The following is a 123,465-nucleotide window of genomic DNA, read 5'->3' on the forward strand; positions in this document are numbered from 1 at the left end:
TTTGGGTCTTTTTTGAAATCCGCCATCACGTGGATTCATCCTAGATTTCACTCCAGGTTAAAAATTAGAAAACTAGAAAGGTGTACATGATCCACTAAAAAAGACGGTTTAGGGCCCTTGTGTTGAAATACTACTATGTAGATTAAAGCTAATTTTCACTCCAGATCAAGCAAAACCGGCAACTTTTAGTCCTGAAATCTACAGTTTGGGTCTCTTTAGAAATCCGCCATTACGTGGATGTATCCTAATTTTCACTCCAGGTTGAAAAGAATCGAATAAAAAAATCGTAGATGATGAGCCACTGAACAAGGCGATTTTGGGCCCTTGTGTTGAAATACCACCACCTAGATTAAATCTAATTTTTACTCCAGATCCTGCAAAATCGATAACTTTTAGACCTGTAATCTACAGTTTGGGTCTTTTTGAAATCCGCAATCACGTGGATTCATTGTAATTTTCACTCCAGATTAAAAAGGATCGATCAAGAAAGTTGTATATGAACCACTGAAAAAGACGATTTAGGGCCCTTGTGTTGAAATACCACATCCTAGATTATTAACAGGGACCGCGCAGAGGGAGGGGATAGGGGGGCTTTAGCCCCCCCACTTTTGTGCAAAAATAACTAAATTAATAAAAACAAAAAAATAAAATAAAAAATCTTTAGTTCAATCGTAAGGGACAAAAGTTACTGGCAAAGTAGGCACGCAGATAAGTTAACAACAAACACTGTCATAAATTAGTTATAAGTTGCTTTAATTATCCACTAATTTTTCAGTTTAAGGGCCTCTTTATATGACCCCGGTTGACCGGGCTGACCGAGTTACCGAGATCTCGCCTCACTCCTATTTTCTTTGTAATAATTTCGATGTGTTCATTATGGAAGGCGGGCCAGCCCGGTTACCGATATCTTGGTTTCTGCAACTGAGATCTCGGCAACCGGAAATAAAATTTTCCCATATGAACACTCAGCCTGGTCACCAGGATGCAATTTTTTTGGAGAATATAGCTTCCCTTTCGTATCTTGATGGTCAAAATGGCGTAATTTTGCCTTGTTTCTATTTCCACTTTAGAGATATGCGAATTAGCTTTATTAGTAAAGTAACAAGTGTTGATAAAGCTACGATAGTCGCGAACGATGTAACTTTATTATGCAAATTTACCACATGAACAGACAAAATTCGTTCTGGTAACCGAGACAACCCGTTTAACGGGCTCATGCAGAGGCCCTTAGCTTAGCCTTGTGCTAGTACAGGTTAATGTCTTTTTAATTAATTTCGATCCGAACTCATGACTGGGTTAAGTTTATAAGACGAATTTCCAAACAAATTGTTCAGTTGATTATCGAGTCCGGTTGATAAAGCTGATAATAGTACGATAATAACAGTCCCAACCTTGATCTTTTATCAATGATCATGAAATTATTGCTCCCCTTTTTATGTGTCCTAGCTGGTTTTATCTTAATCAGCGAGAAGTCGGTCTTTTTAATGTTTCACCGATTGGCAAGCAATGACGGTCCCATCGCAAGTTTTGTTGAGCAACGTTTCTTAATGAAAACAAAATTTAGTGTGCTATTTAAAAATGCATTTCTCGTCATTTCAGCGGAATTAACATCATAATTTTCAAGCATACCCCCCTCTAATTTCGCTCACGTTCCGCCTTTAGCACCACCACTCAAAAACTTGCTGCGCAGGCCCTGGTTAAAGTTAATTTTCACCCCAGATCCTGCAAAATCGATAACTTTTAGACCTGTAATCTACAGTTTGGGTCTTTTTTGAAATCCGCCATCACGTGGATTCATCCTAATTTCCACTATAGGTTAAAAAGGATCGGACAAGAAGTGGTACATGAGCCACTGAAAAAGGCGATTTTGGGCCCTTGTGTTGAAATAACACCACCTAGATTAAAGCTAATTTTGCACTCCAGATCAAGCAAACCCGGCAACTTTTTGTCCTGACATCTACAGTTTGGGTCTTTTTGTAAATATGCCATCACGTGGATTCATCTTACTTTTCACTCCTGGTTAAAAAGAATCGAATAAGAAAGTACTACATGCGCCACATTTGGGGCCCTTGTGTTGAAATACTACTATGTAGATTAAAGCTAATTTTCACTCCAGATCGAGCAAAACCGGCAACGTTTAGTCCTGAAATCTACAGTTTGGGTCCCTTTGGAAATCCGCCATTACGTGGATTTATCCTAACTTTCACTCCAGGTTGAAAAGAATCGAATAAGAAAGTAGTACACGAGCCACTGAAAAAGGCGATTTTGGGCCCTTGTGTTGAAATACCACCACTTAGATTAAATCTAATTTTTACTCCAGATCCTGCAAAATCGATAACTTTTAGACCTGTAATCTACAGTTTGGGTCGTTTTTGAAATCCGCCATCACGTGTATTCATCTTAATTTCCACTATAGGTTAAAAAGGATCGAACAAGAAGTGGTACATGAGCCACTGAAAAAGACTATTTGGGGCAATTGTGTTGAAATAACACCACGTAGATTAAAACTAATTTCGCACTCCAGATCAAGCAAACCCGGCAACTTTTTGTCCTTACATCTACAGTTTGGGTCTTTTTGTAAATATGCCATCACGTGGATTTATCCTAATTTTCACTCCAGTTTGAAAACAATCGAATAAGAAAGTAGTACATGAGCCACTGAAAAAGACGATTTTGGGCCCTTGTGTTGAAATACCACCACCTAGATTAAATCTAATTTTTAATCCACATCCTGCAAAATCGATGACTTTTAGACCTGTAATCTACAGTTTTGAGGCCTTATGCGTCCAATGGCGCGATAAGGATCGATGATGATGATGAATCTACAGTTTGGGTCTTTTTTGAAATCCGCCATCACGTGGATTCATCCTAGATTTCACTCCAGGTTAAAAATTAGAGAACTAGAAAGGTGTACATGATCCACTGAAAAAAGACGATATGGGGCCCTTGTGTTGAAATACCACCTCCTAGATTAAAGCTAATTTTTACTCCAGATCCTGCCAAATCGATACTTTTTAGACCTGTAATCTACAGTTTGGGTCTTTTTGGAAATCCTCCATTACGTGGATTCATCCTAATTTTCACTCCAGGTTAAAACCGATGGAACAAGGAAGATGTAAATGAGCTACTGAAAAGGACGATTTGGTGCCCTTGTGTTGAAAAACCAGGACGTAGATTAAAGCTTATTTTTACTCCAGATCTTGCAAAACCGGTAACTTTTAGTTCTGAAATTCGCAGTTTGGGTCTTTTTATAAATATGCCATCACGTGGATTCATCCTAATTTTCACTCCACGTTAAATAGAATCGAATAAGAAAGTACTACATGCGCCACAGGAAAAGACGATTTTGGGCCCTTGTGTTGAAATACCACCGCCTAGATTAAAGCTAATTTTTACTCCAGATCCTGCCAAATCGATAACTTTTAAACCTGTAATCTACAGTTTGGGTCTTTTTTGAAATCCGCCATCACGTGGATTCATCCTAGATTTCACTCCAGGTTAAAAATTGGAGAACAAGAAAGGTGTACACGATCCACTGAAAAAGGCGATTTGGGGCCCTTGTGTTGAAATACTACTATGTAGATTAAAGCTAATTTTCACTCCATTCCAGTAAAACCGGCAACTTTTAGTGCTGCAATCTACAGTTTGGGTCCTTTTGTAAATATGCCATCTCGTGGATTCATCTTAAATTTCACTCCAGGTCCAAAATAAGCAAATAACAAGGTGCAAAACGAGCCACTGATAAAGACGATTTGGGGCCTTTATGTTGAAATACCACCACGTAGATTAAAGCTACTTTTCTCTCCAGATCCTGCCAAACCGACAACTTTTAGACCTGAATCTACTGTTTGGGTCTTCTTGGAAATCTACCATTACGTGAATTTATCCTTATTTTCACTCTAGGTTGAAAAGAATCAAATAAGAAAGTGCTACTGAGCCACTGAAAAAGACAATTTTGGGCCCTTGTGTTGAAATACCACCACGTACATTTAAGCTAATTTTCACTCCAGTTCCGGCAAACCGGGAATTTTTAGACCTGAACTCTACAGTTTGGGTCTTTTTGGAAACCCGCCATCACGTGTATTCATGCTAATTTTCACTCCAGTTCCAAAAGAATCGAATTAAAAGTGCCACGTGATCCACTGAAAAAGACGATTTGGGGCAATTGTGTTAAAATACCACCACGTAGATTAAAGCCAGTTTTCACTCCAGATTCAGCCAAACCGACAATTTTTAGACCTGTAATCTACAGTTTGGGTGTTTTTGTAAATCCGCCATCACGTGATACATCCTCATTATTACTCCAGGTCCAAAAGAACAGAATCAGAAAGTGCTACATGAGCCACTGAAAAAGACGATTTTGAGCCCTTGTGTTGAAATACCACACCGTAGATTAAATCTTATTTTCCCTCCAAATCCACCCCAAACCTTCTGTTTAGAATTTAAAATGTACAGTTTATTCTTTTTGGGGAAAATGACAACACGTGGATTCAGGCTTATCTTTACTCCGGGTCCAAACGTATCGAATAAGGAAGTGTTATATGAGCAACTGAAAAAAAGATTTTTGGTGCTGGGATGAAATGTCACCACGTGGATTAAGCCTTTTTTACACTTTAGATCCACCAAAAACCTTTTTTAAACACAATGTACAGATTAGGCCTTTTGGGAAAATGTTAACACGTGGATTCAGGTAGCCTGCGATCAGGCGTTATTTTGTCTGGCGTCGGTGTAGTCGCCTCCCCTCCGCCGCGAAAAAAAGCCTGATCGTAGGTTAGGATTCAGGCGAACGTTCACTACAAGTCCAAAAGGATCGAAACAGAAGTGAAATGAAGATTTATGGCCCTTGTTATAAAATGATTCGCCTTTATCTGTGCCTCACACATGTACTGAGTTAAATTCGGCCGCCAAAGCTTTGTTCAAGGTACGATAAAAGCCCAACCATAATTTCCAGCTTCATTGAACTTCATGCTGCAGTCCAGCAGTCTTCCTTTAGAAGACAGCATAATAGAAATTTTGATCAGCAGATGTCTTCTCCTAACAGTCAAGCGCGCAGCTAATAAAAATGAAACTCTTGGGATTACTGTAGCACTATGGGTATTATTGCATGCAAAGTAGACGGAATAAACCCACTGCTATAAAAAATTGTTAGGTACCTTTTTACAGATCAGGGAAAAAATTTTCGTTCCTATTTGCTAAATACAATTTTTTTCAAAAAGAAATATTATAGAATACACAAGGCAAGTTAACTTTAAATTCCAAATTGAAAAATATCTTACGTGCACCGATTTTGCCCTCTAATTCCCACCTTTTTTTAAAAAAAATTAATAAGATGAATGCTGGTTGGTTAATAGGTTAGTGTTATTTTTCTTAGTCCAGTTAGTGTGCCTGAACTAATGTAGCTCCCAACTGGCACTGTGCAGGCGTATCTCTGCTGACCAAGGTCATTACTTGCGCACTAAGCTTGAACTGCTTACAAATAATTGCTGTGTCATCCATACGATCAAATATATTTGACACATAAAAATTGCCCGTGTAAAAAGATTATTCGCTCATGTTTTCTTCTGCTTATATAAAGGAACATATAGAGTTTGACCGAAAAAATTCCATACTGTTGACGTAGCTCGACAGAGATCCGTGTTGTGTCTCTGATTGGTTGTTGCTATGTTTTTAATTACGCGCGCAAGCAAGAACCAATCAGAATTAATATCCGGATTTCTGTACAGCTTAGTCTCCCTCGCAGCCGTTTTCAGTGTCGTCACGCAACGCTCCTCCTTACAAACTGCCGTTTGCGGGGACGAGCGTTGCGTAACAACACTTAAAACGGCTGCGAGGGAGACTATGTAGAGCTAAGTCATCAGAATGGAATTTTTCCGGTAAAACCCAAAGCGTCCCTCAAATAGGCACATGAAAAAATGACGTTACTCTTACCTGGCATTTGCTCAAAATGGGAGGCGCGGTGACCGAATGGTTAGTGGGCTGGACTCCGAATCGAGCCATGAGACGTGTCATTGTGTTGTATTCTTGGGCAAGACACTTAACACTCATAGTGCCTATCTCCGCTCAGGTGTATAAATGGGTACCGGCGAACTAATGCTGGGGGTAACGCTGCGATGGACTAGCATACCATTGAGGAGGGGATAGAAATACTTCTAGTCGCTTCATGCTTAAGAAACTGGGATAAGCTACGGCCTGTATGGGCCACTTGGCTCGACGAAGTTTTTTTTTATCTGCTGAAAACGTGATGGTAATAAATAACTTACAGGTTCGCATTTACATCACATCAATAGGCCATTTCCGAGTTACCGTTTGCCTCTGTTTCAAAACGAGTCTACGTGCGAAACCATTCAAATGAAAATGAGTTTGATTTGCATGAAAATGGACGTGTTTGTGAAACTCATTTTCATATGAATAGTTTCGCACGTAGACTCGTTTTGAAACAGAGGCAAACGGTAACTCGGAAATGGCCTATTGCGTACGAGACGACACAACCAGTCACTCGAGCATCAATGGTCATCAATTCCCGTTTCAATAGCCTTTCCACTTCATTTTTGCTCAATTTAGCGCCTGAACATCTCACAAATTTCCATGCATATCTTGGCTGGTGACTGAATCTATCTTCCAAGACGTAAAGTTCGCGTAAAAATAACAACGACGTGGTATTTGGGTTCCGTGATATAAGATTTTTTCCCCTTTTTTTTTAACTTTTTCAGATTTATGTTGACATGTACGTCTTCTAAGATAAATCCGGTCAATTGGGGGCTAAATAGTTCAGTAAACTGGCCAAACATTTCGTCACCTTTAAAAATTTATTTCATTCTATAAATTCGTAAAACACTGTTCTCCTAAGATCCTGAGCCAGGTTGCTCATAGCACGATTAAGCTAATCCACGATAAGCGTCAACAATCTATTTCGTCTTACAACTTCTCGATACGGAATTTTATAAATATTTTTTCCTAGTTTATACTTTTGATTTTGACTAATTTCGAACTGGTACTAAATTAGCTCGAAAAGTAAAAGAAGAAAAGAACTTTGTTTACTTTTAATCCTGGATTGGCAGACCACTGTAACAACACACCTACTACATCTTACATTTTGATGAAAGTTCTAGGCTTAAGAAAAGAAACTTCAAAATCTATTAGCTGCGATGGAGTTGAAATACGTAATATTTCTCATTGCTAAACACCTTTTTAAAAGGCGCCGGGTTGTCTGCTAGAACAGTACAGCAGCTCGGTCGAGCTCTGTTTTCTTCATCTTCGTAGTCCCAAATGTCTACCATACCACAACCAGGTCTGCAGAGAAAGACCAGAAAAGAAGAACGACGTCAAATATAAAAGGAGCGTTAGCTACTAAACACAGACAAACATCAAACGAAAGTTCCGGGTAGAGTTATTAAACCTTAAACCTACTTACCCACTCGCTCGCTCACTCATCACACAATCACACAATTACATACAAGAATTACATAGCAAAGTTACACCTGTTTGAGCCTTGTACAATGTATATCTAAGTTAACAACTTAGCAATTACATTTCCCATTTCTTCTTTAATAAATCTAATGTATTATTTTTAGTACAAATGTATTTCTCTGTTTCATACTTTAATGCTACTTTTAATTTATAACCTCTTATATTCGGAAGTTCATTGTTTCTTCTGCAACCCCATAAGTAAATTTTTCCTACAAGTAATAGATAATTAAGTAAGGGATGTTCCGGAGTTAGAACACCGACTACAACATCTTTCAAATTGAGATGTATTTGTTGCTTTGTCAAAGTTAAGTAATATGATTCAAAATCTTTCCAAAAGGAAATTGAGTAGGAACAGTCAAAAAAGAAATGTTGGTTTGTCTCTGATTCCCATTTGCAGAAAGAACACAGATCATCTTCAATGTAACCGATTTTATGTAATTTTGAATTTGTATAAAGTATCGAGTTTAATACCTTAAACTGAAAAGCCTTGACATATGGCTCAAAAGCAACTGAATGAGGAAGAAAAAATGCTTTTTTCAATGCTTCATCGGATAAATTAAATTCACACTTAAGTTTTTGTGCAATATTAGGAAAGCGTGCCTTTTTACGGACAAAAAGAGAGTAGTAATCCTTTGATTTCTTTTTAGTAACATCGAAAAGGCAGCCGTCAATCTTAAAAGATGGATTCAGTTCTGCGTAATCTGGAACAAAATTGGTATTTCTTAAATTGGGCGGTACAGAATGGCGTAGACCAGTCCATTCCAGAAAGTTCGTCTTCTCTATATGTTTCGCAAGTAATTCATAGGAATCAATATTGTCAAGATCAAATATTCCTAGTCGCTTCATGCCACGGAATCCGGGATAGACGGGATAAGTTCCGGCCTGATGGGCCACTAGGCTCGTAAGCAGATTATTTTTTTTTACAAAAAAAATAACTATATGTTTGAAAAAAAGAGAAAACGAGCTTAAGGTGACAAGCATCTCAAAGTGACGGAGAATTGATAGTGTCACACGAAGGATTTTGAGAGGAAAAAGCGCGCTCAATCGGAACTTGTTTCCATGACAACGGCAAACAAACTTACTTTGGTCGTCCCCTGCACCACTGCACGTCAACAATCACGTGAGTAACTTTCATGGAATTCAGCGTTTCCCAAACAACAGCAGGCGGTTTCCGGCTAAAGATCTGGTACACTTTATGTGTTCTTTCTCTGCAATGAATAAACGTGAAAACTTTTGTTCAAAACTTTCTTATATAAAAAGCACGTTTGATGGCTCAATTTATATGAGATGGAATACATACTAAATGGTTTAGTTAGTAAAACAGTAAAAGGTTAAAAAAATTAAACATAAATGTGTTTACACAGAATTAAAATAATATCATTCTACCAACAAAATAACATTAGTAGAAATGCTTTGAGAAGAAAAATTAGCCATAAGAAAATGGAACGACGTTTCGATGACTCCATGTCATTATTATCAAGTTAAATTAGAATAAAGAGTTGAAGCTTATATAGTGATCGAAGAATGGAGTGGAAAATATTTGCCAATTATTCATGCTAATAATCAAATCAATAAAACCACCAAGCTTCGCTTTCGCGAATTATTCTCAACCTTCTGCCACCTTCATGCAGTTTTCAAGTGGGTATTCTTTTTTTTTGCTGCTTCGGGAATTCGTTCATGATAAAATTTTATTGCAAGTTTTCACTTTGAAAGCGAGGCTTGGTGGTGAAACTAGCCATTCTAATGTAAAGATGCATAGGAGATATTTTGAATACGTTAATATATTTTACCAACAGCATTTGTTAAAATGTTACCTTATGCCAACGTCTTCATAGTGAGGATGGTTAACAATAGCCCGACCAGTGCACAGTTTAACTGTGGCCATGGTCGGCATAGCACCGGCGAATACGGCATCTATTGATAAAAAAGTAAACAAAGGTCAAGCCGTTTTCGATCAAAGAAGTCATATGGCTCGTTAGCGCTAGCAACTACGTGACAGATAATGGTGAAACAATCGGATAGGTCTTGCAAGTGTGAAATATAATCAAAAGCCTTCAGCATTCGTACACATTTTTGAATGCAAAATTCAAGACTTTCTACGTACTTTTTTCAATCCGATCGAATCATACAACAACAGGGGAAGGTTGGAGAGTATTTTCGAGATTTTGCGATTGACCATTTTTGCTAAGACAAAATTTACATGAAATTTGACTAGCTGACAAAGATTCCACTTAGCAATTAAACATCTGTCGCGCTTGGAAATAAATTCAGTCTTTCTCCTATCTTTCCCAGCTTTTCTTTTCCATTCCTTGCAGATATCTGTACTTTTTCAAGAATTTCAGTCTCTATAGAAAACCTGAACCTCGCTTAAGATCATATAAAACACATCACCACTGCAACTTACTCTTGGGTGTCTTTGTATTGATCCATTCAACCTATACGAAGAGAAAAAAAAGCATGAAAAAATTAAATAGAAAAATGAGAATTTGTTGGACAAATAAGCCTACCGTCTCTTACAAAAAAATTGCTTTTACGTTAGTTGAAAGCAAGTCCTACTACAAATCCGAAATTTATAAGGTTTTCATGCAGATATACAATATCAAAACTATGGGAGGTGCATAACGTTAAGGGGGAGTAGGAATACGGCGTTTATTTATTCTCAGAAAAAAATTGGGAAGCAGGCTTTTAACAAGGATTTAAAAAAGTGGGAGTCCAGAATTGTTATAAAGCCTGACTATGTCCCCATAGTAGGGCGTGAGGAGCATGCAAAGTGTTTTTCTGCAGTTATGAGTGCAAAGGTATCTAAAGATTTCCAAATTTGAAAAGTGGCCGCTCATAGGACTCCTGGAATTCCACCTGGCTAAAAGCCTCACTCGTAAGCTTAAAATTGGCAATCGTTTCGTTAACGACTGTAACCTCTATTAATGTTAGTTATGAAGATGTGGTAATAGATTCCATATTTCCATGCACACAATTCATGATTTTCTTTATTTGGTAGAGTATTAATATTTCTATAGAAAAAAAAATCAGGAAAAGATCGTACAAGTGAACTTACCAATGCTTCTTGTTCTGGGTTGTTGTACTCTCCTTGTGTCGCCTGAAGGCAAAATAAAAATACATAAGCTCATTCCCATCTGCTAAGTTCGTATTCAGATAAACTGTCCGTGCAATCCTATATTTGTGAAAAGAGCATTAGGAGGGAACTCATTTCTTCATGTCAACAAGTCGCAGAAGACGCACGACCATAACATGTGTTACAAAAAAAGTCATTTTTTGGTAGTAACTCTTTTATGTTGCCTGTTAACATAGGAGTTTTGATTTTTAATTGCGGTCGCAAAAAGAATTGATGCCGTCGATGGTTGACTCAAAACATTTCGGAAAGCTAAATTCACCAGACCCGAAAAAAACCTGAAAGACATTGGAATAAGAAAGAAGACTTACAAACTGAACTTGCAGGTTCATTATTCCTTGAACTGACATGGCGGCTATAAGCACAATCACTGCAGCTTGGTGTTTCCGCTTGTCACAAACAAAACCAAACAACTGAAACAAAAAATAGAGCAATAAACACATCCATAAAATCCAACCTTTAAATATTGAAGAATTGTTCTTAAAAGTGGCTTTCACACACTATTTCGTTTTAGCAACGAGAATGGGGCGTGTCGAAACAACATAACCTTCTAGACACATAACACTGACATTCCATACACGAATCGCTTTCGATGCGGTTACGCCTTTCGTTTAGAAGACACCGATCGAGACCACTGTTGAAATCGGATCGTTTCGAAAACGCTGTCAAAAGTGAAATGATAAGGTTTTGTTGGTCGCGTAAACGGCGAAACCGCATCGATTTAAAAACGGTTGCTATTCTGGCGCTACATTAGCTGGCTGGCGAAGAGCAAACATGGTGAGCCTCGCACGAGGTGCAGCGCTCGCTCACATTCAAAAACACTTGGAAAACGGTTACAAAGGTTTCACCGTGTAAACACTTCGAAACCGTGTCGTTTTTCGATGTGGTTTCGAAGTCATGAGACCAAGACGATTGGAAACCGCGTCCGTATAAACGATGCCTTTTATTGAACTCTAAAGATGACTTTCGCTCAGTTTGTGGAAAGGTCACACACCATTCTTTCCAGAAGTAATATAACTAATGACAAATAAGACTTTTTAGACTTCAATGGTTTTAGGTTAGAAGTTCTGAAAGAGTACACTGAACTGGAGTTACCTGTCGTGAAGCCAATAGTGAAGCCATAACGCACAGCGCTGGGGTACCAAATAACTTCAATCGCATGATTATGATTGCCATGACAACGAACGCCAGTGACTGTAGCACGTGATAGAAGTGCTGAAACGAGAGAAACAAAGGGGTTGATTCACACTTCTTTAGCAATAGAGAACCATTAGACTCTAGGATTTATCCAGACTTAATAATCTACCTAGTATAACATAATAAATAATACCGCATGAAAGTACTGCTCAATAACACTCATTTAAATACTTACACACTAAGGTTTTATCCACAGACTTAAAAGTTAGAGACCCCTTGAGCAGCGTAATAAACGGTACCACATGAGAGAACTGCTCAATAGATTTTATATTAATGTCAAACACTAAGGTTTCCACCAGACTTAAAAGAACCACCTTGTGGAACACAATACATAGTACCGCTTGATACTACAACTTAATAGCTTTCCTGTAAATGGTCACACAAATTCCATCCACAGTCTTAAACAACATAATAACTACATTGTACATGAAAAAATACCCAGTGGCTCTTATTTAAGGAGGCTCGATGTAGTTTTTTTTAGCCGAAGGGTGGTTGTTTTAAAAGTTAAAATTATCAAGGAAGCCAATGTTCGATTTTTGCCAAAATACACCATAATGATCAAATAGGAGCAAATTTTAATTTTTTACCCGTCACTTAGTCACAATTAATTTCAAATAGGCGCTTTAAAATTGTTTCGTATTATTTGAGCACAGTTACTCTCACTGAAATATAAATACTTACACCATCAAAGATCATTAGCTAAAAGCGAAAGACATTTTGCTTTAATTTGTTAAAATATATCGACTTCCAATTGTAGGAAATTGTAAGAAAATACCAAAAACTTCATTCTTGATTTACTCTAAAACGCTCCTACAGATTTTCCTAAAATTTTGCGTACAGGTAGTCAATCTACTATACTTTAACATATAAAAAAATGAATACCAAGAGTCAATCTAGATTTCGAGAAAATCAAGCTTGTTTGAGAACAAAAGAAAATCTCAATGGTTGCTATGGTAACCTTTGTGACAAAGTGACGGGTAAAAAAATTAAAATTTTCTCATATTTGATTATTATGGTGTATTTTGGCAAAAATCGAACATTGGCTTCCTAGATAATTTTAATTTTCAAAACATCCACCCTTCGGCTAAAAAAACTACATCGAGGTTCCTTAAAGGCCAAACACTAGGGTTTCATCCATAGACTCAAAAGGAAGAACCACCTTGTACAATATTGTAACCAATACCACAATACTACTGCTCGATAGCTTTTGATATGGATGGTGTTACACGAGGGTTTCATTCACAGATTAAAAAAGAACTACATAACATTTATTAACTCCACATTCGGTTTTAGTTATGACAATGTTACAAATGTGCTATAGTTACCTCAGCATAAGGTTTCAGATTCACTCCCTTTCTGCAGAAAAGAAAAAAACACGGCAGTATTAAAAGAAACAGCATTTAGAAACAGGTAATAATAGAACAGACCTTCTTATGGTTACAAATTTTTTGGCAAGTTATATCTATCTTGGACAATACGTGTAATTAATAACAAAAGCGTTTAGTTTCTTAAGATCCAAGATGAGGCGACTTTTATGTTGCTTTCTTCTCTAGAACGCCATTCAATCATCTCTCTATGCATTATCCCTTTTTCACGGCAGATTAGAGTGGACGGCAGAATTCAGTTCCCCAAAATTAATTAAACGAGTTGCAGCAGATATGTCCAGGATTGACCGCTAATGAGATGCATGTTCCTCATGACAGGCATCACAAAGTGTCCCCATTGATAAAAGTTCACCAAAACACACCAAATTCTGTCAAATATGAAGTAATATGGGAATGTCAAATAACACAGTCAAACATGAAGTACTCATTAAACAATTCTTGCGTTCAATCCTGGACATAAGTGATGAGTTCAAGCCTTACTTATTCTCCTCCGTTTCTTCATCATCTGATTCGGGATCCGAGACTTTAGCTTTGTCCGACTTGTCTCTTGAAGCCATCCAGGCTTTCCATTCGTTTCCAAGAATCTGAAATGAAGATTTAGACAAATTTTCAAAAGGACAGTGAATAGTCGTGCTTTAAGGCCATCTCCTTATTAAATTTAGTCTAGCAAATTCTTACAATAAATTGCTAGTGCTTAATAGAAGAAAAACTGTTACCCAATAATTGACGAATCATTGGTAAAATATTTAGGAATGATAATTTTCTGCATTTCTTTCATTTCACCTTCATTACAACAGCAGTGATAGCAACAACGGCGGCTGGTAACAGCAAAGTCTTGGTCAACTTTGTTGGACTCTAAAGCAAAGAAAAAAAATGAGTCCAGTCAGTGATAAACTACATTGACAATTGTGAAAATCATCTAAAATATATCTTTGCAGGTATTCTAGAGAACGTTGTCGCTTTCATATTTTAGATGACGCCTCTACCAGCTTTCCACTTAAGATAAAGGAGGCTATCCATATTCAAAAGGAACTACCTTGCCTCAATCAGCAATTACACCATGTAAATCTAAAATTATCCTTCTAATTCACACATTTTCACGTTCTGTTGTTACTACTTGTCTTAATAAGCATTTTTTTTCTACTTATTATTCAACTCACTGTGCTTTGTAAACCATTCAACTGAAGATGACAGATGCTCTGTAGAAACATGTCTTTGAAACTTAAAAAAATTGTCGTTTTTCTTAAAACATTTACGTGTCTGCCGTTCTCAAGATATTCTAGAGTAGAATTAAACTAATACTACTTTATAAAGATATTGAAAACTATCAACCTGTCTGACAAAGCCGTTTTGATATTTTGAAGATGAGCAAAATTTTCTTACATCAAGCAGTCACCATGGCAAGCGACAAAAGTGTAAGTTATAGCTAGGGACGTTTAAGCGTACATAAACTACGTAAAGTACATGAAATACTTGCAAGAAACCAACTAAGTTAGTTTCTAAAGAAACTGTTGTTTTGGTTCGACAGAAACTAATTTCAAAACTTAGTTGATTATCATCAGGAACTAAAAGCTCAATAAGGTAAATTAACCGCCGGAGCGAATTTGGGAAAGCTGTTGTTTTGAGCAGAAGTCCTTCGTCAAAGCAAACAGTAATAAAGCTCTACTAAACGCTTCAACGCGAAAGAGCTAAAGCTTTTACAAATTCACCCCTGCAGTTAGTTTACGTTTATCAGCTACTAATTTATAATCAATTTAACAAACCTCTGGATCGAGGAAGTCGAACTCTGGAGCACACGTGTACAAAGAAGTGTCAAAATTCTTGAAGTTAGAAAACTTGGAACGCAAGATGCTTGTTATGTGTGCCTAAAATGGAGTAACCATACAATCAAGTAATGTAATTTTAAAAGTCTTGGTCTTGGGTTCGAGCCCCAGATCAATTCATCACTTGGGTCTAATGAGAATGTGGTGCCTTTGCAGTGACATCTGCAAATGGTTAGATTTTCTAGTCTTCTCCATCTATAGGTAAGAATGATAAACCGTTGGCCCCGTCTTGCATCCTCACTGGTACAGTAGGGGACGTTAAAGAACCCACACACTTGTCACAAAGAGTTGGGCACAAAGTTCCCGGTGGTACCCGAAGTTGGGGGGTGTAATTTTCGGAGATATTAGCTATGATAAGCTACTCTACAAATCCGAGGTCAAATCAAGTATTTATACCGTACCACAGGCACACTACAAAGTAAGTTAACTTACATCGTCAGCAATTCCAAGGATCTTTGCAATAGCGATCTTAATTCCTATAGCACCAGTTACAAACGTAACAGCTTGCACAGCCTGAAAGAGTAAAAAAATTTAGTTCCTATTTTAACACGTTATATAAATATGGTTTTAAAAAAGGTTTAAACAAACAATAACTCCCTGTAGAGGGCAAGGCCCTTGAATTACAAAACGAATCACAGATGGCAGTTTCAACATACCCATATAAGAAGCTGATGGGGCAGTTGGTAAATAAGAGGCTCAAGTTTGGCAATAATCTGCAGTATAAAAAGAACATTCCAAGTTACAATTTCCCTTTTGTTTCAAAACCAACAGAACATTAATTTTAAAATGTTCAAGTTTGTGGCACATTAATGCTACTACTCTTTCCAGGGGATCACAACGTCAAAAACGTGTGGTTTTTTTGTATAAATGCGATCAGAATCTTTTACTAGCTACAACATGTAACACGGACGTTTCAGCTTGAATGCACATCACCCACTAATTTTGTATGCACCGATCATCACTGTTTACAACATCACACGGAGAAGAAAATTGATCACATGATGTATGACGATATGATGACGAACAAAAATCAGGTGGTCAACACTAAACAACACAACTTAGTGCATAAAATGACATCACTTTAATTTAAGAAACTGTATTGTTATTGCCACTGCGAAATTTCTTCGATAAAGAAAATTACTAATTAATTATAATTTATACTTTGAACAAATAGAAATACTTACTATAGTTGTAATAAGGGCTGACAAAAAGAATGAGCTGTCAAAAATAAAAAGAATAAATTACAACACTGAAAAATATTGGCACAAATAATAATGAAATTTTGGCTCAGTGATGACTCATTTCACACCCGCTGTCAGTGTTAAGTGCATAGCAGCTTTCAATTGACATCCACCTTTTAACGTGCTAAACAAACAAGATGGATCCATCAATCTCAGCCCACTAGCATGACCTTCTGATTTTGTGGGCTCATTTGCATGAACCATCAGTGGTATGCATCGGTATTGATTGGCTTATTTCAAACAGCACGTCAAAAGACGATATTGAAAGATGGATATAGAAAGATAGCTATGCATGTAACACTGAAAGCAGGTGTTATTTGTCTAAAAGTTTAATTTTAATAATTAATATGAATTTCACTTTAATTTGCAGCTTAAAAATGAATTCCTTACCTGAGAAGCATGGAGTTCCCAAACTGAATCATGAAGTTCAAAACATGTCCCACCTACAACAGATAGAGGTATGGTTTACAGAAAGAAATTTTGCAAACTTGTAAAGAGACCTATGATAATCTCTACCATAGTGGACACTCTGGCAGGGCGCTCTCCATTTGTCAGAACTGGTTGGCCAGACCGGTATATTAGAGAACAGAACTCCGTTGTTAGTCAGATTTGTGCTGTCAAATCAGTCAATACATAAAACCTAATATTATACAACGTTATGGTGGATTTGTGGGGAAATCTCGTTCAAAAGGCCCATTTCACATTCAAAAACACCGGACTGGCTGGCCAGTTCTGTCAAATAGAAAGCACTGCCAGTTAAAACCAGCTTGAAAATCACAAGTCCACATAAAATATCAACACTGCAAGTGAATCATACATGTCTGAATGTTGGAACCTGGACAAAATCAATTGATAAACAAAAATGAATGTGTGCAATTATTTACTGCAATTACCTTGAAAAATTTTTTATAGTATTCAATCCACAACTTACAACTATAGATCATGAAATGTTGCCCGTTTTCATATTCTTCATACATTTTAAAAAGCACAAAATGAAAGAAAATAGACAAGCTTGCAAGGACGTTTAGGTTATACCAGAAGATACAAAAGGCAAAGAAGTCACTTGTACATACCAGCAGTCCATACAACATGATACACAATTTGTGTGATGTGATAAATTGAAGAAAGTATAATCCAAACAAGGCACACGTCTGCCATGTAAAAGAAATAATCCATTTAATACCTTATATTATAAGACATGTAGTATATCAAGCAACTGTAAGCAAATATCGAGCAGTAGATATAACTGCATTGTAATTACCTGTGTCAGCAATGCAAACTGGGCAAACTGAAAGGGAAATAACAGAAAATAACTATGGCTTTTAATTACCATAATTAATATTTATAAACTATAGTAAGTTACGACTTAATAACTTAGACTGATCAAGATGCATTTAGTATAAAATACTGTAAGTACATCTTCTGCAAGGAAAACACATAATTTTTATTTATGAGCTGAGAAATGAATTATAAGTAAAAGTTTCCTTTTTACCTGCCAAGGAATCATAAATAAGCTTGTTGTTATAGCAACTAATGTCAAGTGTCGCCAATCAGCCTTGGGGGATCTGACATAAGAAAATTTTAACAGTTTTAACAGTAAGTACAACAGCAACAACAACTGAAATATTTTAGATATAAATTCAGAAGGGTGGAAGGTACATGTATAACACATGGGATATGCTCCTGACCAGTGCCTAGAAGAAACTGTGGCCCAGTGCAGACTCTACCTTTTACCTAACAGTTGTACGACGGATGTACTGCGGGTTGAAAATGATCAAGGCCCTATTTTTATAATGACGTACAGTGCCTTTTACCTCCCAGGTGTAACAAATAGGTTCTGGTCAATTGTTAGGGTACCCTGGGAGGAAGGAGTAATTCTAGTCGCTTACATCCTTGAATACTTCACCAGGCTCACTATGTTACAGTAATGATTTGATTTAGTTCCCTCCTTCCAATAAGCTTCCCCTTCAATTGTATTTTTGTCGATAGGCTCCCATATTCCAATAAGCACCCCCATTCTATTAAAGTGCCCCATTCTTATAAGCGCCCATATTCTAATAAGCACCCCTATTGTGGATAACTGCTCATGCCAGCCTGAGGGCTGTTGAAGTTATCGCTGTCGAATAGAGAAACTCATAAACACTGATTCACCTTACCATAAATGTATATATTTACTGCTAAAACGAACAACTATTCTTTTAAAAGTAACTGAACTTTCAACAATTTGTTACTGTTACAGTTTCTGTTATTGTTACATTGTAGCTTTTTATTTTTATTAAAGTTTTGCTTTGAACATTTGGTTGTTTCTCAAAAAAATTAAATACGCGCCCTGTCCCGAATAAGTGCCCTGTCTCAAATAAGTGCCCTCCCTTGAGGTGCCAAAAGTAATTAAGTGCCCCGGGTGCTAAATCGAATGGTTACGGTAAGTAATTTCCTTCACAAAGCCCAGATCCCTTTGCCCCTTGTAAGTTTAGGTGAAGGTTTAATTCCATTTACTGTAAACTCTAACCTGAACTTACATGTAACCTACAACCTGCAGTTGGAAAGTAATTGTATTTATACTGTATGTGAATACATGTGCAGTTCCAAGAAAAGTGCAGTTCCAGAAAATATCCATACCCACCCCATAAAAGGTCATAAATTGGAAGTCCGAGGGCATGGAGGGTCTTATAAAAGCTAACAATTTTTAAGGAGAATACAAATTTCCAGAGGGGTGGGGAGAAAACCAGAAACCTTCCATGGGAGGGGTATGGATATTTTCAGAAACAACACAAAATTTTTTCCCACCTCAAGGAAGGTCATTGGATTAATTATGAGGGAGGGGAGAGGATTTACATACTTGATTGTTACAGTAACAGCCAGAAGTTGGAAGACAAGAAATGGATATGAAAAACTTTCTCTCAGTGGTGGAGTCCACATAACTCTGGTGCACTGAATAAAATAAAAAAATACATTCAAACTTCACTATTATTGGGGGGGGGGAGTCAATTATTGCAGTATTGTTTGGATTGGAACCTTGCCAGAACAAAAAATCCTGACCAAATTAATGTAAAGAGTTGCCAATTTTTGAGATGTTGCCATTTGAAGTGGAGATTTCACTTAATCATCACTACATATGGCTTTATGTTAGTGATAATAAATACTACGGTGTTTAAGAAGATCCCGAGAGGCAAGATCTTGTCCTTTTTGTAGCATGTGCAAATTTTGAGGGCTCGTCTTTCATTGCATTCAACAACCATATCATGTCCGCCAGGTGAGGTCATTTAAAGCAAGCTATTCCTGGTAGCCTAAATAGCACTTTGGCTAGCCTAGTACAGTTAGCTTACAATTAATTAAGGTACAATGGGCGTCAAAAGTCCTTGAGACAGTTGGATGAAATTGATACTAATTTAAATTTCCTGTTTTTTCACCTTTAATCTGCTGCCGCTTCTGAACCACTCCCCCTCTCCCCTTTTCAATGTTGTACTCAAACGAGGCATTAGTCTTGCAGATAGCAAATAGAACATTGTTTCGGGGGGGAGGGGGTTATATTGAAGGGGTGAGGGGTAAAATTTGTCTAAGGTACTCAAAAAGTGCCCACTGTCTCAACACTGTTGGTGCCCATTGTAGTTTACGGTTAGCCTGTTTATTGGGATTAGGGATTTCTGCCTTGCATGCCTCGTGATGCATGCCTCGTGAACTGCATGCCTTGCATATTTGAAACACTTATTACAAAGGCAGCCTGACTTACCTCGCCATGGTTATAGAGGTATGACAGTGTACCTATCATACCACCAAGAATACTGCCACTAGAAAACAAACAAGGTCAACATTTTAATTGGTCACTCATTATAAAAGTTTGATTTTTTATATACTCATTCAAGTTGATCATGTGTTCATTAAATAAATCATCCTCAACTTCCACTCAATTCACTAGAAAAACATGGAATAACAATAAAAGTACTGTACTGAAGGTGGTTTTAGTTTTGAAGAATATATTAAGTACATGTGAACATTAAAAATGAAAGCTGATTTTGGAACACACATGACTGTTATGTTTAAAATAACTCAAAAGGAATGAAACTACAACAACAACAATAAGTATTTCTCACCTTAAATAAAAACAGAGCAAGAAGAACATAGACATCATGAGTCCGCTTAAATAGAAGATTGCATACACGTAGAAGAAGGACAATTCACCCATACCTGAGACAATCAGCACAAAATCAATAAACAATTCAATCTTAATTTTTACATTATCAAGCGTGTAACCATGATAACATGAGATAATATAACATGAACTTGAACACAAGGTTGTAGTGTAATTTGATATATGTGGTTATTAAAAGGATCAAAATTAGAAGTGAGAGGAGAGGAGTCTGTTGGTCAATGGCTTAGGGGTTAGGAGAGGTTTTGTAGATTGGGAATTTTCACACTGTATTTAGGCTTGGAGGAAATGAATTCAAATTAAAAAGGCATTGTAGTATAGATTACAAATAAACCAATCACGAGCCATGCCAAGATTGGTGTATCTAATAATAATTCTATGAAATTATTCTGAATTTTCTAGAGAGCATAAATCCTGTCCCAAAGTTTGTGTGTGCTCTTCTGTAAACCACTGACAACCTGGCATTTGTAGCATTATCGTTATTTCAGGTTGCCAACTGGTAGCCTTGTTTCTTCTTTTTCATAGTTGTACTGTTCCATGTAGCCTTTCCCTCCACCCTCCCCACCAACAGATTTCTACCCCTTACCATGGGATACTTTGCTCCAGGTTTTTCTTACCTTCACAGCTTTGAACTGGAGGTTGATTGTAGCCTCTGTTAACAGTGTAACATGTCTTGGTGTGAATATTTAGACTTGTTGTTAACCAGACATACACACGAAAAGCAAATCCTAAGACAACCTGAAATAGAAAATAGTTATATATTATAAAACAGTTATAGTTATAGACTCAGGGGCAGATCCAGGATTTTTCTTAGGAGTGGGTGCACCACTAAGGAATGGTGTAACTGACTTATTTTCCTTTTTTGCAGAATACCAGTTGTATTAGAAAGCCGTACATCATCTCATGGGGGGGGGGGGGGGGGGGGGCACACCCCCTGCACCCTCCTTCTAGATCTGTCCCTGTACATTACTAAATATTAATAAATAAATTGATTATTAGTCATGGTACAACCGTAAGTAAATTAACTAATTTAATATAAAACTATTATTAATAAAATAATAATGTGTCTTTATTTCAGTTGATAAAATACACATGAACATATCAAAAGTTACAATGGTAAAAATATTAAAAAAAGAGCTAAATACAGGAATATGAATAAAAATTAAAAACTAAATAAGCTACAATATTATGACATGCAATTATATTAAAAACTATATCTGAGTTGATTAGATGCTCATTCCTATGATTTATCTACTTGAATATGTATAATATGTTGTTAAACCCAGGCTGCGGCTTATCTGCGCGTGTTTACGGTAACATAAAGAGGAAGAAATTAATTGAAGCTGACTTATGACTCACCTCTGGATATAAATTAAATCTTTTGAGTGTGTTGATAGTGTCAGGATATTCTGTTACATTGCAGTTCATAACGGCATGAACACCTCCAAGAAATGTTGGGGCTTCTACAATAGTTTTATAATATGAATAGTAAAGACCCTGTTTTGATAGAAAAATAAATTACACACACTGTTAATTTAAGTATTTAAGGTTACTACTTTTAGCAACTACAATTAATGTGATTGCAAGTTGTAAAGGATCTTTGATTTTAGGCGAAAGGTATGAAGTGAGCAAGTTTTTAGATGGGAAGGAAGGGAAGGAGGGAAGGAGGAGGAGAAAGAGACAGCAGAAGAGAGCATGGTGTGGAGGGGTGAACCATACCTAAGAAGATTTGGGGAGAATTGAGGGGGGGGGAGGGGGAAGCTTTCAGTTTAAAAAGGATGGACATTTTTTAGCCCTAAAGAAGAAAATAATGGAGACTCTGACATGTATGTTGTCATAAAAAAATCAATGCGGCGACACGCACAATTTTATAACATTTTGCAAAGCACATATTTGTTAAAAGGCCATTTGGCACCCCTAGTTAATTAGGCTACATTATATATCCCGGCGTGTTCAATCGTTTAAAACTGATATCGGCAAACCGTTCGATAAATTGATAACTATTAATAATTCTAAATTAAATGTTATCGATTTTATCGATCAATCAATAAAAATTGATACTCACAATTAACCAACGCTGTTATTAATTGATATCGATTTGATCGATTTCATGATCATCCCACATACAGTATACATGCTTGTATCTGTTTATTTGCAGTCCTTCTGCAGTTTCCATGTTCTTTTTTAGAGTGTTTTAGCTGATTGGCACAAATTAGTTACCAATTGGCACAAATTACTATCCAATTGAACGTTCTGTATAATCAAACCCAATCAAACACCAATCGTTCGATTGGGTTCGGTAATCAAACATCAAACTCACAATAAAATTTGGTCAATCGAACTCAATTGAATGTTGGATTACCGAACAACCAACAATTGAACTCAATCGAACGTTCGTTTACCTAACTCCTGTTTGTTTATACTCTAGACATTTTATACGGTGCACCGTCCCCCTTGCCATACCCCGGGATAGGACGATTGTCTGTACAATAGCCATGTAAGCCACGTGGCTATTGGTTGGGGGAATTTTGCTAAGGTCGAATCACTGCTGGACACACATTCATTTATTCCAAAAAGAAAATGTTGAGAGCAACAAGAACCCCAAGTGAGGAGACTCACTTGGGGTTCTTGTATCAATTTCCGATACAATTCTTTAATTTTTATCGATTTTTATCGATTATCGTTTTTTTATCAATTGAACACGCCAGGTGCGTATACATGTACAAAATACTTTTTCTGTATGTTGTGTGCTACCTCCTGAGTAAATTGGACTCCAAGCATTTAATTTCAAATAACACTCCAGTCAGTTTCTGATGTTGAGGCCTTCCAAGAGGTAAAAGTGACAAGCATCATGACCCTGAATACTGGCGACATATAAACATTTTAACAGCGACAAGCGTCATTATTATAGCACCGAAATGTGACAGTGATTCAATGCGACAGCAACACAATAGGGTTAAAAACAAAGCGACATTTACAGCTGTTGGCTAGGCGACATAGGTTCTCAGAAAAATGTGACATTGTGACAAGAATATCCCCCCTTGGAAGGCCTCATGTTTACCTGTGGTGATCTAACTTTCTTATACAAATTAGTAAGAGAAACTTAGCATCCCTGGGGTGTACTCAGGATTTCAGGTGACGGGGATGATCGAAGGATTTTTTGGGGTTCGAAATTTTCGATTCTGGGATTTTTTGGGGTAGGGAAATGTGGCAAGTATTTTTTTGATTTAAGTAGAGATGTTTTTGGGTATTTAAAACAATCTGAAGATTAGTGACCTAGTGCTTTGGCTGCGTTGTTCTGTGAATAAAGTACAAACAAACGCGTTTTGCTGTTTATATTTGAGGGGTTAATTTTTGATCTAGGGATTTTTTTGGGCCATGTTGGAAGCCCTCGGGATTTTTGGGGGTCTTGAATTTTGCCCGCATTCAATCATCCCCGTCATTTGAAATCCCGAGTACCCCCCCCCCCCTGGCCCTGGGCTTACCATCTCCGTTCTGAAGGACAATTCCCTCTCCAGAGCCGACAAGTGCGAGAAAAACCGCTCATTTTCAAACATTCTAGACACGTGGTAGCTGTAGAAAATCAAAAAAGGGAAACTGTTTACTTTGTATTGTTCTTTAAACTAATATTGCATCAATTGTAAGATCCAATTGTTACATTGTATTCAATTAAAATGCAATTTACCACGATCCATTATATTAAATAAAAACATTAGTTAACTTACCTTTGGAAAATTCCAAAGCTCACAGCTGTAGATTGAGAAAATAATATATATATATCTTTAAAAAAAAACAATATTTACTGAAATATAAAACCTGTCTAAAAATAATTGGTCAATCGCGTGTATTTGCGTACGGCAGAGGCCGCTTTATAAAATGTAACGCAAGTTTAGGAAGAAATTTTAAAAACATTGTTCACAGCGGCAAAAATGAATAATAATATACATTGTACATACCAATGATCAGCACTAAAGAAGCATAACCAATGCCGTATTTCGTAAATGGAATCAGCGAAGACGAAGCATTTTTTGCGCCATTCTCTTCTTTGTGTTTTGCTTTGAACTTGATTCGCCCCAGTGGTTTCGACTGTGAATTCGTTCCAGCGCTTGACTTCTGGCCTTGCTGGCTAGAGGCTTGCTTTTTCTTTTTTGTGGTCATTTTAAAAAGAAATAAAAAATCGTTTAAAGAGAAGTAAAAAATAATTTAGAAGAAGCCCAATATTATTCTCTTTCTGTGTTCCTTTTGTCGCGCTTTTTGTTTTCAGCGATAGATACTAGTCAGCGGTGAAAGTAACGAGCTATCCACGTCATGTAACCATCACATTATCTGCCAAGATGGCGGACGACACGAACAGTTCGTGTTCATCAAACATGAACGATTCCTCGGTTAAAAAACATCACAAACAAGATAATTTAAGTTATAATAGACCAAAATATCGAGAAGCTCGCTGGGAGAGATCAGTTAAGGTTTGTTTTTATATTTTAGTTTTATATAAAAGTTGTGTTTGTGGTCTTGTGGAAGTACCACGAATTGAGCCTATCTTTTTTTCTGTTTCTTTTCAAGGTTTACACCATAAATTTGGAATCCAAGTATGTGCTGGTTCAAGGAGTTCCTGCAGTGGGTGCTACAAAAGAATTACTGGAACTGTTTGCACTTTATGGTGCAATTGAAGAGTAAGCTTTCATTTTTTTTTGTGGTGACAAGAGTACTGTTTAATATTATGTCTGTAATCTTATAAAAAATTGAAAGTCTTCGAAAGTCTATAATAAGGTTTAATCTCGGAAAGTAATGCTAGAACTTTAAGATGCTAAGAAAGGACACTAGGCATTAAAATAGATTACTGGGGTGCTGTTTACATGAACAAATTATTGTGTTCAATGGAAATGGAAATATACAGTGTATAACCATGAGTGTACATGTAATTTCCATCAGGTTGGAAATCCTTTCTCAGTAAAAATTATCAACAGTACAATGGACGAGCTTGGGATCTGGTATGTGGAGGTTGTTGAGGTATCCATGGCAACCCTTTGACTGACTGTTTAGATCTCAAGTTTAACCGTACCCCTTGCCTACCAGCTAGAGCCAAACACACTAAGCAACCAGCGACCATATTGAATTTTTAATCAGAGATTCTTTTCAAATAAAATATTAAAGTTCACCTAGATTAAGCATTTAAAATGAATTCCTCTCCCTTTTCCACATTCTCCTACTGTACTATTGACACGTACAGCTCCCTGGCTAACTCCTTGACCATGTTCATTTGAAGGCTCAATTTCTTCGATTGATCGAGGTCTTTTCTTTGCCACCTTCTTCTTTTTTTGTTCAGACTCTTCAGAATCACTTGACTTAAATTCGCCGTGACTTAAATCGCTTACATCAGAGTCGCAATCGGCAAAAGTTTCAGCAATAGCTTCATCTGTGTCCATTCTGCCTTCACGCACACGAGCCGCCATTTTGTAAATTGTCTGAGCAAAAAGCAATTTTATTGGGTCAGCGGTATTTTAAAAGTAGTGTCAGACTGTGCCAGACCTTTCTCAACAACTGGGGATGTTTTATTTACCAGGACAAGGACTACCAGGCTTTCAGTGATGTCCTTTGGTTGAGGATGTATATATACGTCCTCGGTCGTTGCGTGACAACAGAGAGGACGTATATATATACGTCCTTGGTAGGCAAGGGGTTAACCTTACCTAAATTACATTTACATTGTAGTCACATCTGAAGTCATATACTACACTTTGATTATCATAAATCTGCAATGACCAGTAGCATCCCATGGTCATCCAGATAACCTACATTAGCAACAATCCTTGAAACATAAACGAAGTTACCGGTACATAAATTATAAGAACTACCTGACCACTAGGTTTGCGAAGACTTAAGCTTTTTTAAATTTATTTCTTAACTTTCTTCATAATTATAAAGATATCGCATCCTGGATGATTACCCAACAGAAGAATTCACTGAGGTTTATTGGATCAAGTTTCAGAGGATCAATTCAGCAAGGTATTGTCGATGTGTACATGTTTAATATGTTTTACAACAAAAAGTATTGGTTATGTTGGAATTGTTGCAATGACTTTATATCATTCTGGTCTATACAACATCTGTTCAGTGTTGTACTTCTACAAAGGACTTGTTTTATGTGGAGTGTCAGGGACCAAGGAGGGGGAGGGGCTGGTAGGGCTATAGGGCCACCAGTTTTTTGCTTGCACTGATTTTTTAGGGATCCAAATGTGCGATAAAAGGAGGAACATTGACCCTTAATGCTTTTTTGTCTTGGCCAGATATTTTAGGCCTACCACTTTCCCTTTCCTTTTCTTTTCCTTCTCTGCGGCCCCTGAGTGTGCAGTAGTGGATCTAGTGGAGGGACCTGGGGGGCCCAGGCCCCCATCTTCTTATTAAAACAAATAAAAGCCTGAACTGAGGGCTAAGAAAAACTATTTTCAAAAGCACCCCCCTACCTTATTCTAGGGTCTGGATGATCACCTCCCCCCTCATCTGAAGGTCTGGATCTGCCAGTGAGTCTGTATTGCTGGTTTTCACTGTCACGCAAGTAACGATACTGTTACGCGCTGAAAACTACTAGATAGTCTACGTGTCCAAGTCTCAGGTCTGTACGGTATTCCGTACTCGAGTTATCCGTTGAAATGTTTCACGAAATTTTAGAGTGTACAGTATGGAATTCCATGCTGGAGTCCGTGTGAAGGGGCACCAAGATGGCCGCCGGAAATGAATGAAAACATCTGGCATTCAATTCTGCTATAAAAAGCGGTCAGTTCACCTTCATGAATATGTAAACACTTATATAAACACTTCTTGTAAAACCTCAATTGTTCAGATCATTAAAAATCACAGGATGAAACATTTTATTCAAGTATACGTGACAGCCTTCAGGCGGCCATTCTGATGTCGTGTGGCGGAAAACTCCGAAATTCAAAACGTTATATCTTTAAAACGGCGGATGCTAACGAGCTGAAAACCTTCAATAAGATATATGCTGAGGACGTCTAATAGCCAGTGAAGGATAAAAAGTCATGAAACTCGCGATTCTGGATTTTCCAATTTTGATGACGTCACGTGAAAACCAAGAATTGTTGACCATCAGTTCATCATAATCATAATATTCTGAAGTAGTGGTTTCAAGGTTTGTTTTATAGGCATAGTTTTCTTTTTTTTCCATTATTTTTAGAATTGCAAAGAAGAAGTTGGATAACAGGTCTTTTTTTGGAGGCATATTGCATGTTTGTTATGCCCCAGAATTTGAGACAGTTGATGATACAAGAGAAAAGCTTCAGGAAAGGAGAAAAATTATTGCAAAGAAGACAAGAGGTGAATTTTCAGGACTTTCTCAAACTCATTATAATAGTTCATCAACTTAAAAACAAAGTAAAAAATGTTCAGGTTGAAAACCAATCATTTATTGGACCAACGACAGATATACATGAAATAGTTAGGACCACTACCATGTAAAACTACTACTCTCCAGTTTGCATTTGCATAGGACTGCCACTCAGTGCTGTTAGCTTTGTGTTTATCTCTTATTCCAATGTCAGCTGTTAAGCATCATTTCTAAGGTCACATCCCTCAAATGTGGTTCATTTGACCATGCAGGAAATGAAAAAAAAATTCTGAGCTTCTTGTATTGAATTTTACAGCTTGAAAAATGCTAACAGCCAATGAAAAAAATTCAATTTTGACTCACATGAACTTGAAGGACTGTCTACTGTCTGACTATATAGGCCAATGAAATTGATTTCATAATGTCGGTTTTAGTCAAGTTTTTTATAAGATGACCACTAACATTACTTTAAAAAACTTGGTAAGCCCTTTTTGTTTAGTTTCTAAACAGTCTGATAATTTGTTGTTGTTGACAGAGCTGTTTGGTGTGCAACAGAAAGCCTCCTCATCCTTAACCAAAGGTGTGCCAATAGGAGATTCTTCATTAAAAAGGCCCCTTGAAGAGGAAATCAAAACCAAACTGGAATCCTCTTCCAACATCCATACGCAGCAAACAACGGTGCACCAAACAGACCATTACAGAGTACCACCAACAAGCACATTACATCAAGTGAACTCCTCTTCTTACACAATGCAGCCAAGTTCTACATTTGATTACCCAACCCTTCCACCACCCCCACAGCATTTTTATCCATATCAATATCCTCCACCTCCACCCTCTTGGGATTTTCCTTGGGTACCCTCAGCACATGCAACACTTCCAGCCTACTTGCAAAATTTGCCCCCTCCCCCTCCTCCCCCACCACCTCCACCCCCACCTCCCCCTCCTGAGTCACCTGTATGTGATGATACAAAGACAAGTGATGAAGGACCTGGGCAGCAGAGGCCATTTACTGTTTATATGTCACAGGTTATGATAGGACCACAGCCTGAAGAGGGGTGAGTTCATAAAATTATTTTTTACTACTTCCATGCACTCCTTTTAGTACAATATACATGTATTCTTTTTGAGTGTACAAATCAAAGTACCTTTTAGGCTTGTGTAATGAAACCTTAATCTGACTCGTTGTATTCCTTCTGCCCAGCAAGAAGTTTAACAAAATTGATTCGCGTAAATTTTTCCAACATGGAACCATTTGGATGAAGAAAAGTAGGAGTTAATTATGACTTACCTAAAACACATTTTATGTAGTCTTAACTCTCTAATTTACCAGTAAATTATTTTTATTGCTTTTCAGAGCTTCTTCTCACAAGGTTTCCTTGGTAACTATATTTTTTTTGTTATAAAAAATGTGTTATAATGCTGCTGTATATTTTTATGGGTTACAGGGCGAGTCAAAATACAAATACACAATGCCCTGATTCTATACACAATCAACTGTCTAATAACAGAATTACATGACTTTTGTAGCGTCCAACTAATTTTAGTACCTACATTTAAATTTAAGTTCCAGCTTTCATTTTAGCCAGGGCGACATTGCATACAGACTATACAGTTGGCAACTATTAAAGTTTGCTTGCAGAACTTTTACACAGGGTTCGGACAGGTCACGGAAAACCTGGAAAGTCGTGGAATTCTAGAATTTTATTTTCCAGGCCTGGAAAGTCAAGGAATTTAAGTGTGGGTCATGGAAAGTCATGGAAAATGGTATTGATTGTACAAAATAAATTAGACACATTATTTTTTTGTCAAGATTATAGTAAGAACATACCCAATATCAAGATAATTTCCACATATTAAATGGTCAAATTTGGGTCATGGAAAAGGTCATGGAAAGTCATGGAATTTCAAAAGCTCAAACGAGTACAAACCCTGCTAGGTGGTTGTGAAATCCTTGATATTTCATTGTTATTTGTCTGCTGTTTCTGTTACAGTAACAGTTAGTTACTGTACATGTTACTTTTGGTTCAATGATCAAATCAGGTATTATATGGAATAAGGTTACTGTTGAAAGTGATGATAAATGCGGGCTTTCCAGGATAAATGGCCCCTGGCATTTATTAATAATAATAAAATGTGGTGCTGCATATACTGTAGTTTTACATTGTCATAAATTAATGTGTTCTTTCTTTCAGACTGGTGACAATTCTCTCGACAAGACGGCATTTTCTATCAGAAACAGACTACACCAGGTACAGTTGTAAAACCCTGCAAGTTTTCATTCATTTTTTGGAGCTAAGTGATGACTTGAGTTGACTTACAATATCAAACTGCCAGAGAATGCCACAAAACTGCAATAACCCCTGAAGCCCCCGCCATCTCTTTACCCCAACAGCCCAACCTCAGTCCAAGGGTCTCTCTTTCCCTGCCCCCTCTTCTCTCGCTCTGGGAGGTGGGGAGAGAGAGACCCTGGGAACGAGGTTGCGTTTAGCCTATGCCCACTTAGTCCTCCAGTCACCAAAAACCTCAATCCAAGTACCTGTCGGAAAAAGACAAATGCTCCTTTTCACTTCTGATGTCAGGGAGGCCTGCAGTGGCCTCAGAGTTTGTGTGTGGTCTCTGGATAAGGAGATCCAGGTTTTGAAGTCCTTGTGTTGTCCTGTTTAACCCATTGACTCCTAAACCGGCCGTAACCGGCCGTGCGTGACAACCCCTGAATTTCCTAAACCGGCCGTAAAAAGCACATGGAGACCAATGCCCTCTCCCTCCCTCCCTGGAGTTTTTTGGTTCTCCTATTGTTCTACAGATAATAAGGGCAAATAAACCAATCAGAATCTGTTTTCTGCGCATATTTTTAGGGAACACTTGGGGTCCTATAAAGAAGGTTTTTCGTCTTATTTCGCGCGTTGAAAATGTACAAGAAAATCATGGCGCCGGGCGGCACATATTTACAAACTTCCAACTGGCCTTGTGTTTGATTCTGAACACAAAAAATACCATCTTTGAGACTTAAAAAGGAAAGAAGAAACACTATAGAATATTTAAGTGGCCCTAAAACCGAAAACCATGTGGTACATAGTAATAGTAATAGTATATCTTTATTGCGCCTTACTCTCCAAAGGGAGGTATTGGTCTGTTTACAACAAAGGTTTTAACATTTACTAATACATTTAAGAAATAACAAAAATTTGATTCTTATACAATTCATAATGTCAATATATGTAAAAATTAAATAAATTATAATGTTCATTGTGCTTGTAAGTTAAGAAGCTCTTTCCTTTTTTGAAACATTGAATGTATATATTTACCTACTACTTTTGATGTATGTTCATTGTCAGCTCTAAGTAGGTACTTAATCCTCTCGTTCTCACTTAAATATATGTACCTCAGCCTCGTCCCCAGGCCATACCGCGCTATGCGAGTGAGCGGAGGAGGACTGGAACCGAGCGCGATAGCGCGAGGCCTGGCACAAAATGGCAAAAAAGTCCCAGTTTAGCGAGAAAAAGTCCCAGATATAGCTCGACGAAAATATACGTTTTTCTGCGAGGAAAAGAAAATATTTCTGGTTCATGAGGAAACTGCATCCCTTTTGAACATTTGTGGACTATTTTAGATGGCGGAGACGAACTGTAATGCCGTTTTTTTCCTGCCTTGCAGAATGGTATTGGTCGTATTTAATAGAGTTAAGAAAATTATTCTGTTATCATTGTTTTCGTTCACTACTCGTAGTGATACATGGGTCTACATGTATCTAGAAGTTCTTTGTGGTAAGCAAATTACGTTCGCCAGGTACTAGTAACTGTGTTAGTTTTATTTAAACCTGAAAGGCGTCGATCTCAATGTTTATAGAGCTAGGATCGGGATTTTCGACCTTTGTTGTTTACAAATTTATGTGCGAAAACAAAGAAACAATTCAGCTTACTTGAGAGAAGAGGGCTAATCCCCCGATGCATGTATTAAAGCTTGTCATTGATTACCTGTAATTTTTTATTTAGCTTTTTAGAGAAAGAAAAAAATTAATCTAACTCTCGTAAACCAAAACTTTATTTGATCTTGATGTAGCCTGTCTTTTTCTTGTATACTCTGGCTCATTTCATTAGCAGGAGATGTTAATCCAAATCCTGGGCCATGTTCAGGTAATATATTACAAGTATGCTTCAATCATTTTCGTCAATTCAATGAGCTTATTAAATACAAATTACAGCTGGTCATGACTTCTTGCAGATTCCAAGTGTGAATTGATAACATTTCCATTGTGTAGCACCACTAAATAGCCAACAGTTCTTGTCAGCCCAAAAGGTGTGGAAATTTATTTCAATTTCCCTCAGTTGCAGAGTTAGCATTTCAGCTGAAGTTTATATATTTTGCTGCCAATTTTCGTGTAGTTTTGACAAATTTACCTGCTGAGATGTTCAAAAAGAAACAGAAGTGCACTGCTTTCCCCTTTAGACAAGGTACATACTGCATCATTGTAGACATAGCTCGTTTAACAAAGTATGATTCTTCTGCTATTCTCTCTGACATTTACTTGCAAAGAAACACATAAACACAATATATATATACTGTGTTTATATGTTTATTGCAAATAAATTAAAATATCAAAATATATAATGTTTAAATATTGTTTGAACCGCTCCAGAAAAGCTGGTTACTGGGGCTTTTGGACCAGTTTCTTTTTAACTTGTGAGCCCCATTCTGCATTTTTGATAGCCCAAAAATATTTGTATTTTTCCTCACATGGGTACACTGGCTATTTTTCCCATTCCTTAAACTACCACCTTTTTAACTCCTACTTGCAGAGATATTAAACTGAGCTTGACTGACACACACACACACACATAAACACAGTACAGTATACAAAAGTATTTACATGTATTCAACTCTTGCAATATATGCTAAAACTAGTAGTTATTGGAATTTAGGGGAGTGCATTTGGTAGGGTGGGGTGATTTGGGGAGGAGGCAGGGAAAGCTGGAGGCAGTGGAAAGTGTTATATTATGTTTTCATATTCTCTTGATATTTGAGGTCTGCCCATAGAAAATGTATGACATTGCCAGCTGATGAAACCTGATCTGCTTGTACCAACCCATCTTTCTAAAGCATAAGAGAAGAATAAAGCCTTTTGATTGATTGTGCCAAGCTAAGTGGCTAAAGGTCTTTAATGAATCCAAATAGAGTACATTGTATATCTAGAAGATACTCTGGATAATGTTTGTATAGTAACAATAGTAACAATATAAATATAACATTAACTAACAGTAACAAACGACTTTTAAACTGAAATGAAGCCATTCTAAACATTTTGATACCAGTCCATTCGGAACAGTTTTTTGTTTCCTTACAATCATAATCTTGTCAATGCTTAAGTGGCCGAAGGGAATTAGGTATGTTATAGAGTCTCACAAGTCTGAAGTTCACAAGAGAGAAGTTGAATCTGTTAAGCAGCTGAGTTGACACATTACAACTCGGTATCGTCACCAACAGTAGGCGAATTGCAGCGTTTGTTTCCCAGAAAACAAACCACTACACAGCTTTCTAATTTTCTGATAAGTAGCTTTAGTCATATATTTCGCTACTGATACTTCGAATAAATAGTTACAACTTCACTTACCTTGGATAAAACTGCGAAAAATATTCGAAAAAAGCGAAGGCAAAGGAACAAACAAAGCACACACGAAAGCACAGTTGAAAGTACTGATGGATATCAGCTTTGAGCCTTTTATCTTTTCACCGCTGTTGTTGTTGTGTTAGCGAGAAGCAAAAATACTCATCATACAACTTTCCACGAACGACCACTATTCTATCTCCGTTCACCAAGACACCAACAGAGAAATCGATCGATAGAGAAAGCTCCCATCGCCAGTTACAGTTAGTGGAACATATTCTTTAAGCTCTTTAGATGGTACAATTTGCTGCGCATAAAAATCGACATTTAATTTTTCTACCTTAAATAAAAAATCTCCAATTACTTCACGAGTTTGCTGGCAGACATGGATGAAGGAATCCCAGCCTAATTCTGACGCGTTTTTAAGTTCTTCAAGAAGTTGACTGAAGTTCAATCGTTGGACAGGCTCCGCCATATTGGATTTGCCGTTTATTGCCAGGCGTCCTAGGCGAACTTCCCCGACAAGCTTGGCGGGTGACGTCACATCCAAATTCGCCGGGGACGACTGGGGACGAGGCTGTATGTACCTTACATCAACCTTAGAAATGTGAGAACATAATTCATGTCTTATGGTTTTAAATCCCTGGCAACACATCAAAAAATGCTTTTCGTCTTCTACGCAATTTTGTTTACATACCAAGCATGTTCTTTGCTCTACTGGGATTGATGCTCCTTTATTTTCATATTTTCCAGTCTGTATTCGTAATGTATGACATCCTAATCTAAGCTTTGTCAGGCTTATTCTGTGCGCTGGGTTTTTAACTGTTGTTAGGTAATTCTCAAATTCATAGCTCTTTTTAACTTCCTTGTGTGTAAATTTTTCTCTTGAAGTTGACGATGAACTATTCTGGGTGGCGTGCCCAGCCAGTTTTGTGAATACTTATTTCTGAGGGTTTTCCTCATGGTTAATCGACCGTTCTTGATGTGTTGCCGGGTTATCGGTTCTGTTTCTTGATGCATTTCTTCGTTAGTTGCAACATCAAAAAATGTTGTAGATGTTGTTGCATATTGAAATGCCTCACTTAACAAAACGTTATTACAACAATACTTCAGTCTTTGCCAATAGCTGAAGATTGAGGTTTTTATGTCAATGATTAAAGGATAACGCCCAAGTTCTGCCCTGCAAGCAATGTTTTCTGTATACCATGGGACGTTTAACGTTTGTTTACAGAACTTGATGTGGACTTGTTCAATTGTGCTTTTATCGAAGTGCGTTTTATATCGTGACAGTAGTTCTGGTCCCCAAATTTCGCACGCATAAAGTAACACGGGCTTAACAAGGGCATTGAAAAGTTTGTTCTTAATCGCAATAGCTGCTGAATCCGTGTTAGAAAAGGATCGTTTAATTATCGAGAGGACCTTAGTGGCTTTTTTGCTGAGAATTTCCCTTGCATAAGTGTAACGACCGGATGAGGTCATTTCTATACCTAAATATGTTTGTTTGTCGACAATTTGCAAAGATTCATTGTCGTATTTAAAATTTATATTATATTTGTTTTGTCCGTTACCGCTGAATATGATTATGTTCGACTTTTTGGTATTAACTTTGAGCTTCCATTGCTGAGCGTGTCTATGAATTACATTAAGCGATTGTTGCAACCCTTCGGGAGAAGGACTGATTATTAACAAATCATCTGCATACATTAAGCAGTTTATAGTTCGATTTCCTAACATCACACCTGGAGATTTGCTCTGTTTAAGATATTGCGGTAGATCATTCATAAATAAAGAAAATAAAACTGGACTTAGACCATCACCTTGCCTTATCCCTTTGTTACATGAAAATAGTTCAGTAAGTGCGTTTTGGTTAATTTTAACACAACTCCTAATAGACGAATACATGGATTTAATAACATTCAAGAATTTCCCTTGTATTCCGTATGTTTGTAATTTATGTATCATTCCAGATTGCCATACACTATCGAAAGCTTTTTCGTAGTCAATAAAACCAACGTAAAGCTTCTTGTGTTGTTTGGTGTATTTATGGAGTAATTGCTGGAAAATAAATAAACTATCAGTAGTTCTGGAGTTTGGTCTAAATCCAAACTGTTCAGGATTTAGAACATCATGTTGTTCGATGAATTTATTCAATCTGTTTTGCAAAATTGATGTGAACAGTTTTCCTAAGCAGCTAGTTAAAGTGATTCCTCTGTAATTTGCTGGAGATTTCTTATCACCTTTTTGTTTGTATATTGGTTTTATGACACCTATGTTCCATTCAGTTGGAAAGGTTCCGTTCTCAATTATGTCGTTAAATATTCTCTCTAGAGAAGGCATAAGGTAATAACGCCCGTGTTTGATCATTTCATTTAAGATAGCATCCGTACCGGATGCCTTTTTATTCTTGAGTTTAGATATTTGATCATGAATTTCTTTTGCAGTGATAGGCGCATCTAAAATTTCATCTGTCTTAGTTGTTGTTTGGTCAGGATTGTTTGGAGATGTAACGTTCTCGCCGTGCGATTCTTGAGCTTTGTCATACAAAAGGTTTTGAAAGTGGTTTATCCAGTCTTCTGACGAGATATCAGAACTTTCCTCGACTGTCTCATTTTTTCGGATTTTGTTTATAAGTTTCCAGAAGTCGCCGCTTTGGTTGGACTTTAAGGCGTTTATTTCATTTAGAAGTTGATTTTTATATCTTTTATGCATCTGTTTTACTAGCTTTTTATATTTCTTTTTGACTGCAAAGTACTCTTGCCGCAGTGATTGAGGAGCTGTGGGATTAATTTCCTTTACAAGTTTCTGCAGCTTTTTCTTCAGTTGTCTGCAGGTATTGTCATACCATGGTTTGTGTTTCTTGGTATGTTTACGCGTTTTACGTGATGGTACAAGACTACGTTTGGCAACTGATTTGAGTATCTGATTGAACTGCGAAATCTCATCATCTATTGAACTGTGGTGTGCTGTATTGAAGGATTGGAGTTTGTCTTGAATATCAATTCTCGATAGTGCACTAATAAATTTGTCTTTGGATTCTAAATTCCAAAGAAACTTGGTAAAACTGTTCTGTGGAGACGTTTCTTTTCTTTGAGAATTTTTTGATGCGTTGTTTATAATATCGCGATTACGGGAAGCTAATTTGAGAGTAATTGGACAGTGATCAGAATTAGGTGTTAAAGCTTGTACTTGAAATCCTAGCACTGTGTCTTGAAGATCTTCACTGACTATTCCATAATCAACAGTGCTTGCTCCGTTGGTCTGATATGATGTTAGCTTGCCGTCTAGATCTCCTGTAACTCTACCGTTACAGAGTGCTAAAACCTTGTTGAAGAAGGATTCATCTTTCCTTTCACGGCCGCGAAGATCGAGCGAAGACATGCCGTAATGGCGCTTACAAGTGCGTTTTGAATTCAAATCACGGGCTTGAACACGGCCTAAATGCAGCTTCTCAAGACTTCTGAGAACGAAATGGTAATGTACTGTTATTGCTTCGAATTTGGGTGTAATTTTTTGAAGGATCGGTAGAGCCATTAAAAGTGTAAAGCCGTCTGCTAAAATTAAAACTTCGCCTTCGACATGAACATGTGGATAATTGATTCTGCCGTGCAGTACAGCACGGCTCGAAAAATTTCGATATTTTGATGCTTGTGAACTCATTTCTTGGCTTCATCCTAACTGAAAACAAATTCTAAACAAAGTTTCTTTCAAGTTTTTGTCATTTATCAATTTTGAGTGCGGAATTTTAGGCTTTTGAAGGCAAACAGATTTGTTGTGCACGTGTTGTCATCCGACACCTATTTTTTGGGAGACTTGCTTCTTCATTGTTTAGCTCCGCTTTGCTTTGAATTATGTCTATCGCTTTAGAAAATTACAACAGTGCTTCAGAATATACAAAGGAGTATGTTTATAAACATTAAAATTAAAGGAACGCCTAGAAAGCGGTGCTAGTGTTAAGTTAGTGGTCGGAATTCTGGGGAGAGTTGAAAACACTGACCCCCGATCCGCGGACTACCCACTGACCCCCCACTCCGCGGATCACCTACGGACTACTCCGCGGACTACCCTTACGGAGTACCCCTACGGAGTACCCTATAAAATGAAACGAATTTATGTTTGCGGGAAAAAAAAAAAAAAAAACAGGAGAAACCTACCTGTGCCACTTGCACGATCGATCGAAACAGCCGCCATCTTGTTTACCTCGATCCAGTCCTAACGGGACTAGCCTAGTACTAAAATCGGGAACGCCGGAACGCCGGAATACGAAAACCCGGAACAGATAAAATATATCGTGTAACCCTTACAAATATAAAGAGCTAACCGTAAACAGGCTAACCGAAGTTCATAGTAGGTTTACCGATGAATAGTAGGCTAACCGAAGTTCATAGTAGGCTAACCGAGGTGAATAGTATGCTAACCGGAGTGAATAGCAAGCCTACTATGCACTGCGGTTAGCCTACTATTCACCTCGGTTAGCCTACTATTCATCGGTTAGCCTACTATGAACTTCGGTTAGCCTGTTTACGGTTAGCTCTTTATATTTGTAAGGGTTACACGATATACATTTTATCTGTTCCGGGTTTTAGTATTCCGGCGTTCCTGGTTTTAGTACTAGCCGATGAATTCCCGTTTGAGTTTGTAACAAGAAGGACTGGATCGAAGTAAACAAGATGGCGGCTGTTTCGATCGATCGTGCAAGTGGCACAGGTAGGTTTCTCCTGTTTTTTTTTTTTTCCCGCAAACATAAATTCGTTTCATTTTATAGGGTACTCCGTAGGGGTACTCCGTAAGGGTAGTCCGCGGAGTAGTCCGAAGGTGATCCGCGGAGTGGGGGGTCAGTGGGTAGTCCGCGGATCGGGGGTCAGTGTTTTCAACTCTCCCGGAATTCTGTAATTTTGTAAGCGTTGTTTATATGCTTTGTCGCGCCGCCGTGATTTGAAGATAATTTTATCATCTCGAATTACCGCTTTTCTGCACCGAGAAAAAAGCTCAGTGTTATTGAATTAATAACTGTTTCAGTTGAACAGTGATTGAAAACCTATCATTTACCCGACTATTTTACGATTTTTCTTAAGAATTTGTACAAAGTCTACCTTTTTTGCGAGCTCCAAAATTATGCGCGGAGGTGAATAAAATTTTATCGCTGTCTTGTAATTTCGTTTGGGATCAATTTATCAATGCTGGGAATCTCTTTTAGTCATAAATTGATATTTCAACATGTCTAGTTTAAATAAACGTTTACTTTAGAAACTAATGGTTTGTCTGAATTTACTGCGCATATGGTTTATTTTTTCCACTCGTGCGTTTGCGTTGAATGCCGTAAAATAGCCAGGTATTCAGGTGTGGATGCGCGCGTAAAACTTCAGGAGTCAATGGGTTAATCATTCTCACAGAGCCGCTCTCCAGACAGGGTAATAAAATAATAGTGGCAGGGACTTGATGTACAGTTGTAGAATACAACTACACAGAAGTAATTGCCTCAGAATAAAGCAGCAACAATTGCACGTCAGCGGACGCCTCTAATCGCATGTATTTTGTTTGGAACAGACTTTGATCTTTCATCCTTCCCTTGGTGTTTTTTTTTTTTTTTAAATCTTCTACTCTGAACACTATCTGTCCTGATTGCACAGCAGTGCTGTGGACAACACCTTATCTACATGTAAAGCCCAGTCTCCACTAGTGACGCAAGCATAAGCATAAGAGGCATAAGCTCCTTATGCGAGGTTTTATGTTATGCTTCTGCTGATTCTTATCATTCTTAGGTCGCAGCCGTCAGCCACATAAAGACACTTAGCGACTAAAGGTCGCAGAAAGTAAACTTATAAGCATCTTGTGTCGTTTATGCTTTCACTGCTAGAGGGGACCGGGTGTACCTAAGTAGTTATTTTGGTCGATCAAAAATTGGCCAAAACACTTGCTCCATTTGTGTTTACAGTTATCAAGAACACACCAGAGTACACAGGGAGTCTCACCTTCCCCTGCACAAAATAGGCAACTAAATATAATTCAGGTAGGAAGCAATGCCAGCAGAAGTAAAACATAACTGCATAATTTACTTGAATGTTGGGATGGCTTCCGCTGAACATTCGAGCAATAAAAGCAAAAATAAAGATGCCCAAAAAAATCTAATAGCAAAGTGACAGTTTGAGTATAATTAATTTTTGCACTCATTGCTCGAACGTTCAGCGAAATCCATCTTAACCTGGAAAAGCCAGAAAATTTCCATGATGCGATATCCTCGGGGTCTGAGTTAATGTTGTTTCTCCAAGTAGTTATTATGGTAAAGTTGTATTTTTTTAACAATGTCACGAGCATGAGACAAAGAAAAATTCTGAGTCCCCGACGGGAATCAAACCCATGGCCTCCCAGATACCGATTGGGCGCTCTAACCAACTGAGCTACGAGAGACTCGTGGTGAGCTGAGCCATTTACTAGGATGATATGTGAGACGCGTCCTGCATACTGTTAGGATCAGCAATGTCGAATTCATCAATACATGTACATGTATGTCCCGTCGGGATGAATTCGACATTGCTGATCCTAGCAGTATGCAGGACGCGTGTCACATATCAACCTAGTAAATGGCCCAGCTCACAACGAGTCTCTCGTAGCTCAGTTGGATAGAGCGCCCAACCGGTATCTGGGAGGTATGGGTTCGATTCCTCTCGGGGACTCAGAATTTTTCTTTGTCCCATGCTCGTGTCATTGTTGAAAAAATACATCTTAATTATTTATCACCGAGCACAAAATTTACCATCGTTATTATTTACTAGTTGTTATGGTTTGCTCATGCCCACTTTAAGTCACCTTTCGATGTGTGGAATCCTTTATCATACCATTGACAGAATTTAATTTTATGGGTTCAGTCATGATGTCAATAGAACAATAAAATAATACTCAGTGTAAAACATTTTCTTTTTCTTTTACCGACAGAATCCTGGGGAATCAACGACCCCGTCTGTTCCCAAAAAGAAAAGAAAACGAATTTGAACACCTCTTGGAAAATAAGACAGTTTTATATTATTAATTTACGACTTCAAATAAAAGCAAGCAAACCACGAATGCTTTCATATGTACAGCACAGAAGAGGACCTGGAAATTTAAACCTCTTGTGCAGAGGAAGGAAGCACCCGATACAGCCGTGCAAAGCTTCAAGCTTCTTCGTTATTTATCAACAGTCAGCAGTTTAAAATCATGGACCATGTCAGCTCGATCTCTGATTAACGGCCTCTACTTTGTGCAGAACACAATAAGCACTCCAGAGTATCCTCATCAAGTTGGTTATGACTACGGATTTATGAAGATCATCAAGTACCTTTGTACGTGTATGTAACGAAGGGATCTAGTGCAGTATACATCGAAAAATAAGAAATGGTCATTGATGGCTCCGAAACGTATGATCCTGACTTCTTTGCACAGAAAGGTAACCTCGTATAAAGAACAACAACTACATCAGCACCTTTGCTTACTAATCCAACTGACCAAAACACTGCCTTTTACTTTGAGTGTTCTGCCCCTTTAGGGTCGAGTAGCCATAGTCGCGTGTGACTTCTGTTTGACGGAGCGCATTCTTGCACCGTGTTAAAAGAAGGATTACCTACCAACCAACCCATCCATACACCCACCCACCCACCTACCTCCTACCTACCTACCTACCTACCCACCCATACACCCACCTACCTACCTACCAACCTACCTACCTACCCCACCTGCCTATCATACCTTAGCACCTGCCAAAAAAAATACCGACTTGCTGGTGCCCAACGCTGCCAGCAAGTTCTTAAACGCATGGTCTGTATCCTGCCGTTCTGCGACTGTCACAGGGTGAGAGAAGAGTCAGGAGAATGAAGCTTTCCTGATTGATTTCGTAGTTGATTTTCTGTTTAAAATCAACTACGAAATACTGATTCAGAGATGTTAGCTCATATTTGATTGATTCGTAGTGGTTTAGTGTACTAACACGCGTAAAAGAAATTAACATGTTTATCTTTAATTCATTTTTTACCATTGAACAAAACGTTGACAACCTCATGTAGTCTTTTGAGAGACAAAAGGAACGATGTTAGTAGTGATTGATGTTGCATCAAAAAAATCAGCTTTTTTTCTCTTCTTTACAGAAACCTTGCAGCCTTATATATTCTAAAGTGCTTAGGAACTGAAGCTCCAAAGCACAGACAAAACCTGAATTATATTCCTCTTTACACTCGCCAACATTGTCATGCAGATGAAGACGTCCTTCAGTGTGGCAGTGGTGGAAATGTTTATGCAACTGAAAGGCATTGCTGTTATCACTTATTTGTTTTCCAATGTAAACTCCAACATTTAAATAAAATTGTTTTTGAACAAACCAGTTAAACTATTAATTTTTTGTTTCAACAAATAACCACGTGTTGGTATATTTATACTCTAGCAGGTTGCGTTTTCCAATCAGAACCTTTCAACAATATAGTGGACACGCTTAGCACTAGTAACATAAGCTTGTAATTGTATAGTCAAATGTTCACAGTAAAAAAAGAGATCTCGAAGAATATGTGGACCATAGAATATGTGGACCTGCTGTCTGGCTGATACTGCACTTATGAGGCTTCTCTCCTGTGTGTCATGCTTCCTGTTTCGTTGATTTAGAGGCTTTTCCTTTGTGTCCATCCTTCGTGCCAATGCAATCCTGCAATAACTGTTTCAATATCGGACGATGACACAAACGCAATTTATGTGACAGCCAAGAAAACACCACTTTCCTTCAGTCACTTCAATTTCAACAATGTCTCACTTAACATAACTAGTCGAATGTTAGAAAACGTGCTCATTCTTTTTCGACTGCTGTAGAGGGATTTTTGCACTCAACATGACTTTCAACTGTCATGTTCATACCTGCCGTTGGATACATCTGTTGCAGCTGCCACTGCTGTTGCTGCTGGTACAGCAGCTGCTGTTGCTGCTGGTGCAGCTGCTGTTGTTGTTGCTGCTGTTGCAGTATTATTGCTGCTGCTTCATATTGCGGCTGGAATATAAAAAACAGGATTTGACGGTGTAAGTGTCAGTTTAATCTCACTTTACAAATTATAAATCACCAAGTCCAGCAGTGTATGACAAAGAAAACCGTAAATGACAGAGCTTTGGAAACCTTGTTTTAAATAGCATTAATTTTTAACGAATGTATTACCCGTTAAGCTTGTGTTTGTTTTGACCGAGGTGTTTACACACTGGAGTACCAAGGAGGCTGTTAAAATAGTTTAATTTACACATCACACTTTCTAAATTATTTTTTCTTCAAGAATTTAAAACGTATTCGAACGATTTTAATCGTTAAGAAGAAATTAATTTATTAAAACAATTAGAAATTAATTATCAATAGAAGTTGACAGTGTCAGTGAATTACAAATGTTCGTGGCTATTCTAAGTAACCCTTATTGTCCCAAACTTATATATTAACTTCGATATTTAATTCACGTAAATGTCAAAACAGATGACGATGACAGCTGACGTTGCTATCGAAACATGTACTTAAAGCGAAAAAGCGTTGTCCCTTTTGTCGAGTTTCCCTAATGGTCGCGGGTCGCGGGTTTCAAGTCGCGTGTCGCGGGTTTTAAGAAAGTCGCGGGTTTTGAAAAAGTCGCGTGTTTTTAAAAAGTTGCGAGTTTTCGATAGAAACCATTTATTTCTCAGTAAAATTCATTCAAACAAATTTAAACTCGTTTTCTTGGGAACTACGTTACAAAGTAGCCAATTACTTTGCAGGTCAAACAATCAAATTACGAACTTCGGAACAAACTCCCCAACTTTGGTCCGGCTAAACTTCCCAAGTTTGCAAGTTGAGGAGGAACAAGACATTGCTCGAAAGTCATGGTCATGTCGGAAATTCAGGTGAAGAAAACATGGCAGCAGCCGTAATGTTCCAGCGATTCCAGTGGCTAGAGTTACAAAATATTTGGTTGAAGTTGAAGAGCCTGACGTCGTTTCGCATGAGCGATCTGCCGATAAATAAATTTTACGTCGGCGGAAATTTGGTCAAATTTAACTTTTTATATACAGCAAATACATCTTTAAAATTTTTGTGAGGCTTTAACTTCAATGTCAAGTCTTCTGCGTTTGTAAACCGAATGAAATTGGACGGCTTTACCGATCTTCACGTAAAATTAATTTTATACAAATGCGAAAGAGTCAGACAAATTTGAATTAAAAGTCGCGACACGTTTACGGCTCAATTCTATTTTTATGGTACGTGTTTTCTTCCGATGGTTTAGCGAAGCAAAACCATTCCTGTCAACATAACTACAGAAGGGTTTTTAAAATCTGCGCCAGTTAAAAATATTTTAAAGAGTTTTTGCCACAGAATACTAGTAAAATATATTTATCAACCGTACGCGTTCAATCATGAATACTTTGGTTCAACTTCATGATCGCTCGCGCGCAACGTTGTTTTCAAACTTAAAAGCTTGATTGCAAATCATGCAATGTTTGATACCCAATTTGAACATGTTTTTTTTTTCAGGACGTGATGCAACGGACGGTATATGTCATCCTTATACTTACTGTGGATCAGAACGTTGATACCGACGCCGTGCTTGTTCTAACAACTATTTTGAAACTCGAGCAGCTAGAATCGCTGAAATATTTCTGCCACCACTTTGTAACGTGTCTCGTTCCTCCTCAACTTGCAAACTTGGGAAGTTCAGAAGTTCAGTCGGCAAAGTTTGGGAAGTTTGTTCCGAAGTTCGCAATTTGATTGTCTAACTCGCAGCGTTAACGTTACTTCGTAACGTAGTTTCTAAGAAAACGCGATCATTTTAAAGCCGGCGTCTTTGCAACCGGTTTAAATTTGTTTGAATGAATTCTACTGAGAAATTAATGCATTCTATTGAAAACTCACAACTTTTTAAAAACACGCGACTTTTTTTCAAAACCCGCAACTTTTTCAAAACCCGCGACTTTCTTAAAACCCGCGACACGCGACTTGAAACCCGCGACCCGCGACCCGCGACCATTAGGGATTCTCCTTTTGTCCAAATCTACCGAGTTTCCCTAATGGTCGCGGGTCGCGGATCGCGGGTTTCAAGTCGCGTGTCGCGGGTTTTAAATAAGTCGCGGGTTTTGAAAAAGTCGCGGGTTTTGAAAAAAGTCGCGTGTTTTTAAAAAGTTGCGAGTTTTCAATAGAATGAATTTTTTTCTCAGTAGAATTCATTCAAACAAATTTAAACCGGTTGCAAAGACGCCGGTTTTAAAATGATCGCGTTTTCTTAGGAACTACGTTACGAAGTAACGTCGCGAGTTAGACAATCAAATTTCGAACTTCGGAACAAACTTCCCAAACTTTGCCGACTGAACTTCTGAACTTCCCAAGTTTGCAAGTTGAGGAGGAACGAGACAAGTTACAAAGTGGTGGCAGAAATATTTCAGCGATTCTAGCTTCTCGAGTTTCAAAATAGTTGTTTGAACAAAGCACGGCGTCGGTATCAACATTCTGAACCACAGTAAGTATTAGGATTACATATACCGTCCGTTGCATCACGTCCTGAAAAAAAAAAACATGTTCAAATTGGGTATCAAACATTGCATGATTTGCAATCAAGCTTTTAAGTTTGAAAACAACGCTGCGCGCGAGCGATCATAAAGTTGAACCAAAGTATTCATGATTGAACGCGTACGGTTGATAAATATATTTTCCTTTTTTTTTTTTTTTTTTTTATTATTTTATTTAGATAATTGACACCTTACTTACAATAATAAGTACACTTAAGTAAGCACAATACTTACAATACTTAAACACTAATAAAGACAACACTAATACACAATAACCGGATTTTTTTTTACAATACTTGTAATAATACGACGGAAGAAGAAGAAAAAAAAAGTACACTAGAAGCGCAAAAGAAAGATACACTCTTTTTTTTTATAAGAATACAGTTTTTCCGACCCAGGCTGAATATTCTTATTTTTCTGCTGGCTTTAGGCTGAAATATTCTTATAAACATTCTTAGAAAATATTGTTTGACATTTCCGTTTTAGCAAGTATTGGGTAATCAATTACAAGTGTTTGGTGTCCAGAATTGTTTCGTGTTATATTGTGCACATGTAACATTGCTTTTGGTTGCAGCCTGGCCGTTTTGGCTTTAAACAAAGCATTCCTCACAAAGATAAAGTGACGGAAATGAAAATACCTGATTTTGTTTCAACTAAAAACATATTTAATTGTATTGTATTTACAAATCTTCAACTCAAAACTATATTCTTTTCAAAATCTCAGCCTCAGGTTTGTTCTTAAAATATTCTTAAAAATTCGCCAATTTCAGCTTCGATATTCTTATAAGTATACAACTACACACACACAATATATAGCTAGCAGCTGGCTTTGGGTAACAACAAAAGAGATTATGTGTTTTCACTGCTACAAAGGGTGGTCCACTTGTTCCTATGTTTATTATAATTACCATTTCTGATAGCAATCTCTCTTTCTGATTGAATTTTACTTTTAAGCAAACAAAGAAAGACCTCAAACATTGGATTTTCAGACTTGATTTTTGAAAGGTAAATGTGATATTTGCCTATTAAAAAGAAGTGGTTTAGCGCATAAAAACTAGAAGATCCTGATTTATAGCCATAAAGAATTTAAATAGGTTTTGGATTTATGTTTTCAAAGCGTTTTACGTTCCACCATTCGATTGCCATTTTCCAAAACTGTTTCACATTAGGACACTCGCAAAACATGTGTTCTAGTGTTTCATTTACATAATTACACAACTCACATACTGGTGAGGCTTTTATCTTCATTTTATATAGTCTTTGGTTTGTAGGGAGAATGTTATGGATTAATTTGTACTGAAAGCTTCTTAGTTTATTTTCTATTGTGAGTTTGAAAGGTAGTTCATAGATGGCTTCCAAGTTCGTAACATTTTGATTCTGTAGGCGGTGTTTTCCTAGTATTCTGTGACAAAAATATTTTTAACTGGCGCAGATTTTAAAACCCTTCTGTAGTTATGTTGACAGAAATGGTTTTGCTTCGCTAAACCATCGGAAGATTAGAAAACACGTACCATAAAAATAGAATTGAGCCGTAAACGTGTCGCGACTTTTAATTCAAATTTGTCTGACTCTTTCGCATTTGTATAAAATTAATTTTACGTGAAGATCGGTAAAGCCGTCCAGTTTCATTCGGTTTACAAACGCAGAAGACTTGACATTGAAGTTAAAGCCTCACAAAAATTTTAAAGATGTATTTGCTGTATATAAAAAGTTAAATTTGACCAAATTTCAGCCGACATAAAAAATTTATTTATCGGCAGATCGCTCATGCGAAACGACGTCAGGCTCTTCAACTTCAACCAAATATTTTGTAACTCTAGCCACTGGAATCGCTGGAACATTACCGCTGCTGTCATGTTTTCTTCACCTGAATTTCCGACATGAACATGACTTTCGAGCAACATGTCTTGTTCTTCCTCAACTTGCAAACTTGGGAAGTTTAGCCGGACCAAAGTTGGGGAGTTTGTTCCGAAGGTCGTAATTGATTGTTTAACCCGCAAAGTAATTGGCTACTTTGTAACGTAGTTCCCAAGAAAACGAGTTTAAATTTGTTTGAATGAATTTTACTGAGACATAAATGGTTTCTATCGAAAACTCGCAACTTTTTAAAAACACGCGACTTTTTTTCAAAACCCGCGACTTTTTCAAAACCCGCGACTTATTTAAAACCCGCGACCCGCGACCCGCGACCATTAGGGAAACTCAAATCTACCCAACATTACTTTTAAGAGTTTCCCTAATGGTCGCGGGTCGCGGGTCGCGGGTTTCAAGTCGCGTGTCGCGGGTTTTAAATAAGTCGCGGGTTTTGAAAAAGTCGCGGGTTTTGAAAAAAGTCGCGTGTTTTTAAAAAGTTGCAAGTTTTCGATAGAAACCATTTATTTCTCAGTAAAATTCGTTCAAACAAATTTAAACCAGTTGCAAAGACGCCGGTTTTGAAATGATCGCGTTTTCTTAGGAACTAGTAACGTTGCGAGTTAGACAATCAAATTGCGAACTTCGGAACAAACTTCCCAAACTTTGCCGACTGAACTTCTGAACTTCCCAAGTTTGCAGGTTGAGGAGGAACGAGACACGTTACAAAGTGGTGGCAGAAATATTTCAGCGATTCTAGCTGCTCGAGTTTCAAAATAGTTGTTTGAACAAGCATGGCGTCGGTATCAACGTTCTGACCCACAGTAAGTATAAGGATTACATATACCGTCCGTTGCATCACGTCCTGAAAAAAGAAAAACATGTTCAAATTGGGTATCAAACATTGCATGATTTGCAATCAAGCTTTTAAGTTTGAAAACAACGTTGCGCGCGAGCGATCATGAAGTTGAACCAAAGTATTCATGATCGAACGCGTACGGTTGATAAATATAATTATGTTACTAGTATTCTGTGCAAAAAAACTCTTTAAAATATTTTTAACTGGCGCAGATTTTAAAAACCCTTCTGTAGTTATGTTGACAGAAATGGTTTTGCTTCGCTAAACCATCGGAAGAAAACACGTACCATAAAAATAGAATTGAGCCGTAAACGTGTCGCGACTTTTAATTCAAATTTGTCTGACTCTTTAATTTCGCATTTCTATAAAATTAATTTTACGCAAAGATCGGTAAAGCCGTCCAGTTTCATTCGGTTTACAAACGCAGAAGACTTGACATTGAAGTTAAAGCCTCACAAAAATTTTAAAGATGTATTTGCTGTATATCAAAATTTAAATTTGACCAAATTTCAGCCAACGTTAAATTTATTTTTCGGCAGATCGCTCATGCGAAACGACGTCAGGCTCTTCAACTTCAATTAAATATTTTGAAACTCTAGCCACTGGAATCGCTGGAACATTACCGCTGCTGCCATGTTTTCTTCACCTGATCATGAATTTCCGACATGAACATGACTTTCGAGCAACATGTCTTGTTCCTCCCCAACTTGCAAGCTTGGGAAGTTTAGCCGGAACAAAGTTGGGGAGTTTGTTCCGAAGTTCACAAATTGATTGTTTAACCCGCAAAGTAATTGGCTACTTTGTAACGTAGTTCCCAAGAAAACGAGTTTAAATTTGTTTGAATGAATTTTACTGAGAAATAAATGGTTTCTATCGAAAACTCGCAACTTTTTAAAAACACGCGACTTTTTTCAAAACCCGCGACTTTTTCAAAACCCGCGACTTATTTAAAACCCGCGACACGCGACTTGAAACCCGCGACCCGCGACCCGCGACCATTAGGGAAACTCTACTTTTAACGCTACATTAAGATAAATTCTCTGCATGCAGATTTTTTTTATATATAAATAAAAACACTCAACAATACAATTACTTACAATACTACGCAGACTTAAACACAAACGTATTAAACTAAAAATTACCCTACTTTTCTTAACTTCTCTATTTACAGTTACTTAGTTACTTAGTCAGCTACGGTGACAATCTTCTTCCTCTTTTTTTTTTTTTGTTGTTTTTGTTTTGTTGTTTACAACACACCCGAAAAAAAAACTACTTACAATATAACTCCTTACACGTTAAGGAGAAAGGAGATATTTTACCCTCTATTGGTTTCTGAGTGATCAACAGTGTTTTCAATTAGTTCTCTTTGTTGTGCTGCATTCACAAAGTCATGGAGGACAATGGGCTTATTATTTAATTTACAATTATAGATATAATAGCGCATGAATAGTGTGAAGTAATTGAATTTGTTGGTGATACTTTTCTCATATAAGTTAGAGGAAATTCCGAATAAAAGTTCCTCTATAGTTGGAGAGATCTGTGAATTGTACGTTGTATTGAACCACAGAATGACTTTTTGTATGAATGATTTCGTAAAAGAGCAGCGAATAAAAGTGTGGTTGATTGAGTCCTTTTTCCCACAAAAGCAGCATCTATCGTCCGTTTTAATACCGTATTTGAATAGTTCTTTCTTTGTCACTACGATTCTATGAATCAATTTAAATTGAAATTCTTTTAGTTTTGTCTCTTTGCAAAGTTTGTCTCTTTGCAAATAATTTAAATATCTTTGCCCAATGTTCATCATTTAAAGAAAGTGTTTCACTCCATCTTTTGGGACCGGTCGGACCTCCGGTGTGAGTTTTATCAATGAAGAGATTGTAGAAGTCTCTTGATTTGGCTTTATCAAGGTTGAATGTGAAATTTCTGTTAAAACGGAAGAGATGGTCATTACTTGTGAAGAACTGTTTATTAAATGACTCTATTTGTCTTGCTTTCAACCGTAACCGGTCAGGTATGCATATGGCACTAATAACCTGAAAATATTAAAGAAAGTTTGTGTTGCATGAAAATTTTTCTTTAAATTCTTGGAATGAAAGGTAGCTACCATCCTCCTTCAACAAGTCTTTATAGAAACAATTCCTTTCTCCATCCAGCTGCTGAGAAAGATTGTTTTCTGATCTACTTGAATTTCTTTATTATTGTATAATACTAAATCACTTGCTTGGTCGTAACCGTAAAGCGTTTTTAATTCTTGAAAGGAATTGAGAATGTTCTTGTAAAAGGCTGGCAATTGAGAAAAGTACTTTGTGTCATAGTTGCATTTTAAAAGAAAGTATAAGCCCCCTTGTTTTCTGAAATAGTGGTTTGGCACAGAACACCAGTTTGTATTTCCAGCGTTCAAGAGTCTGGGGATCCATGCTAGTCTCAAGGCTTTAAACATAAGATCTACATCTGTCATACGTAGCCCACCTTTCTCTAAATTTTGGTAGAGAACGGTTCGTTTTATGTTATCCTTCTTTTTTCTCCATATAAAATTGAACAATTTCTTTTTCAGCGTCCCTGCGATTGTACGTGGAACTTCAATACTTGACGCGGAATAAATGATCTGTGAGATACCCAGCGTTTTGGTTATTAATACTCTACCAATTAGCGTGAGAATTCTAGCACTCCACATATCCAGTTTTGTTTGTAGCTTTCTTAATTTCAAGCTAAAGTTAAGGTCATCATTGCCTTTCTTGTCATACGAGAAATGAATTCCTAGGATCTTCACAGGAGTATGCATCCACTTCATGTCCAAGGGGTTGGTTTTATTGTTGGCCCATTTTCCAAGCCAAATCGCTTTTGTTTTTTTCATGTTTAGCTGTAGACCAGCTATCCTACCGAAGTCATTGACTATATTTAAAGCTTTTTCCACTGAAATTAAATCTGCACAAAAGAGATTTGTGTCATCCGCAAATTGCGACAGTTTGAGCTCGTTGCCAAACAAATTAATGCCTTTGACCCCCGGGTCAAAGGCATTAATTTGTGTTCTGAGTCATGTGAGGTTAACAAGTATCCAAAAAAAACTACACAAGGTACCTGCTGATACAAATGATACCAAGACGCTATTTGCGGCATAGCCATGGAAACAGGAGACGGTTGAGATGGCACATGGGACTGAATCATAGCACATGGTTGAGACGGTTGAGATGGCACATGGGACTGACTCATAGCACATGGCTGAGACGGTTGAGATGGCACATCGGACTGAATCATAGCACATGGTTGAGACGGTTGAGATGGCACATGGGACTGACTTATAGCACATGGTTGAGACGGTTGAGATGGCACATGGGACTGACTCATAGCACATGGCTGAGACGGTTGAGATGGCACATCGGACTGAATCATAGCCCATGGTTGAGACGGTTGAGATGGCACATGGGACTGACTCATAGCACATGGTTGAGACGGTTGAGATGGCACATGGGACTGACTCATAGCACATGGTTGAAATGCACCCAAAGGTAATTGGAAAATAGGCGATTGTACCGGCGTCTGCCCTGCTGTCGTATATTGAGGCTGAAATATGAAAAACAGGATTCGGTGATGTAAGTGACAGTTTATCTTAATTTTAACTTTTAAAAAACTTTTTTAAAAGTTTTTAAAAGTTTTAACCCTGGCTACGGTCCTTCAATATTTTAACCTTACTTTACAAACTCGTAAGTAACTAACCAAGGACCACCAGGATATGACAAAGGAAATCGTAACCATGGCGGACGTTTTTAACGGTTTTAGTTGATTTCGTTTACGCCTTAATGTTTGTTTTGACTGAGATCTCACACAATATCTAAACACTTCGAATTTTACCAAAATACTCTGCTACACATCACATTTTCAACTTTCTTATAAGCGTTTGGAAATCGGATAAAACATTATATATTGTGTTTGATACAGTACAATTATGGCATTGGATAATTATCCCGCCTTCGTGTCCATTTCAAAAATTCTTTACCAGAGCCGAAGTATAACTAAGGCCGTAGCTAGCAAGAGGGGCAAGACGAGGCACTTGCCTCGTCTTGATTTTAACCCAAAATGTAAAACAAAATATGTTTAGTAGGGATAATATTCCCCAGTTGAACAAGATTAAATTTTTTCAAACAATTTCTTATGAAAAATGTTCAAGGAAGAGTTCAGAGAATATAGTTCTCCAAATGTTCTGGAGGGCTCGCCCCCAGAAACTCCTAGCAAGATCTTGCCTTGTCTTTGCCAAAGGTCTGGTTACTGCCCTGGTATGACTGGCTCTCGTGTGGTGCAAAAATGCACTTTGCTGTGCTGAAATAGCTGGAAGTACTCCTTGAGCCAGCAGTAGAATGACAGAGTTCACAGTTTAAACCTTGGCCTATCACAGGCTTTTATTTCATATCAGTAAATCAAAAGCATCAAGTTAATAGAGAAGGTGCCTTTCTCATTCTTGCACCAATTATCTAAGGAATTCTTAACTAATCAAAGACCGAAACCATTTCTTAAGGAAAAACTGAAAAAAAAAATTGCTATTATGCACTTACAATAATTTCGAAGTCAAATGTCAGAGTTCCTTTAAAAATTTTAAACTAAGTTGCATATACCAATTTTAGGAATAATCAAAAATCAATACTGTAATCAACAAGTTTCAAGGATAATATTTTCTCTTTTCAAAGTTCAAGGACTATTAAGGTGCATGCAATCCCAATGTTACTTTATTATTTTAGCTACATACCTGAACAAGATACATAAAGATTTACGCTAAATGTACTATGCATATAATGGTAAATATATTATAATGTTCATCTAGTGACAGTAACCTAGTGTCATTTGAGTGCACTGCATAACCAAGCATGCATGTCTAGTCTGTAAACACAGAAATGTACCAGTTGCACTTTAGTACCTTTCTTACAACCTGTCCGTCTGAGGTTGAACTGTTATTGTCGTGTGATGAACCAAAGCCATCTAAGCCACTAATGCAACCACCTCCTCCAACAGGCACTAAAGAGTTTCGCAGTTTCTCTACATTCCACAGCTGCTGGAGGACAGGCGCAGTAGGATCCTTGATTAACAAGAATAAAATACGTCGTCATGTCATTATATATGGCAGTATCACCAACACTTAGCGCTACCTGAAAATCCAATGAAGGTGCAGAAAGTGGCCTGGCATTGCTAAAATGCACTGTACTAGTCATGAAAATTGTTGAACAGTAGTTTGGTCACGGGCAGAAAGGAACGTAGTGGCCTAAAACTGAAAAACGTCGGGCCGACGTTTTCAAGTTTGAAAGTGTTAATTGAACTAAATCACATAAAAACAATTGATTGCGGTTCATTTACATCTTAGAAAATACATTTTTGCCTTTCTTTTGTTGTTCAAAGGCTATTCCGTTAAAAAGTAAGTGTACCTTATAATTCTAGCACAGATAACACAAGAACTTAGAAGATTTATCGTGACACTGTCCCTTTAACAAAAAGTTATTGACGATGCGATTTACCTTAGAAATAAAAACTTTAAATCACAGAAAGAAAATTTCAAAATATCATAATCTATTTTAGACTGACACTCAAATAAATGCGTCCGTCCGGCCGTCCGGCCGTCCGTCTGTTCGCTCGCTCGTTCAAGTCTTGGCTAATGTGCAACACACAGCTACAAAACTTACCATTCTCACAGTCATGGGCTTATATTTATTGACTAAAGATCGGCCATGCAACACAGCTTCGTGAAGTAACATGTAAGGAGATTTTCACTAAAAAGATCTTTAGTAAAATGTTTTTACATTTTACATAAACTTTGCAAATGGGTTTTACCATGTGTAAACTTTCTTTCATTTACTTAAACACATTTTAAGATGTGCCAAAAGTAAGCAAACATTTTCGCCACTTTCATATTTTCCGTTCCGATAATAACAATTAACCTACGCCAGATAAAGTTGCTTGTGCCTGCTTCAATATGCAACAACTTGAAACGCAAAAGGATACACACTGCATTAAGAGCTTCAGTTGCCTTTTCGAATACCACAGTGCCACAACCTTTGGATATAAGATCTGAATCCAATTCAATATCTGCGCGAATGACATTCCCTGCAAAACATCACATCAGAATGAAATACCTGGTAATTGTGAGGAACAAGCCTCGAGACAACTACCACAAACCGAGAGCAGGCAATCTTGACTTGAAACAGTACTAGTGGGCGATCTTTTAAAACTACAATTTATATTGATTAGAGCCGGGTTTACAACTATTATTTGCTCGTGCAGATGAAAAATACTGGTCAAGTTATGTGACCAGTATATTTGTTGACAAGCTGGTGAGTTAGCTTTTATGTGACAAATTATAATAAAAGTTGTCACATACGAAAATTGCTCTCGTAGACCACTCATCGCATAAAATGTGGCAAATATTGCGTCAGCATATGTGGTCCCCAATCTCCCAGTCTTCCACTGAGCACTGTGCGTGCGTATTTCTGTGCGTATCTCTGCTGTCGAAGGTCGATTACAGGAGCACATCAAATGTTTGTCACATAAAAATTGCCCGTGTAAACCCAGCTTAACTGATTTGTGGATAATTTCCAGCACTTGCAAAGCAAATCACAATACCCACAACGCTACGCTAACAATCGATAGAAGGCACTTGTATTGCCCACCAGATTACCAGTTAGCCACCACTGTAAATCCCAATTTTTCTAGCCTTCTATTTCTCGAAACTCTCAAAGTCTCGAACCAATTTACGTTTAATTTGCCTTGGAGAATACCACTCTGTAATTTTATCCCCGATTCCTATTACGTCCAGATTTTTCAAATCAATTTTCGTTTCCCTTGCCTTGAAGGTAAATCGGGATTCTACACTGAATCATGCTAAAGGATAGGGTGAAACACAAAGATGTTAATTACGAACTCACGCACAATTGACTTCCTCCTTACCGATTGTTGTGAATGTTCGTTTTAGCTTTTGCCAATTTACGACTTTGTCCAGCTTTGGGAAAACAAAACAAATGGAAAACGGTAATCATCAATATTTCTTGCTTTATTATAATTGTTCACGGTCTTACATTAATTCAACTGAACTTATTTGGGGGCGACATAACTTTAGTGTTTGAGGCGACGTAACGTAAGTTTTTGGGCGATGTGACCTGAAATGGCGCACGTAACTTGGAGCGACCGTGAAATGGGGCGACATGACCTGCTGCCTTTCCAGTCCACAAGGACAAAACTCAGTTGAAAAAATCAGCCTGACTTTTTCAAGTTGAGATCTAAACTTCCTGATGGCGTCACAATAATATCACTTTTTTTGTCTCTTCAGTACACTTGCACGGTGATTTTTAATAAAGTTGGACCACTATTCGTAGTCTCAAAATGTCTTTAGGCTCTTGAGTTTTTCACCCTTTAAGGTGAAACCAAACATAACAGTACTAACTCATGTTAAATGAGGATGATGACCCGATTCCTGATGGCACGTCTTCATATTTAAGGTGACTCGATCGAAATAAATGACGTGCTGTATGCCTTTCAAAAATGTCTTATAACTTCACCATTTCTGACTCGATTTCCTTCAAACTTTCGCATTTTACTCGAAATTTATCGACGAATAATACACACGTCAATATGTCGATGTAATTATCGTGAGTTTTGCGCGATGTTAACTTTATTGAACACACCTATTTGGATAAAACTGCTATTTACAGAAAACTGAGCGCTAGGATTTCGTTTAAACTTCTGCAATTAACTAATTATAACATTTTATTATGACTCTCTAAGTTTCCGTGAAATCGTCGGAACAGAATCCTCGATACAATTTGATCATCAAAATATTGATCTCGGGCAAACTTCAAGGCTTGGAACGCTCCAGCTCTTCCACATTTTACCCAAAAGTACCATAACCGAAGACAAAGAAAGTTCAATTCATCAGTTTTGTTAGCTCCAAATCACATTCGGCTATTTACAACGATGAAAAAGTTTGAGCAAATATTATAAACTCACCAGTTGCGTCAAAATGTAGGAAGGTCGCCAAATTTACGTTTTTCTTAATTGCATGAAAACTAACCGTACGAATTGCTTAAAACAACCGGACCATTAATTTGAACATCTTACACAAACTTAGCGCTGCTTTACGTTTCTGGAGCTGCCTTGATTTGGATGAAATAATGTTTTAAAGTGAAGCACTACTCCAACCCTATTGTGAACACGGCCATGTTGTTGTTTGGATTCTGCAGCTAACGCTATGCAAATTTCCTTGGAATTTACGAGAATTTGAAAAATTTGCACATGGATAAGGGGGGTGCATTGACAGTGTTCAGTTGCTTCATGTTCTGATGTAAGAGGTGTCCTTAATTTATGCCACATGAAATTTGAAAAGGGTTGGTACTAAAGTTGAAATTAACACATTGTAGTCTGTTTATTGTTATTCAAATAACTGCTGTCTTATGGGGTAAAATGCACCCTCCTTATCCATGTGTGAATTCTTCAAATTCTAATCAAATCCAAGGAAATTTGCATAGCGTCAGCTGTAGAATTCAAACGACAACATGGCCGAGTTGGAGTAGTACTTCACTTTAAAAAATAATTCATCCATATCAAGGCAGCTCCAGAAATGTAGAGTAGCACAAAATTTGTGTAAGATGTTCAATTTAATGTTCCGGTTGTTTTAAGGAATTCGTACGGATAGTTTTCATGTAATTTAGAAAAACGTAAATTTGGCGACCTTCCTACATTTTGACGCAAATGGTGAGTTTATAGTATTTGCTCAAACTTTTTCATCGTTGCAAATAGCCGAATGTGATTTGGAGCTAACAAAACTGATGCATTGAACTTTCTTTGTCTTCGGTTATGGTACTTTTGGGCGAAATGTGGAAGAGCTGGAGCGTTCCAAGCCTCGAGGTTTGCCCGAGATTAACTTTTTGATGATCAAATTGTATCGAGGTTTCTGTTCCGACGATTTCTCGGAAACTTAGAAAGTCATAATAAGATGTTATAATGAGCTAATTGCAGTAGTTTAAACGAAATTCTAGCGCTCAGTTTTCTGTAAATAGCAGTTTTATCCAAATAGGTGTGTTCAATAAAAGTAGCATCGCACAAAACTCGCAATCATTACATCGACATATTGGCGTGTGTATTAATCTTCGATAAATTTCGAGTAAAATGAAAAGTCTGAGGGAAATCGAGTCAGAAATGGTGAAGGCAACAATCGATAGAAGGCATTTGTATTGCCCACCAGATTACCAGTTTACTTCTGTAAATCCCGCATACAGGCATACAGCACGTCATTTATTTCGATCGAGTCACCTTAAACAGGGGCACCCAACGGGAAAATTTTAATATAGGTGTCAGAACACCGTTTTAAAGGAGAAGTTCACTCCAGAATGGCCATTTATTTTCTCTACGCCAAATAAAAAGTTTACACAAATAAATGTTATTCGCCAACATTTCAGCCTCCAACGTGAGCTATAACCCTACGAAATCTTTCCCAAAACTCGACAACTGAACGCCGCCATCTTGGAGCTGGTAATGTATGCGTGACGTCAAAGAGCTCAGTCTGAAGTTTGGCGGGAAAATTTAAATACTCGAAACTCGTCGTTTCTTCGTAGTGGCTTTTGTTTGTCAAAATGCCTGTTTGTGCAGCTCCATTTTGCTTAAACAGAGCTCCAAGAAATACAAAAAACAAGGATTTTCGACTATTAACATATTCCCGCCAAAATTCAGGCTGAGCTCTTTGACGTCACGCATACATTACCAGCTCCAAGATGGCGGCGTTCAGTTGTCGAGTTTTGGGAAAGATTTCGTAGGGTTATAGCGAACGTTGGAGGCTGAAATCTTGGAGAATGACATATCTTTGTGTAAACTTTTTATTGGCGTAAAAAAATAAATGGCCATTCTAGAGTGAACTTCTCCTTTAACGTAATAAGTGTCGTTTTCGTGCGATTCAAAGCAGTGTTCTTGAACGCTTAGAAAAGTGTATCTCTTCGGATTCGCTAGCTGAACTTTCATCAATCTTGAGAAAATTTTAGGAAACGAAATATAATTACCCGAATTTACGAGCCGCTATTGCCTTCTCGAAAATCGTAGCTGGCTTTTTTTTGTACCGAAAACGACATTTTCTCTCTCCGAAAACAACAGACATTACTTTTCCAATGTCACGAAAGTTGGAACTGGAAAAAATTCCAGTTTTTCGTCCCAACTTTAATCCAAAAATCGCAGGAGATTATAGGTTTTCCAAATCGAACAGATATTCACCGAAACGATCTGTTGGGTGCTCCTGTTTAAAGGAACTGAGTAACGGATTTTAGCCAAATTTATACATAAGAAAATGGCCATCAATTGAGTTAAATATAAAACGAACCACTTAAAATAGCGAAGGCACATTTCAATAACACGGCAAATACCAAAAAAGGAACGGATGGGCAAAAACTGAAGAAGATTAAAACAGATTGCGATATGAGTTTCGGGAAAAAAAACTGTCAGACTGAACAATCCTCAAAGTTAACCTCGTTTGTTTAACTGTAACGCCCGGAAGGCACATCATTCGTAATAAAGTTATGTTTTCAGTTTATTTAGGTCCATAGTGAAGAAGTAGCTTCTTCACTAAAAATTAAGTTTTACAGCGACTATCCAGGGCTGTAACCAGACCGTTACCATAGACGAGGCAAGAACTTGCTAGGGGATTGTAAGGGCATGCCCTCCAGAAAATTTTGAAATCAAGAAGCTCTGGAACTCTACCTTCGCCATTTTTTATAATGTATTTTTTGAGAAAAATACATAACGTTCAGTTTGGGGTTATTATTCCAAAAAACACATTTATTCATTAATTTTGGGCTAAAATCGAAACGAGGCAAGTACCTCGTCTTGCCTTTTGCTAGTTACGGCCCTGATATTTGGCAAAACTTAATAACATATAATAACTCAGCCGTAAAACAATCCCTTTTAATCATAGTAACTTACATTGCCAACAAACACTGTGCACGATAACGGGTCTGTCCTGTAACTGACTCCCGCTAAGCCTAAAAGGTCCCCAAGTTTATCAGGGGGTCCCTCTTGGCCTGGATTACCACTCCCAAGGCCGCTTCCAAAACTGTTGCTCAGTAGCATACTCTTTCCACCATAAAAATGGGGGTTGAAGGCTTTTTTATCCTATGACAAAATTGACAACCAGAAAAATTCTGAGAATAAGGCATATTTCTAATACATAAAGCGCGGCTTTTAAAATTAACACCAATAACTAGAGATTCAGAGTTACTGCTTAGAGCATTATTTTGTTGCTAGAAAGTTTTGTACACCAAGAGCTACTATAATAGTGTCAGTGTCGCAGTTTATGTCCCACATTCTGCCATTGGCTGGAGTTTTCCTACTTGGTAGTCCAAAATTCAACTTCTTTGCTACAAGTTATGTAGATCTATTAAAACAGCAAACCCATAAGCCTACCAGCAGATGGAATTCATAATAAATTTACATTTCATTTGCAATATTTCTTTCTTTAATTACAGGGTTCACACCGTTAATAAAACCACCGACCATCTACCACAAGGTCAATATGATACCCTTAGATAACATGGGTTTCATAAGGAACTGACCACCCATGTAAGACATAATAATCTGGCACGAGGTCAATCTGCTCCCCTCAGATGACGTGAGTTCCATGAGAAAATCAACACCCAAGCTAGACAGAATAATCTAGCACGAGGTCAATGTGATGCCCTCGGATAACGTGAGTTCTATGAGGAACTCACAACCCATGTTAGACAGAATAATCTACCTCGCGGTCAATGTGATGCCCTCAGATAACGTGAGATCCATAAGGAACTCAGGTCAATGCGATACCCTCAGTAATCGTGAGTTCCATGGGGAACTCACCACCCGGATAAGACAGAATAACCTAGCACGAGGTCAATGTGATGACCTCAGATAACGTGAGTTCCATATGGAACTTACCACCCAAGTTAGACAGAATAATCTAGCACGAGGTCAATGTGATGCCCTCAGATATCGTGAGTTCCATATGGAACTTACCACCCAAGTTAGACAGAATAACCTAGCACGAGGTCAATGTGATGCCCTCAGATATCGTAAGTTCCATCTACTAGTATTAATGTTTTATTTATACACGACCCCACAAGCTATGTAGTTTTTTTAATCCATCGTGTTTAAATAAAGGTTTTGATTGATTGATTGAACTCGCCACCTGGGTAAGACAGGATAATCTAGCACGAGGTCAATGTGATGCTCTCAGATAACGTGAGTTCCAGAACTCACCAACCAAGTTAGATAGAATAATCAAAGCCAGTTGCTGGCACTGTAACTCTTTCTATATTGGCAAAACAAAACGACAATTGCATGACAGAAAGGTTGAGCACTTTAAAGCCCTCACTCAAGTGGGTTACACTTCTGCCATTGCTAATAACGCAACTTCCACTGGACGCAACATCAAATGGGGCCATTTCAGATCTTAGCCAGTGGACGATGTGAATTACAGTGTGAAATAAAAGAAACGTTGTTAATACGGGACTTAAAACCCACCCGCAATGACAACGTTGCAGTGAAAATCTGTGGCTTTATTAGCTCTCACCTATTGTTATCACTGTTGTTAATTATTGTTTAGCTAGTTACCAGTACCTCGCTTTGTATTTTTAAGTTTTAAAATCTTTCGCTTTTTGTAACCGTCACTTCTGAAGATGCGTGCTGTAGCATGCGAAACGTCAAGCAAATTTTAGATTATTTTTTCAGACCATGCGTAGTCCATGTGTTATGTTTGTTGCCGCTGTTTGTATTTTATTTCTGCAGAATAATCTAGCACGAGGTCAATGTGATGCCCTCAGATAACGCAAGTTCCATAGGGAAGTCACCACCCAAGTTACATAGAATAATCTAGCAAGAGGTCAATGTGATGCCCTCAGATAACGCGAGTTCAATAAATATATCTTATTAACCACGCGCGAGGGCCGTACTGGGCGAATATTGGCCCGAGGTCTTGACAGTACGGATCGAGCGCTGCGAGGTCCGTACAAAAAAGACCAAGGGCCAATATTCGCCCAGTACGATCCCGAGCAAGCTTGGTTAATAAGAGTTTTATTACACGACTGGAAACTTTGTGTTGTGAGAATTGCTACCCGGTAGATGTCCTGGAAAACAATGTGCGGCAAAACTTTTCCGCGCGCTATTAAAAAGAAGTTATAATTATTTCTGTGTTTAAGATCATTTCATTTTCAAAGCAATAGAAACTCCGAAAAAATCTTGCAAAAAAAAAATCTTGCGCTAAATCGCGCTGGAATTAGCGCGGGATCATCCGGGACAAAACCCGGTCCGATACTTGGAAAATATCAGCCCTCGCGGGACCGGAAATTAAGTAATCTGATTGGCTGATTCAGTTATTGGCCCTCGGACCGCCTTAGTCGTGTAATAAGGAATTATACCATAACCGAGAGAATTCTCGCGCGCTGATTGGTCAAAAGTTATGGTCGATGAGAGTATAGACCATGAAAGTGACGTCAGGTCACGCCACGCACATGCGCGGGCTAAAAGTTGTGTAAGTTTGGTCTCCATGAATGAAAGCGAATTTCATCGTGTTTTGTTAGAATCAAGTACGCATTTGTTTTCGGAATTCAGGATTGGACTTCTTCTCAGGTGATCTGTCAAAAGAAAATTGACCAGGCTTTTGAATTTTTGGTCTAACTGAGAAAAAAGGTGCTAGCGAACCGGCAACGGACTGTCGATGTTCAGTGAACGAGCGCTAACAAGATCTTAAGGAAGAAAACTAATCTTGCTCGCTTCCATCGATAGGCACACACTCAACGAGAGAGGAAAAGGAAATTCAAATGGTTATTCTTTGAATTCTCGTTCATCTTCTTTTGTATCATTGTCATTTTTACGTGTCGGGCCGGAATCTTTACGTCCCACCGGCAAAGTTGCTTCACGGTCAGGCGTCGCTTTTGATAAATACTTCTTCGAGTTTGTTATGGTATAAAACAAATCGACCACATTTTTCCATGGTCTACACTCCTATAGACCATAGAAACGACGCTATAAAATGTCCAAATCTTTGCAGTGAAACCACTCGCCTAACGGCTCGTAGTTCCACTTGAGTTTTGAACATTTTCTGACGTCATTTCTATGGTCTATTTATATAATAACCTGAATTCTACGCGCATTTTGATTGGTTCTTACTTATGATCTATCAGAGTACAGACACATGGATGACGTCACGCGGTGGTGTGACTCGCGCGCGTGATCAGAGTTCATAGTCCAAATCAGAGTTGTCAGCAAAGTTTTTCAAACTTGCAGGGCCACAGCAAAGCAAAAAAGTTCAGCTTAATTACAAATCTTCAGCAAGAAACACTACGCCAAGCATCGTTCACCTTTCGAAGCATTTAACTGGGCGAAACAAGCTTGAAGAAGACAGTAAATTATTCGAGAAATTATCCGAAATCTGTATGAAAGTTTGACCGATGTTGTACAGTTGGACGACACCACGGAAAACAAACGGTTGAACGCTTCGGTTAATGCTTACAGATTTGAACAACTTTCCAAATCGGAATAAAGGTTAGTTTTTTCATTGACTTTCAATTGACCATTTTTCTGTTTATTCAATCGGATTAACAATGCTTCGTGTTAACGAAAACTTAATAGTGAAATCAAAACAACTTAGCTCATCGGTACGAGGCCTCATCGGTACGGCAGCATTGCTCACACAGAAGTGTGCTGAAGTCTTGTGTTATTATATAAAACAAATAGATTTCATTTTGCCGTGCGTCTGTTCAGTAATAGATCACAGAAGACGTCAAAATGTGGTGTGAACATCAGTGACCCACTCGGCTAGCGCCTCGTGGGTCACTTCTCTGTTCATACCACATTTTGACGTCATCTGTGATCTATTACTGAACAGACGCACGGCAAAATGAAATCTATTTGAGTGTAGACCATGGAAAAATGTGGTCCATTTGTTAACTCACCACCCAAGTTAGACAGAATAATCTAGCACGAGGTCGATGTGATGCCCTCAGATATCGTGAGTTCCATTGGGAACTCACCACCCATGATAGACAGAATAATCTAGCACGAGGTCAATGTGATGCCCTCAGATAACGTGAGTTCCATAAGGAACTCACCACTCAAATTAGACAGAATAACGTGAGTTCCATGGGGAAACTCACCGCCCAAGTTAGAGAGAATAATCTACCACGAGGTCAATGTGATGCACTAAGGTATCGTGAGTTCCATTGGGAACTCACTACCCAAGTTAGACAGAATAATCCAGCACGAGGTCAATGTGATGCCCTCAGATATCGTGAGTTCCATTGGGAACTCACCACCCGGGTAAGGCAGAGTAATCTAGCACGAGGTCAATGTGATGCCCTCAGATAACGTGAGTTAACTATCGATATAATATTAGTATTTTTATATTTTATATCTATTTATCTATTTATATAATATTATTGTTTTTTTTATTTTTATTTTTATTATTTATATATTATTTTTTTTTATATTTATTTTTTTATATTTATTTTGTGTCCCCATTTCTTTTTATTAAATAAATTTACATTAAATAATTTTTTATATATTATGTTATGTAGTTCCATAAGGAACTCACCACCCAAGTTAGACGGAATAATCTAGCACAAGCACAAGGTCAATATGATGCCCTTAGATAACGTGAGTTCCATAAGGAACTCACCACCCCAAGTAAGACATAATAATCTGGCACGATGTTAATATGCTGCCCTACCAGCAAGAATGTCTTCCTTGTAGACTTAGTACAATTAAATGACACCACTTAATTAGTTATATTGTAGAGAATTAGTGATGTCATGAGGTTGTTCAATCATCTGCGTGACAATAACTAGTCCAGGAAGGAAGCCTTTTAGAAACAACACCTCTTCCTGGGGTTCAGGACCACAGTTCTTATCCAGAAATTTTGCATGATCTTTCAACTGCGTGCCGATATTAAGTTTTAGCTCCCCATAAACACAGTTGTGCATATCCTTTCAAGGAATTTGTATTCAAGATCAAAACTCTTTCATGCGTACAATTTGAAACTAGTAATATTGATTAAACGGGACTAACCTCCTGAACGTAGAGCCTTCTTCCTTTAAATTCCATACCATAAAGTTCTTTAATCGCTCTTTCTGCATCCTCTTTACGACGGAACCCAACGACACTTACAAATTAAAGTACAATGGGAAATGACTACCATTCATCAATATTTAGGCACTGGCATGTAGGATATACGATTAAACATTACTTCTTCAAAGGGCGAATTTTCCGAATGAAGAAACCAATCATCAAACTAAGATTTTTTGTAAAAAAAACGAAAAAATAATTTAATCATTTCAGTCGAGCTAGTTAACGCAGTCCTCTTTTGACCAGAACTGTCCAGACAATAATTACCATCACTCATGAACTTGACTAAAAATCAACCAAAGGTACCACCAAGAATGCCTTCCTTGTAGAAGTGTTTCTTTTGCGTAGTTATACTTAAACAATTATTCATGATCAGTTTTACCTCTGGACTTATATTAAACATTAATTGATTGACCTTAAATTTGTCAAGGTAAATATCTACTTCACTTTCTGTGAATGTTTAAGTTATTTCTCACTTTCCTGAGCATATTTTTATCTGTGTTCTCTGTACACATTATACCGTAAGCACATACCCTTTTCCCTGTAAGAAAACAAAATTCCGTGTTACACATATACTGCATAATAAGACAAAACTGCAGCATTTCTCAACGTTAAAAACAGCATATTTTTATGCCATAATTCCACACCATATAATGAAATTACCTTATTCTAAATATCGCAGCATAAATGCCTTGCTTTAATTTTTCATACTTTTTTACCATTACATAGTTTGAAGGCTTCTTGTAGTATTTATATGGCTGTTATAAAATCACCTTACTTGGTTAAACAATTTGTTATTGGGAAATCTGTGCTGAAACACTCCACTCCAGTAAATTACTACCTGCCCGCGTTAGTTTTCGTCGTTTTGAGGACATGTAACGTTGCGACAAAACAACGGATCTTTTTTCCAGCGTCGTCTCTCCGCAATCACAAGAAACTTCAAAACAAAGAAGCGCTCATAAAGGATTTGCCGCCAAACTAGAATGAAATTTGCATATGATCACCTTTTGCCAAAACCACATTCGACCTGTGGTCCAGCATTTTTCTGATTGCAGCGTACGGCTGAGCCAACAAACGTATTGTTGATCATTCATTTATAAGCTTTACAATCCTTCTTTTTAAGCAACACAGTTCATCTTATTGACTCATAGACTTAATATATTATAAGAAATTAACGCTCCATGAAATTAACGCGAATTTTAAAACATCGCGTTCACTTTTGTTAGCGTTAATTTCCGCGACATTGATTAAGTGAAAATTTTAAGCGTTTATCTTCTGCGGCCTTAATTTTCCATTAATATTACCCCAAATTCTGGATCCTGTTCAGGCAAAGTTGATCACTTTCTCTTTCCTGCAAAATGTATTAGCTTGTATTTTGATCTCTTCCATGTGAAATCGTACGTAGACTAACGGGCACACTGTTTACGATATTTCTAGTTCATGCCTGCTTTTAGGAGGGCAGTTCGACAACTCTTCAATGCTGAAATAAAATTTGTTCTTGTAGTCGCCACAAACTCCTTATTTCCTTTATTCAGGAATAAGTTTCCTTCCAATTCACGTTGATTTATGTCGCTTTAGTTTCAAATACCTTAATGAACAGGAGCGTCAATGGTCCTATAATAAGGTCAGAAATATTTAATGTGATTTCCTCAATTGGTACAAATATGTACTTAATGTACAGTCTCTATCAATGCATGATGTCCTTTACATAATGTTGTAATCCTATATAACTATCAAGTTAACCAATTGTATTACAACACTGAAGTCAAATGTACCTACCTTTGACTGACCATTTTGGTGTCGTCTTATATGGACAAATTGAACCTCGCCAACTACAACAATAGATAATGACAGTTGGTAAATTTGAAGGTCGGTGAATATATGATAACGATATTAATGTCTATTTGTCACGAGCGTATATTTTCATATTTATAACTCTAGATTTAACTCTGCTAGTTAACCTGTCCGTATACTTCATTTTCCATCTTTTTTTCCATTAATTTTTCTTTAAGCCTACTTAGTTTTGTTTTGTGTGTTTGTGTGTTGTGTAGTTTGCTATGTAAATGTTAAGTATACCTGACCTTTTTATAAATTATTGTAATAAAAACCAGTATGGCTGTCCAATCTTGTTAGCCAATCGTGGTTATTCTGGGCAGCCACGCACTTTACTTTATTTTTTTATTATTGTATTGTTAATTTAATTGAATGTATAGGGTGCAAATAAAGTTGTTGTTGTTGTTAATTGTTGCGTGTATTCAAATTTGAATATGTTGTTGAATTTAGTTTAGCTATGATAGCTATGATCACTTTCATTCATGAAGATAGACTCACTGCACCTACAACTCGAAACAGGAAAGGGAAGACTATATTATGCCCTTTGTATACGTTTCACCTCACAATCGATTAGTTAAACAAGTTATCTTAAATTAAATTGACTTGTTCAAACGGAAACCACACTTTCTTGAATGAAACCATCTTTCGCATTGAAGAAAATGATTTTAAGTTTAAACCACCTAAAAACCCAACCTGGTATTCTGTGGAATAGCAATCAAGTTCAAAGGAATTCGCAGAAAAGGCCCACAACAGACATGACAGAAACAACTCGAGGAATTCTTCCTATGCAGACTTGTTCCTGACCAGTTTTATGTTCCACCAATGTGTACACTGAGTCCCAAAAGATTTAATACAATAATAGTTTCGTAGTTTAATAGATGGCAACGCCATAAACAGAAGGCTATGAAGGACACTTGCCTAATTCCTAACCGTTTGCTAACATCCCAAAAATGAACAAGTGACAAATTCACTTTGAAAGTAAGGCTCTTGTCGAACACTGAGTCAATTAAAACTGCTTCCTGCAAGTATCCCACCAAGAATCCTGGTTCCTACTAAGACGAGAAAAAAGCACCTTTCTATGTTCCTTTGTACCCTAAATCTTTAATTGCTTTCTCATGGGATGGCGTACACTCACAGACAGTGACTACAGTGGAATGGTGGCATTTTTTTTTTGCAATCCACTAAGAATTCTGATGATTCCATCTGGAAAATCTGCGGAACAGGTTGAATTCTGCAATAATCCCTGCAGAAAAAATCTAGAGTTAAGGACTACTCGATCGAATACTATGGCTAACTTCAGTCCCATATCCAATCAAGATCCAACAGGCCGACAACAACAAGATTTGGTGGCTTTCCAAGTGAAATCTGGAAGTGTTCCAGGTAGAAATCTGATAGCATTCCAGGTGGAATACCCGGGGGGTACTCCCTATAATGGCCTATACGGGGAGGCCCCGCCCGAAAGGGGTACCTTTTTCAGGCTTCAGGTATATAAAAGGGTAGGGATTTCACAAGTTTAGGTATACGAAAGGGTATGGAAATCTGTCATTTAGGTTTTTGAAAGGGCCTTAAATTAAAATATTTCGAAGAGATGCAATTTATGGCTGTATTATTTCAATTTATTCAGCGCTACTTTAAAATGACAAGAAAACGTCATGTTTTAAGACTATACCATGACATTCAGGTATATGTAAGGGGTACCTTTTTTCATTAAAAGATATACAAAAGGGGTGCAAATTCTGGCAAATGGTATATAAAAGGGTACGGGGTAAGAGCTCGGAGCGGAGCCTCCCAGTACAAAACTTTTTTGGGTACCCCCCCCCCCCACAAATGGTGAGATTCCAAATCCAAATTAAGTAGTCGGTAAAGCTCTTAGCCAGTAAATCTCCTATCTTTTTCTTTTTTTCTCCATCAATCACCAAGACAATTTTATGGTACCAAGCTAGCTAAATATACAAATGTACTCTAAACCTTCATTTCTTTCCACAAAATCTCATTTTCCATCAAAACGTATCATAGCATACTCCCTATGCAGGATATCGCTACAGTTACATGGCGTATAGTGATGTGTACCTCCCACATTTCTCCTGTATGACAGTGATATTATGATCCATGTGCAAAATAGTTTTGACTCCAGTTGAGAGAACAAAATTTTTCCCAAGTAGCTCGTGGCAGCTAATAACTAGATAAACATCTTTTTTAGAAATGTCTCCAGTCAGTCTGAACTCATGAGGATGTCTCAATAAGACAGTGCAACTATATTTTTCCACTGTTCTTCATTAAATTGGGAGTAAGACGTCTCACAACAATAATCTATTGTACAACAAGATGCTCAAGGGTAAGCCACGAAGCGGTTTCTTTGAACGCTGCAGCCACTCACTAAAGCTAGTTATTTATTCCCACCAGCTATACTAGCAGGATTTTTTCCTGCCAGGATTCTCCACCATACCCTTATGACAATTAAAGACTTTTCCCAGCAGGATCCAGTGTTTAGGTTGCTAAAGAGGAATTCCAGACAGGATTCTAACAAGAAGCAACAACAGGAATTTTTCCCAGGTGGGGTTTTGGCAGGAACCAGGATCCTTAAGGTGGGAGGTGGCTATTTATAAACAAAGCACAAGCTCAGTTAAATTATTCACCAAGTCTGAATGAATCTGAACTTCAACTGCAAACCAAAGCAAACAAAGATATAGTAGCAGAAGCTGATAGCTGAAATTAATGATAAACAAAAAATCGGCAATACCACTTTAATTACAGTAAGTTATAAATTTTCGCTTGTGTGATCTGACCTAAGTGAAAACAGCAATACTACCTTTCTCCATAAACTCCTTCAATTCTTGAGTTTCCACTTCATAATGAAGATTTTGGACAAAAATTCTTGTCGTCTCGAACTTGATTCTGGAACTTGACTCTTTATCCTCAGGTTTTGCATACGGAGCATATCTCCTCTCATATCTACCACCCCTTTGCTGAACATCTTTATTATATTTGTCACCATAACTTCCTGTCGTTAATTCATTCAAATTTCCGCTGTCTGTCATATTGTCTTTAGCAGGAATAATTATAATCTATATGTGGTTGCTTGCTCTGCAAAGTAGGGTGAACAAACAATAACTTATAAAAAAAACTATGAAAATTAATACTTACAACTTTTTTGCTCATTATTTATTTGAAATCTAAATTAACAAGAGCAGTTTTTCTTTTATTTTTAGGTGAATAGGCCAAAATATATAAAAAAGGGTCATTTCATAGGGCGGGGCCGGGGGGTGGGGAGGGGGGGCATTTAATAATGAGGGAAGGCAATTTCTAGAATACATGTAGGTCAATCAGTTTAATACAACTCATTTATGTACGACAAAAATGATATCTTTGACAATTTTCTTAGTACAAGTACTGTACCATCCAATATTTCCCCCAAGATTGTTTGGTACATATGGTAAAAATGCACCCATAATGCAGTCTGTTGTGTCTTGTTTTAGTTGTGAAGAAAAAGAGAGAGGGGAGGATGGATTAAAAGAGATGAGATGTACGAGTTGGGGGGATCTTTCTTGCTCAAAAAAAGGGAGGCTATAAGAGAGGGGTGGTAGGTTTTTATATTTTTTATTTTTTTTGATTTTTGGGAAAAAAAAATTAAGCGTTTTTGAAAAAATAAAAAAAAAAAAAAAAATTTGGGGGGGGGGCGAAAAAAAAAAAAAAAAAAAAAAAAAAAAAAAAAAAAAAAAAAAAAAGGGGTGGCTTATTTGAGGAGGGCTGTATTTTCTTGAAAATTTAGGTAAATAAACGGTTATTATCAACATCGTCATCATTACTATTATTAGAATTATTATTACAATGCTTTTTTTTGCAAAGGGAAATTTAAAACGTAACTGAACGCTTTCTAGCCCAGCTACATCCTTAAAACTTGGCGAATAAAAACTTTTGCCTGTTGTCCAGAATTCAAATTTTGTAAAAGATATTGGCCGTCGGATTCCCATACAAACACTGTAATTCCTACTCGCTCTCCCAATATAAGTGGCCTTGTGTAAAAATCTTTAAAGGATAATACCTCCAGAAGGCTTCAAAAAAATGGTTTAACATATAATACTCGCGGATATCGAACAACGGATTTATTATTCCACTACTTTTTCCACTTAGTTTCATAGTTTGGGTTCGTGTTCTGTAAGTGTGTCCGTCCATATTTTTGCCCTGTTGTAAAGCGTAATAACCCTTACATATTTTGCGCGTTCTTAACTTTGGACCCAATATGGTAAAATGGCGCAATGGTGTGGATAATAACAGCGTATAATATCATAGGTGACAAATTACTCCTTAATTTTGGCGCGAAATTTTAACGTTAATTTATAATTTCACATGTGAAATTATAAAATTGCCATGGCAACGTAGTTAGCGGCAAGATGGCGTCCGGAATAAAAGATGTTTTAAGGTCGCGGGGGACACCTTAGGCTCATCATTATACATTTATTTAAAACGTATGCACGAGGTGCAACGACTGACATCGACAACTTTACGAGATATTCATGACTGAATAAAAATATGAGTGCGTGCGCGTGATTTAAAAAAATCATGTTTCTTCGATATTTTGACCGATTTAAAACAACACTTAGCTTTATGCATTGATATAGATTGTAGGAAGTCTGTGAGCTTGTTTTTATTCAAATTTGAAAATTTCTGCAGCTCAGAGTAATCACAATAATGTTCGGCATAAACAATTGTGTCCTTTTTAAAAACGCATTGTTCTCACCATAAAAGCGTGGAATATAATTATCATAATTACATCTCTCCTTTGGAAACTGATCGTGTTTTGGTCGGGACACCTTCGGAAATCTCAAAGTTTGGACTTTTCCGACAATTTTGTGGCAGAGAATACAGCGCGGATACATAACTTCATGACTTGCCACTACAGATAGGTAAACTATGAATACTGTAGTGTGTCATAACAGAAGCGGAATTTTAAAAGAGCGCTTTTAGAAAGAGGTAGAAGGCATTCAATTAAAATTTGCGCATTTAAACCGCCATTACTTGCTGGCAAATCTTAAGTTAAAAAATCCGCTTCTGTTATGACACTCTAGAGATATTGACTGATTAGTTTTTGACAAGATCAGAGTGTGCTGTCTCCTACTCGCTCCGCAAACTCTGCCACAAAATCATGTTCTTCCCAATTTGACACTAACAAGGCTATAACATCGCCGTTAAGTCCAATTCACCAAATTAAAGATGACATACATAATCATTCATCATTTCTTTATGTCTTTGTAAAATTTGAGCTTAATCGCACTCATAACAGCGAAGAAATAAGCGTTTTAAAACATGCAAGTCTAGCGAAATTTCGCCTCATGAATTTATTCATGCTGTAGGTATCCCCCGCGACCTTAAGGCTTAAACTTTGTACATTTTCGCTTGAATTTCATCTTAGCCAGCAAGCCTTGGCCATGTACTAAATCTTTTGATGATATTTTATATTTCAAAACGTCAAAACGACTTCAAGACTTAAGCCAATTACATAAATGGCATCGAGCGGATTTTTGAGCGTTTTACACGGGCGCCGTTTTCAGTTCATTCAAGACGAACTATGGTCATAATGTGAGAAATAATTGACAGTTGATTAATCTTGGAAACTTTTTGTCAACGGCAAAAAGGAATCTCTGAAAGTTTTTATTCAAAGACTAAAAACCCTTGCGAACTTATGCAAAATGTATGCTTTCAACTTATCAAATCTCAGAGTTCGCGATACAATGTTATACCGGTCAAAAACATCTAAGATTGCAACGTAATTTGTCACCTATGATATTAAAATGTAATCAAATGGTATACTAGAAAATAATTTCATGGTATAATTTAATGGTATACTAGAAAATAATTTCACTTGCATTTTGTCAAAATTCTAATAATTTCCCTCGCCTTAAGGCTCGGGAAATTATAAGAATTTTGACAAAACGCGTGTGAAATTATTTCCTAATTTCACTCGTCACCATTTGATTACCCATACTAATTTATTTTCGCGCCAAATGGAGGTTATTATTTTTATGTTCCAGCAAATAAATCCTGACATCCAAAGAACTTCAGAAAAAGTTGCATTTCATCGGAACGACCTTTATGAGTTAATTGTTTTGAAAGGAATCACATAAACATTGCATACTCTAAAAAAACTCAAACATGGCTTGTGTCGCAGCAATGAAGCCTCAAAGTTCTCAACTTCCAAAGAAAGAAATAAGTGAAAATAAGGTTACGGAAAACCAGTGCAGAGGAACTGTCTTTCAGCGGAACTACAATGTTTACTAGTAATATCCCCGCGATGTTTTATTTACCCTGTGAATTTTAACGCGCTATCTCTGAACTAAGGGTCACTTTCGTCTCATGTAACGACACGCGACGCTGGTACTTGGCTTACATATTACTTTAATTCCTTTACGAATTTTGTTTCGAAAATTACCTTCATTGAACAATTCGAATAAGAAGTCCTACTCACCGTTTAGTAGCTTCAATCCTTTCCCTCGACTTGCTGCCTTTTGCCAACCAATAACATTTGATCATTCCCACGCTAGGTAAAGGCGGTGTCAGGTTACAACACGTGAATGATTGTTCTCCAATTATTGACGTTTTCCGGCAGTTCTGAGGGATACTCGGAGACCCAGGGGCAGTTAGTGGGGGCGGGGAAAAGTCTATACGGACGAAAAAAAACCGGCGAAGAAAAGTCAAGAACGAAAAACTGAGCTTTCGCCCGTATAGACTTTTCCCCGCCCCCACTCACTGCCCCTGGGTCTCCGAGGATGGGGGATACTGGGAACGGAAAGATTTTTCCGGCTGAAAAGGCTTCTTCATGCTTTCAACCAATGCGGGAAATTGCTTTTCCTTGCTCATCTTTTGAAAACTGCGGATTATGCATTTTTCTTTTGAGGAATATTGGAGGAATGTTAGAAGTCTTAGAAAATTCCAAGTAATTAAAATGTCTACCCAAATCTCCCAGAGTCCACGCAAAGTGGGGTTTGGGTGCTAAATGCGTTTATTCATTGGTTGGTTTTCTTTTCGTTTTCTCTGCTGTTAGACTCAACATTAAAGTTTATTGTCTTCGATAAGGTAAGCTGGGTAATTTTTAGGAAACGCTCACATACTTTGGAGAGGGTCCTGAAGGAGTATGGGAGCTGGGATTTGCCTCTTTTTGGGCTGGGAAAATGGGATTCGTGCACTGGGACTGGGATTTTACCACTGGGAATGGGAGAAACACTTTGGAAAATGGGAATGGGATTTCTCTTCTTTATTAGACTTGCTAGTCTCTGACTCTATAGTTTAGCACAAATACTCGAATTATCCCACTTTGATGGCACAAAAAAGTCAGTATTTCTCCAGGGTTTACGCTGCGGTCATATCATGTCTGTGATCAGCGGTTTGTTTAAAAAATAGACAATAATTTTACATGGTTGTGCGGAGATATGAAATTTATCTTCGAGTGTTCAACTCGAAGGCTCATGAGTGAGCGCAGCGAACGAGTGAGATATCGATTTGAACACAAGAAGATAAATTTCATATCTCCAAGCAACCATGTATTATTTTTCTCTATTTTATAAACTTACTAATAACGAGGTTTTTGACGATTTTCGAAAGATTTCCAACCATTTCCTAAAGATTTCCGAAGATTTTCAAACTGTTGTCCGAAGGCCATACGAGTGTTTCCGAATATTTCCGAACCTTTCCAAAAATTTCCGAAGATTGCCGAAGATAACCGAAGATTTCCGAGTAAGGTCCAGAGATGTTTCGAATTAATATCGATAAACTTGGGCTCATTCACCTTTGAAACATGGCAAACTTGTCAGCATGTGATTGGTGATATCGTAATTAAAGTGATTTTCCAACTGATCTTTATGAAGTTGATGAAAGTCTTAGTGGTGTGGACAGTGAATATGACAGAAGAATTTTGTCTTGATTTCAAATCTACAGAGATGATAAGTGATGCAGAAACTGTAATACTCGATGACGAAACTTCACAAGATGTTAGTGCCATTAATGATCCACTTGAAATAAATTACGCAGATTACAATATATGCTTCCTATATGTGTTGAGCAATCGGATGAAGTTGCTTTTACATTAGACAAACTTGCCAAAAATTGTTATATTTTTATAAGTACTTTCAAAGATTCCTGCAAGTGTCCTGAAATCAGAGTTCTTTAAAACTCTGAAAAAGCTAGGTGGTCAGAATATAGTCAATACGATAAGAGGTCCCATGTGGCATGGCATGGGAAGAGGGGGTGTCTTTACCCCAGAAACGATGAAGCCAAATTTAGTCATTATATGTACAGGATTGTAACCTGTACTTACTAGTATGGAAATGGGATTTCTTGTTTATGAACTGGGATTTGGACCAAAATAAGCCTGGGAACTGGGATTTGGACCAAAATTGGGCTGGGAACTGGGATTTAGGACCCCCCTTCAGGACCCTCTTTGGACGTACTTGGTGGGGGTGGGGGGGGGGGGGTGTCGCGTGTCGCCTTTTGTTGTCACCGTGGCTTTTTTCGGCCGGTTTTTTTTTTTTTTTGCAAATCACAAATCCATTCACTTACTTCAATTTATCTTTTATTTTGCGTACAAAATACTCTTAACATATCAAAACATTTTCTCACTCGGTAAGTGGTATCTACTTTTAAATTACATCAAAATTATCCTTTCATTGTTAACCTTGTAGACGTGACAAAATTTGGCATTGCTAGAGCCCAGTCGTCTATAGCCTAACGTGCTTATCAATTACACTTTGCCATTTGTATAGGAAATTACACGACCTCCTAGAGTTTTGCCAATTTTGATAACTCTCCAAACGTCAATCGTACCTAGTATAAAATAGAGGTACTGCGATTTGCTATACAAAAAACAAATCTAAACTACAATTTGGCATTCAAATTTGTCATTGTTGAGAAATCACAGTCACACATTGCTCAATAGTAAAAGAGTAATTTATACACGAAAGTTTTCGAGTTCGGAAAAATATTTTTTTGCCCATCAAACACGACTGTTGGAAGAAACAAAAGCAAAATATAGAGGAAATTAGACATTGCGTGTTACGCGCTTTATGAGAATGATGATAGAACTATTCATCAAAATAAGTTCTACAATAAAAAAAAAAAAAACTTTCACTTTCTTTTTGATATGAAAACCTTTTTGGCTGTTATGCAACTTGATACAGCCTCATAAAATTATGTTCTATACTTTCTTTAAATTACATGCCAATAAACGATATTTTCTTTAAATTGCTACATTAAATTAGGTGACATAACTTTCTTGAATTGACAAGGTACTACTTCTTCTGCGAGACGTGACATAGTAAATTAAACTGCGTGACAGTTCCTGTAAATTGCGTTACATGACTTCTGACATTGGTTCTTTAGAGCGGTTTTCACTTGAGTGTCGAAAGTAAATTGCGTTTTCTTTGGTTTTGCATTACTACGCTTAGTGATTGGCTTAAAAATCTCGCGCCACTTTCTCAGCCAATCAGAACTAAAACCAAAACCAATCGTGACTCGCTCGCGCACGTTTTTCCGCGCTTTGTGCCAGCTACATGTATTTGCTTCGAGTTTCGATTGGTTCACTGGATTGTCTGTGTCCTTTGTGATTGGCCAGAGTAATTACTTTGGTTTTGGTTTTACGAGACTCAATTGAAAACTGCTCTAAAACCGACCAAACACTAGTACACATGGTCACTGGTGAAGTGCACAAGAGCCTCAGGTAACGGCTTCCTTACAAGATTTTATTAGTCTGGACTCATGGCCGAGTTTATACTTTCGTCTGTGTTTTGTTGAATTGAGTACGGCTCAGGTCTTCGTAAAAACTGCAGAAAAGAAGAAAAATATATCCATTTAACAAGTACATTCGAACCTCTCCTTGCAGACAACTCTAAACTATGGACAGTCCACTTGGTCTCAGGGATAGATGCTGGGGGTGGGGGTGGGGGTGGAATATTTAAAATCATAGAAACAGTACTCACCGAAATAAAGTCCAAGAAGGTGAATCCAAGAGCTAGGTATACCTGTAATAAATACATATCCGATTGTTATTTACGTCGCAACCAAGAAATTTTTACGCCTGTTGTTTTCGATAAAAATAACTGCATGGTCAATGCTTGAAAGCTCTAGAAAGACTGAAAAAAATTCGTTACACCAAATCGTCGTTCTTGAATCTGTTATTTTGGTCAGCGTTGCCCCATTTTTTTTTTCACCTAGACTGCGAGCAGTCAGTTTTTGTTCCTGAAATGCTACGCGAGACCGGAAGAGTTGAAATTTTCGCGTCGCACACTAGAAAAAGAAAGAGACCGGCTGCTCGCAGTCTGACACATACACCTGAATGGCGGAACGCGCGGAAGAGTTGGGTCGAGTACATGAAAGCGAGGCGAGTGCGGCATCACTTCGAACCAAAACAAAGCAAAGTATGTAGTATTTGTTGTAGTTCTTGAAATATCTCGTCGGTTAGAAACTGATTCTTGGCTTTTGATGACTGCTATTGGAATCCCAGGTTTTACTACTGCAAATATGGCCCTATTGTTCCGAAGTGTAGACAAAATGTGGGAAATTGTCGTCGGAAAACCGCATCGATCTTCTTAGTCTCTTCTTCCGCCATTAATGAACATGGTGTATTGTCTTGCTTATTTAAAGGAGCCATTTTTTCCAGACTTGTCCTTCGTAATCTATCTTAATCTCCCTCATTCATAAACAGCGTTGTATGTTTTCGGTTTATTATGAATTCTTTGGTATTTTTCCGTCTTATAAAATGATTACCTTGTGGTTATCAATACAGTATTTGCATTTTGAAAGTAATTTTAAACACCGTAGCGTTGCTCTATTAAATTTGTTTTAAAGGCAATTCAAAACTGAAACGACAAGTTTCTAATGTTTGACATATGTTAACCTCTTACAACATTTCGTGCCCGTCCTTATACTCAGAAGCATCTTTGTTCCTCACTTATACCCTCGCAAAGTGCTTTTTTCTTACTCTAGTTCGCGTTAATTTCCTTTACATATCCCTACCATTCAAGAAGCTTACACTTACCAGGAATAACAGGAACGTCACATAGAGAAGAAGAATCAATCCAACCAGAACATAGTAGCCTGCATTTGGTGGTATTTGTGACTAAAAAACGACAATAAAAGAGATGTATTAACAAAATTGAGAGGCGAGGTACGCTTATGCTAGGGGCAGTGGCCTGCGGATCGAACGGTCCGAGTTTGTCGTGTTGTGCTCTTGGGAAAATAAATTCACTCCGCTATATTCTAAACATTAAACGACGCTTACACTCTAAAACTTTTATTAGCTGAAAATGTTTTTAATTAGTTCCTTGATACATGCACAACTGGACTCGTTTTCCTGTTTTTTTAGACTTGAAATTAGGTCTGAATTTTCGACATTGTGAAAGTAATAAGATAAATGAGAAGAACTTTAAAGCGATTTCGTGACTAGCGTGACCATCGCATTCAACGTTCAAAATACGTCACGCAAGAATTCATAGAGTTAAAAACTACCACCTAATTCTGCCTAATTCACAACTTACCACATATTCAGCAACAAAAAACAAGTTAATTCCTATGACCAAAACGGACAAACCCCAAGCTACACCTTGCATCACCCTGAAAAAAAAAAAAATCGCATTAATTAGAATTTTAATCTGTTCACTGCAACAACTCTTCCATCGCCGACTTTTTGGCGGGAAACACTAGAAGATATGACCGGCGCTGCGGAAAAAAGGCGGGGGAAAACTGGAAGATATGACGAGAACGGCAGTAAAAAAGGCGAAAAAAAAAACGTATGACGAGAGCGGCACAAAAAGGCGGAAAAATTTGGAAGTGACAGGCATAACACATTATGACGAGAAATCAACATAACACAAAACACGATTTTTGCTGCAACCTACCTTCCATTCTTAAAGGATTTCATGATCGTTTGATCTCCAGTAAAATGCAACACAGGAATTAAAGCAAAAGGAAGCTGTTGAAAAAGGAGAAAAGAAATCAACGCCAAAGCAATTATTGACAAACATATTTTGCCCTGGCCTCGACACCAATTTATAGGAAACAGTGTGTATGTGCTCAGCAGGATTCGAAAGGAAGTTCCGCCCGAACATTAAATTCGATGTTTTCCAAATAAATTGTGACTGAACTGATAATATCGTTATATCGGGAGGATTTTACGCTCGGTCCACTAAATTCTCATCGTTATATCGAAGATCGTTATATCGGGGTTCAGTCCCATACATTTTACTCTAACTTTTGCCGGGACATAAAATAATCATCGTTATATCGGGAATATCGTTGTATCGAGGATCGTTATATCGGGGTTCTGCAAGATTTATGAATTGAAACCTACATGTGTATAAAACAGAAGAGTTTCTGTATAAAACAAGAAAAATATTATTCTATTGCTGCGATCTTACGGGTGTAGCCAGAGTGGAAAATCGGGAATCGCATTTTATCTTCCCAAAATTTGCCTGCGAGATAGTGTCAATGCCTTCGGGAAGATTCAAAAGAATGAATAATTTTTTTTAAAAAAAAAAAGAACAAGTAAGCATTTAGTGCTGTCATCTCTTTAATTTTAATATGGCAAAGGTTTTATTAGTATTTCTTAACGCTAAATACCTGTAAACTTTGCAAGACATTAAGAAAGTCATTCATTCCAGTCAAGTCTTGAACTCCTTCAAAAAACGCTACAAGAAGAGTAGGAGCGATGGCGATTGATCTGGTAAACAGCACTCGCTTCCACCTTGCCCAGGAAATTTTTAAGAAGCCCTGCATTAAAAAAAAGATTGTGCGACATTATAAAGATTAAGCATGATGTTATACGGCTAACGGCAATCCCACAAGAGCTTTCCTTTCATTTTGTTACTTTTTTATCGAATTCTAAAATTAATCCTTATAAAAATAGGGGGAAAAAATCACACATTCAAGACAAACACAAAACTACTCATTTCCGCGTACGAATGCCAAACAGCAAAAGTTGAATTTTTGCTGTTCGTTGGAAAAATAAACGCCATGCTAAATCTGTCAAACTATAGTATACTATGTGCATTTGACCATGATTCTCTTTACAGCCTTCCTTTTAGAAAGCACTTACACCTCGTTTCAGAGACGGCGGAGCCGGGGGGGACTGGGGGGGCTTTAGCCCCTCCCCCACTTTTTCCGAAAAAATAAAGACTTACTAAGAGAAGAGACTCTTAACCTCCCCCCCCCCACTTAAAGTCACTAGTCAGCCCCCCCACCTGGAAAAAAGCTCCGCCGTCCCTGCGTTTTCAAGTGCCTCTATTTCAGTAATATACCGGTGCCGATATGCACATTACAAGTGTTTTTTTTAATAAACCAAGTGCCACGTTCTTTCAACACAGCACAAGGCATATTTATTCAACTAACAGCAAAATGAGTTTCATACCTCCATAGCAAACTGACCAGAATAGGTACCCTGAGAAAGTAAATCACACACAAAAAAATGTTGATTAACTTAATAACAGTTCTGGGCAAATACATCAGACTGTGGGATGTTTCAGCTTCACACATAAGAGACCGTTACGCAGGGTTCGGTTGTTCAAAGGACGGATAACGCCATCCATCGGATAAATCGCTATCCAAAAGATGAGTCTTGCTAAAACACACGACCCTACGGCGTTATCCTTTATTTGAACAGCCTAGACCTGGGCCCGGTTGTTCAAAGCGTGATTAAGCTAATCCAGGATTAGCGCGAAGTTTGATTTCAATTTTATATAATTTCGTTGAGGTTTTCTGTTAATATTTTCTGTCCCACAGTTTTGACATGGACCAATCTCAAACTTAACAAAATATTAGCTTTATTGGAAACCCTTTAAAACAAGAGAAATTAAAATCTTGATCATCTTTTAATCCTGGGTTAGCGTTAATCGTCTTTCGAACAACCCGACCCTGGTAGACAATGTAAACGAGATGAACTGAACACAAGTCAATTGTTTCCTTGTTTGATACGAGAACCTCGCCAGACAAAAGGATTGATGAGGAGTACAATAGCTTTGCACGTGCAATAAACATCGTAATACAGTTTTCAGGGATCCTCTGCAAAACCACAACATGAAACCTTATTCTACGTAGAAATTCGTATAAAAAAGATAAAATGATTTACTGACTGACCGTCATTGTAGAGCTCTGTCCAGCTGCAAGGATTCCTAAGCCCCAAATATACAATGCTGCAGGTCCGAACATGCAGCCGAGAAACACACCCTGAAACAAACATGAAGCTCAATTAAAATACAGTATAATGTTTCGCAGTTGCCAAATTCAGATTTCTAATATGGCCAGACATCTTTCATATGGAAACCAGTGGAACAGAGCTGAGTGTCTGTATTATGGAGGGACCCGTAAAGAGCGGTTTAGGTAGTGATCGGACAAGCAATGTTTGAATCTGAGTTGAAATTACCAGCTAGATTTCTTCTTAGAGCGGTTTTCACTTGAGTGTCAAAAAGTAAATTGCGTTCGCTTTGGTTTTGCATTACTACACTCAGTGATTGGTTTAAAAATCTCGCGCCACTTTCTCGACCAATCAGAACTAAAACCAAAATCAATCGTGACTCGCTCGCGCACGTTTTCCCGCGCTTCGTGCCGGCTACATGTATTTGCTTGGAGTTTTGTTTGGTTCACTGGTTTGTCTGTGTCCTTTGTGATTGGCCGGAGTAATTACTTTGGTTTTGGTTTTACGACACTCAATTGAAAACTGCTCTAATTGTACAACATGAAATCGTATTACTTGTTAATAGTATCAATAACCAAACTCGAGCTTAGGAAGTCTTTTTAGGAGGCTAGCATGGCCTAGTGGTTAGGGTGCTGGAATTAACCCGGAGGTCGCGGGTTCAATTCCTCCTCCCTGCCACTAGTTGGTTTTGTGTTCAGTAGTCCCAAATTCAACTCCTCCACGCTTTGTAAATAGCCAACTGGTCAGGCTCCTGCCGGTTAGAATTTTTTACACATTTCTGTTCTATTTATAATTTTCTGTTCCTTATTTACAGTGACCACAATAAGCACTGCAGTGCTAAATACTGTGGCACTTGAATCAGAAAGCAAAAGCAAAAAGGAACCCTTTTAAGTGCAGTAATTGACACAGTAACAGACATGGGTCGTACACCCACGTGATCGTACTCCAATTAAGTAACAAATATGAGCGTGGAGAACCAATTAGACACGAGAATTCTGTAACAATATACAAGAACCGCAGGCATTTTGAAATATTGCACATACTGGCAACATTTCCAAGTTATCTAACACCACAATTATTTAACACAATTATTTCCTTACCCCTTTATAAAGATCTCCTTTAATGGTGGAATTCCAGTGAAGCTGTTATTTTGCACACAGAAAGAAGACAGATTAATATTTTATGACACATGGTAGAACAGTCATAACTTTAATCAATACAAGCCACTAAAAAGAGAACATCACGTATCAGTGACTGAAGTGTCACACAATTTAGAGCTAGGTGAAATCACACATACAGTGTGTGACGTTGGAGTCACTTTTCGGCATAATGCGTTAAGGGCTCAAAGTAAACTGGTTCCATATGCGCCTAGATTTTTATATATTTTTTTTATTTTTTTATTTTTTGGTTTGCTACTTCTCTGAGCGGGCGCTATTTTAACAATAGAGTGTTTCTGTCGAGGAACTATCGGCTGATAGTTGCCCCGCGGAAATTTGATGTTCTTAAAACAAATATTAGCCCGAGAAGCGAAGCTTCGAGGGCAAATATGCTAGTTTTAAGAACATCAAATTTCCAAGGGGCAACTATCAGACCAATAGTTCCGAGACAGAAACACTCTATTGTCTTTATTGTTCACCACTAAATTTTCTTCCGCGCGCACATACAAAAACAAGCATCGTGAATTATTTTTACTTTTGGGGATAAAAAACTCAATTGAAAGCCGAAATTTGACAAACGAAACAAAACCAGACGAGAAACCCACTAAATGCACTGAATTTGGTTGGGTTTTTTTGTCTGCAGGCACGCTTGTTTACAAAAAAAAGGCACGGGTGCGCTCGGGAGGGCACTATGGGCTGATAGTGCCCTCCGGCGCGCGGGCACTATCGCGTCACGTGTTCAATTTAAACCAATCAGAATCGGAGAAAATTTAGTGGTGAACTATAATGTCTGATATTACGGCCTGGGGCATTCTATTGCTTGATAGTAGCCGTGAAAGATTGTAACACGTGATCAGTTTTTGGCCAATAAAGACAAAGGAAAGTTAAGTAGTGAGCTATAACGATCATTAGAAGGTGCCTATGTAGCCAACCACATTGCGAGTTTCACAGTAGACAATCAATATGACAATAGAGCCAAACATGACTTGATAAAATCGTGTCAAACGGTTATAAAATTAAGGCCTGAGAGCGGGGGTGGGGGTGCGGAGAGTTAGAATAACATTAATCAAGAATTTAAAGGGACTATGTCACGCAATTTAAGGCAATTTTGGCACTGCATAGCTGTTCATAGAATTAACTGAAATATCAAAATAACGGCTTAAAACTGTAGAAGAACTCAAAAGAAACAAAGAGGCCAAAATGGGGCATCGATGAGAAAAACTTGAAAAGATTAAAACGGATTGTGTTCTGGTAACCTTGCAATCTTGGTAAACTTACGGCCTTATGCGCCTACTAGCGCGAGGAGACTTGATGATGATGATGATGATGAAACCTGAAAAAAGTCGGCCTTATTTTTTTACGTTTATCTCAGTTTGTATGAAAGTGTCATTTACAATGCTCGAAAATCATCCTTGTTTGTTATGTGGCCGTAATTTTGCCATAAAAGACCTTTGCTCTGCCAATTTAAAGATTAGAGCTCTTAATTAACGAATATAACTTTGAATAGAATTACCTAAAGCACCGTGATCTGGCCCCTTTAATAAGTTACAGTGCTTTGTTTTTGTTGTAAAGATCAGATCTTTACAAGTGTATTGAAACCTTAATTTTGGGAATTGTTAAAAGTGTCGGAGTAATAGTTCTGCAATATTTTGTGAAACCCAAATATTGGTTAAAAATGGACACTCGCGTTTTTTAGCCTCGATTATTCTCTCATTTCGAGATAAAACGGTGAAGCCATAGATGTTTGTATTTTACCTCGGAGCAATTCTTGGTGCTTCTTCTTCGCCGATTCTTCGTTAACAATGTTCTTGAATGGACCATAACAGTGTTTTTTTTTTCGTTGACGCAAGCACTTTCGCCGAGTTATATTCTTTTAAAATTGTGTCAAGTTTGACACACTTTTTGAAAGTCCCATTTTTTGGGAATAAATCAAGCCGTTTAAAATGTATAAAAATAACAAAGTAACATATATAGTTCTATGGATACAAATTACACGTAAGGAGTTTGTGAAGAATATAAACAAAAGCCTATTACAAGCTTTTTAAACTCTTACATTATCGGATGGCGAGCTCTGATTTACATTGAATATTTCAGCTTGGTGGATCTTGTTAACATTGCAGGAATCATACTGAAGAAAAAAAAAAGAATCATTCAACAAATTATTTACACTAGAATTTTGAGACAACACGCCTTGTAAGAAATCTATAACTGATTTTTTTAGAGATTAACTGACAATTCAGTTACACTGATAGAAACGAGATAACGTTGTTCATTGCATAACTAGTACATAGTCAGCTACATATTTGTAGACATGGTAAAGTTAAAACTTATAAACTTACCACATCAATGTACTTTTTTCCATAAAATGCCTGAAATAGTATCAGTTGAAATAACAATTAATACATCATACCACTTCCAACAAATAAAAATAGAGCTCTCTACCCTTACAAGTGAGGCGTGGTGGCCTAATGGTTAGTGCGCCTGACTCCGAGTCAAACGGCCCGGGTCGAGCCGTGGCCGGGGCGCTGTGTTGTGTTCTTGGGCAAGACACTTAACTCTCACTCTCCACCCAGGTGTATAAATAGACACTGGAGAACGTACTGCTGGGGCCGGGTAAATCCTGTGATGGACTAGCATCCCATCCGTGGGGGAGTAGCAATACTCCTAGTCACTGGATGCTACGGAAACCAGGATAAGCTCTGGCTGTATGGGCCACTAGGCTCAGACACAGACTTAACTTACTTATCCTTACAAAGTTTACATGAGTATCAAGATTGGGTATAAGAACTGTTAATGCCTGGCTGCTGCGGGGCGGCAGGCAAAACGCATGACAAAAAGTTAACAATACAATATTAACAAACACCTTATTAACTAACACTACCTCAAAACTGAACTAGGAGAAGATCTCCCTTGGCGAGGGCCTGTACCAGGAAGAATTTAGGTGATATTCACACAGAACAGCCCTCGTCCTCAGTTATCTAGCAGTTAATATTGGAATACTTAATAAATCACTCTAAAACCAATTCTTTATTTACCTCTGCAAACACTGCAACCACGAAAATGTTGATGACTAGAGACACAAACAGTGCAATAGCTATAACAAAAAAAAAAAATGTTATCACATTTCACATGGACCTATATGTACTAGAAGTGTTAAATTATTGAACCTTTTGAACACAAGGTAAGCAACACAATTGAGATTAAGGAAGATTGAACTTAAAACTCGATCTGATTCAAGTTCAATCCAAAAAAGAAAGAAAAATGCTCAATGCTGTAATGAACGATGGAGCTCAAATTATATGTCGAAATCCTCAAAAGCTATCACCAAATCCAATCACCATCTTTTTTATCTTCATAATCTACTCATTGTCTAAAATCACCTATTTTTGTCTTGTGATCTGTTTTAATACAACAAAAAGCTCAGTGTCCTTTGCTTCTAAATGGACAATGATTAGATAAAGGAATTAGTGGTCAGATTTTTGTGCTCCTCAATAGACAAATTCGGCTAACGTGTTTACATCGTTGTTGCCACCCAATTCAGACCATGTGATGATTCCTTGGGAGGTTACAATTGTGCAATTTGTCACACGTAACTGAGCGCATGGGAGTATGAACAAACAGAACAATTGTAATCTCCCAAAGGAATCATCACATGATCTGAATTGGGTGGCAAACCACGCCCATTATTTAAAGGTACACATGCTTGATTTTGTAATGTAGAGCTTCGCATGTACTAATGATAAATAATCTACAAGTAGTGCTTACATGTAGTGGAATCATTACCTGATTCAATAAAATAGTACATGTTTGCTTCTCTGACTGCCTCCCGGTCTTGTCTGTTAACATCTCTGGACTATGACAATGAGTAAAATAACAGAACAAATATTTATGATGAGATCTCCAATAATAATTACAGTGAAAATCATAAAACCGTGAACACCTTTATTGATCTTGGATATGAAAATTGTTGCAGAAAACCATCGAATGATAGCTCAAAATGGCGGAACATTTTGACAACTAGTTTCTCTAAAAAAAATTTCTAAGTATAATTTAAGTGTTCACGGTTTTCGTATTTTCGCTGTAATTATTAAAAGGTGCCAAAGGTAACAGCCCTCATTATTTTTGGATTATGAAAACAGCGCTTTCATCTTGCTTCTTTGGTAGGGTGCAGTGGCCTGGTAGTGGACTGGACTGTGGATTGGGCAGCCTGGGATTTGAGCCCTGGCTAGCGCACTGCTTTGTGTTCTTAAGCAAAACACTTTACTCTCATAGTGCCCCTCTTCAACCAGGTGTATAAATGAGTCTATCTACACACTGTAATTGATTTTGTCCATATGGACAGCATGTCAAGGCTGTAGGAAATAGAACACATTTTTGTGGACACATTGTTGCTTGTGATGACACTGCACAAAGGGGAAACATTTTCTTGCAAACATCAACCGTTTATGAAAAAAATCAGAAACATTTAAATTTATCTTGGACACAAATTTTGTGATTGCAACAAATGCTGTGTCGGGGGGCAAACAGGGAAACGTCACAAACAGTGTGAAAGCCACAGCCTTGAGATGCATCAAAAACATAGGGCACAAAATGAAGAATGCCTGGCATTGCTAAACCAACCAATCAGAGTGCTTCATTGCCAATACAATATTGTGTACGCACACTGTACTAGACCGGAAAAAGGTTCTGAGGCACATTTTTAATATTACGCTATTTATAGTCATGTTCTAAATCTCCTAATAATCTAGCTTGCCCTGAACTAGGAGAGTATCCAATTTAAGATGGTTTCCGCCCAACATTCGAGCAATACAGGCAAAAATAAAGTTACCAAAAAGACCTCTTAGCATGGTAACAGTTTAAGTACAGCTTACAAAAACCTGGCAAAAATTTAGCACTCAAGCTGACCCTGCGAGAGAAAAATGGATTTGAAATTGTCAATATTTCAGTTAAAACAGACGTTTCATGCCAGTTCAAAACAAAATGGCGCGGGTTATAAACATTTTTACAGGGTTTGACTTTAATTTTCTCAAGAATGCTTTAGAATTTCATTACGAGGTCACTAAGACAAATGAATTTCGATAAGATCTTTTCAATAGTATACAAAATGTTGCCGTTCTATGAGTAGATTTTTGGTACTTAATTTTCTCACTCCTTGCTCGAACTTTCAGCGGAATCCGTCTTAATTGTACCAACCTTTACTAAAGCAGAGTGAAGATACATATTATGTGGCATGATGACTGCTCCAACTATTCCCACAGCCTGTAAAACAATTTAAAACAAATGATACATTTGTAGTTAACAGAGACAAGACTTGACATAATATTTCTTGTTACTAATTTCTGTCAGATTTTACTGGTTTACAAATACTGACATTTTCACTCAGCACAGATGACCAAGGATAGAAGACATCCAAAATAAGTTTATCTAATTGGGTTCAGAGAAAGGGGCACTGAGAAACAAATAAGACAGTTAAGTTGTTTTGGGTTGTTTCAACTTTTATCCAATCCAACAATTACAAATTCCCAGTGCTTGTTGCATATCTGATTGCTTACTGTAAACACAGACGTGTTTCCAGCTTTTGATTTTTTCTTGCCAGGGCAACAACAGCTATCTGTCTGTCTTTGTTCACAGGCTACATAATAATTACATGTATGTGACCTTGGTGGGAAAACGCATCTTATCAAAGATTTCAATTTGGGACAAACCAGGTGTGGGAAGGGTTTGTAAAGGGTTCAAAAGGGTTTGAACTGCACCTGCAAACTAGCTCTTCAGCTAAGCATGCTGACCACGTTAAATAAAGACTGATTGATTGATTGATTGACTGCAAAGGGTTTGAAATGGGTTTCAGTCCAAAGTGTTTGTAGAGGGTTTGAGTCGAGAAGGGTTTGTAAAAAGCACTATATTATAGTGCCTTGCTATTTTTAATTGCTTCCTATCTACACAATGTTCATACCTGTAAAACACTTGCACTGTCACAGTTTTCACACCATGGTACAAACAGTCCTTTTACTACTTCACCCTGATCTGGAGCAACTTTTATGTACTACAGGTAAAAACAAACAAAATGTTGACTTTTAGCAAAGCAAAAAAGAGTGAAGCTGACAATAATAATTTTAATTTATGTACATCATTGACAGTATTATTTTTTTTCTATGTAACTTGTATTTTAATTTTGTTTTCTTTAATCGTTGAATGAAAAGAATTGAGAGAGAACTGGATGCCAGTGCAAAACAGTCGCGAGAGGAGTCATTAGTGCTTTGCCATAGCTGTTTCTTTCCCGTCCTCTTGCATTGGTAAGTAGTGAGGCTGTAAAAAGCCTAAAATTGCAATAACGTTAAGACTTGTGTTGTTGATTATACTTGTCTGTCCTTTGTACAACGACTCTAGAGAAAGGCTCAGCCACAAGGGAAGAGACTTGCCACAGCCTTCACATGCACCCACTGCGACATGGATTGCCACTCTCGCATAGGGCTGTACACCCAAGGCACAATTCCATAATCCTCTAGGATTGACGGATGCCTACCTTTTTTTTATCTCATGATAACGAATACATCATCACAAGATATATATTGCATGGGGTACAATACAAGTAGATCTATCATTAATCTTTCATCCCTTAATTTCCATTGGATCCCTTTGATTGCTACATGTATGTGTAGCTCTCAGCATCATACATTTTTATAAAAAGTGTTTATTTCATAGCTTTTCCCAAAGGGCTTCTCACTCTTTCACGGACAACCTTTTTAATGAATTACATCATTGTACCCGTAACACTCATGAGACAGAACCTTACCTCATATCCAAATGAAACTGCCATTACTGTTATCAAAAATCCAAAGAATGCTTCTAGCTTTCTAAGACCTGACATAAAATAACAATTACCATTTGATAATTACTATTTTATTTCATCAGTAAATAACAGTTCTCTCTGGATTCAAGATTCTATTCTAAGTGCGCTTAAGGCTTTCATACAGACAAAATTTAAATGCTGTACGTGCGCAGTTGACCAAAAAGCTGGGATCTGAAGGTACAAATTTCTAAAGCAAGGTGCTGTATTTCTTGGGAAAAATAATTTTCATGCAGAAAGAAAAAATGAAAAAAAGGTAAACATGCAGCTGTCCCAGGCAAGCAAAATTTGAGAGCTCCTTGCTCAATCGTCAAGTTGGATATTTTTTTTAAACTCGCTGGAAAAACAACTATCTGAAACAGAAGCATGTACATACAACTTGTGACTTACCATATTTATCAAGAAACAGGAAAATAAAAGTGTCAGTGATTGTGATTAGAACACCAGCATACAGAGGAATCCTGTCAAATAAAAAAAAGTGTCTACATTTACCTGCAAAGGTTTATTTCTTGTACATATTTTATTATTAACCTGCCAACTTTTTCTAGGCATAAGATTTTTATCCTGAGATTTAATCCCAGGATTTTTGAAGATGATATGACCATGTCCGAAGTTTTCAAAGATGTCCATAAAGCAGCCCTACCGAACATAATTATTATGATCCCAGTGGATGGACATGACTTGTTTTGCTAAACACAGCTTCGTTCCCAATGCTATTCTTGTCAAAACTCTGAGATTTTGGGGAAAGCATCGTCATTAATTTTACTCAACATTTTACATGGAGTTTTTGTTTCTCAGATAGGTTTGATTTCATATATTTTTGGATAGTGTGCCAGTTACGGTTGTTATAAATTATCTCACATTTTTCAACAGGTGTAAGAAATTGGTGCGTAAGTGTGAGTTGGCATGAGATCGAAGTTTTCAACTTGCAGGCGTGAGATTTGGCAGGTATATTATTATTATTTGAGAACTTGAAAAAAGTGGAAAGTAGTTAAAGGTTCCCCCCTCTTGAGCCAGTTCGCACTGTGGCCATTTGCTTTTTGGAGACAAGCTGTTCACAAACTACTTTTTGAACACAGAGGACACACTTTGTCACTCTCTTAATAAAATGACATCTCAATAATAAATTTCCAAGCTAAAGCCTTCAAAAATGTAACTGCTGGGCTTCCTGTTGCCCAGCTGGTTCCCTGTGAAGACATATTTAGTTTTGCACATGCAGAGGTTGCATTATGCCCTCTTAGAACGGTGACCATGAGGGCCACTGAGTTAAAACCTTAGTTTCCTGGGTTTTGTGTCGTTTAGTTAAAATTTTCAGTGTTTTTCCAAAAGTTCTATATTTGTAACGTCGTAAGAGTACTGTGAGTTTTCTCATGGAACCCGACGTAAAGGATTTGTAAACAAAATACTCAACAAGTTCAAAAAGATTTGTGTATGGTTTGTCGTCGTTCCCAGCAACAGACAATATTATTATTTTGTGCAAAATCAGTACCAAAGCGAAAAGTGCCGTTAATAGCATAGAAGGAAAAAATCATTAAAAAAAAATAGAAGTTTCATCCATGTAAATTATTTCTGTGCACTTACTTTCCATTTGATAGAAGATTAAAAGCTATTGCAGTTCCAATAACTTCCTACAAGTACAAGGAGAAATTTATGTCAGTGTTGATTTAAGTTACAACAATAGGTTGCAAGTGTGACATGAGACATCCCTGAAGGTACATGCAGTAATCTTAAAAGAAATCTACAATGTTCATCGTTTAAGAAGCTTTAATTGCAGCCAAAACCCGTTGTGTCCAATATTGCTTTTTCAACAAACTTTCACTCATTTTAAGGCCAATAAAATTATTGCCCACTTGGAAATCATGCACTCCCACTCCCCACCCTCCCCTCCTCTCCCCTTGGCTCTTTGTTTCTAGAAATGTTTGTAAGCAAAAACCCATCACAAACAGCTTTGCCTGGAGATGGGGGGAGGGGGTGTGAAATTATGTTTCTTTGGTTACAATGTAAATTATGCAGTGTAAAAGTGGACTATCTATCTCAACAGTTGTGACAGAGATTGACCATGTAGTTCACACTTCATGTAGCTCACATTTGCACAGTCACAGAGAATGCAAAGAGATACCTGCATGTCGCTGCCAATGATTGCAATCTCGACCATGATCCAGAGGATGATTCGAGGTATCTTAGGATACTTCTCATAGCACATCTCAGCAAGATGCATGCCTACAAAGAAACACCTGGCATGAGTAACTCAACAACTTGAGAGTAACTTGTGATGTATGTGTATGCTACATTTTACATAGTACAGTAGGTGTAGAGAAGTAGGTGTAGGCAGTTAAAAGTCTGCCTTGAGGCTAGTGGCCCAGCATGGCATTAAGCTACATGGGGTGTTCACTGGAGAGTAAAGCGTCTTAAGAGTGTCTTAAAGACTAAGTGTTTTGCCCAAGAGCACAGCCCAGTGACCCCTTGCCCGGGCTTGAATGCAGACTGCTCCATCCAGAGTCTGACATGCTAACCATCATTCCACAGTACCAATCCCAGAAGGGGGAGAGGGCCCAGGGGGGGTACTTGCAGTATACATGACGGGGAGGTCCAACGTATTTTGGGGGGTTGAAAATTTACACCCTCAGTATTTTTTTGGGTCAAGAGATCTGTCATGTATTGTTTTAGTCATAAAGTCTGTTTGATTGAATAAATCAGTATCGAGGTGCTAGGTCTTGTACGTTTTGGGGTAGAAAATTTTGATGCCAGGTATTTTTTTAGGTGTAAAATTTCAGGCTCATTTATTTTTTTGGGTTCCCAAAATGAAGCTAATGTATACTGCAAGTACCCCCCCCCCCTGTGGGAGAGGGGTGGGTATAGCACTACCACTAATGGTAACATATAGTTAAGGGAAGGATAACATTTTTTACTATAATAGATTATGGTGATAGTAAAGATTTAAAATTGTCTTGATTGAAATCCCATTACATTAAGATCTTGGATCACACACTTCTGCCACCCTGCCTCCTGTGGCTGAAGCAATTTTATTGGTCTTCCTATAACTAATTAGCAAGTAACATCTATTGTCAGGGCACTGCGTGCTTACCTGTTACAGTTCCCAGCCTTAGGGACAACCTCTGATGAGAGAGAAACAGTAATGAGAAAAATTAATCACTGGTCACAAGATCTGTATTCATTAACTGTGACCTTTCACGCGAAAACGTACACTAGCGGCTTTCTAGTAAACGGGTGAAATAAACTACTATCGAACGGGTTGTAAACGAGTCTTGAAGTCGTTTGAAACAAGTTCCACTGAAAGTTCAAACGGGTTATTAAGTATTCCAAACAAGAGGTTAAACGACTTGAACGGCCCATGAATTATTCTGAACGAGTAGCCGACCCGTTTGCAAGGCTCATGAATTATTCCGAACGAGAAGCCAACCCGTTTGCAAGGCTCGTGAAAAAATAATATTCAAGCGGCCAGTCATGAACGGCTAATTCGGCGTTCTTATAATTTTGAACGATTATTAATGCTAAACTGTGTACATGGCCAACATGTAACAAGGAAAGTAGGAGAAGTAATATCAAACAGGAGAGACAGTGTCTGTGTTTCATCTGGATATCCAAACCACGAGAAGAGTGTTGAAAAATAATATGATGCCCAGCGGAGTATTTTTGACAAAATTCCAGGTGATTGGATAGCCAATGAAACATTATCAGGAGTGTTTGATATTATCTTCTCAATCAAAACAAAAAGGAAAATAAAATCGTAAAAATCTATGCTTATCAAGTCCAGGTATCCAAACCTCTGTCACAGTTATAATTTTCTTTGTTTCACTTGATGAATGATTAATGAGTTTGAGAAGCACATGGAACGAATAGCTGAATGTGTTTGGTTGGATCCAAGTTACAACAAAATCTGTTGACCGGTAGAGTAAGGTTAAGTCTGATTTGAGTCAAGTGTTCCAAAAGCCAGAGCTTAGACTGGTTTCAGTAGCATTGACAGTACTGCTGAGTAAGAGTATTTCTAATCCCCTCCTTGGATGGGACACTAGCCTGAGTGATTCACAGCCATTGGGAGTTACCATCCACCAAAACTATTTTAATTTGTTGTAGGTCAAATTGGTTTTTAGAGGTTAATTCTGTTTGCAACCTAGGTTAATCCGTTTCAACCTAAAGATAACACTTTTGGAAAGACACAAAACAATTTGAATTAATTAAGAAGAGATACAAATAAATAAATTCAAATTGTTTTAAGTGATTTAAAGAGTGTTGTCTACAGGTTTGAACAGATTTATTAAATAAATTAAAAGTACAAATGTAAATACCGGTAAATAAATAAATAAAATTAATAAAATAATACAGTAAAACCCCGCATATAAGATCCTGGATTTTTTTATTTAACCTAAACAGGTCCTTATAATTTTATAAATGGTACTTAAAGCAAATTTAGACTACCAAGGTTCTTAAAAATTAATAGGTTCTTATACACATATAAATCATTTAATATACCATAATGACATACAACACGGTACTTAAGCTTGATAGAAAAAATGTAATGTCAAGTTACTAAAAGTTACCAACTTAAATTTTAGCCTTTAGTTAATACATGTACAATACTAGGTTCTTATGTGGAGGGGGCTTAAAATGAAAATTTTAGCCTAACAGGTTCTTAAAACCCAGGTTCTTATACGCAGGGTTTTACTGTAGTGGGAGGCGAGCACTCTCAACACCGTGCCACCACTGCTTCCCCTAACTTGAAAACCAATATGTCCTACAATATTACCACTGTGGGGAGGAGGCACTATGAGTGAAAAAATGATTCCAGCCAGCTAGGGCTTGATCCTGGACTTCTCTAGCTTAAGTCCAACAAACAATTACCATCAGGCCACCTGTGGTAGGCGCGGTGGCCTAATGGTTTGGGTGCTCGACCCCAAGTTAAATAGCCTGAGTTTGTGCCCTGGCCGGGGCGCTGTGTTGTGTTCTTGGGCAAGACACATTACTCTCGCAGTGCCTCTCTTCACCCAGGTGTCGAAATGGGTATGAGAAATTTTTACTGATGGGGGGTAACCCTGCGATGGACTAGTATCCTATCCAGGTGGGTAGCGATACTCCTAGTCACTTCATGCTACAGAAACCGGGATCTACAGTGTAAGCTCTGGCTGTATGACTCGAACACAGATTTTACATTACCTGTTTACTGACCAGGTTAAATCCATTTATTTTGTTGCAAACAGAAAGGGAGAGTTACATGTACTTATTGAGAGCTCTTGAAAATGATAAAAAATATAGTTACTGTACCTGCATTAGAAGTCCCATGAATGTTGAACACATAAGAATCCATAGCAACTGTGTGAGAAATCAGATTAATTTTGTGAGTTTTCAAAATTTAATGTTTAGTGCTTCATGTTCTCATGAAAAGTGTCTTGAGAGTCAAGACTATTATAATTGGATTTCCCCTCCGATTCAAAGTGAGCTGACAAGTGCAAAAAGGGGAGAGATTTGACTCATTGTTTTATTGCAATAGAAACTCAGTATTGACAGGCCTAATATCATGCCACCACCATCGCTTCAATAACTTATATTTAAACCTTATTTATTTTCACATTTCTTTTTTTATTATTTGTCAATGTCACCTTGAATTTTGCCACAGCTCCTGACTGAAGATCAGACTCAATGTTTCCAGGATCCAGGTAAGCTATGCTCATTAAGAAACCAGGACCAGTGAATGCCCACAGCCGACGGAAGCTGAATTTATACTCCTGCAATAAAATTTAGTGATTATTAAAAAGAGTCTTGAACTAAAAATTCGTAACAGTGCTACAGTTATAACAAACTATCTGGGACTATGCTTTTTAATATTGTTTAGGGGTGGGTTGGGTAACAAACTAAGCTGGCTCACTGATAAGCCCAGACGGCTCTTCTGGTCTCTTTACCTTCAAAATCACCCCAAATCTTTGTTTCCTTGTGAAATTTCAGCTGGTGATAAGCTCTCTTACAACCGGTGAAATTAGCAGGTAGCTGGCTCTTAGCTACATGTACATCCCTGCATTAACAAGAGTCTTAAATTTAATGCTAAGAGATGAGCTTGCATTTCATTGCAAAACCTTTGGCTTATACAATGTAGCTAATTCATTGTATTGTAAAACCTAATGGAACCCTGATAAAAAAAAAAAACCATTCCAAGTCTCTATAGCAAACCATCAATGCAAATCTGAGATCTACGCAAAATTGACAAAATTCTCTTCAATCAGCCGCTCCCCAGCCCCCTGAAAACAAGTCCAAGCAAAAAGATACGACCACTAGGCCTAACAAACAGAATTTTCAGCACAGACTTACATCGGACTCTTGGCCTCGTGGAATGGGGACTCTTTGATCAAAGTAAGTACTAGCTATATCCCTATTGGGAGAAAATCTCTTTTTATCACTGCCAATGCTGTCCATTTCTGCACTTAGTTCAAATGAATTGGAAATGTCCTCGGCTGTTGATTACAAAGAAACACCACTGTTACTGTCATTCTCTGTAATACAGTTAAGTACCCCTTATTTATTGGGCTGCTATTAATTACGCAGCAACCCTTGTTAAGCAAAGGTGTAGCAGCTCTCATAAGCTTGTATACCTACATGTACTGGTCTTCTAGTGTAGCAGTTGCTATTGTTTTGAGCACTGTCCATGTTGTTAGTTAAATAAAATGTTCTGAAGGATAGTGAGCCATTCATGTAAGACCTTGTAAGAACAGCTACCCAACCCTTATTAAGCGGCCAACTCTATTAATTTTAAAGTGGCCACGGTCACCTTTGGCCATCCAATGGCTTCTTATATATAGAGTGTATTCTTTATACCCCTATAATTAGGCAACCACCAAAAATTAATATACATATATACATGTAGTCTGGCCTTGTTTCCAAAACATTGATGACAGAATAAGAATGTGAAATAGGGTGAACACTGATAATTAACCCGTATTACGCTACCAGCCCCTATAAGTGGCCACCTGCCATTTCCCTAGGGGTAACCGCTTAGTTGGGGCTCGACAGCAGGAGTCGTCACAAAGTGCAAGGCAGCAAGGCGTGCAATCTATTCTGGTTAGCCTAAAAAGCACTTTGCTTAGCCTAAATGGCACTACGCCTAAAGTGCCTATGAAGTAAAAAATAATTAATGCTCAATTGAAAGACTTTTACAAATAAAGAAGAATGGCGTTTACCGTTTTGAAAGATCTTCTTTCGTTTAGGAGATATTCACGTTTTTTTGTTATGCAAATGAGGAAAGTGATGATGTCATAAATTGTTCCACAAAAAGATAGATCTAAAAATATAAACGTGATATTTCTGAAACTTGGCATCAGTAGTGACCTTCCTTAAAGGTGCAAGATGGCTCATACAATGACATAACCATGGCAACACTCTTGGTTCCAGGCTCTTTCTGACATAAACCAAATATCTCAATTTGCAACCCTTTAAAGTGGGACAGAGGGTCCAGCTTAGAACAAACATAATGCCCTATTACCCTAACTCTCCTCATTAGCTTGTTGGGTGTGGATCATCTTTGATTAAGCAAAAACTGGGGATATCAGTATTAATTAAAATAGGTATTTGCAGCAAAACTGTTGCCATGGCAACGACACGACAGGTGTCATTTTGTGTCTTTTATGGTGTACATTAATCGTGCCAAGTTTGAAGAACTCAGCTCAAATATTCCAAGAGATATTCTTGATTCAATGCTTCATCTTTTTGTGGAACAATGAATGACGTCATCACTTCGCTCATTTGCATAATACAAAAATGTAAATATCTCTAAAACGAAAAAAGATATTGCAAAAAGGAAAGCACCATTCTTCTTTACTTTGAAAAGTCTTTAAAATAAACAGCAATTATTTTTTACTTCATAGGCACTTTAACCTTAAAAGCAATCCAGTTAGCCTTTTGCTAGCTTACAATAGGTAGCTTGCGGTTAGCCTTTTTATTTGGAGTAGGGATTTCTGCCTCGCATGCCTCATTGCCTCACCTCACATGCCCCGTGGCCTTGCCACACACGCCTTGCATGCCTCACTGCCTCGCACATTTGCAAGACTCAACAGCACTCATAAGGAACAATTCCCCCAAAACTATACAGGCCTCAGGCCTCAGGCCTCAGGATGAAATCTTCGAGGTAGTGATCCCTTGAAAGAATCCTCTAAATAAATTCACAGACTTTTTTACCAACGAAACTATTTTTTGGTCTGTAACCTGTCTTAGCTAAAAATGTACTCATTACCTTTATACACTTTATTATTTATGTCACCTGCTAATGGATACTTCTTTTATTTTTTTTTATTTTTTATTTTCTCCAAAGTGTATTGTATTTTGGAAATTCTTGTTTGTCAATGACACTCTAGATCTGTACATGCACATGTATAACAATTATAACTCACAAGTGCGTTACAACAGAGACACATCTTACCCTTTTGTTTGAATCTTGGTAAGTACTTGTACATTAACAGCTTCAATTTCAGTGCCTTTATCTTAGGGCCTGTTTACATGGAGGGAGGGTGCCCCCCTGGCTTACCGAGTTACCCAGATAAAAGTACTGAAACGTAGCACACCTTAACATGCAGAATTTAAGAAGGGGTGAAGACTTATCCTGGGTAGCCAGGATAGCCCTGGCATAACCGTTTACATAACGATAGCCCGCCTAAACAGGGGCTTCGGGTAAGTAGACAGGGTGCCCTGGTAAAGAGTTTTACAGTATCTAGCATGTTAATTAACGCTTCAATTTAATGCTTTTCTAAAGAAACATAAGAAAGTCGGCTCAGCCAGGATAGCTTGGTTAGCCGGGAAAATCTTGTGGCCGGGGCACCCTCCCTCCATGCAAACAGGCCCTTTGCTAACCAGGTTACTGTGTAGTGGCACTGCAGTTACACTTGTTAGTGTCATAAAACCTTTTTTCTAGAAACCAAACGATACTCTAAAGTTGTTTAATATTATTGTTTTTGTGCCAGGACAACCAATAGGAGCAGTCTACAAGACTGTTGTTGGTTGCTGAAGTTTTTTAATTAATAATTTTAACATCCTCAGGAACAAAAGTGATCCTTTGAGTCAAGACAAACTCAGATGCTTGTTGGTTAGCGACATAAGGTAAAGTCATAGTTATTTTGGGTAAAACTGACCAACACAGGACGTTTGTCCATTCCAGGGTTCCTGACAAGTTTATGGGAAATATTGCCATAAATGTCCTGGCAATTGGACAGCTTGTCGGTTTTAGTTTATTGGAGAAGTCCCAACAATTTGATTTTCTCAAGCTTTCTCAAAGTTGTCTAACTTTGTGTTACAAGCTACAGTTGTAAGTCATTTTTATGGCCTATAAGAAACTCTAAGTGGATAGGTCATGTTCTGTGTATGGCACCAAACCGAAACCCACACGTGGCATTATCCTGGGCACCAAGCGGGAAAAGAAGTAGGGGACGGCCAAGGGAAACATGGCGAAGAATGGTGGAGAAGGAACGCGCTGATCTGGGACTAAAATCGTGGGCCACAGCAGGCACTGTGGCCAAGAATAGGAACAGATGGCGAGCATTGATGTCGGCCATATCCCCCACCCGGGGACAAGCAACTAAGGGCCTGTTTACATGATTCCGGAATGACTTTACTCGTTCCGGAATGAAATTCGTTCTGCATTTACATGACAGAGTCGACCGGTTCAACCAAAGGCATTTTCACGTGCACGATTTCCGCGCGCGATCAAAAGGGGTGGCGCATGTTTTGCGCAAACATGTTTTTGTGCCCATTAATGGCCGTATCTGCAGTTTTGACGAGTAATTTGACCATAGAGCTGCTTCTTTGGGCTAAACAGAAAATGCTATTACGTTTTTTCGCTTTGAATTCAAACTGTGGAGTCCGTATGCGGTTAAACAAGTTGCGAGTTCATCTCAGAACGAAATTCGTTCTATGTTTACATGATACCAGAATGAAATGTCATCCCAGAACACAACTTTCATTCCGGAATGAAAACCGGAATGAACTCATTCCGGAATGACTTGACTTTCGTCTCGGTATCATGTAAACAGATACAGAGAAATGTATGGGGATGGAATGAACTTGTTCCGGAATGAAAGTCATTCCGGAATCATGTAAACAGGCCCTAAGAAATACTTAAGATACCCTCAACAACCATAGCTCTTGCTAGTTCTCCACCAGTGAGCACATGAGAATTTTCTCACTTATTATAAAGATTATCCTAAGAACATGTGACTTGATATTAAGTAATATGAATCAGAGGTTATAATAAGTATATGTAAGATAGAGATCACCTAAGTTATCTGTATTATCTGATGCAGGATTCATAACATCACCCATTCTGATGTATTCAATGGTTGTATTGCGCATAACGATCTGTTTAAACATTCCATAAATATCAGGGCAGCCAAATCAAGACCTGAAAGAGAAAATGTTTTTACAAATTATTCAAAGCAAACAGTGGAATTGTGACACGTATTAAAAAATTTTGCACATGCATCTTCATGTAAAATCTACACTGGACAATCAATGACTTTTTAACAATTTTTACCAGGGTATAAGTAAAAGTTAACCAGCTTTAAAACTATGCAATAAAGTCAAGGAAGCAAGTGCCAGTTCTCCAGGGGGCTACTCAAGCAGCGTGTATGTGCCACCCAGGTATGCAAATTTGGACCCCATTGAAGAAAGAATTTGTATTAGAAAAGGGACCATTCTAGAAATTTAATAGTTATTTCTAAATGGTCTATTTGTCTGTGTTCTAGGAAATGTTTGAATATACATATAACTGGATTTATGAAAACGTGGTCAAAGAAAAGCCGGTGACCTGAGTGTTTTTGCCCAAGTACATTACACTGCGATATGGCCTAAAAACATGCCGAGAAAGGAAAAAAAATGAACTACAGCGCTGAAAGGTAGAAAGGAGAGAGGAGGAGAGAAAAAAAAGACTGACATTCACTTTGCGATTTGCACTTACAACGGTGAAAATTTCACTAACCTGGTTTTCATAAATCCAGTTATACATACCGGTATATATATAACATCAAAATCCTAACCCCATTGGGCGTAACACACCTATAGACAATTAGGTATTTTGGGGGAGTACCCTCCCCAGGGCCAGTTCACACCAAAACTCAGACTCTGAGAGAGGATGGAGCACACAGTTTTTATCTTCAAGTTGCTAAGCAACTGTTATTGCATACATGTAATAGTGTGTCAACTTTCAGCACTCTCAAGACCTTTCGCATTTCTTCGATTGAATAACAGAGACCTTAAGATACCCTGTTTTGGAGTATGGGTATAGATACATTGTCAGTACGTACACCTGTGTGTCAGTGAACAAATAATTTTATGAGTAATAAACCACTGCTTATCGCAGAGAAACAGGTATTTAAAATTATGTTATGGGGTAGCACAAAATAATAATAGTACTTTTGCCTTTATCATGTGTGAAAATGTAAGTATCCTATTTTACTCGTACCTTTTAAAAAAAGTATTTTAAAATCCGTCATAAGAATCTGAAACTTGACAATGATTCAGCAAATTTAAGATTGGCCAAAAACGACTCTTGTCCCCAAGACTGAAATTTTTATAAGGCTTGACCATGCCCAGTGCATCACCGAAACATGCTGAACGTTTCTAAGAAGCACAGAGCACACAGAGTACCGTAGTTTTTGCTTTCCAAATAATTTAATGGTTCAGCATTGAAATCAAAGGGCATATGATGTCATATGAAAGACGCTTCGATTTCAAACCAAATTCAGGAAAATAGCGAAGAAGCCATGTGAAATTAAACAAGACCAGTAAAAGTCGCTAAGGTAAAGTCAAGCCTTTACGCGAGTAAAATGTGAAAATCACCCGCTTAAACAGAACACATCCCAAGTATACAAGGTACCTTACGACTAACAAATAACAAATTACAGCTCAATATCGAATCGAATGACAGAATCACCGATCGATGATTAATCGAACCGGCAAACAAATCATGCGATCAGGGGAACTCACGAGTTATAGACATCAAATGAAATAAATACATATCATACCCACTAGAAAAACTAATTTACAGAACATTATCTCACAGTGAAACAAACTTATGCCGAAGAAGCAAGACAAAAAAGAATTACTTACCGAAAGATGTGACGCCATCTTGATCTTGCTTCAGGCCGCCATTTTGGTCATACCACATCCACCAATGACATCGCTTCTAATATCACGCATATGTAAACTGGCTTGTTCTAAACTCGCGTTTCATTGGCTTAGAATAGTCTTCCTCGATGATATTTTTTCCTCCGAAAATTTTCTCATCGCAAAATTATTTACCGGTAGATATCTCTCGAAAGAACGTTTCTCACAAAATTTGTGAGCGGTCATCATACATTTGCGCGTCAAAATTAGCCTGTGTCCTATGCAAGCGCTACGATCAATAAAATAAATACGTGAAAATACACGTTCAACCAAAATAATAGTAATATTTTCTTTATACGTACTTGTGCGAGCTACAGAAAATCACTCTCCTCTTCTGTACAATTTATAACTGATACAAAGAAACTGTCACGTTCAGGCGAGACGATGATTTCACTAAAAGTGATCGAACGTTCCAAATATTACGTACGGGTTCGAAGCACCGGCCTCAGGCGGTCGGTATAAAACGCAGACCATGCAGATTGCAGACTGCAGACTGCAGACCGTGCAGGCGGTGCAGACCGTGCAGACTGAGTAATTTTTTTTCTTCTTTTTTTACATTGTGTTTCACAAAACTTTTCACGAACGGTTTCCGAAGTTCGTTTGAAATTCGCGAAGTTCGCTACGAACTTTAGGGGGAATTTCATTAAGTAGTTGTCAATCAAATTACGAACTTCGAAACGAAATTGTGAAATTGCGTGCAGCGAAGTGGAAAGGTTGAGGAGTTCGCAAGTTGAGAAGAAAATCGTCCAGTTTGTTTAATTTGGTGAAATGAATCCGTTCCCAGTAAAGCAAAAAGCAATCCCAAGTCCAGTAAAGCAGGACATCAACGGACTCAAAAAAAGCAAGGCTGCCCTGAAAATGGTTTGTGAATGTTACAACTGAGTTTTCCCAATGTCACCCGACACCCGACTAAAAATAGATTACAAGTTCTGCCGTGTGCAGTTTCGAAGGAAAAAATTTCAACAGATGAACCGGTTTACATATAAAAATACAGTTTGTGTGTGCTGTAAAAATCTTCTAAAGAGAAAAAAAAACGTCTTCCTTCTTGAATACGCATCAGTTTGGAAATTCTGCGGAAAACCAGAACTTTTCAATTCCGTGTTGTTACACTTCTATGTTTACACAACACGCAAGTCACGCCATCTGTCTGTTCGTGATAAACTCTGTTCCTCTGAAATAATTTATATTTGCAAAAAAAAATAAGCTTTTTTTTTTTTACTAATAAACAACACTTGCTTTGGAACAATTGAAATGTGTATTTATTTACGAATTACTTATATTTTATTATTAAGGACAGTGTAAAAAATTTTAGGGGATTTCTCAAGAAAACCCTGTATTCCCAAAGCATAACTACCAACCGAAGCATTTGTTTACATTATAAAATTGAACTAGAAACCTGAACTTAACAAATAAACTGCTATATCCGACCAGTTCTTTTTACCTATAACTTAAAATGTTCCAATGTTTACAGTCTAACGCGCTCTCTGACAGTAGAAGAAAACTCAACAAGCTGGAGGCTAAATAAAATAATCCTTGACCTTGAAGCCAACTTTAGATGATTTCCTGCCTTCCTGGACTTGAAATTGCCTTTCCTTGTACCGTGAACGGATTCATTTCACCAAATTAAACAAACTGGACGAACTTCTCAACTTGCGAACTCCTCAACCTTTCCACTTCGCTGCGGGACTCTGTAAAGTGCGGATACGGACGGCGGATGCGGACGGCGGATGGCGGACGGCGGACGGCGGACGGCGGACGGCGGACGGCGGACGGCGGACGGCGGACGACGGACGGTGGACGGCGGATGGCAAAAAAAAAAATTCAAAAAATAAAATAAAAAAATAAAAAATAATTAAAATTATTTTTTCTCAAAGGGTTCTTCTGATTGGTTCACAGTGCGGGCAAGGTTCTCCTATCTCTTCCCACAGGCCACGGTAACGCTTTCGTGAGTTTCATTTCGCGGCGAGACGAACGAACCCATGACAGTTTTGCTCTCCAAAATCGATGTAGTTGCTCACAAACCGATTTTTGAAAGGGAAAATAAGCAGTGGAATTGAAGGCCTTGAAGTTCTCCAAAAGGCGAGTATTCATTCTCCATATTGACAAAGTGAAATTATAGTTTTATGACCGTGGTTTGTCAATCGTTGTTTGTGTATTCGCACTGATTTCACGCCATTGCGGTTAACTGCAAGTCGGCGCTTTACAGACTCGATTTATCCTTTCAAACGCCTTGCTTCTCTGCTACTTTTCTCCAAACTCGAATACTACTTATCGCCATTCAAGAAAATGAGATGCTTTATTTAAAAACAGTCAAATTACATACATACATACATACTTTATTGCATAGCTCCCCCTTGGGGGCTCTTCCGCCATACAGAAATTAAAAAGATAAAAGATAAAAATATTTACAATAAAGAAGATATTTACAATAAAGAAGAAAAAAGCATAAGCTTATTTCAGCTTCATTCAAGTTTCCCTTTGCAAACTATTTATCAAAACAAAATACTGTGGAAATCAACATTGACGTTTTTGACTCGTTAAATACAAATCCCAGCCTGCAAATAAATATATATACTACCATTTTCATTTTTGGAGCGACCGTGAAAGGCAAACTTTTTTTGCGTTTTCTCACGTGTAAAACATTCAAGTTTGTCTAGACAAACTGTCGCGTTTTACAAGTAAACCATTCAACGTGGGTGTCGGTAACACGCCGACTCGGGTCGGGGCCGGGGCCGAGGTTGGGGTCAGTTTTTTAATTTTTTTTTTTTAATTGACTGATTCACTGAAAAATTTACAGAAAAAAAATATAAAGTTTAAACTGTAAAAGTTAAATTTCACCTCTCGCCTGTTAGACCTCAACTAAAATGCTTCTCTTACTCTTGATCTTATAAGGATCAAGATTTGTGCCGAATTTGTGAAGAAAATGCTCTTTTTTTCGACTCGAAATGACCCACACGCTAATATAAACTTTATATTTTTTCCGTGGCCTGTGGGAAGAGATAGGAGAACCTTGCCCGCGCTGTGAACCAATCAGAAGAACCCTTTGAGAAAAAATAATTTTAATTATTTTTTATTTTTTTATTTTATTTTTTGAATTTTTTTTTTGCCATCCGCTGTCCGCCGTCCGTCGTCCGCCGTCCGCCGTCCGCCGTCCGCCATCCGCCGTCCGCATCCGCCGTCCGTATCCGCACTTTACAGAGTCCCTTTATTTTTTTATTTTATTTTTTGAATTTTTTTTTTGCCATCCGCCGTCCGCCATCCGCCGTCCGCATCCGCCGTCCGTATCCGCACTTTACAGAGTCCCCTTCGCTGCACGTGAAATTCACAATTTCGTTTCGAAGTTCGTAATTTGATTGACAACTACTTAATGAAATTCCCCCTAAAGTTCGTAGCGAACTTCGCGAATTTCAAACGAAGTTCGGAAACCGTTCGTGAAAAGTTTTGTGAAACACAATGTAAAAAAAGAAGAAAAAAAAATTGCTCAGTCTGCACGGTCTGCAGTCTGCAGTCTGCAATCTGCATGGTCTGCGTTTTATACCGACCGGGCCTCAGGTCGCTTTGTTGATTTGTTTGTCTTCGGTCCAAAGTTTACTTGCGTGACCCATTGGGGCCATTGCGTATTAAATGTCCTAGTTTTTTGAAGAATTGTAAGCTATATTTCTCCTAAAACTTTACCCTATTGAAACCTTTAAAGAAGTATTTCTTGAGGCATTATGTTTACATCTTCATTAATAACGATTTTTGTAACATTATGCGTATCGCATATTTAAATGCCTTGTTATATTTTCGGTTGCATAAGTTTACTTCACGATTCAGCTTTTTCGTGGTTTACATTTAAGTTTCTGTCTAAATAACCGAAAGTTGCTGGAATAAACTTTAATATTTATATTCTGAGAGGCCATTTCAGATTTGAGTTTACCTAAATGCTAGTTAACACTGTAAACAGAAGGGATATTTGCATACAGAACGAAATCAGCTGCTTGGCAATGATGCGACACAGCCAGCATCTCGTTGTATCAAAAGTGTACAGAGCGAAGGTAAATACTAAATTAATACATATAAATAACAAATTATAGATATTCATTATACCTTGTGTTGAAGCAGGTGGGTTTTCATTCTCTTCCATCGATTTGTACATGTTTGAGATTCGCTAATTAATATTCGACTCGCAGAAGCAAGCTTTCTGTCATGTCATCCCGGCCCGTCACACGATCACCATGAATATTATTGCGTCACTGCCGGAACTCACGTACAAATAAGGGCAAAAGAGACCGACAGATTATCTATGTTGTCGATTCGCGCTGCGCACTCTAAACTCTAAAACTTTGAACATACGGTGACTTAATTTACTTACAGGAGCGACACCGGGTAACTATAGCAAAATTGTTAGGCAAGAAACATTCCCCAATGAAGAGTTGGGGGAGGGGTGCCTGGGGCGGCACAGACCATGGGAAACGGGAAATCGGTATATGTTTGCGTCGATTTTAATCTGGCATAGTAGTTTCACATTTTGAATGGCAGTTTTACGAGATATTTTATATTTAGATATTTTTTCTATGTTTTTCGCTGAAAAAACATGATGTAACCAGCTGCTCGACAGTGATCAGCATCAAATTTCTCCCCACAATATCCAAACTTTATCATGAGGAAAGGTTATGAGAATTAATAAAATGATCACTAAGAAAAATTCTCCCAACTAATACTATAAGAAAATGTATGGAGATAAGTCAGTGGAATTTAATGCGGATATTGGGACCTGAAGGGTTAATGATTCTGTTTGTTCGTTTATTTGTTTGTTGTTTCTTTTGTTCTCAATGTTTCATTCAGACTGTTTGCTCCATATACTACCCCTCAACGAACCCGTGCAACATTTTAAGGGGACTAACTGGTGACGGTACATGTGAAAAATATTGAGCCCCATACAATCGAGATCGACCATACTGCAGCTATATTCCTGACTCGAGGGAAAGAGGGAAGGTAAAGTCCCTGTTTATCAATCTTTCCCGATCTTCTCTCCTCTCTGCAATACAATCTTTGAGCTCAGTAATGCAAAGGGAGTCGTGTTTTAACACGTTCAAAAACACTCATTTTGCAGTAAGTCAATTAGAAATATATCCTATTCAGGAAACCTTTTCATTATAGTATCACTGATCTAAGTCGAATAGTCTGGCCGGCTTAACCGAAAAATGAGGTTTAGTCAACATATTATAAACTGTTTGGTTTCGTTGTCATAGCACGATTGGTTTGATTAAAGTATTTGTACTACAAATGTACTTATTTCAACAGTCAACCTTTTTCAAGATTTTATACTAAATGGATTAATTTTCATACGCTAGGTTAAGGAAAATTTGTCGGGAAAAGCGTAATTTGTTATCGTTTTCATATGGTCAATCCGCCGGTCCAGGTAAAATGACGGATAAAAATCTTTTTTTTTTTTTTTGTAATTTTAAAAAAAATAAAGTTTCGTCGTAAACAACCCTGATTGATTTATGGCAAAAAGGTGAACTCTTGCTGCTGTGTATTAGAGTACGAAAAAAATGGTAATACAAATAATCTTATTTTTTCATAGTACATGTAGTATCAACTTTACTTGTAATGTTACAGAAGAAGGTATACAGTATGTGGCCCTAAATCCGGACAGCCCTTGGTACGGGGTTGGTACGGACACTTTTGGTTCATCATGCATTTTTCCGATAGGAAACAAAGTTTTAATAAAACCGAACCTTTCCAAAGATTTCTTGATCTGTTTGCTGTCTTAACCTCGCTCGAAGTCTTTCCTGCTGGCGGTGAAGTCGAGAATTTCAAGTCGATGTGAAGGTAGGTGAAGTTTGTTTTCGTGATGTTTATTTGTTCATGGCGCCCCAAATTAACTGGTTTTCTTTACATTGGTGTATATCCAAAATGAGGACGCTAAAAGAGGTAATTTTTGGCAGAATTGATGTACAGGAAATATTCTTTCGACTAGTGCAAAAAATTTGATTGACCGCTTGAGTTTCCGTCCAATGTAAGAAATTTTTATAATTTCTAAGTAATTTTCCTGACTAGGTCCTTGGTCCAGACACTGACGGCAACCAAATATAACTTCAAACTTCTGAAGGTGGCAAGCTAAATAATACTGAAAGAAAAAGAGTCTAACAAAAGTTACACCTTTCGTTTGAGTTCTAAGGCATAATAAACATCATTTTACAACAATAAAACTAAAACGAGAAGTTTTAATTCAAACTTTGCAAATCACGCTATCAGTGTGATAAGCGCTATAGTTAATATTTGCTGTACTTCTTGATGAGATGAAATAAAACTCTCTTCCATATATAAATTTTTTTTTTCTTTTTTCTGAATTTCACTAAAATATATAAAGAATGTGCAAGAAGCTTCTTTAAATTAGATTTTGAACAGTTGTTGCGTAAATTTTGCGTGCTGTCCGGACCAAGGACCCGCTGTCCGGACCAAGGGCCGTCAAACCGAACCACCGTTTCCGATATTACAGAGTGATCGAGTAAGAAGTGAAGCTGTTGTCTTTTCACATGTTAGCTGGATCGCACGGTAACTTACAGGACAAATTTCAGCTCTCTGCTCTTTTTCTAAGCTTAGAAATACACGTTCGCGTCTTTTTCGTCCGGACCAAGGGCCACATACTGTAATTTTTGTAACGAATAGACTTGGTAGGCAATAACTTCATCGTTTGAAGCCCCTTGGAAGGCATAAATCTGTAAATCTGTAGTCGGTCATAATATTATCATATGTGGTATATGATGCAGCCATTAACTTAAACTATACGGTACGGCTATAATGCTCGATCAAGCTGCTTGCAGGCTGGTAACTAGTCAATACATGTACGCCTAGCGGACCTATCTTTATCTAACTTATGAAAATGAAAAAAAAAAAAGAATTTTCTCTTGCATGACATGGCTAGCAGGAAATTTGGCAAATTACCCAAGCTCGTGATCTCGGTATCACGTAACAAGCTGAAGCAGTACTTATTCCACTGCGTTGTAGAATTGCGGATTGATTGCTGAAGCATCACCATAATCATGGCTGTTCAAAAGCAAGCTATGCCTTCATTTGCTTCCATAATTTCTGTTTTGTCCATTGTATTCTACTGCGCCGGCTTTTTAAGAGTTGAGCTTGAGTTACACGAGCACAAGAAAAGAATAAACGCTCTTGAAAGCGTTGCGGAGGCCAAGCCGCCGTCAAACGATCCAGACATAATCAAGAATGCTCCTGGTAAGTTTGTCTTACATTACAAGCTAGAGTTTACAGTTGTTACAATCATATAATACAACTAATCAGCATAAAAGTTCTGTCCAAGTGAAAATACTGCTGCTTTTGGTAAAAGAAATAACCAAAGAACATGTTTTTGCTTGTTTCGTTTGTGTTCTTCAGCCTCAAAGAAAACCGAAGGTTAGCAGGTCAAGTTTTCTTCAGTCCAATGCAGATAATTTCACAAAAAAATGATGACTAAAATAATAATAAGGAACAAGCTCGTTCAGTTCATTTGTTCAGTTCTTTCAAACTTATCAAAATGTTGTTTTCCTGAGCGCGAGCATGAGAAGTCCAACGATGCCAATTATTTCCGTCTCAGTCATCTTGTGAATTAAAGAGCTATAAATGCTTGCCAGGAGCAAGGATTCCTGTTGAGATGGTAGAACGAAAAAAAACACGCACCAGAAATTCAGTTTTGCTTCTTACCTTCAAAGCCAAGTTGAATTCAGAACGAGTTAAGCTTTTTTTTTGACACTTTCCTGTAAAGGAAATTATTTTTTCTTCTGCTTTTGTAAGTAGATTTTTTTTAAATATTAATTTTCTTCGTAGGAATTCAATCCAATAACCTTCATAGACACATGCGTCAAGTTGACTCAACTAAGAACGCGACAGAAGATAAAGGCACAGAGGAAACAATGCTGAAAATCAACAAACTTTTATCAGGGATGGGAGTACAGCTCTGTCAATCAAAGGATGCCACGTGCTCGTCAGGTCGCCCAGGCCCTCCCGGTCCACCTGGACCAAGAGGACTCAAAGGAGCCCGGGGACGAAGAGGACAGAAAGGACGAACTGGAAACAAAGGAGACAAAGGTATTATGGGATCACCAGGAAAGAGCGGCAAACAAGGACCGGCAGGCATGGCAGGAACTAAAGGAGAAAAAGGATCCACGGGCATGCCGGGAACGAAAGGAGAAACAGGACCTGTAGGCATGCCGGGATATAAAGGAGACAAAGGAGCAGCAGGCATGCCGGGATCAAAAGGAGACACAGGACCCGCAGGCATGCCGGGAACCAAGGGAGTCAACGGAGCCGCAGGCATGCCGGGAACGAAAGGAGACAAAGGAGCCGCAGGCATGCCGGGATCGAAAGGACACAAAGGAGCCGCAGGAATGCTGGGAAGAAAAGGAGTCAAAGGAGCCGCAGGAATGCCGGGAATGAAAGGAGTCAAAGGAGCCGCTGGAATGCCGGGAATGAAAGGAGTCAAAGGAGCAGCAGGAATACCGGGAACGAAAGGAGTCAGAGGAGCCGCAGGAATGCCGGGATCGAAAGGACACAAAGGAGCCGCAGGCATGCCGGGATCGAAAGGACACAAAGGAGCCGCCGGCATGCCGGGAACGAAATGAGACAGAGGGTCTGAAGGCATGCCGGGAACTAAAGGAGAGCCTGGTGGATTGATATCATATCTTGCAAGAGGTACATTTTTAAAAGTCATGAATTATACGATTTACGGAGAGTTAGATTGCATCCAATCCTATGTTCGACATACATATGTTTTTCTGTATCCTTTTACTCATCGGCATTCTCCGGTCGTTTTAAAAGTGATTCCATTGAAAAATAATTTGTGATCACATTTTTTCAAAACTTTGCACAGTTGTTAACTACAACTAGTGGTCTCCATGCTATATTTAATAAGTACTTTGCTAGTTTGAAAAAGCAATATTAAAAAAACCTAGCCTCTGTTGCGGAGGCGCTCACTACCTGCAAAATGTTTTCGATATAAGTAGAATATGGGTATTTCCCTTTAGTGAAACGCCTACATTTTGCCGAAAAAGCGAAAGCAGTGGAATAATAAGGCTACTGAAGCAACTATACGCTTCCATTGAAACACGTAAAAACGGATCATAAGAACGATTCGATGAGAACATTTCAAAAATGAGAAATCAAAAATTCTTAAAATTAAGATAGGAGGATGCAATGTGGCCGGGTGATTAGGGCGCGGGAGTTGAAATCCGGAGGCCCCGGGTTGAAGACCCGCTCTGACGACTATCTGGAGTTGTTTTACGGTAGACCCGAGTTTAACTCCTCAGTTACGCTTGGTTCGCCTCCTGCCAGTTGGGATTTTTGAAACCTGTTGTGTTTAAGGTGGCTCGACCCAGTTTTCTCTAGCGATACCTATCAACTTTGAAACCCTCATACTTAAAGGAATTAATGTCAATGACATATCTACTATATCACATGGATTACACATAGACTGAACTACAATATGATATAAATTTTTGGGAGATCGGAATGAATATCACGTGACAATGACGTCACACAGGTTTTTGCTCTGAATCGAATTTTAGCCCGTAACCGCATTTTCTCTCGAGATCCTCCACGCTACGCATAACTACGCTTGGCCACCTTCCGAAAGCTTACCGAAATCTTTCGGAATATGGTAATATTCTCGAGTTTAAGTAAACAATAATGAATGAAACTCAAAGCCGGTTATGTTTTGACGCCATTCCAGTCATTTACATATGACTTGACAGCGTAGTCAGAAACTTACCTCGTTTACACTTTCTTTCTTTTTATGTTTAAATCTCTTTAGCGTAGCATTCAGTACGGCGGCCTTTTTTGTTCTGCATTTCCTGTTCTTGGCATTTTTAACTTTCAACTCAGCCAAGACGTCGACCACACAAGAAAAGTTGTGGCGTGACAATTTCTTTTCCATTGTTTTCTTTAAAACGGACCATATTTCGGAAAGATTTCGGTAAGCTTTCGGAAGGTAGCCAAGCTTAGTCATTTTACGCGTGGTGCACAGGAATTCGATGTTGTGCTCTACTCGAAACAATAGGAAATCCCAGAGCACAAAATTATTCAAAACTACGAGATTGCTTCAATATTTACTCAATTTTGCGTTTATGTTAGACAACCTTAGAAGTTTTCAATGAGCATCAAATTCAGGGATTGTGTAGTGTACTGATCAATTGCCACCCTGAAAAATTTGGGAGAAAATTTATCGACGAGTTTTGAAATAATCGCGTTTTTTGCGAAAGTAGGCGTAAAATTGGTAAATAGAGCTAAACATCGAGCTTCACTATGATTCATATATTTCATATTTTTCGAAATCGCGCAAGTCTAGCTACTTCTTACGGTTTGGATATTGGATATGGGACATTTTTAAAAGGAACGAGGGCTAAAGCCTCTCATTAAACATCAAAAAAGAAGCAAATTTCTTTATATGAAGTCTTGTCTTTATTTTACGCATAAATTATACCATCTAAAAACAAATTCCAAGATACCTTATTACATGAAATGTTCGCGACACGTTAATTTCGCGATTTTGAGGTGCACATATTTCGCGACACTTAAATATCGCGATTTTGTGAAAATTTTGTATTTTGAATCACTTTTATTTCGCGTTTTTGAGTGAGACACAATTTACATTTTCTTGGCAATATATTTTGACATGCCTTTGAATTATATAAAACGACTTCATCGAAGGAACAATAACATCAAAATTAACAAAAACGCAGGGGGGGGGGACTTAATATCGGCAATAGCAACAACAGAGCAGATCTCACAATGTCTACAAGTGAGTCAATTGACGACAACATCCATTTAAATTGATTACTGACATGCGAGTCACTTAATATTCGCGTCATGTTATGTTCGCGACACTTATTGTTCGCGTCACTTTTATTTCGCGATATTTTTAGAATCGCGAAATTCGCGAAATTAAAGTGTCGCGAAAATTTCATGTAATAAGGTATTTAAAAATTCCTCCTGTAGATTTCGATGAAACTCCGCAGAGCTGAAGGCAAACACCCAAGGTATACGTAGCGTGGAGGATCTCGAGAGAAAATGCGGTTACGGGCTAAAATTCGATTCAGAGCAAAAACCTGTGTGACGTCATTGTCACGTGATATTCATTCCGATCTCCCAAAAATTTATTTTAGATTGTAGTTCAGTCTATGTGTAATCCATGTGATACAGTGGATATGTCATTGACATTAATCCCTTTAAGTATGAGGGTTTTAAAGTTGATAGGTATCGCTAGAAAAAAACTGGGTCGAGCCACCTTAATTTGTAATATTTGTTTCTAATGTTTAAGTGCTCTGCCCATTAGCACTTTTGCTAAATCAGTTACCGAGGGTAAACAAATGGTATTAGGGACGGACCATTATTTTCTTGGAAGGGGGGGGGGGCGGGAGGGGATGAAAAATTTTCCTCTGCAAACTTTTTTTTTTAGTTTATGCACCTCTGCATTGTTGTTCGAACATATCATGGAAGAATTCAAACGTCTTTCAGTTCAAGCATTTTTTTTTATTTTCGCGGAGGAAATGCTGTATTTGTCAGTCGCGACGGCTGGGCGTTTTGCGACTCATATACTTTGGCTTGGTTAAAAATGGTAAACTTTGACGTTTGCCTTTAATCGAAATAGATGTTTCCTTTCGAGTTAGAAAGATTTCTACTCGGCTTAATGCAGGGTTCCCGATAAAGGTTACGCACGACAGAGTTACCTTTTGTCTCGTCACGCAATCTTAACCCCACATTGAGAAGTAAATTTTCGCTTGGATATTACCAAAAGCCGCCTCTCCTCGCGTTATTCTTCACCTTACGGCTACACATGCCATTTCTAACGACTACATTTCCAGTAAAACAGTTGCTGTTTTTTTCTAATGGCGATGCATTAACTTCTGAATAGAAGCAAAAACGTTTAGGAATTACTGCTTCCACCGGAAGTAATTTTACAACAGGCTACAAAAACACTTGTAAATATCACTTCACACCTGCATTGAATGATGTTGCAATTTTAGCAGAAATAATCAATTGTCACGAAATGAGTTCCTTTTGGTTAACTATTAGCACCGTTTTAGTGTGTGAAAGACTTGTACTAGGCTCTTACCGAAAGTGCTCATAAAAAAAGCATTAAATGCTACAAGAAGTGCTCGTTTTTTGCCAAAAAAATGCTAATTTTTTTAAAAGGTTCTCGTGGGTAACAAAAATGCTCACTTTTTTCCGATTTTTTTATCTTAGAATATTACATTTTCAGATTTTCAGTTACATTTTCACAATAAAATGTAACGATCAATGTTTGATGTCAGGGTACGCTTTCGAGCTATCTCTGCCTTGGCTGGCTGACTTCCATTGTTCCTCGATGACAACGTGGATGACGTCGTCTTGGAACGAGTGTGATGGACTGGGTTTCTAGAAGGCAACCACTGACGTATCAAACCTATTCCCCAGGCCTCCTCGGCATAATGCATCTTTGGACGCTATAAATAAAGTCAGATTGTGCTTTTTAACACAAAATTAGACAAATAGTCAGTCGAAAATCCAAAATAATGCTAGCAGTGCTTTTTGCGATAAAATGTAAAAAAAAAAAATGCTCGCGAAGCCAAATAATGCCAAAAAAAATGCTAGCACTATCGGTAAGAGCCTAGTACCAGTATAAATTTGCGTTGTTAATCGTTTTAGGTTAAATTAATATTAACGCCTGAAGACTTGTACTAATACAAATTGCGTTCTTAATCTTTTAAACTTCGTTGCCTTCGAGCGCTGAACCCCTCACATTCTTAATTGGTTATGTCACGTACGATTTGGGCTACTCACGTTTTTAATTGTTATATAACGTTTGTAAATTTGACAAGTCACGTTTTTTCTACAAAAACGGACGTGTTGAAGCACAACTATAGAGTGACACTTTACAAGTCACGCGCTTTGATCACCCACAGCGAAAAGTATTCCCTTGAAAATTAAAGCAGTCCCTTGAGAGTGAACAAATATGCGGTAAGAGAGGGAATTAGTTGTCCACATATCTCCTTTTTTTGCTTGATAACAAGCAAAAACGTCGAAAATATGATCTGCATCCCATTTGTTACGATTCTTAAAAAAAAGTTTTTGTTGTTAATTCCCCACGTTAAAAAGAGAATAAGCTAGTATAGGAGAAAAGGAAAAAAACAAAAGAGAGAGCCTTTACACTGTAATCAATATGTTAACACAAGAGAAAGAGGATCTGGTCGCTGATTACAGCGTCCTTTACAGTGTCCTCCACATTACTAGTACTTTAACACGAAGCTGTAAGAAAGGCGTGTTTTTTTTTTGTCTTGCACTTTGCCCTCCGACTTTGTCTTTGAAGAAGACTGATAACTTCAAAGCTAATAAAAAAACAACTAAGCCTATCGTATTGGAATTTTGAAAATAAGGTAATAATCGTGAGAAAAAAATAATGATGTGAATTTCTCTGGTACCAATGAAGCATTCTGTCCATTTCCAAAAAAGCCTGACGAACTCTGATTTAGAAAAGGAACTAAACAGTGAGAACTTTTTGTCTATAGCGTGATGGAACTCTCCATATAATAGTTTCACTGTCCGCAAGGTAACTCGGCAATTCTTATATTAAACAGATTAAATTAAATTGAATAGTAACTTAAAAGTGTGCATTCTATTTTTTCAGATTGTTCAGATCTCCTCAAATTAGGCCATACTCAAAGTGGATTGTACTTTGTCAACCCAGACGGTAGAGAATCCTTTACCGTCTACTGTGACATGCGCACTGACGGTGGAGGCTGGACAGTGTTTCAGCGAAGACAGGATGGCTCGGTAGACTTCTATCGGGGATGGAACGACTACAAAGCAGGCTTTGGTCAGCTGACTGCTGAGTTCTGGTTAGGAAACGACAAGATCCACCGACTGACGGCCTCTAGACCGAGCTCTCTACGAGTGGAGCTGGAGGACTGGAGCGGAGGTAAAGCGTATGCCAAATATGGCAAGTTCAACATTGGTGATGAGCAGGCGCAGTATCGACTTGAAGTTGGTTCATATTCAGGTACAGCGGGAGATTCGTTAATGGAGTATCATAACAACATGGCGTTTAGTACAAAAGATAGAGATAATGACAGAGATAGCAGTACCAACTGTGCTGTATCATGGACAGGCGCCTGGTGGTACAACGATTGCTACGAGTCCAATCTAAACGGACAGTACATGCGAGGCAGAAATGATGGCCGAGGAGCCACGTGGTACCGCTTTAGAGATTGGCGTCCTCTCAAATTCACTGAAATAAAACTGAGGCCGTCATCGTAGAAAGAATACCAGTAACAGGTTTAATCCTTTTAGTTACATAAAAGCAAAAAAGTCACTGATCTGTACTTGTTTCAGTTTCCCGTAATTCATTGATCACAAACAATGATTCGTTGTTTAGTTATGCGAGTGAAATAAACGGAATTCTTGAAGTTCCGCGCTTATTTAAAACAGTTTTCTTTACAATCACTGATATAACGAAAACGTTCACTTAAGCTTGGAACTACATTTTTTCAAAATTACTTATATTACTTTAACTAACATTACTTAGCTGAAAGCCTGGATAACAGTCTTTTTTCCTTCTGGTTCGCGCGCCTCTGGCGCTCTCGGAAAGGAAATGATTAAGACGGAATCCACTAGGAAGTCGAGTAATATTTATTAAAGTTGGACAAAAATCAAGTACCAGAATAATTTAAATCCTATTGCGTTATTTCCTACCCTTAATAAAAGGTAAAGATGTAAGTAATTATCCGTGATAACACCAACAACAATTTCTTATCAGAGTCTGAGAAAATGAATTTCAAAGTTCACAAGGTATAGGCAAAATCTCACGTGTAGCCATTTTGTAAATTCGTCTTAAGGGATTCAGTGGAATTCAGCGGAACTTCGAAATTTGTTTTCGATGTTTGGTGTTGTTAGAAAAGATTTGTTTTGGTAAGATATTTGAAGCAGTAACACAAACGTTTGTAATAAGGTGTAAATGATTCTGGTACAACAATTTCTTATCAGAGTCTGAGAAAATGATATTCAAAGTTCACAAGCTATGGGCAAAAGCTCACATCTTTTAAGCGATTCATGGGAATTCAGTGGAGCTTCGAAGTTTGTTTTCGATGTTTGGTGTTGTTAGAAAAGATTTCTTTCGATAAGATATTTGAAGCAATAACACAAACGCTTGCAATAAGGTGTAAATAGTTTTGGTACATAATTTTGTCCAATAACTACTCGAAGTCCTGGCGGATTTCCTCTTAATCAAACTTTTGTTACTTTTTTTAATCATTTGCCATTTGTTTAATGTTAGCCATATTACACACCGGTTAATGGAACGTGGAAATAAATGTAACCAGATATCTATATAAACCCTGCAATCATTACTGCATCGGTTTGATCATCCCGTCACACGATCACCATGGATATTGTGACACTGTCGGAATTAACGTACAACTAGTAAGGGGATAAGAGACCGACAGATTATGTTGTCGAAACGTCGTACGCACTCTAAACTTTTAACCTTTGAACATACGGAGACTTACAGAGACTTGATTTAGTTACAGGAGCGACACCCGGGTAATTATAGCAAAACGGCTAGGCAGGAAACATCCCCCTATGAAGAGTTGGGGGAGGGGTGCCTGGGGTGGGAAAGACCACAATTCGAAAGTTCCAGGAACGGGAAATCAGTTTTTAATCTGGCATAGTAGTTTTTCATTTTGAATGGGCTGGCAATTTTACGAGATATTTTATATTTATATATTTTTTTTCTGTGTTTCGATGTGTTGGAAAAACATGATGCAAAAGGTTTTTTTTCTTTTAAACACTACTAGTCACATGAGTGATCAACGACAAATTTCTCCCAACAGTATCCATACTTTAACAAGTGGAAAGGTTATGAGAATTCATAAAATGATTACTAAGAAAAATTCTCCCAACTAATACTGTAAGAAAATGTATGGAGGTCAGTCAGGAGAATTTTTATGTGGATATTGGGGCCTGAAGGGTTATTGATTTTGTTTGTTGGGTTGTCTGTCTGTCTGTCTGTCTGTTTGTTTGTTTTTTGTCTCTTTTGCTCTCAGTGTTTCATTCAGACTGTTTATTCCATACTTTCCCTCTACGAACCCGTGAAACTTTTTTTCGAGGGCGGTGTGAAAAATATTGAGCTACATTCCTGACCCGGGGGGGAGAGGGAAGGAAAACTTCCCGTTTTTCGATCTTTCCATTTGCCCTGCTCCAATACATTACATGGGGCCGGAGAAAGGCAAATGTAGTCGTATTGCTGGTTTTTATAATTAGTCACTTAGAAATATATTCTATTCAGTATAAAACTTTTTGTTTTAGTATCACTGATCTATGTCGAAGAGTTTCACTCACTCACTCATGCCCAGTAGGCCTAAGTGGCATGTAGGGCAGCAACGTGCTCCCTCCACATCTGGCGGTCCCTCGCCATGAACTTGATGCCCTCCCAGGTCTTCCTCATCTCCTTTATTTCCTTCTCAACCGTCCGTCGCCATGTGATCTTTGGGCGGCCTCTCTTTCGTTTCCCTTCTGGCGTCCTTCTGGCGTCAAATAGTTTGACTGGCTTTAAATCCATTGGTAAGGTTTGACCGCAGAAATAAAACTGGTTTATTCAACAAAACTTCAAATGTTTGGTTTCGTCGTCATAGCACAATTGGCTAGATTAAAGTATTTGTACTGCCAAATGTACTTATTTCAACAACCAACCTTTTTCAATGATTTTGTATATACCTTATGGAATCTCCAATTTCTTTCTCGTATAGAGAAGGAATGCTGTGGAATTCCGCTGTACAGGTTCCGAATCTAAAGCAATTTTTGAAGGAAAACTGGCCACTTGGCAAGCGAACTGTTGACTAGTTTTTATTATTCGTGCATACTTTTTAATGTAAAAGTTTTACTTTTGTTTCAATACGGCTTTTATGTAAAGAAGGTTTGTCAAATTATGGAATTACCGAATTCGAGTAAAAGTGAATCCATCAATCAAATAATCAATCAGTCAATCAATCAATCAATCAGTCAATCTATGTTAAGGTTAGTTTGTCGGGAATAGCGACTTCAATGAAACTATGTTTCAGTGTCACTTATTTCTTTTCTCGTTTTCATATCGTCATTCCGTCAACGTAGCTGCCAATAATAAAAAATACATTTTAGTTTGTACTCATTCCTTGCAAATGAAAACCTTAAAAAACACAGTTTCGTCAGTAAATGAACCGTGGTTAACTTATTGCAAAAATGCGATCTCTTTCTCTACTGCTGTGTGTTGAGTACTACAGCAAGTTAGGGTACGAAGTAAATTGTAAATACGAATAATCTTGTGTTGTAAATAATAAAGATGGTAAATTTTAAGCTCGGTGATAAATAATGAAGATGAATTTTTCAACAATGACACGAGCATAGGACAACCGGTATCTGGAGCGCCCAACCGGTATCTGGGAGGCCATGGGTTCGATTCCCGTCGGAGAATTTTTCTTTGTCCTATGCTCGTGTCATTGTTGAAAAATTCATCTTCATTACGAATGATCTTGTATTTTCATTGTAGTAAGCTGAAAATTAACTTGTGACTTTAAGAAAAAATATTATTTTTGCAATTAGTCGACTTGGTAAGCAATTACTTCATCGTTCCATATTTTCCTTTTTTGCACGCGTTTTGTCTGCAGTTTCTATGGTAATGGCGATTGCCTCTAACCCTTATAATAGACGGAGGAGTATGATTTATTCCATGTCTTTGATCAAACTACTGTTGTAGTGTGACACTTGAAAACAGTGGAATTAAAATGAACGAGAAGAAGGTGGAACGAAGCTAGTCCTCTCAGAAAATCCACTTCGGCGCATGACAAACACAACAACGCGATGGAACAAGAGGATTGCGGGCTCTGGGGATGGCAGAGAATGGTTAGGGTCTACGATTAGGGCTAACGTTGCTTAAAAATGTTAAATAGTATTAGTAGATTATATATAATGTAATGGATGAGATCCAATGGGCGTTAAACCAACCAAAGCCCAAATGTGACCGCGGACTAGACACATGTATGCCTAGCGGACCTATCTTTATCCGAGCAGATTACAAAATCACAGCGTGACAAGTACAATTTGGCAAACTCGTGAACTCGGTATCACGTAACAAGCTGAAGCAGTATTTATTTCACTGAGTTGAATTTTGATCTTCATATCACGTAACGGGCTGAAGCAGTACTTATTACACTGCGTTGTAAGAAATATCAGCGAAATCATGGCTGTTCAAAAGCAAACTATGCCTTCCTTTGCTTCCATAATTTCTGTTTTGTCCATTGTGATCTACTGCGCCGGCTTTTTAAGAGTTGAGCTTGAGTTACACGAGCACAAGAAAAGAATAAACGCTCTTGAAAGCGTCGCGCAGGCCAAGCCGCCGTCAAATGATCCAGACATAATCAAGAATGCTCCTGGTAAGTTTGTCTTACATTACAAGCTAGAGTTTACAGTTGTTACAATCATACAATACAATCATTAGAATTAAAACTTTGTCGAAGTGAAAATACCGTGAACATAACTAAGATCTAAAACAAAATGAAGACAATCAAACGGTGTTCTCGCTTGTTTCGTTTGTGTTTGTGTCAGAGGCATAGTATAAAACATGGACTGGACTCTGGACTCTGGACTTTGGACTTTGGACTCTGGACTCTGGACTCTGGACTCTGGACTAAAAAAAAAACTGGACTTGCAATGAAAAAAAAAAAAACAAAAACAAAAGGAATTAAATTCAATTATCCACACGATGATTTATGTGAAATACAGACCTGTGTTAAGGCTGATAATATTAAAGGCTGATTTTTGTTCTATCAAAACTCTATTTCTTCTAGTCTCTCTCTTTCTGAAGCCGTTTATAGGGATGTCACACAACGCTTGCAGAAAATGGAGCCTTGATAGAAAGAAATAAGCCTTTGTCGAAAAATACAATTAGGCCGAGGTATATTTTTTGGACAGAAAAAAAAAATACACTCTGTATCAGAACGCCCTGATTACACCACACCCCTAAAAAAATTAACTCTTTTCTAAACAGAGGACTCTCTTTGGCTAAACGGCATGCCAAACACCTCAAGCAAGGCGACAGGCATTACTGTCTTTTAAAACTGGTCTGTATTTAACTTAATCCGTGGCTCTGTGGCTAATTTTTATCTTTATTCTTATTTTTTTTTTCGTTGTTTTTAATTGTTTTGTAGTGGAGTCAATAGTTTTTTTTTTTTGAGTCCAGATTTTTTGAGTCCAGGTTTTTTGAGTCCAGGTTTTTTTTGAGTCCAGAGTCCAGAGTCCAGAGTCCAGTCCAGAGTCCAGTCCATGTTTTATACTATGCCGTGTGTCAGACGCAAAGGAAACTGAAGGTTAGCAGGTCAAGCTTTCTTAAATCCAACGCAGACAATTTCGCAAGAAAACAATGATTCGAATAAAGTTGCTCTTCAAGTATGAAAAAATGATGATAAGGAACAAGCTTGTTCAGTTTTTTTTCCTTCAGTGCGTGCAAAATTAAACTTGCAGTCAGTTATGACATTTTCAGTACATCAAAGTTTTAATCGCTATGTTAAGTCTCGAATGGAAGAGATTAATTACAAGAAATAGAATGCCAATTATTTCCGTCTCCGTCATCTCGTGGGTAAAGAGCAATAAATGTTTGCCTGGAGCAAGAGTTCCTGTAGCCAGAGACATACCGACAAACGCGCAGTTGAAATTTGTTTTGCTTCTCACCTTCAAAACCAAAGTAATTACATTAAGTACGTGTAACGATTTTCAAAGACACTACGTTGTATTTTTTTTAAAAAAGTTTTCTTTTTGCCTTTGTAAGTGCATGTGGATTTCATTTCGATACGTTTCAATTTTTCTCGTAGGAATTGAATCCAATAAACTCCATAGGCACAGCCGACAAGTTGACTCAACTGAGAACGCGACAGAAGCAAAAGACACAGCGGAAACAATGCTGAAAATCAACAAACAGTTATCAGAGCTGAGACTGCATCTCTGTCGGTCAAAAGGTGTCACGTGCTCGTCGGGTCCCCTAGGCCCTCCCGGTCCACCTGGACCAAGGGGACACAAAGGAAGAACTGGAAACAAGGGAGATAAAGGTATTATGGGATCGCCAGGAAAGAGCGGCAAACAAGGCATTATGGGACCTGCGGGGCTAAAGGGAGACAATAGAAAGCAAGGGACCGCGGACGAAAATGCTGCTGTGTACGTAGGAGCTGGCGACAGCTCTAATCAGCCAAAAATAAAAATACAGAGACAAGAAAAGCAAGGCTGACACTACGTACACAGCAGCATTTTCGTCCGCGGTCCCTTGCTTTCTATTGTCACTTTTAGTTTTATTTGGACCGTAGATCTTTTAGATCCGATATGCTGTACATTTTCACTGTTTTCACATGGTTTTGTCCATGTTTGCAGTGTTGTTTTTCACATGGTTTTGTCCATGTTTTCAGTGTAAGGATAGTTCTGTCTATTCTCACTTTCCTTATCGAGACAACGACATGATATTTCGAATTCTTGACCTATTGAATAATAGTCACGCGGCTGTGATCAATGGGCGAGTGTTTGAATTTGAGCCCATCCGGATTGTCATTACCACGAGCACTTTATAGACAACTGTCTTTGCGCTGGTTGTTCTATTCTGTGCGGCATACACTCTGCTGAAGAGACCCAATCAGGTCGAAACAGCTGTCCAGAGTTTGCATTTTGACTTTCAGTTTGGACTCTATCATGTCGTTGTCCCGTTAAGGTTTTTTCATTTCTACGTAGTGTCAGCCTTGCTTTTCTTGTCTCTAAAGGGAGAGACTGGAATCAAAGGTGAGAAAGGAGACACAGGACCCGCTGGCATGCCGGGAAATAAAGGAGAACCTGGTGAATCGATTTCATCTCCTGCTGTTGTTGTTTCTCCTGTGACGTTGACAGTGAATGAAGGTGAATTAGCCTCGTTTCAGTGTTCAGCAAGCGGTAATCCTGAGCCTGCAGTAGTGTGGAGTAAACTGGACAATCAGTCAGAAATCATTCAGTCAGCGGTTTCAGGAGGAAAGTTGCAGTTGACTAAGGTGACCGGAAATGACTCGGGCGTGTATCAGTGTTCAGCAACAAACATCCTGGGGAATTCACTGGAAGTGGTGCGATTAGCAGTAAATGGTGAGCTTCAGATAATTGTAATTTCTGAAAGAACCTTTTCAAAGTCTTGCACTATTACACAGTGAGTCCTTGTTGTGTTTTGGAACAAGTTTTTAATTTTGAGATCGCGAACATTTTTGCATTTGAGTAACAGACAACATTTCCCCTTTTCTATATTGATCAAACCGTTTCTTTGGAAGCAACCAATATTTTCCTGTTTTTCGTTTGAGAATGATTTTTTTCTTCTATTTTGATTAGGAATAAGAATTCTAAAATCTTGTTTTTTTGTATACAATGTATTTTATCAACCGCAACAAAAAGAGTGTTCCTTACTAAATGTGATTTCGGTGTGAAGTTTTATTCACTTGGTTGCAGTTCATCCTCGCGTTTCTCTTCATCCGGGACCTTCCTACGTCGTTGAAGGAAGTAACGTCACCCTACCAACCTGTCACGTAACCGGATACCCGGTGCCAGTGGTCACCTGGAGGAAGTCGTCTGGTCAGTTACCCCAGGGGAGGGCGCAGTATAACAACAGTGTCTTACAAATTTCTGATGTCCGTAAAGTTGACTCTGACACATACTTCTGTTCAGCAGTCAACCTTTTAGGAAATGTTGAAAGGAAAACTCTGCTGGTTGTGATTTCACTTCCTGTGTTTACCGTCAAGCCACCTGGAAAAGTTTCTGTTGGTTTTGGCGACACTTTGACGTTAAACTGCAGCGCTACCGGTGTTCCACAACCAGTCATCAGCTGGAAAAGACAAGGAACAGCACTGCCCGTGGGGAGGAGTCACAGGACAAACGAGGCGCTTGTCTTACGTGATTTGAAAGAAGAGGATGCTGGAAATTATATCTGTGTGGCTACAAGTGCAGGAGTGTTTGATATCGAGACAATAAGTGATGTTGAAGTAATAAAACCTAGAGGTAAGTCATAAATGGAGTGATTTAAAAATTTGTTATAAGTGTTATTAGACTGCGCTCAAAAATTCCCGCAATCGGTCTAAGTTTCTTTCACATACAAAAGCGATGGTAGTCAGTATTGCACTATTGCCCAAGTCGTTCAATAAAGGCCATTTTTGCTGTTGAAAAGCAAACTTAAAGCATTTCTTTCTCTTTTCGTAGATTGTTCAGACCTCGTCAAGTCAGGCCATACTCAAAGTGGATTGTATTCTGTCAACCCAGACGGTAGAGAATCCTTTACTGTCTACTGTGACATGCGCACTGACGGTGGAGGCTGGACATGTTTCAGCGAAGACAGGATGGCTCGGTAGACTTCTATCGGGGATGGAACGACTACAAAGCAGGCTTTGGTCAGCTGACTGCAGAGTTCTGGTTAGGAAACGACAAGATCCACCGACTGACGGCCTCTAGACCGAACTCTCTACGAGTGGAGCTGGAGGACTGGAACGGAGGTAAAGCGTAAGCCAAATATGGCAAGTTCAATATTGGTGGTAAGCAGGCGCAGTATCGACTTGAAGTGGGTTCATATTCAGGTACAGCGGGAGATTCGTTAGCATATCATAACAATATGGCGTTTACTACAAAAGACAGGGATAATGACAGAAGAAGTTTTAACTGTGCTCTAGGTAGCACAGGCGCCTAGTGGTACAACAGTTGCGCCTACTCCAATCTAAACGGACAATACCTGGGTGACAAAATTAATGGCCGAGGAGCCGTGTGGTGGGACTTCAGAAATAACCTCTCGCTCAAATTCGTGGAAATGAAACTAAGGCCGTCATCGTAGAAATAATACCAGTAACAGGTTTCATCTTGTTAGTGACGTAAATAATAACATATCACTGATCTTCCCTTATCAAAGCTTTAATTAGTCGATCACAAACAATGACAAACTGATTATTAATTTGAGTGACGTGAAACGAAAATTTTGTGATTGTACATTTAAAAACATCAGTTTCCATTTCAAATATTGATTTTAGAAAATTGTAACTTTATACGGAAACCTCAAATTTTGATATCACTTAGTTAAACACTTAATTTTGATTTTTTCTTACGAATAACAGAGGAAATTCTACTATCATATATACACTGTCTCTATTTTCATTCGTGATTATGACGCGGATTTCCGGAGTGCGTGGACTACTCAACCTCGTTTGTTTTTTTCGACCCTCCAACCTCCCCTTTGGCGAAGCAACAGACAGCTATAGTGTTTTCTCACCCTGATGCTAATTGCCTCAGCCACAATCTTTTCCCATATCTTATCCACGCCGGACAATGAGCGGCATACTCAATGAATGAGAATGGTATACTATAATTTTAAGGAATGATAGTCTTCTAATGTAATCATTACTGTATCATTGGCAATCCAAAATATCTACCTTGTTGAATCATTGCTAATAGAGCGGTTTTCATTTGAGTGTCCAAAGTAATTCGCATTACTATGTTTAGTGATTTGTTGGAAAAACTCGCGCCTCTTTAATTTCTTGCCAATCAGAAGTAAAACCAAAACCAATCGTGATTTGCTCGCAAACGTTTTCCCGTGCTTCGTGCCGGCGCCCACATGTATTT

At 38.0% G+C, this 123,465-nt stretch overlaps 6 protein-coding genes and 1 pseudogene across 7 annotated transcripts; 4 read left to right on the plus strand and 3 right to left on the minus strand.

Moving 5' to 3' along the window:
- Window positions 1-6,793: 6,793 nt before the first annotated feature.
- LOC144659671 (protein C-mannosyl-transferase DPY19L1-like) lies at window positions 6,794-24,641 on the minus strand. The gene is made up of 26 exons (XM_078520161.1): window positions 24,347-24,641; window positions 24,116-24,140; window positions 23,876-23,963; window positions 21,750-21,887; window positions 21,008-21,128; window positions 20,335-20,428; window positions 19,974-20,031; window positions 19,083-19,174; window positions 17,736-17,808; window positions 17,505-17,531; window positions 17,317-17,394; window positions 16,634-16,686; window positions 16,187-16,220; window positions 15,659-15,715; window positions 15,435-15,515; window positions 14,943-15,044; window positions 13,963-14,034; window positions 13,660-13,763; window positions 13,120-13,150; window positions 11,693-11,812; window positions 10,909-11,010; window positions 10,523-10,564; window positions 9,872-9,902; window positions 9,282-9,381; window positions 8,550-8,675; window positions 6,794-7,290 (listed from the first exon to the last, which is right to left on the minus strand). The coding sequence occupies exons 1-26, from the start codon at window positions 24,546-24,548 to the stop codon at window positions 7,137-7,139; spliced, it is 2,205 nt and encodes a 734-aa protein (XP_078376287.1). The 5' UTR covers window positions 24,549-24,641; the 3' UTR covers window positions 6,794-7,136.
- Window positions 24,642-24,722: 81 nt separating this feature from the next.
- LOC144659682 (uncharacterized) lies at window positions 24,723-40,758 on the plus strand. Its single transcript, XM_078520173.1, has 9 exons — window positions 24,723-24,856; window positions 24,954-25,063; window positions 26,316-26,396; window positions 27,583-27,722; window positions 28,268-28,790; window positions 29,090-29,114; window positions 29,928-29,984; window positions 39,270-39,344; window positions 40,268-40,758. Exons 1-9 carry the CDS (start codon window positions 24,725-24,727, stop codon window positions 40,322-40,324), a joined length of 1,200 nt encoding a protein of 399 aa, XP_078376299.1. The 5' UTR covers window positions 24,723-24,724; the 3' UTR covers window positions 40,325-40,758.
- Window positions 40,759-42,137: 1,379 nt separating this feature from the next.
- LOC144659288 (uncharacterized) lies at window positions 42,138-63,942 on the minus strand. The gene is made up of 10 exons (XM_078519709.1): window positions 63,612-63,942; window positions 58,500-58,688; window positions 54,489-54,540; window positions 53,547-53,648; window positions 53,228-53,283; window positions 52,471-52,629; window positions 51,016-51,125; window positions 50,881-50,916; window positions 50,643-50,781; window positions 42,138-42,335 (listed from the first exon to the last, which is right to left on the minus strand). The coding sequence occupies exons 1-10, from the start codon at window positions 63,645-63,647 to the stop codon at window positions 42,138-42,140; spliced, it is 1,077 nt and encodes a 358-aa protein (XP_078375835.1). The 5' UTR covers window positions 63,648-63,942.
- Window positions 63,943-74,047: 10,105 nt separating this feature from the next.
- On the minus strand, window positions 74,048-104,172 carry LOC144659678 (natural resistance-associated macrophage protein 2-like). 2 transcript variants are annotated; one of them, XM_078520168.1, is made up of 25 exons: window positions 99,775-100,289; window positions 97,944-98,068; window positions 93,997-94,139; window positions 93,294-93,419; window positions 92,959-93,006; window positions 90,764-90,794; window positions 89,798-89,898; window positions 89,260-89,306; window positions 88,069-88,139; window positions 87,625-87,692; window positions 86,785-86,874; window positions 86,025-86,090; window positions 84,615-84,684; window positions 83,867-83,925; window positions 83,171-83,200; window positions 82,885-82,959; window positions 80,775-80,816; window positions 79,617-79,706; window positions 78,892-78,921; window positions 78,105-78,254; window positions 77,384-77,457; window positions 77,024-77,099; window positions 76,525-76,605; window positions 75,467-75,508; window positions 74,048-75,310 (listed from the first exon to the last, which is right to left on the minus strand). In XM_078520168.1, exons 2-25 carry the CDS (start codon window positions 98,035-98,037, stop codon window positions 75,233-75,235), a joined length of 1,782 nt encoding a protein of 593 aa, XP_078376294.1. In that variant the 5' UTR covers window positions 98,038-98,068; window positions 99,775-100,289; the 3' UTR covers window positions 74,048-75,232. The 2 variants fall into 2 exon arrangements, with proteins under 2 accessions (XP_078376294.1, XP_078376295.1); XM_078520169.1 differs by lacking the exons at window positions 97,944-98,068; window positions 99,775-100,289 and adding an exon at window positions 103,921-104,172.
- A 2,634-nt stretch (window positions 104,173-106,806) lies between these two features.
- LOC144659685 (uncharacterized) lies at window positions 106,807-113,614 on the plus strand. Its single transcript, XM_078520174.1, has 3 exons — window positions 106,807-107,055; window positions 107,644-108,507; window positions 113,477-113,614. Exons 1-2 carry the CDS (start codon window positions 106,863-106,865, stop codon window positions 108,435-108,437), a joined length of 987 nt encoding a protein of 328 aa, XP_078376300.1. The 5' UTR covers window positions 106,807-106,862; the 3' UTR covers window positions 108,438-108,507; window positions 113,477-113,614.
- LOC144659289 (fibrinogen C domain-containing protein 1 pseudogene) lies at window positions 113,012-114,105 on the plus strand (annotated as a pseudogene).
- A 3,874-nt stretch (window positions 114,106-117,979) lies between these two features.
- Window positions 117,980-122,210, plus strand: LOC144659290 (roundabout homolog 2-like). The gene is made up of 5 exons (XM_078519710.1): window positions 117,980-118,250; window positions 119,685-119,968; window positions 120,615-120,963; window positions 121,318-121,863; window positions 122,062-122,210. Exons 1-5 carry the CDS (start codon window positions 118,058-118,060, stop codon window positions 122,208-122,210), a joined length of 1,521 nt encoding a protein of 506 aa, XP_078375836.1. The 5' UTR covers window positions 117,980-118,057.
- The last annotated feature ends 1,255 nt before the right edge of the window (window positions 122,211-123,465 follow it).

Source organism: Oculina patagonica, chromosome 7 (assembly GCF_052425735.1).
Source record: "Oculina patagonica isolate OP01 chromosome 7, crgOcupat, whole genome shotgun sequence".
Taxonomy (NCBI): Eukaryota; Metazoa; Cnidaria; class Anthozoa; order Scleractinia; family Oculinidae; genus Oculina; species Oculina patagonica.

What these genes read in the sequence shown, in the direction of transcription:
- LOC144659290 (XM_078519710.1), top strand. Translation starts at nt 118,058, where the DNA reads ATGGCTGTTCAAAAGCAAACTATGCCTTCCTTTGCTTCCATAATTTCT. An exon ending in AACAAGGCATTATGGGACCT is followed by an intron (nt 119,969 to 120,614) that starts GCGGGGCTAAAG and finishes TTGTCTCTAAAG; the next exon opens with GGAGAGACTGGAATCAAAGG. An exon ending in TGAAGTAATAAAACCTAGAG is followed by an intron (nt 121,864 to 122,061) that starts GTAAGTCATAAA and finishes CTCTTTTCGTAG; the next exon opens with ATTGTTCAGACCTCGTCAAG.
- LOC144659678 (XM_078520168.1), bottom strand. Translation starts at nt 98,037, where the DNA reads ATGTTTAAACAGATCGTTATGCGCAATACAACCATTGAATACATCAGA. An exon ending in TGGTTGCAGTGTTTGCAGAG is followed by an intron (nt 83,201 to 83,866) that starts GTAAATAAAGAA and finishes ATACTATTTCAG; the next exon opens with GCATTTTATGGAAAAAAGTA. An exon ending in CTGGTCAGTTTGCTATGGAG is followed by an intron (nt 78,255 to 78,891) that starts GTATGAAACTCA and finishes TTTTTAATGCAG; the next exon opens with GGCTTCTTAAAAATTTCCTG.
- LOC144659671 (XM_078520161.1), bottom strand. Translation starts at nt 24,548, where the DNA reads ATGACCACAAAAAAGAAAAAGCAAGCCTCTAGCCAGCAAGGCCAGAAG. An exon ending in ACCCAGAACAAGAAGCATTG is followed by an intron (nt 9,903 to 10,522) that starts GTAAGTTCACTT and finishes CTCTTCGTATAG; the next exon opens with GTTGAATGGATCAATACAAA. An exon ending in TATGAAGACGTTGGCATAAG is followed by an intron (nt 8,676 to 9,281) that starts GTAACATTTTAA and finishes TATTCATTGCAG; the next exon opens with AGAAAGAACACATAAAGTGT.
- LOC144659288 (XM_078519709.1), bottom strand. Translation starts at nt 63,647, where the DNA reads ATGGAATTTAAAGGAAGAAGGCTCTACGTTCAGGAG. An exon ending in TCCCATGTGCCATCTCAACC is followed by an intron (nt 50,917 to 51,015) that starts GTCTCAACCATG and finishes ACCGTCTCAGCC; the next exon opens with ATGTGCTATGAGTCAGTCCC. An exon ending in TCCCATGTGCCATCTCAACC is followed by an intron (nt 50,782 to 50,880) that starts GTCTCAACCATG and finishes ACCGTCTCAGCC; the next exon opens with ATGTGCTATGAGTCAGTCCC.
- LOC144659685 (XM_078520174.1), top strand. Translation starts at nt 106,863, where the DNA reads ATGGCTGTTCAAAAGCAAGCTATGCCTTCATTTGCTTCCATAATTTCT. An exon ending in CATAATCAAGAATGCTCCTG is followed by an intron (nt 107,056 to 107,643) that starts GTAAGTTTGTCT and finishes TTTTCTTCGTAG; the next exon opens with GAATTCAATCCAATAACCTT.
- LOC144659682 (XM_078520173.1), top strand. Translation starts at nt 24,725, where the DNA reads ATGGCGGACGACACGAACAGTTCGTGTTCATCAAACATGAACGATTCC. An exon ending in GCTGGGAGAGATCAGTTAAG is followed by an intron (nt 24,857 to 24,953) that starts GTTTGTTTTTAT and finishes TTTCTTTTCAAG; the next exon opens with GTTTACACCATAAATTTGGA. An exon ending in GGCAACTAAATATAATTCAG is followed by an intron (nt 39,345 to 40,267) that starts GTAGGAAGCAAT and finishes TTTTACCGACAG; the next exon opens with AATCCTGGGGAATCAACGAC.